This window comes from Netta rufina (assembly GCF_964035555.1).
Source record: "Netta rufina genome assembly, chromosome: 2".
Lineage (NCBI taxonomy): Eukaryota > Metazoa > Chordata > Aves > Anseriformes > Anatidae > Netta > Netta rufina.
Window position 1 is genome coordinate 74,835,965 of NC_140124.1, and position 144,179 is coordinate 74,980,143.

Genomic DNA, 144,179 nt, shown 5'->3' on the forward strand with positions numbered 1-144,179 from the left:
ATCTGTGTCCAGTGTCTTTTTTTTTTTTTTTTTACTTTAATTTTTAAATTAATTTAAAGAGATCTCTTTAGGTTTTATATCTATATTGGTACAGTGGATTTTATTTCATGAATCCCAGATTTTATATATATATATATTTATATATATTTCATATCACCGTAGAAATCTTAGAATTTGAAAGATATACACAATTGATGCAATGTCTTTGGAACCTACTTTTCAAGATTTCCACATTCTTTCATATTGTTTTTGTACAGCTTTCATTGGCCTACTGTTTATGTGTACCCTTGCTGTTTTTGAGAGTTCAGCCATTTCAAATCCATTTTGAAGTTGGCTGATTATGCAACCTAATTCCACATTCATCAGTCTTCTATAGGTATGTTATTTAAGCCAGCTTTATAGCAATAAGCTGTTGGCTCAAATCGCTATAGAGTTGTCTATAGCATGTTCTACGGTTCGTATTCTTGGTCACTCATATTGTAAAAAATATATATATATTAATATTAATTCTTCTTTCATACCTAATTGTTATTCAGTGCAATAATGTTCATTGTTTGCTAGAAATTCTTATCGAGCAACACTGAATTAAAATTACTGAATTGTTATGATACCGAATACAGTATGCTAGCCCCTGTTCTGCTTTAGCTGTTTTTTTGTGATATCAAAGTTCTGGACGAAGTCTACTCAACCTGAGTGGACTGTATCCTTTCTTTACCCTTGAATACAGTGCAAGAACGTAATTGTGAATAGTGTTATGGCATTTTCTTATTGTGTGGATTGTTCTTGAGAGGTGCTAAAATATGCCTGTTGATATAAAAAAAGCATGTAATCCACATAATCCACTTTTTTTTTTTTTTTTTCCCCATATGGTAAATTACATAGGAACACTGCAGGATAAAGCAGTTGTAAGAGATTCTGTTTGTACAACTGAACTTGCACATATGACAAAATACTGCGTTGCTAGCTGGTGTGGCTACAGAAGATAAATTTTCTATGGATAACAAAATGTTAAATATTATGTTTAACAAATATTACTGAAATTATAGTAACTAACATAAAAGTGGTAAGATCTCTGGGAATCTAGGTTTTAATTAGATGGTGCTACAATAGGAAATGGAACTAGTCAGCAAAAAAAACAAAACAACGCTCTCCAATGATATGGCAATCTAAACAAGCAAATAAGTAAAATGGCCAGAGAGCATAAGTTAAAAGTATTGTTTAGCATGACTGTAAATGCTGTTGGTACCTCACAGTTTTCTATTGCTTGATTTGTTTGTTTGTTTGTTTGTTTTGTTCTGTTCTGTTGTTTTCTTTTTTTTCTGCTTGTTAGTAGAACAATCAGCAAATTTAAAAGGGAGCTTTAAGAACAGCTATACAAAGGAAGATTTCTTTGACTTTGCTGTATCATTTAGAGCACATATTAAAAAAGCTATGAAGAAACAGAACAGGAAGAGTACAACAGCATTTTTTGATAACATTATCTCTAAGTGAAAGAAAAATGTCATTAATTGATGAGATTCAGTATGGAAACCTCAACTCTGACATCCAACAAAATTTTCAGGCTTAGTTGAAGGACTCTGAAACAGAAATATGGATAATTTACATTCTTTTGGCAGGAATAAAGGGAACTATAGGAGGATATAATGGAATGGTAAAATCCTAAATGCAATGAAGTTGGAAAATGAAATTCACGCATCAGCATTGTATCTCAATCATTATTAGTTCAAAATAATGTTAAGGCTAGAAAAGAGAATGTTTCATTGTTTGAACTTGAAATACGGTAAGCACTGTATGAAAAAAAAAATCTTCAGAGGCACGGATTGATGGTAGAAGTCTTTTCCTAGGGATGGTATACATAAAGATTGTAGAGGATGGTTTCACAATGTTTGATCTGATACAATTGGAAGCTGCTAAAGTCTTGAGGAACATTACTGATACTTTTTTTGAAAACTAAATAATATTAATTTCAAGTACATTTCAGCATTTACTCTGAACACTACTGCTGTCTGTTCCCACCTTCGATGCTTAATGCAGACTGATTTAAAAAGAGTGTATCTCAGATATTATTTTGCAAAATAAAATAAAACAAATCCTAAACTACAAGATAGTATGCAGCAGGAAAAAAAATAAAATATATACATTTGTTATAAAATTATTACCTACTTCAAGGTAGTGATAGATAAACATCCTTTTTTGGTAATGTTAAGAGATTGACAATAGACAGTGGGATTTTGGAGATAGTACTACATCTTTTGGGGGGTTTAATAACATTATGTACATTTTCCTGATCTCTCTGCCATGTTTATCTAATTTCTATGCACTGTTACTATTGATGCTATAGTTTCTGAAAGAAGTTTCACCACCCTACCCCTGCTTTGGATTGAAATGTAAATGAACCATGTACTTGTCTTTAGTTTCAAGTTCACCAGTCAAACTTGAAATAGACTTATTGAAAATAAAAAAAAAATAAATAAATCTCCTTGTACTACTCAATGTAGTGCACAAAAGACTTGATACATAATGATATGTATATGCAGATGTGCAGCCCTCCTTACCCACCCTCAGTCTTTGGTCCATTGGATAGATCACTAATAATTAAGGCACAATAGATTTTAAAACTGCGCATAAAAGGAAATGTAGGAAGTTATGCTTTTTGACCTAATAATGTTACATACTATTCTATCTTTTAAAATGTTTTCTTTGTATAGTAAATGGATGTAAATGAGCAATTTAACAATACATTAAAATATTTTGTGCATTATGGTTTACTTCATCTGTAAATTGAGATGTTGGAAATGTTTCCATTCCACATATTCAAAAATGTCACAAAAGATTTATTCTAGCTCCTATTTTAAAAAGCTGGAAAAAAAAAAAAAAAAGTATATTTTTGACAGAGGAAGGGATATCAAGATGTAATGAAAAGCCTGTTTAAACTGTCTCAGCAGTTTCATGGATTTGACAAATTTTTGCAGTCTTCTATGTCTTTCCCATCTGCATTTCACATCTTTTTTTGATATCAGTTGAACATTTGTGGAAAAAAAAATAATAATAATCAGACTTCTGTTTATGAATTCTGATTAAGTTTATTAGTGTTTTGGATGTATCTGTATGTGAGTGGTATTTCCAGTTTGCATATGGGGCCTTTTGCTTCTCTGATATTTTTTTTCAGCTCAGTCTTCAGAAGCAGCTCAGAAAGGGGATTGTTCAGAGCTAGCAGCAGAGGGCAGTTGCTTTAAGTGCTGATGCCCTGTAAGTTTTCTAACCCACAAGCTGACTACGTTTAAGGAAAACTAGTTTGTCAAAGGGAGAGTGTTGTCAAATTGATTAGTTTCAGCAATGATTCCAGTCAGGTTTCCCATCAAACAGACAGAGTAAGGAGAAAGGCAGAAAGGAATGGAAGTGGAGCTGTTTTATTTCCAGTCATGTTCAGCAGCTGAAAAGCTGAGGAAGACCCTCTTCATCCAGAACCACAGATGGGGTGAGACCTTCTCAGCAGTGTCAACACCAGTGCTGCTGAGCAGGAGGACCTTCGCCAAGAAAGGTTCTCATACTTATATCAGACAGAAGAAAATAAACGTATTGCATCCCTTACTAGCAACCCATCAAATGGCTACTCAGTCATAACTATCCCATTAGCCTTGTACCTTTGTTCACTAGGTTTCCAGGTAATTGTAGGTGGATGCTCAGTTTGGCTGAGTCAAAGTGGTGATACATGTGTTGAAAGGCTGGTTTACTTATTTCAGTGTTTGAAAGGCACTTCCTCACTGTCCCATGCTACTGACTTATGTTTTCTTTATTCTACATAACTTATTCCACCCCCCTTTCCCCATTCCCAACACACACACATTTCCTATTCCCACTGCAGCTCTTTTCACTGTCAGCTCTCCTCCTTATCTATCCCCTTGTTATACTTCCTGTTAGTCTGGGATCTGTAGATCAATATGCACCGAACATGTCATCAGCTGAGTGAGTGCAACAGTCATCTCAATCCCGGAATAATATTCTGGCAGATCATAAATAGTGGTATAGCTAGAAAAAGTGTAATTTGCGTTGATTCATCATATAGTGAGAAGTCAAATTAAGTGTATAATAAGTGAGCAAGAGATATTTTAGCAGGAAATGCAGCTGACAGGGGGAGGTGAAATAATCTTTGGAAGGAAGTGACAATCTATTATCCACTCATCTCCATTTTTCCATCATCTGCAACTGTAAGATCCAATTTATAGCTGAGGATACTCTTTACCATCCCAGTTTTACTATAAAAATGAGTGATTCCGTTTGTTTTAGGTGCCAGGTTCGATCAAAATTGAACACAAATGTTCTGTGTATCCTTGGAACCTGAATGAAATGTGAAATATACACAACTCTTCCTAGTCTGATACGCAAGCCCTTTTTTTTTTTTTTTTTTTTCATTTTAGTGCATGGATGTAGCCTATGGCTTGTATGTATATCAGTTGTTTAATTTAGCTTAATTTAGCTCATTTCATATAGCCTCAGGGATAAATAATTAGGTATAATAAAAATAGGCATTTGTGGTTGTAGATTTAATAGGCAAAACTCCCATGATTTGCAGTTGAAGATACAGAAAATAGAAATTCAGAGGAATAAGACTTTAAGTCCTAATTTTTCCCTGTTCTGATCAGAATTTGTGGTGGTTTGACTCTGGCCTGATCTTTTATTGCTGAACACGACATCATATGATGTAGGACATCCCCTTGGTCAGTGTAGGTCAGCTGTCCCAGCTGTGTCTCCTCCCAGTCTCTTGCCCAACCCCATCCTACTTGCGATGGGGGGCGGGGGGAGGAGGAAGGGGGGAATAGGAGTGGCAGGAAAGAAAGCCTTGATGCTGTGCAAGCACTGTTGAGGCAAAAGACTGTGCTGTGTTATCAGCATAGTGTTAGCCATAATTGGAAAGCACAGCACCATATGGGCTGCTATGAAGGAAGTCAACTCCATCCCAGCCAGACCCAGGACAGAGTGTAGAGTAACCCCCCTAATAAACTGAGAGCTCTATGGCATTAACATTCCTGCAGCTGAAACTGTGTTTATTTTACAGGCAATATCTAAAAATATTCCAGTAGACATCAGTATTATTTCACAGCGCTGTTTCTTTTAGTTCGATGTTGACTCATAAGCCTGTGAGAGAAAACTTAGTTCTCTAAGATAAGTTAAAAATTAAATAGTGAATCCTTTTCTCATATTCTGCAGAAGTAGGGGGAAATCTCTCATATTTGTAATTCCACTGCAAGTAACAACAATCTTACTAAGAAAATAAAATGTTTGTCAAGCAAGATGGCGTATTAGAGAAGTGTTTTCTAGATTTATCATCATCTGTAGAATCTTTGGATCTTCTTATCCAAAATATATTCTTTCTCAGTTAGTGACAGTTAGATTTTGTGATGCCTACTCACCTTTTTCATCTTCTGTTCCCAGTAAAGGTCCTTCCACTGAAAATGTTTCATTTTGCACTTCAATAGGTTTTAATAATATATAATTTCCCCCACCCCTCTATATTTAACAACTTTATGGACAGGGCTTTTTAAACAGTTTTTAACCAGAACTGATTGGGCAGGAACAGATAGCTGGAGATGGGAGCTCTGCTGCCGAAGAAAACCTACAATCTAACTAGTTTCATAGAGTTACATATTTGCAAATAGTATTTTCAGAAATGCTGCCTTTCAGGTGTTTCTTCCTTAATACTATATAATTTTTGTCATAAGACTTTTTGCTTTGCAATTTACATTAAAAAAGAAAAAAGCAACAGTTCAGTGGGTTGTGTATATGGCAATAGGTAATATTAATTAACTCCTTAGAGAAGCATTAAACAATTATTAGAACTGCAGTAGAGATATAACAGACCATACTGCAAAAAGATGGTGATGTATGTTTTTTTCACCATCACATTTTTCACTGTTCTCTATGACTGGTAAGTAGGATTTATGATAGCAGTACAGTTGTTGTGACCGTATTTGCTTTCTTTCTCTGTGTGTATACATTATATATGCATATATATGTGTATATGTACATACGAGAGAGTTTGAATTTCTTCACTTAAAGCAATACTTATATTGTACAGAGTAATTAATTTGGGAAAATACATAAAGTTATTCTGAAGAGAGGAAAATGAGCTATCATTAAAATGTGTTTTTTTTTTTTCTTTTTTTTCTCTTCAAGTTCTCTTCCCCTTCCCCTTCCTTTAAGACATTTCAGGGTTAGAAATTTGTTAGGGATGCTAATTATCTACTTGCTACGTATTAATAAGTTTAAGGAAGAATTTAGTTAAAAGGTAAAAAGCACATTTACTCTTGAAAGTCCGGTGCAGACCATTGAAAATACCCTAGTCACTAATGACCACTTTGGTTCTTTGAGTGGTTATCTTTGGAGTTTTCTGTAGTGGTAGTAAGAGTGAACAGAACTCAGTAATAACTCAGCAGTATTTATATGTTGGTTATGTTATACTCTGGGAGAGATTTTATGTTATGGGAAGGAGGATTAAAGTTGAAAAATCAGAGCAGGGTGATCTCTTGTAGCCATCAAAACCTACTGTTTCACAAGGGATGTATATTCAGATAGGGCAGATGGGAACATTTCTAGAAGCATCTGTTCCCCATCATTCTTCTACATAGCAACCCAGATGCTGTTGGCAACTTTTATGTAAATCATGCTGACAATTTGTTCAGTGTCTTTCCTGCTGTGACTGAGGTTGTTCTGGTCGTACCATCTATCAGATAGAGAAGATATTACAGTCCTGCAAGAATAGCTCCAACTGTTTTGTTGGCCAATGAAGTATGGAAGTCATTAAATCAGTGAAAAAGTTTCTCTAACCAGAATTTATCTTTATATTACAGAAGGAATTGTTACCTCGTTCTCCGATTTTGTGGGAAAATGAATATTGGACATTAAATGTCATGCTGACTAGAAAAAGGCTAAATTGCTTTCTGTGATTGTTCTTTGCCTTTTTGCTTTAGTTTTTTTAGTGACATTGGCAGATATTTCTCTGACCTTGTGTTTTAAAATTACTTTCATCTCAAGGATGTGACAAGTAAGGGGGAAATTATGCATGTATTATTGTACAAATGCCAGGCTTTCTAGTTTGTGAATGCCTGCTATAAAATCTTCATATTCATAGAAAATTGATTTATACTCCATATCAGGTTTGAATCATCTTCCTAATCTCGTACCCTAAAGGAAGGAAAAGATTTTGATATTGTATTATGGGGATGAGGGGTTGTGGGGAGGAGGAAAAGGGGGCGCAGGTGGGGAAAGAATGTCTAATGTTTTTTTAATTCATAAAGTTCTCCAAATAATGAACTAAAACACTGGCATTTAATAGAGTAATATAGCACTGTTATATATGGATTATGTGATTACATGGTTCTTCTGTAGTTTAAAAAAAAAAAAGAAAAAGAAAAAAAAGATTTATGTAGAATGATATCCTACTTAAAAACAATGGAATAGTACAGATTTATTAGAAAGTAGGTAAGACATAATTCCATTGTTATGTGACAATTAAGAGAAGGCTTGCATCTTAGAGTTGTGATTGGTTTTAACATACCATGCCTTAATGGATGAGACTGGTGGTGGGACTCCCATGGTCAAATGTTAATGAATACAAGTTTCATCGTATGGTTGAAAGAATCAAAGACATTATATCATGAACTCTGAGTGCTTCTAGAGAGATAATGAGTTTACTCCCTGTATATATAGGTTATATAATATATAACCTCTAATGTATTACTATTCCGAATACCTTCCAAGAACATGTAGAATTAGAAGACCAGAGAATGTCATAACAGCAGACATCCCAGAGTCTGTGCATTAATATGTCTAATAACCTGAATTCTTCTGTTCATGTGAATGCCTTTGTGATCATTCTGTGGTGCTACCTATATGAGTGCAATGAATGAAATCTTGTTTGAGAAAAAAAAAAAAAAAAAAAAAAAAACTGTTCTACTACTTCACAAGTTATTTTTATGAGCCCTAATTTTCTGTCAACAAATACATAGAAATTATAACTTGAGGTTCTGCTGAATAATATCCCATGGCTTCCATTGTCTTAGGCTTGCTAGAGTCTCCATAATAGAGATTTTCTTTCAGAAATTCCTTTAGAATTCCAGTAGCACGATGGGAAAACAATTTGCTGTAGATTATTTTTTTTTTTTGAGGGTAGTTTTTTTTTTCTTCTTCTTCTGTAATTCAGTTCAAAACATACGAAGTTTTCCTTATCATTCAGAAACAAATCTATTCAGAAGACCAGACAAAATGATTGCAATGGTAACTTAGTCCTTAAAACTTCACCCCAGCATCTTCACAGAATATACATATATTGGACTGTAATATATTTTAGAAATATTCCGTATACTTTTTTTTTTTAAAGTACTCTTTTTGAAATAAAAAAGAAAAAATGGCTTTAGTGTTTTTTTTTTTCTTTTGTTTGTTTGTTTTTAATATATATATATCATTAAGATATTTCTGTTATGATCAATGGCAGCTGTTCTCCTGATTAATTTTTGATATGTTCTTAGGTTTATTCATGTTCATTATTCTCTTATCAACTACTAACTTGGAATAAAAAAGATAATATTCTCATTATTTTCTTATCAAATATTTTTTCTCTTGTCCTTTCTTACATAAATACTATCCAAAATAATAACTAGGTTCCTACACCCATGCACCAGTGATATTAACATAGCATCTTGAACTCAGAGATGGTTAGTCTGAAAGGTGCATAGTGAGGTTAAAACTGATTTTGTAGTCATGTCTGCAACAGGGAGAATCCAGTCTTAGCTATTGAATACTGTGTTTAAAGTAACCAAGCAGTACATTGATTAAAGAGATTACATGTGATATAATTCATTTATTGAAGTAGTAGAGTTTCTCAGCTACTTCCTATTATTCAGCAGCAAAAGTTGTGAAGTAAGTTTGTTTGATATATTATTGTTTAATTTTAAAATTTCAAAATTTTGTAAAAAAAGGCTAGAATTTTTTGAAAAGGTCTTCAAAAAGGATAGTCACATAACTTAATAATATACATTTAATGTAGAATCCACTGTTACAACCACTGGTACAGCCTTCATGACCATGGAGCATCCAATGATGTGTACCTCAAATAACCTTTTTTCATCAAAAATAACTCCTGTTTGTGCAGTTCATGTAAGAATGAGATCTCCTCTTTCTGCTCAATATGTATTTTGGGCAAAGCAGTATTTAACATTCATATGTCAGAGTAAACTCTAAGGAAATAGTTAGAAGTCCTATAGACAAAGAATAAAACTATTGCTTAGTTAGAAACATGGTGTTCAGATTTAGACAATGAAGGATAAATAGAATAATACAGAAAAGGAACAATTTACAGTCCTGCCATCCTTGATTTGAAAGTAGAATTCTGATATGCAAAATTATTTTGCTCTTTTAACAATCGGCTTATTTTTATGGAGAGACTTTTCTTTTGATGAACTTTTGTGCCCATTGGCCTTTGCTAAATTCTTAAAATGTTCTTCTAAAAATTATTTTAAATAACATTCCTTGAGAAGTTAGGGTAATTTTACAATCTCAGGAGGTAAATTGCAGTGAACTTTCAGGATACTAACATTCCAGTCATGTTCACAATCCCTTTATAACCAAATCATTTCGACATAGCCTCTGTCGAAATGCTTTGTAGGAATATGAAAAGTTACTTGCTTTCACTTTCTAACTTCTGTTGCCCTATCCCCTTGTAGCTCTAACTGTAATCTGAGAATGCCCTTTAGTTATTTGTCTCTATATCTTACACAGTAAAACTAAGCTGCAAAAGAAAAATAACACAGGATACAATGTGTAATTCTGGAAGATTGATTAAATATGGTCACTTTTCTTTTTAAAATGTATCATTTGTAGCCATCTACACTAAAAATTTTGAGTATATTCCATACTTGATTTTGGTATGTTAATTCATTTTGCTTATTTTCCTGTCGTCCTTTACATTTTAAAACATCATTGAAATAATGCAATTTAGTATTTAAGGAATTGATCTTGTAGCTAAATAGGATGCAGGAGTGCTTCTTGTTCTCATTCTTCAATGTTTATGGTTGGACTTGAATATGATAACTCTGAATCTGTTTTCTACTTTAGTCCAGCTCCATTTCATTCGGATTACTTCATTTTTCTGCCGTGACATTATTATTTTTTCCCTGTAATGGTCATTACTTGAACCAATTTATACAAATATATTTTTCAGTAATGCTTTTTTTTTGATTTCAATAATGCATTTATCCATAGATGTGAATGCCAAAATCTTTATTTCAGTTTGTTTTATTGTCCCTCTGAAAGAAATGAAAGCATCTGGGAAATCATTACAAGTAGTCAGACATTTGTTGTAACTGAGTAAACAAGAGCAGGAGTTCCATCACATGTTCTCTTCCATTTATGGAAACAAATGTTCTTCCAAACATTTTAGAAATATTCCCTATACTATTTTTTTTTTTTTATCCCCTGTTTTTGGGGAACAGGGATACTTTGAACCACATATAGGGCATAACTGATGTAGAGCTAGTTTTGAGGCAAAAGATTTAGGAAACCATGAATTGAGGTTACTGATTGGCTTTGATGATAATAATAACTAGAGTCAAAAAAATGACTTATTTTACTGATGTGGATAAATAAATGTAAAGGAAAATATTTTAATTGACTGATATTCTGTGAGTTTTATTACTAAATAGACAGGTGTATGAAAAACAGCTGAGAGTTTTCCTGTTGCTCTCTTGAATTCTTGTCATCAGGAGTCATGAAAATTGGAAGGACCTTCCCTTCACCCAAGGGAGGTGAATACATCTTAAAACCGTAAATACATCTTAAACGATTGTATGAGGTTCAAAAATGCTGTTTGTGAAATATAACAAGTTTAGTTAAGGTAGAAATCATTGTAGAATAGAAGTTATTTGGATGGGCTCTGTATGTCTGAAAGATAAGCAAATTGGATCCAGAAACTGGATGTTTTTAATAAAGAGAGAGATAATTAACTTCTACAGTTCCTTCTTGGTTCTGTTAAGAATGTTCCAGATTAACCTTTGGTGGGAGAGCTCTACCATCAGAAGTCTTAGACAGTTTTCTAAGGCTACAAGACCACAGTGTTTGCCTTCTACCTTTCACTTCCCATTGGTAGCTTTTGAACCCATTCACCACTTAAAAGAAAATTTCTCAAAGACATGAAAGTCTTAAAATTAACCTGGAAGACAAGTAGAAGAACCCATGTATGACCTGGAAAACTATACCTGGCCTGTTACTTTGTGTCTCTTGGACAGCAAATCATAAGTAGATGAGGAAAAAAAAAAAAAGTGGGTGCAGTGATAAAAGTGAGTGGTGAAAGAAATACCAGAAATAAGTTGGAGGGACAAGATCACTACAAAATAAGGAAGAGAACTATAAGTACACTTGACTTCTCTAGCAAATTAAGATTCATTATTTAACTTGCCCTTGGAACATATTGTTTATTGTTAAGAAAAATACAGAGTGGAGCTTCTCTGAAATTTGAAGTCTGTTACAATGGAGCTTTAAAAAGGCAAATAACTTCAATTTCATGTGAATGAGTTTATGATCCTGGGCCTCCAACCAAGATGTTCAGTAGTGATTAGTAATGTCATGATTTTTATTATGCTAATAGCCAATAGTAGATGTTGTAAAATGACCTCATTTTCAGAAAGCACTTTATCTTTGAAATGTAAGATTCTTCCTTTCGGGTGTGCAGAAGGGCAGAGCAAAGTCAGAGGAAATTGGATAGAGGAAACAGAGCTTACAGGTAGGATGTTTCTTTCAGTCTTTGTCATGACATAATTTATAGGAGTGGTTACTATTAAATAAACTGCTGTTATGTTCATTCTATAGTTGTGTTATTTAGCAATTAAGCTTATTCAGTTGGTGAATTATTCCCAAGAGAGACTGTTGTGCATTGCACAGTTACAGAAACACTGAACAGTTGTCTTTAATATATTTTCTGATTATTTATTTTTCATTAAAAAGAATGGATAAGAAAGTAGTTTTTATATTGTGTCCATTTAACTACTTAGTACTGTAAGCTAAAAATAAATATAACCTTGAAGTGCTGTTTGTGATATAAATAAGAAGAGGAAAATAAATTATCTGAGATTTCAATACTTAAAATAAGAACAAAGCAATTAAAACAGTTCTGAGGACATCACTTCACATTAACTTTATTGTCAATCCCACTATAAAACTATGTAATGCATTTCATAATCCTCAACAAGACAGAAACCAAAATCATTCAGGAGTGATTCCTAAATGAAGTGTGGTACAAGTAGTAGAAATTTGGTCTTGCAATTACTGAAGGTCTGTGGTTCATACCTACTGTTTTCTTGTGTCTTGTTTCTATTGTGTCTATGAGGACAAATACAGTTGTAGGGTACTGAAAATACACTGTTACAGTACAGTCTCATCTACTTAGAATTTTTGAGTGGATTGAAAGGATCTTTTAGAACTAATATTTCTGCGGCCTGCATGTTTTTTTTGTATAATCCTGTATTGTAATTCTTTGTGTACTTAATCAGAGGTGAAGCAAAATACTGTATTAATATGTATAAAGGGAAATGAATAAAAAATAGAATTAGAAGCTTATTGTGCTTTTATTGGATTTATAGTATTTGCTCACAATTCTGATGAGGTCAAAATATTCCACATATGTACTGGTGAAGAAGGCATATGAATTAGATATTTAAGGAAACTGAATACCTCAATTTTATTCCCATTCTGATGGTTTTATCTCAGTTTTTGACTCATTTAATTTCTATCTGTCATTGTTCTACACTTGTTTAATGTATGTAATGAGAATAAATGTACTTCCATCAGCAAACTGGTCTTCTAGTTACTGGAGAAAAGGGTTCCGTTGGAGGATGGCCTTGAACAGAAGATCATGTCTTGAATACTCATTGGGTGTTTTGGCCAACTCAGTTGCAGGAGTGAGCTGTCCTTAGGGGGAACTATTACCTCTGTTCTTTCCTTTAGAAAATAAATTTTAGAAAGGAAAGCATGTAGGATGTGCTGTGTGGAAAATTAACTATTTTTCAGCAAGAAGAAAGCTTATAAATATGTACTCACCAGATAGTCACCTGTTTAACCTCTGGAGCCACAGATGCCACCCATCTGCTCAGAAAGAATAAAGTCAGGAGACTTCACACTATTTTACACTCTATTAACAGTTTTAATGAAATAGTGTTGAAAAAAAAAGATTGTTTCTGGGAACAACAGGAGTTCTGCAGGCCTAATTGGTTTTTCAGATTTTTCAGCCTCTCACGGTATCAACCATGTGGTTTTACCGTGCTAGGCAGCTAAACACCACAACCGCTCTCTCACTCCCCCTCCTTAGACGAGGAAGGGAAGAAGTAAAGCAAAGAACAACTCACGGGTTGAGATAAGGATAATTTAATTAAAGGGAAATAATAATAATAATAATTAAGGAAAGGCTATTATGAACTAAACAATTTAACTAAAGGAGAAAAAAATGGGGAAAGGGGAAAAGGGAGGGGGGAAGGAAAAAAAAGGGGGGGGAGGAAAACAAACAAACAAAACACATAAAGGCTATGTGGAAGTGCAGAGGAAAGAAATTACTCTCTACTTCTCACAACTGAGTGATGATTGACCACGTCCTTGAAGCAGGGCCTCAACGCACGTAGCCAGTGTTTGAGAGGAGGACCGACATTTTCACAACGAGAGCCCACCCCTCCCCTCTTCTTCCTGTTTCCACCTTTTATTGCTGAGTGTGACATCACATGGTATGGAATATCCCTTTGGTTGGTTTAGGTCAGCTGCTGCAGGGAAAGTTAACATTCCAGCCAGACCCAGTACAAACTGTCAGAGCCTGGATGTGGGGAGAAAAGTTGGACTCAAATTTCTTGCAATATTAAGGCACGTAGCTTGTAGCAAGCCTGGTCTGGTGCTGTAGGACAGAGAAGACAGGGTCTCAGCTCTTAAAAAAAAAGTAGGTATCTAAGGAGGTTGAGCAATGACTACAAGCTAATTCACAGCCTAAAAAAATTGCAAAAGATCAGGGGCTGTGAACAGTAAAAGAAGAGTTTGAAGACCTACGGCGTCAAGTCCATCATTTTAGGATTTCCAAATGCATGGTATGTCATATGTTATTCCTTTGCATTGGACACTGTCTAACACTGTCTTTGTACATCATTTTCATAATGCAGAAAAAAATTAAGGAGTGAGCTGTTAAATAAAAAATACCAAAAGCCTTGTTTGGATCTTCAAATAATCTTTAGATTTCTATCCCAAGGTGAAGGAACCAATATCAAATTTCTGTGCTGTCTTCCAGAGGGGCATCAACAAACTAGCACCTAATTTATATGCCTAAATTTGCCTTTCCCTTTGAAAAATAAGGCACTGAAATAAAAGTTGTGTGAAGTGTTTCTTGTCCTTTCTGCCACATTTTTGTATTTTTGTGGACTTGATATTTAAGCCATTTGGACAGATAAATCCAGTATGAAGAATCTTCAAAACTCAATTGTAAGCATCTTGAAAAACACTAATTTGTTTAAAGATTTCCATCTTAATATTTACCAGATATTTGTATATCTACATTCTCTCTTTTCATAACAATTTCACCAATGAGTTCTATTGTGTGGATGCTGTAGCTCTGATAGAAACATTTAAAAGCTGCCATAGTACAGATAACTCATTGGCAAAAAATGACTTTTACTTCATTCATGGAAAGCTGGAGACTGAATTTTCCTGAACTATAAGAAAACAATACACTTTATATAACTGGGAAATGTTTTTTCAACAATCTAATTTTAGAGTGTTAACTGAATAATTTGGATTTTTGGGATTGTTCTTTTGGTTGCTTTTATTTTCTTCTCATTCATCACTCTCCTTGAATCTTGTTTTGAAATGCCTGCTCCTTTTTTTTTTTTTTTTCCCCTAAACCTATTCTGTCTTTGTGCTTCTTGATAGAAAAGAAATTAGTGCTGCATTTGAGACTGGACAAAATGTTACTATATTTTTATTATGAGTAAAACATGGATACTTTTAAAGGAAATTATTTTAAGATTAATAGTCTAAGCTATCTTGCAGTACAAATATTCAATATCTATAATGTTGCTATATTGCTGTCCTTTATTATACCTAGAGTAATCACTGACATCTCTCCACTGTGCTTTACAGTGTGCATTGTAACAGCTTGTTCTGTAGCCAGGAAAGTATTTAATACTCCTCCACTCCTCCGTTTTATAAAAGTCTTCTATATATTAAAATGTAGAAACCATTACAGAAGTGTGGTATATATCTTATTAGTATTACAATAACCATTAGGAAGATGATCTATATATCTTATTAATATAGCAATAACCATTAAACTATTTTAATATTAATAAAAGTGTGTAAAGATGTCATTTTAATATACAGCCTTAGTATCTTTTGTATACACAGTACATTTACTGTAATGTTACAATAAAAAGAAAATATTGGTCAATAAATACAGCAGACATACACTTTTATGTAATTTGAAGAATAGTTTGAAACAATCTCCACTATCCAACAAAAATTAAAACCTGTACAAAGATGCATGCTATGCTTATGTAAATATACTTTGGATCTAGATTAATTGATCAGTGAGAGCATTTATATACCTATTTAATGGATTGTAGTTGTTATTGCCAGGCTGTATAATTCATCTAATTCTTCCATTAATTCCTCTTGACTAGAACTTGCATTAACACTCAAAACATTTGAGCAGATACACACAGTTGTATTTGAAAAATAAGGGAAACGGGAAGAAAATATTATGGAAAATTTCACCCCTTTCCACCAAGTTTTGATTTTATGACATTGGACTTCTACATCAATACTGAGCTAGTGAAAATTTTACTATCTTGTATCACATTAATTTCAACTTTCTGCTTTCTACTTAGTGCATAAACACTTTTTTTTTTTTTTTTTTTTAATTAAAACAGGAAATCTCTGCACAGTAGAACCATTGAAAACTTTTTTTTTTTTTTCCTGATGGATTTGACTCTTCATTATATATAGCTCTCTGGATTCACTGATGGTTTTTGCTACAGATTGGAGAATTAATAGATATACACACACACATATATATATAACCCTCTGCCTGGATATTTATTTTAACAATTTCTGGAGAGAGGAGGCTCAGGGGAGACATTATTGCTTTCTACAACTACCTGAAAGGAAGGTGTTGGGAGCTGGGGGTTGGCCTCTTCTCACAGGTAACTATTGATAGGACTAGAGGAAATGGCCTCAAGTTGTGCCAGGGGAGGTTTAGGTTAGAAATTAGGAGACATTTCTTCTCAGAAAGAGCAGTCAGGCAGTGCAACATGTTGCTCAGGGAGGTGATGGTGTCACTGGGGGTGTTCAAGAAGAGGTTCGACATGGTGTTTAGGGACATGGTTTAGAGGGGGACATTGGTAGTAAGGTGACAGTTGGACTGGATGATCTTGAAGGTCTCTTTAAACCTTAATGCTTTTATGATTCTATGAAAACTGTAGAAACAATATCTTTAGAAACAATTTGCATTCTTCAAGAATTCAAGAAATTGGATGGATGATTTGCAAGGTACTAGCAGGGGATTTGCATACATCAGCCTTGCTTCTGTGTGTGTGTTTGTGTGTATTATGTGTGTGTTTATGTGTACTGACCACTTAAAACATCAGTTTATAGCCAGCGATAACAAGCAAATGGAATGTTGATTAATGCAGTCTTATGTCTTTGCAATCTATATTAGTTCTGTAATTCCCTTTTGCATGTAGAGACGTGTACTTAGACCTACACTAAAGGAGAATCCTTATTTCAAGAAGGTACAATCAAAAAATAAAATAATATCAATTAACCAATGCATGGAATATTGAAAATATGTGTGTATGTTTATGTTTATTGCTACTAAGTGGACACTAAGGGACCTGGGTCTCAGATCTTCAAGCACACAGTTTACATGTGTATACACCTACCTTTATTAGACTAAATAATCTTTTAAGTGATTAAATTTCTCCCTCCATAGATAAGCACTTTTCAAAGTTTCTAAAATATGAGGTTGTAATCTGCATGAAAGTTTCATTGGAGTTATTTGCTTGCTGATTTTCAGTACACACTGTACCCTGTTAATTAGCAGACTGGAACATTTTGTAAGCATTGAGCTATAAATTCTGTGCTAATATTAAAAATTAATGTTTGCATGTGTCAAAAATACTATGGTAAAAATCAGTATTTTAAAGTATTAAGACAAAATGTGAAGTTCGTAATGCATCTTAAATACTTGTAAACGAGTTCCAGAAAGAATTTTAGATTAAAATAAATTCATAAAAAAGGGTAAGAACAACATTCTGTACTTTTCTTTTTACATTTCCAAATTCCACTTTCCCTGATGTTTTTGGAATGAAAAGTCAAATCCTAAGCAATTTTATGGATATGAAGAGCCTACTGATCACATTTTCTTCTTTGTTTGTCTCGTCTTTTTTTTTTTTTCTGTGAAAGCAACCAACCACACAACCAAATTTATTTTACTATTTCTTAAAATATATCAGTTCAGTGACCTATATAATTTGATGAATGTGTTTATTTTACAGTACTGGAATAATAAAAGGTTTGCTCTATAACAATGAAAAGAATTGGAAAGTGTAATAACTCTAATATTGCATCTTTCGCATATTGAACTTGGAATTATTTACAAAATATCCTTAATTTAATGATATCCTTCTGCCCATCATCAAATAAAACACTTTGAATTCACTTTTTGTAGATTACAATGCAGAATCATTTTTAGTATAAATAGTTTTTCTTGTGTAACATGTATCATATTTCCTTTAAGACAATGAAAGTTAAATATTACTATGCAAGTCTAGTGAATGGCAGTCTTTAGCAAAGACACCACAGAGTTTCTTTCATTGTTGTTCTTCAAAAATATAATTTTAATTTATTAGATACATTAAAAGGGAAATTATGTATCTGTAATAAAAGAGACAGATAATTTGGAATGAATGATGAGAGTCAGTAATTTTATTAAAGATTACAATGTGTGATTGTAAATAGGTCAGTACCAAATCAATTCATTAAGTATGCAAACTCCTAGAGTCTGTGATTAGAGTTGCTTGCCTGTATGGTACCTCAGAATTTAATTTTTACATTAACTTTTGATAGCACGTTTTTATAAAGATTTTTATCTTTTTAGTGGGTGGCACTTTTTCTGGGTAATGTGGCACAGTTTACCACTTTGAGTAGCTCTCCAGTGCTGGCTTAACTAAGAGTATCAAGTTACACGTATCCTTGCTGAAGCAATAACTTTGACCTTGGGCAGCCTTTTCACTAGAAAATGGTTACTGGGAAGACTTCAACTAAGAAGATATCACATACCTAGACTAATTTTAAGATATCACATACCTAGACTAATTTTAGTAGGTGCTATACATCCAAGGCCTGCAGTATCATAGAATCATTCAGATTGCAAAAGGCCTCTAAGATCATGTAGTCCAACCTTTAACCTAGTATCTGACACTGTACTTGCAGTGTCAGGTGATTTTGCATATGGACAGTCCAAAGGATCTTTTCATTGTAAAGATTTGGAAGATACATGGAAGAGAAGAAAAATCAAAAAGTATATCCCCCAGGAAAGAAGAAGAGCTAATATTTTGTCCTGACTTCACATTCTGTACTACTACAAGTTGAAGGGAAATGAAGAAAAAAAAAAAAAAAAGTTGGAAAGAACTTAGAGATAATTGTGAGCTGCCTGATAGTACCTAAGAGACTATCAGTTGGATTTTTGATCTAAAATATTAATTTGGTAATAATGCTAAGGAGACTAATCTTCCCACTCATATATACTAATATCTTGACATGTGCAAACTGTATGAAATGTAGTTGTGTAAGAGAAGGGATAGTATTCATTCTATGAATGGATAGCTACAGAAATTGTCCTAGAAAATAATAAATGTATCTAATTTTAAAGAGACTCAAAGATCTTCCAAAGTAAGATACAAGCTTAGTCTACTTTTTCTCTCACATTTTACTCAGATTGCTTTGTGCTACCTAATCAGCTTATATTAATCATTTAGGTACCATGAAATACATACAAGCCCTAGGGGCAGTAGTGTTACATTTATCTTATTGTGACAGAACTGGTGCAGAACTGCCTTAAGATGTCTGTTTTCCTACAGTGTGTGTATAATGTCACTTGGAGCCACGCTGTGAATACGTGGCAGACTAATCAATCCTGTGAGCTTGTCCCTTCTCTTGTAGCCAACATAAAGAGTGTGGAATGGAGGTGGGAAAAGAGGAGAAGTTACTACCTTAACTCTAAACAAAATGGCTCTGGAGAACTCCTCCATTTGTATTGCAACTGTCATATTTATAATCTGTTTCATTAGTGAAAAAATAATGGGTTACTTTCCCTTCCCCTTCCCCTTCCCCTTCCCCTTCCCCTTCCCCTTCCCCTTCCCCTTCCCCTTCCCCTTCCCCTTCCCCTTCCCCTTCCCCTTCCCCTTCCCCTTCCCCTTCCCCTTCCCCTTCCCCTTCCCCTTCCCCTTCCCCTTCCCCTTCCCCTTCCCCTTCCCCTTCCCCTTCCCCTTCCCCTTCCCCTTCCCCTTTCCCCTTTCCCCTTTCCCCTTTCCCCTTTCCCCTCCCCTCCCCTCCCCTCCCCTCCCCTCCCCTCTCCTCTCCTCTCCTCTCCTCTCCTCTCCTCTCCTCTCCTCTCCTCTCCTCTCCTCTCCTCTCCTCTCCTCTCCTCTCCTCTCCTCTCCTCTCCTCTCCTCTCCTCTCCTCTCCTCTCCTCTCCTCTCCTCTCCTCTCCTCTCCTCTCCTCTCCTCTCCTCTCCTCTCCTCTCTCTTTCTCCCCTCCCCCCTTTTTTTGATGTGAAACTTACACTTCTCATCAAGCAAATGGACAATCTAGCCTGAAATAATACACATGAAAAGTCTAGTTTTTGTGGTGTTTTGGTATTTGGGTTGCTTGTCTCATTGCTTCAGTTAACCATCATTTAAAATAATAACATCTAAGTATGTGGTATTTCACAGGCTTTTGTCAGGCCTTTGAGTAAGCTGTAGTCTCAGACACGCATATTTGAATAGATTTGTTATCTTTTTAATTTCAATATTTCGTTACACTAGGGAAACTGAAGATGATTAATCTGGAGCTTGGTGTTAACTTCTTTTTCCTTCTAAATGGAGTCAAAAAATCAGACATGATGCTTAAAGAATTATTTTTTTCCCTGTAAAGTTCATTTTCTTATTTAATTATCTGTTCTATTGGTCAGAAAGCATGTTCTTGTATTCACAGAATCATAAAATGGTTTGAGTTGGAAAGGACCTTTAAAAGTCATCTAGTACACCTGCCCTGCTATGGGCAGGGACACCTCTGACTAGACCAGGTTGCTCAAAGCCCCATCCAGCCTGGCCTTGAACACCTCCAGGGATGGGGCATCCACAGCTTCTCTGCGCAACCTGTTCCAGTGCCTCACCACCCTCTGAGTGAAGAGTTTCAATACTGAAGAATTGCAATGAATTATGAGTCAATGGAGGTCTTCAGACAATACTTGTGAGTTGTACCAAAGGAATTAGGAAGGGCTTCTCTGAGAAGACAATGTGACCAATAGCCCGTCTGACATGCCTCTACAGCAACATATGCAGCATGGGAAAACTAGCAGGAGGAGTTGGAAACCATGGTGCAATTAGAAAAGTATGACTTAATTGCTATCACACAAATCACACAACTGGAACACTGTAATAGAGGGCTACAAGCTTTTTGGAAGGGATAGGTGGGGAATGAAGCACGGGGGTGTTGCCTTCTATATTAAGGAGTGGATTGATTGTGAAGAGATGACAGAAACAGCCACAGACAGGTTGAGAGCTTTGGGGTAAAAGGACTGGACCAATAAAGGACACCTTGTGGCTGTGGTCTACTACAGTCCACCTGATCAAGGGGAGCCTGTTGCTGATGCCTTCCAGCTTCAGCTGCAAGAAGCAGCGTGTGGACAGGCACACATCCTGATGAGGGTTTTCAACCACCTGGATGTTTGCTGGGAAAGCTGGTATGGTATTAGACAAAGAAACCAGAGGAGAAGCATTATTAGCCCTAGTGCTCACCAAGGGTTTAAGACTGGAGGAAGTCTGGGCTGCAGTGACCATGCCTTGTTTAGGTTTGCGATCTCAAGGAATATGGACCTGGCAAAGAGCAAAGTCAGGACCCTGAACTTCTGAAGAGAGAAATTCCAGCTGTTTAAAGACCTAGCACATGAGATTCCCTGGAATACTGTCCTTAGGGACAAAGGTGCTGAACAGAGCTGTCAACTCTTTAAGGATGCTCTTCTTAGAGCAAAAGAGCTCTCCATTCCCATGTGTAGGAAATCAAGGAGGGAAGGCAGGAAACTGGGATGGATGAGCAAGGACCTGCTGGTCAAGCTGAGGTGCAAGAAGAAAATGCACAGGCAGTGGAAGCAGGGACATGTGGCCTGGGAAGAGTACAGGGATGCTGTACATGTATATCCCTGGATGTGCAGGGATGGGATCAGGAAAGAAGGCACAGATGGAGCTGAACTTGGCAAGGGATGCAAAGAATAACAAGAAAAGATGCTGTAGGTACATTGCCCAGAAAAGAAAGTCCAAGGAAAGTGTTCCCCCTCTGATAAATGAGAAGGGTGAACTGGTAACAACAGACATGGAGAAGGCTGGGGTACTCAGCAACTTCTTTGCCTCAGTCTTCACTGCCATTCAGGCTTCCCATGTCTCTCAAGTCGCTGAACCTCTAGGTGAGGGGTGAGGGAGCAAAGTCTCTCCTATGGTAAGTGAAGAGCAGGTTCGAGATCACCTGATGAAACTGAACAAATACAAGTCTATGGGACCCAGTGACATGCCTTCCAGAGTCCTGAGGGAACTGGATGATGAGGTTGCCAAGTCACTTTCCATCACATTTGAAAAAAACATGGCAGTCAGATAAAGTTCCTGGTGACTGGAAAAAGGGAAAATTCACTCCCATTTTTAAAGAGGGTAGAAAGGAGGACCTGGGGAACTACAAACCGGTGAGCCTCTGTGTCTGGCAAGATCATTAAACAGATCCTTCTAGAAGCAATGTCAAGGCACATGCAAGACAGGTGATCTGAGACAATCATCACAGCTTCACCAAGGGCAAATCATGCCTGACCAATCTGGTGGCTTTCTACAACAGAGCGACTGCATCAGTTGACAAGGGAAGACCAATCAATGTCATCTACCTGGACTTCTCTATGGCATTTGACACAGTCCCACATAACATGACAGCCTGACCTCCAAACTGGAGAGAGAGAGATTTGATGGGTGGACCATTGAGTATATAAGGAGTTGGCTTAAAGGCTGAACTCAGAGAGTTGTAGTCAATATCCGGGTGGAGGCTAGTGTCGAGTGGTTGTCGTCCTTCAGGTGTCTGTCCTGGGACCAGTGCTGTTTAATATCTTCATCAGTGACATTGAGTACACCCTCAGCAAGTTTGCAGATGACACCAAGATGAGTGATGCAGTTGATGCAACAGAAGGAAGGGATGTCATCCAAAGGGGACTGGACAGGTGGGAGAAGTGGGCCCATGTGAACCTAATGAGGTTCAACAAGCCTAAGTGCCAGGGGCTGCACCTAGGTGGGGGCAATCCCAGACATGAGGAAAGGCTGCAAGAAAATCTTATTGACAGCAGCCCTGCAGAGAAGGGTTTGGGGTTTCTGGTGGACAAAAGGCACAAGAGAAGCCAGCAGTGTGCACTTGCAGCCCAGAACTACATGCTGGGCTGCATCACTAGAGGTGAGGCCAGCAGGTGGAGAGAGGTGATTGTCCTCCTCTGCTCTGCCCTCCTGAGGCCCCGATTGGGGTGCTGCATCCAGGCCTGTGGTCTCCAGCACAAAGAAGATGTGGACCTATTAGAGCAGGCCCAGAGGAGGGCCTCAAAGATGATCAGAGGTCAGGAGCATCTCTGCTATGATAAAGGCTGAGAGAGCTATGTTTGTTCAGCCTGGAGAAGAGAAGGCTCTGGGGAGACCTCATTGCGGCTTTTCAGTACTTAAAGGGGGCTTATAAAAATATGGAGAGTGTCTTTTTACTCAGGCAGACAGTGATATCACAATGGGGAATGGTTTAAACTAAAAGAGGGGATATTTAGATTAGATGTTAGAAGGAAATTCTCTACTCAGAGAGTGGTGAGGTACTGGAACAAGTTGCCCAGGGAAGTTGTGGATGCCCTATCTCTACAGGTGTTCAAGGCCAGGTTGGTTGAGGCTTTGAGCAACCTGGTCTAGTGAAAGGTGTCCCTGCCCATGGCCGGGGGGTTGGAATTGGGTGATCATAAGGTCTCTCCAACCCAAACCATTCTATGATTCCATGATGCAGACTGCCACTGACTTTAAAACTGAACTTACACTTCTTCTATTTTTCCTTAAGTTATAGAAATTGTTTTGTATAGTGTTAGAATAATCTTGATGAAGAAGAAAGTTCAGCAACTAGTTCACAAAATGGAAAAAGATAGAATGCAAAGGAACTTGCTTCTCTTGCAACAGTTTTATACTGATGTTTTTTATGAACTTCAGTGGAATAAATTCTGATATACACTAATGTAAGGAGAAGCAAAATCACATCCTAAGTCTTTAGATATCATTTCAAAGAACAGCTTGAGAGATACACTCTGGCACATTTAGCTTCAAGCAATTAAAGATTTGAAGACTAAACTGCAGTCTCAAATTGCTAAGAAGATTGCATGTATTTAAAAAGGAAATTGAAATTAATTCTCACTCAACTAATACGTATCAATCAGATGAAAATTCAAAGCTCTTTTGGCTCTTTTAATTAGATATTGTTCATAGTAAGATTAATGCTTCAAGGAAATATTTAGATGCTGCTAATTTTAAACTACTGGAATTATGTAAAAAGCTGAATGTTCTTTGTCATGTAATAATCTCATGGCTGTTCTACGTGGCATGGAAAGGACTGCAGTGTTTTAATGAAGACCTGCAGTCAGTGGAGAAGAAAGGAAAGGGTATTAGTCTTGAAAAAGTTTCTAAAGGTATTTTACCATCAACACACAGAATACATTGTATATGAAAAAGTATTTGATTCTTTTATACATGCTTATATATACATGTGTACATAAAAGATAAATATGTGCTATACATATATATGGAGAGAGACAGGGCTTAAAAATAAAGTATAACTGGTCATTACACAATAATTTTAAAACAAAAATTGTATGGAGTTAGTATGCTTGTTTTCTACATGTCATACTGAGAGTTGTCCCAGACTTAAATGGGATTAGGACTACTTTTTGAGGCTTTATGCAGATGCAGTAATCTAAAAATTGTTTGGCCCATTCTTGGTTGAACTTGGACTAATTCGAAGCATCCTAATCATGACTGCCTTCTTCTGTTCCATCATTCCAATTCATCTGTTTAATTCATACTTTAACATTTTTCTGAAAACTTTTTTCATATGTACATATGGAGAGAAAAATATAATACTGAAAATGATGAAAAAAACATGTATTGCGTTCATCATTCATTTTAAGATTCTTATTGAGAAGCCAGCAACATTTTGACTATTATGCATATCTCAAACATACTAAATAGTTGTGCATTACACCTTATGCTAAACTACCAGGTTATATCTTCAGTTCATCTGAATAATTTTAATATGACTGTCCTCAGAGGCAAACTTGCTGCTGCCCAAGATTCCCTCCAAAAGAAGAAAGCATTTGTTGTTTCCTCGGCAACAGCTCTAATGATCCTCTGATCTTTTTATCTTTTTTTTTTTTTTTTTTTTTTTGAGTCAATACAACTGAAAGAAAGCTGATTTTAAACCCCTCCACAAAATAAATAAAATAAAATAAAATAAAATAAAATAAAATAAAATAAAATAAAATAAAATAAAATAAAATAAAATAAAATAAAATATCTGCTGGGTTGCTGAGATGAACTTACTCATCTTTTGGTAAATTCCTCTACAGTTAATCTAACAAGTCCTAGAGTTGGCATGAAGTAGGTGGCAGAATGATACAGAAATTCAGGGGAACACAGGAGAACCGTGTGAGGACTGAAACCTCTGGTTTTGGTGTTAACAAGCTACTAAATTTGCTCATCTGTATCATTTAGCCATGTCCCTGTGATGTGATTTTAATACTTTATATAAATAAATACTTGTGTTATGTTTCGGGCCTTCTTGTTTGTTCTTCCTCTGAGTTTAAAAAGCTCTTGTAAATGTAACTCTGACTACATCAGACAAAAGAAATCCACCCACCAATTCAGTTCTTTGCTTTTCTGTCTTAATAAGATACAAAGATATTTAAATTGACATATTGCCTATGTTAATCATCACTGTCATTCCCCTGAAAGGTTAATGTCTCCACAAGCTCACTTGGACTCATTTAGCACAAAAAACATTTACACCTCCAGCTGTGTGATGATATTGTGTCATAATGTACTTGAAGAGCTCAGTGCCTATGTTAAAAAACAAACAAACAAACAAAAAACTAATTTTTATTGTTTTCCCTAGTTCCCGTCTGTATCTGTCCATATCGTCTAGAGTGAGACTAAAAGTGAGAGTGTTTTGGTGGAGGAGGCTGCAGTGAAGGAGAAAGAGGAGCAGAAGCTCTCTTTTTATTCTGTCTTACTCAAAATCCAAACAAGAATATTTGCATAGGTTTACCGATCTTGGGCAATCTTGGGTAGTAGCAGTTTTTAAATAAAAGCGTGGTAAGGTATTTAAGAGAATGCAATTACATGTGATTACATGTGGGGTCTGGAGCCATGTATTGTAACCCACCAACTTAAGGAGCACAGTCACTCTGTGCCTAGTTGTTTGTAGATCCAGCTCTCTGGATCAAACAGGTATGACAGAATGTGTTAAAACTACTGTGCTTATCAACAACCATTTGCAACTGCCTGATGCAGTTGTTTAGTGAAAAAAAAATATATATATTTGCTAGCTTTTGTTTATCTAATAGTGTTGTTGAGACATAGTTAGCTAAATCCAAATTTTAAGTGTTTTTTATAGCCAGAAATGACTGCATATACGGAGAAAGTGGAAAGGGTAGCTGTCAAAAGTTTGTGCAGTAGCAGCACTCAGATAAGTATTAATGCTGCATGCATCTGCATGGCTTTGGTTTGGCACATTATTACAAAGTTTAAAACAGCTATTGATGCTTTATTTCATACTTTCCAGGGACACTTTTAAGATTCTTAAATTGGCATTTGTTTAATTTTGAAGAGGCTGCTTCATGCATGGTCAGATTAAGAGCTAGGCATTTTCCAAAGGTAAGCAGGAAAGCCGAGAAAGTTAACAAGAGAAGGAACATAAAATGACATAAAACATATAAGGCATAACTGGTCAGAATTGTCTCTAGGAGCCTTAAGGATGTTACTGTCAGCTGAAAATGTACTAAGCCATTTCTGAGGCCTGATCTCAGAGACTACTGAAGAGCACTGCAAGTTACTACCATACTTATTACAATCTATGCAAATAGATTGTAATGTGAGTATGTGAGTACCTTCTTAGTGTTAGAGCTATTGTAATGGTTTATTTCTTTTCTGTGTTAAATAATTAATGTATTTTTAATCACAATTTATTATGTTGTTATAAATGTTGTTATAATTTCTTCATTTTTTCAAGTTTGAGAAAATAAATATTTAGTGTTAGAGAAAATACATATTTAGTGTTTGATCTTTATGATATTATATGGGAAAGTAAAAACATTCAAAAATGTAAGGAAGAAGTTACAGGAATGGAGTTTAGCCATATTTGACCCTAAAGAAGTCCGTTTAATTGCTGAGGTAACTATGTTTCATAGTTGTACATGGTGTGCATTTATCAAAAGTGATAAGTAATGACTCACCCCATAAAAAACAAACAAACAAGCAAACAAACCAACCAACCAAAAACAAACAAGAACTTTAAGAAAGATAGGTCTTTTTCAGCCCTAATCAAAACTGAAGTTTTATTTAACTAGAGTGCAAAGCTTTTCAAACATCTGTCTTTTCCAAATGTTGGCAGTTGGCAATGTTGGATATATATATATATATATATATATATACACACACGTATATATAAAATATTATATATATATATTACAATGTATAATATAATTATATAGAATTATATACAATATAATATATTATTATATATTATATACATTATAATATTATATATATTGTAGCATTATATATTATATATGATATATAATACATAATGTTATATATATAATATGTATATATAATATACATAAACGGTCTATTATTTAGTGTCTTAGAACATATATTTTATGCATAAATAATACTGAGTAAATTTTAAAATTCCTGGCTGAAAATGTTTCTCCCAACCCCCCTGAAAATAAAAGTAACAACAACAAAAATAAATAAATAAACCCCAAATCAAACGCCACCCAGTGACAGATGTGCATGTCTTCTGATTACCTACATTCCTTGTCCATCTGTTTGGGTGGCATTATGTTTAATCACATGTAAATCAAAGCCTTCCACAAGAGTGTTTTGGTTTGGCAAAAATAAGTTTGGAAGTAACAGTTTGTATTATGCTACGTGTGCCATTTTTCCTCTAGGCTAGCATTGTACATTAGTAGTGCATCTGTTCAGTTCTTAGTGAAAATCTAGTAAATAACCAGGACAAAATCAAAGCTGTTTATAGAAAGTCAAGCCTTGCACAACAGGTTGCATACCATTGTGTTGCTGAGAAAGTAAGAATTGAGGTCTTGAATTGACTTTAATAAAGGAAAGGTTCTCCCTCACAAATTGATGCCATTCACTTTATAATGCAAACCCTCACACATTGCCAATAAAAAAAGAAGCAGAGTAAACTATGAAAAATGTCTGAGATAATGAATTAACATGAAAAGTAAGAAGCAGTTCATAGGGCATAACATTCACAGAAATGAGCTATGAAACATCTTTTCAAAAGGGTTGAAGGACATACAGAATAGTGCTTTTCAGAGGAAACTCCTGGCTATTTTCCCTCTATTACCTAAAATTTTACCAAAAAAAAAAAAAAAGGATATTTAAAATAAACAAACAAAAAACTGTTTACTTAAAAATAGTGTGTCAAAATTTAATTTAGTCCTTTTAAAAATCTGAATTAGCTTCATTGTACTTTTGCTCTCTTTAAAATTTGCATGGAAGAAAGTGAGATCTGTTTCACTACTGTAGTTGTTATGATGCTAGAAACTGAATTGGCTAAATCAGGTGTTCAATTGCCATGTTTTAGAAAGCATTTTATGCTAGATGATATTCTGTACAAATTTGTCTCAGCCTGAAAAATATGTTTCATAGCCTTCTGCAACAGTTGATCTAGCTTCCATAGAGAAATTATATGGCCTTCTTTTTATACTGTGAATACCATAATAAAGAGTGGCTCACATATAATAAGAAAAGGGATTTGGTTTCAGGAAAGCTTTCAACAACATTGTATTTTCATATCTTGCTATTTGAAAACCAAACGGGACTTCCAAATGGGTTTTCCATGGAAAGACAGCTAGAATGGTTATAGCCTCAGGCATCAGACATAAGATATGACTGACCAGGAATGTCTAACAGTCCTGAACAGGATGCCATTGCCAGTTGAAAATGAGCTAAAACAGCTAGGAGACTTCAGCTCAGAAGAGATACTAAAGAGTCATAAGTTGTCACTATACTTGCAGTCTGTGTGAAATGTATTGAGAAGTTTTTTAGAGAGTTTCAGTGAGGGATGCAGTGTGCGAGTGGGATATTAGACCTTTTGCTATGAAGATAATACATGTATTATTTTAACATGAACTCCAGAAAAGTTTTTGTTGTTGTTGTTGTTCTTTTTTAAGAACATTCTTACAGATATCTCGTTAGTAAACAAAATCACTTAAGAAAGGCCTTAAGTTTATCCTTTATCTAATTCTTTCTAGTATTCTATGGATTGCATTGATAATGCTACTATAGGACACTTAGTATTTGAGTACACTTTAAGTAAGACTTAATACAGTTGAAAAAACTATTATTCCAGCAATCTAATCATTTATGTAGAATAAATTAATGCTCTTGTAGTGTGATTGAACCCAAAATATTGAGGTGAAAGCAGTTTGGCAGCATTGTTGCTTAATATGATTGCTTAAAATGCCATAGTTGAATGGACTGCAGCATGGAGATCTGCTCCATGTGGGACCCATGGGCTGCAGGGGTACAGTCTTCTGCTCCATGCCTGGAGCACCTCCTTCCCTCCTGCAGCACTCACCTTGTGGTCTGAGGGCTGCTTCTCTCACATTTTTTCACTCTTCTCCTCCTGCTGCTGTTCTACAGCTTTTTTTTTCTTTTCTTTTCTGTCTTTTTTTTTTTTTTTTTTTTTTTTTTTTCCCTTTCTTCAATCTGCTCTCCCAGTTACCCCCTGGCTCAGCTCTGGCCAGCAGTGTGTCCCTTTTGGGGCTGGCTGGAGCTGGCTCTGATATGGCATGAGGGCAGCTGCTGAGCTCTGCTGTAGAGACTACAGAATGCTGTGCATACCATGTATGCTGGAAATGTTATGACGTATATTTCTGAAATATTTTATTAGATATCTATATACTTTGTATAAAGTATACATTTGTATAAATTTGTTTTGCTCATCATGTGCATTTAGTATGGGAGTCAGGAGTTCAGTTTGATGCAAGTTCTTGGCAATATCCTAATACTTAACATTTAACGGATTTATTTTTTTCATGTTATAAAAATAGCACTTCTTTGCTGAATGTCATGATATATTTTTATGTTCTTCAAGACAACAAGAAAGCAATGGATCACTGTTGGTAGTGTTTAAATTTAGCGTCTCAGCTTTTATTTGAGTATACTCGAGAACATATGACTGAAATATGCCAATCTTTGCATACTCAGCAAAACAGATGATATCTTCCATAGAAATTAGAAATACTGAGCTTTGCACTGAAAGGCAGTAGAATTTTGGCATATATAATGTGCAGTAATGTCTTGAACCTCCCCTTAGTGGCCTAGGTGATATTATCAAAATGCATATATTTTAGGAAAAGCATTTAAGAAAGATTGCAAAATGGACCATGTCTTTATATTTCTTGCCACCTTTAACAGGTCTTCTGGATAAGCAACCTGTAACCAATTACATTAAAATAATTTAATCAATGTGATGTGGTATTAACATATTTGGTTCTCGAAGAAATTATAAAGTATTGAGAGCAACATTTTTGCTGACACCTAGTAATGCCAGTCATGCATGCATATGGGTGATCTTCAGTACCATACAGAAATATAGGTGGTTTTCAATCTTTTTTATATATATATATAATAGAATATATATATATAATTTTTTTTTGACTTATCAGTAAAAAACACCTCTACTGTTATTGGTTGCTTTTATGAATCATGACAGACTTCAGAGTTACACTGTCTTTTCTGGTTTTCATGTTTCTTTCCTGGTTTTCTCCTTATCTATCTTAAGGTTAATGGCACTTCCATCTGGAATTACACCAGGATATAGTAGTAGAATCTATTACAGTGCCTTTTCAAATTTCATTCTCTTCATGCCCAGAGCACAGATTAGTTTATGACCAGCTGGGCTTAAGAAGAGCATTAAGAAATGCATAGTCTGTTTTTTATTTATTTATTTATTTTTGCATCTGAGGGACATATGAGAGACTTGTAGACTTTTTGAATGAATAAGCATTTACATTTACCTTCTACCTGCTTGTTTCTCAGGTACAAAATATTTGAATTGGAAGTTTTTATTTATTTATGTTTTCATCTTTGCCTGTTCTCTCTGAGTCCTTGATGGTGCATGAAAAAACGCACCATAGCTTTGAGAGACATGGAAAATTCAGAAATCATAAAGTAGGTGATTTTAATTAACTCTAATTGTATGCTGCTAAAATTAAGTGGATGTCATCTTACGGTAAATCAAACTCCATTGCTAGACTTAGTGCTCTACTTACTTTAACATCAAGGAACTAAAGTGTACTAGGGCCTAAAAACATTCAAGTAGGGTGTGAATGTAATCATCTGGATTTTGTACCAGATCAGAACTGAACTGAACTGAACTGAACCTCTCAACTATTTGAGGTACATCTACTGCTAACATGAAAGAAATAAAACCTAACTGTAGATAGGAGGAAATGTTTGCCTTTTTTGCAAGTATTGCAGCAATATTCTGTTGTTATATTATTTTAATATTTGTCTTCTACTAACACTGCTCAAGAATAAGTGGAACTCATTGTTCAGCTTCCGTTACTTTATTTATCAAAACTGAATTTATCCAGTTGCAGCATGACTTGATTTTGATTCTTTTCTCAGTTTTGGGGGTATTTGAGTGGTAGACAAAAACTAGACTGCTTCCCTCTTCTGCCTGACGTTTTTCTTTTAAAAATGAATTGTTTTCCTCTTAATAACTCATGTAAGATAAATGTTTGTGTGTTAAATGGCTTAGAAATTTATAAATAGCTGAAAGGTACTGGGAGGAGTTATTTTCAGTGCACTTACAGAGACTGTATACACATATAAATGTTGACTAGCATTGCTTTTAGTGAAATTAATTAAATTAATGGATGTACTCATAGAAATGTTTTGTCTTCATTGAAATGGAGAGAGGTGACAAATAACTACAAGGCTGAAGGTATACTATTCAGAGAATGTATTTTCTTGTTAGCTATATGAGTTGTTTTTCTTATTAAAAACTTTGAGAAAGATTTCCCCTTCTCTTCCCATTACAGGTCTTTAAAGTTACTCTCAAATCTGTTTTAGCTGTCTTCCACAAAGCTTATTGCCATTCATGTTAGTTATATTAAAGCATACTTGAGAAATAGATGGGTCTTGCTTGTTTTGTAGCACATGCTTTCCTTAATGATTAAAGCAGTAGCACCCTTTTGTAATGAGGAACAATCAATCAGCTTTATAGTGCTGGAACTATGCAGATTTGAACCTTGAAGGCAGATACTCTGAAGCTTGTTTGTTCTCTTAACTAAAATACACACTTTCTGTTTGAAAGCATGTTTTCTATCTTCAAGAATTGTGTTATATCCTGAACCCAATGTAGAAGGCTACATCACTTTTATATGCATAATTTTGCATTACAAATTTAACGTTATTGTTACAGTCTTTGAGAGTATAGAGAAATCCTATGGTATTATGACAAGCGTTCATAATTTTATTAACTTATCCCAAGGTGTATTTCACTCCTTTCTCTGAACAAGTATCAAATCTAAGTCAAGGATGAGCTATAGGGCTCCAGAAGAGGCTACAGTGAATTACTGGGAGCATACCCCTAAAATTCAGTTTTATATCTCTCTTTGACTTAGTTCAATGAAAATAAATTAATGGATACTAAGAAAACAAAAAGGCATTCTTCCACTCAACACCTTGCTACGTAACACTGGTTATGAATCTTGTATCCAAACTGCCTTTTGTGGCTGCCTTTCCTCTTCCTCCTTCCCCACAAGTACTCCGCTATGTTAAAAGAAAGGAAACACTAAAAGGCAGGTGTAATGGGCAAGAAGTTCTACTTGGCTGGTAGAAAATTCAGGAAGATGACTTTTTATGATAGTATATGTCAGCTGCACTGTGGAAAAGCCAATAAATTGATCAGAATTTAACTAAAACTAAAAAGAATTTGTACTTCCTCATTTGAAGTGAGAGATGGAGGGGGCCCAGTGTGAAGAGGAAAAAGTGGCAGAGAGAGAGGAGCTGTTATGGACAGCTCCTGTGCTGCTTGTAGGGCAGTTGGGAATGGAGGAGTGAGATTTGACCTGGGGAAAAGAAAGGGGGTGGAAGGGGTGGGTAGATGTTTTAGTTTTTGTCTTTGTTTCTCATTACCCAAACATATTTTAACTGACAATAAGTTAGATTAATTTTCCCCAAGTTAAGTGTGTTTTGTCTGTGGCAGTTAAAGTGTTCTCCCTGTCTTTTCTCAGCCCACAAGATTCAACCATTCATTTCATTCCCTGTCCTGTTGCAGAGGGTGAGTGAGTGAGTAGCTGGGTGTCTAGCAGATGGTCAAGATTGATCCACAGCAGCATGAAAATCAAACTTGTGCTTAGCTGTCCTTCAAGGGAGACCCCAAACCACTGGCATTGCCTAGGAAGACCTTTATACAGTAGAAATGAATGTATTATATAAGGGTGATTCAGAAAACCCACTTCTGACTTCCCAGTCTGTATTATTTTAGTTATAGTCTTTCTGTGCAGAAACTTAAAATCTCCTGTGTTGGATTATGTCAGTGTCAATTACATCAATGATCTACCTCTGTCCAGTAATGATAGGAAAGAGAAAATAAGAACAGGAGGTGTTTTGAGTGACACTTTCATAGTCAGCAATTTAGGAATGTTTAGAAATAATGGTCATGTCAGTGCATGTTGATGGTGCTTATTACATATTTTGTGTGATTTTATATATATATTTTTTTAAAAAAATTCTTGATTGAAAATAATATTTGACTGAGATGTTAGAATATGATCACATAACTTTCTGATTTTGTTACTGTTTTATTTGTGAAGGTTTTGTGTTGTTGTTGTTTTGTTTTGTTTTGTTTTTTTTTCCCCTTGTATATGGCAGAAAAACATTCTGAAGTTTTACTTGGCATTTTTATAGAAGCTTCTGTTTTTTAAGACATACATATCTGGTAGAACCACGTATGCTAAGTAGGGAACAAAGAAAGAAGGCAGTTTTGATCAAATTTGAAATAAATTCATTTTTTTTAAGAATGCTAATGCTGCAAAAGTATTGTAGACCAGGCAAGTCTGGAAAAATGTATCACGTTTATTATGCATTACAAGGTGGTGAAAGCTGAACTTCTAAGGAAAAAAAAAGATGACCTTTATTACATAGCAATTGCCGTTGTACTCCAAAACCACTTTAGTTAACATTATTAAGTTGCAGAGGTAACTGAGGAAATGCCATTATTGAGGTTGTTTATCCTTATTTCTTTCATCTATGTGCATTGAGTTAATTCTTAAATACATAGTCATGTGGTATTTTTGTTCCAGTTTCTGCTTCACTGAATGTGAAGAATAGCCATCATGCACTTCATAAGTAACTATTGCCCTTGACCAATGGGCGTCCATACATTTCATTTGCTTTGTTCTGCTTAGAGTGGAATGTCAAGCAGATTTTTCAGTCATTCCTGTGGTGCTCATCACTATAGAAGATGAGTGTCTCACAATTTAGTCAGAAAACTCTCCAAGGCCTAACATAGTGTGTTTTGTTTATGTGTTTTTATTTTATTTTATTTTATTTTATTTTATTTTATTTTATTTTATTTTATTTTATTTTATTTTATTTTATTTTATTTTATTTTATTTTATTTTATTTTTTCTTAATCTGTATTTTACAAATGAGAAGTTGAGGAATAATTATTAAAGCAAGAAAATCCCATTTAGTTGAGATATGTCCTTCTGCATTCTCAGTCTTAAGGATTGATGGTTTTGCTTATCAGGAATGATTTTACACCAGTTTGGAAGTCAGTAAATGAAAATTATATTGGTAATGGTTACCAATACATTTTATTTTATTTTATTTTATTTTATTTTATTTTATTTTATTTTACTTTATTTTATTTTATTTTATTTTAAGATGCTGTAGTAGAAGTAGAAATCTGCTTGTCTGGGAAGAATTCAGTGTGGTTAGAATACTTGTACTGCAAACTGTACAAAAAGAGGTAAGACTGCACAGAAAAGTTGTCATGCAGTAGCCTTCAATCATTCCCAGTGCAGTCTATCCAATGCATAACTGAGGAAAACAGGGCAATATGAACTAACATAGCTGACAATGTAGTAGCTATGAGAAGATTTGGAGTACATGTATATGGAAATTTGTGTTAAGGAAGAAGTTATCTTCCTCTCTCAATAGTGCACTAGTATGGAAGAAGGCCAGACTGAGCCCTTAGCTGAGTAATGGAGTCTTTTAGTGGAGTCTCTTTACAAAAAAATGTTTTTCAGACAGTATAATTAAAGGCCAGAAGACAACCTTCATGCTTTTTTTTTTTTTTTCCCTTTATCTTCCAGCCTCATTTATACTAAGGCTGCTTAGGTCACTGTTTTGAGATGATGATACAGAAAGGTATATGTATATTTGGCATAATTGTGCATAGTAGCTGTCTAAAGTTTCTCTTCTGGAAGTGTCATCTAGAAAGGTTGCTGTGACATTTCCAAAACAGTCTCATGTTAATATGAATAATAACGCCTAGGCATGACATGGGAAACAAACGTTGTATGTATGCATATGTGTATGTATACATATGCATATGTATATATATATATATGCATATTTAAGTAAAGAACATAATGTATATGTGCATATATACTGAATATTGACATTCAAAATAATCTTTTCTTTTTGTCTATTCTGCCTTGAATGTATCAATAAAGAGTAGTAAGCATAACCATACTTCTCAAACATGGAAAATTTGGAGGAGAGAAGATGGGCAAGGTTCTTTCTAATAATACACTTTTCATCACACTCTCAGTTATGAATAAGTTTCACCAACTTCTGTTACTAAATAAAGTGCGCCAATGGCAGATAAATTAACTATCCTCCATTGTGTCTGATGGACTTTTATCCAGAGAAATAATTTAAATGGCATTTTAAATATAGCCACATTAAACCTAATGACTGTACAGCTTTTATGCCAGCAAAGTCTTGAAAATATAGACAATATATTTTCATAGAATAAATTCATGTTCTGGGCCTATTTATGTTGAAGTGCAACTCTAGGGAAGGCAAGGTGAGATTAACTGGGTTTGACAAGTAAGAGAAAGTTTTTCTATCAGTACAGCTTAATGCATTCTTACTTCTCTTCTGGATACTACTGTTAAAGCATTTTCTGGAGAAATGATCGCATGATCATTCAGCAGCAGTTGCAGATACAAAAAAATAAGAAATAAAAATAAAATAACAAATTCATTTGCATTCAGAATTATAGGCTGGGATTTGTTCTGGGGTGCAAATGGAATGGCTTCTCTTTCTTCTATTGAAAACCACAGTGAACAGCAGCTCCTTCCTGTATACGATTCACATTTTCATTTTGCCAACACGTCCCTACAGTTCTTATGACTGCCCTTTTATTTACTGGTCTTAATTATAATGACAGATAAACTCTACTGCCTCTTTATTTTTCAGGTCAAAAGATCAAATTATGAAGGATTCCACTGGTGGGTGACCTTCACTCCTAATGTTTACTCCAATCATTGATTTTCTGTCTTTTGCCCAGGTGAAGACTATGACAGCTTAATTCTTTAGGAGTTTTGATTATAGATCTTCTCAAACACCTTTTGGAAAACTAAACAGACTGTGTAATCTGGAATTCCCTCCTCCACATGTGATTATTGTGACTGTCTTGGTTCATAGCAAGTGAAGGCGATGTACTGCAGGTGTCTTTCACTTTAAAAAATGAAAAAGAGACAGCTTTTGTCCCTGTGATCAAGCAGATTACCACACTATCTGGAAAACAGCCCAAAATCACAAATGTTCATTGCTTCTTTGTAATGATGAAATTCAGGAATGAATAATAGAGAAATGTATTAATGAATAGAGAAATGTATAATAATATATATATATATTATATATATATATATATATATATATAATATATATATATTATATATAATATAATAATAATAGAGAAATGTATTACAACAGAGCCAATCTTTATATCTTTATGCACCATTGTTAAATATACCAAAATTCCTCTGTAAATTAAAGTTTGTCAACACTTTTATTACTTCCAAAACTTTGCATGAGTCATTGATTAACTCACTTATTGGATTTGGATTTGCTGTATTTTTTTTTTTTTTTTTTAACTGTACAGCTGCAAATCACACAACTTTTTCATCCGGTAATTTGGATTTGGAACATTATGTTTAGAACATAAAATATACTCTTTGGATTAAACTGTCGGGTTTCACTGGCATTTTGATGAATATTACGTAATTAGAGTTTGCTCTGTTTCCCTGAAAAGGACGGATATACAGGAGGTTTGCTGAGAGTCTTTCATGCACTGTATTTAAACATGTTTGCAAGTATTTTTAGAAAAGAAAGGTTTCTTCCATGCTTAACTGATAATCAACATATTGTTGTGCAAACATTAATGGAAATGGAAATTGGGTATTTTGCCAAGTATATGTTTAATATATATATATGTTTATATATATGAGATGATAAGGATGTCTCAATTTACCAGGTAAGACTCAAAATTAACTGTCCAAAATATGTGGTTTGTAGCCAAAAATCGAAGAAAGAGTACTTGTCAATTTTATTTTCAATGTTTTTTTTTTTTTTTTTTTTTCTCATTGTTTATTTAGGCTGACATCAACTTAAAACCAATGAAGATTTCTTAAAAATTAAATGTTTGGGTTGAAAATTTTGTTTTGAAAAAGGAGGCATTTACATAACTTGGAAATCTGGATAATTTTAAAGAAGAGAAAACAGAAGAACAAAGAATTAAATAAGTCCTGTCAGGCTTATTGTACTTAGAGATTCAGATGTTGCTACTATTTTTTTACATTAAATGTAAATATACATTCAACTATGTGTAATGTGATTTTTCAGACACTTCAACCATATTAGAGTAGAGATTCAATAGGCCCCAATAAAACTGTAACGACAATAGAGAAGCCCGTGACATTTTATAGGAAAAATTACATTCATGTATCTTCTTATATTTGTTTTTATCTCCCTATGTTTATTATTTCCATAATATGTTGGACATAACAGGTTACACTGTTATGAATAAGTGAAATTGTTTCAGCTTAAACATTCATCTGTTCACCTTTTTGTGAACAGATTAGTTTTGGGTGATTTTGGTACTGTTCAAGAGAGTCTGATAAAATAATGCAGAGCTTGAAAGCTCCTAGTAACTTTTTGTAGTCAGGTCTGTAGTTTTCTAATTTGAAGAAAAGGAAGGAAGCCTAAGATCTTGTTGATATGCTTATACCACATACATGTCACTAACTAGTCTTCCTAAAAAAAAAAATCATTGATTTTTCTTTTGAGGAATTAGTGATGGGGCAAAAGAAAGTACTTACTTTTTTCCCAAATGTTGGAAGCTGAGAGGAACACTCAAATATTTTGTTTTCTGCTACAATAATGGCATACCAGTCTGAAAAGCAGAACATGGGGGCAATGGTTGTGCATAGTGAGAAGCTCTGTAGCCCTTAACAGATATCTTTGTAATTACTCCAGTAGGAACAAATTATAAGAGGTTTGGAGGAGAATAGTGTAGCAGATTTGGTTATTTTTCTTGCAACTTTGTGTAATAGGTAGCCCAAGAATAAATTCAAAAACCATTGTGGGAAAAACTGATTCAAGGGAATCACACTGGGCAATGAGTGAAAGAAATGAAGGGTAGACACTTTTGATAGATGGCAATGTTATTGATAAATAGTTTGCAGCAAAACTTTTTTTTTTTTTTTCCTTTTTTCCTACAGGCTAGGAATAGTATTTTTATATGCTGTTGAAGTGTTGAAGTAGCATTGGTGGAAATGTTACCATGTGACAGTGATGAGTAAAAAACAGCTGCATACCTAGGGGTGGCAAGTGGTGGATTTGTTGATCTGATGATATGCAATGAGACAATTTTGATGATTTAGGTGTTTTTATTTTTATTCACTATTTAATCTGCTTAAACAGTTCTTACCAATAACCATTTCCCAGAAGGCCCTGTGAAATGTTATTTTATCTATTATTGTTCATATATCTGGTTAACATAAGATGTTGTACAGCCCTCCTTTCTCAATATTCATAGTTTATGTATGTATGCATGTATGTATGTATTTATTATTTGGTAGAACAGGCACTAAGAACTCACTGTGGATTCAATGGTTACAATAGTTTTGAAGTTTCTGAATTTTTAAACATTCATTAGATTTGTCTTGTAAGTAATTCAGATGTTCCACCTGAAATGCAGTATTTTCACTTTGTCATGTCTGGTCTTGTAATATTTTTATCATAAGAAGGTATAGAGAATTAATTTGGACTAAACAGTACAAAAGTCTTATCTCTTTGTTACATTTTGCTATATTTCAGTCACGTATGTGACTAGGTTTATCAGGTACTGATTGGGAAGGGGGTATCCTATCTTAAATTTTCTCTACTTTTTCAAGTCATTTGGGAGTTTCACTTTCCAATTCTTCACCATTCAGTGGAATAAGAGACATTGAAATAGTGTCCTTGATTCCTTTCTTCTCCTTTTCCATGGCTTTAATCTCTTGTTCTAAGGCCCTAGGTTTAACTAAGCTGCTGTGACTCATTTATGGCATGGAGAACACATTATTTATGGACTATTCTATGTTTGAGTGCAATATTAAAGACCAGACTCAGCTGATGATGCAGTTCCTAAAATAAATTGAATATGACAATGAATTATGAATTATGACTTCCTGAGTATTTTTTATCATTTGCCTACATGGATGACTGCATGCTCCTAAGGAAACTTTCACTGGGATGCAGTATTTGTACAGTAACATGGTAAATATTTGTAAACTGAGATGTTATTTGTACAGTAACATGTATACTGCTGAAATTTTTGTTTGTTTGTTTGTTTGTTTTTTCTTTTTAATTCCAGAGTGTATTGGGAAATAAAACTCCAAGGATATGGCAAGAAGTAAAAGTAATTTTCATTTACACTATTCATATAATATTTTTAGTAGCATATTTATATGTCGCTATATGTTTCCACAAGGTATACCACTATTTTATTTGATAGGCCATGGAGGTTTCAATTTTAAATACTAGCATAAGGTTCTGCTCAATCATTATAAAATAACCTCCTTAAAGGTAGTGGCAGAGAAAAAAAAAATCATTAAGATTCAGAAATAAATACTGCAATGCAAATCAAAATAATAGAGTCTTATTTGATATTTGCTGATATATTTATGAAGGGAGGTGGGTGAGGGGTGCTTGTGTTTTTTGGTTTGTTTTGTTTTCAGGAATAAAACAGAGAACCTTACTGAATTGCATGTAAAAGTGTTGTCTGGGTTTGTGTAACCCAAATCGTTTTTTAGCAAAAGGATGGTGATGGCAAGCAGCTGTATTACCACCTTTATCTTCTGTCCTAGTACATACTCAGTTAAATGTACATGGTGTCACTGATCTCAGTGCTGTTGCAGACAGAGAACAGTATTGGAAGAGAGCCTTTTGGCTATATACATATTAAATGGATTAATTTTATATGTTTATTTCCTACTGGTACATGTTGAAGGACAAATGAAAGTTAGGAAAGGAGGAAAAATTAGATCCATTTCAATAAATAATCATAAGAAAGATCATAATCATAAAAAAATGTTCATATGGCTTTTCAAAAAAACTTTATAATACTAAATATCTAAGATGTTTCTTAATATTCTCAGAATTATTTTTCTATTAAGGAATATCAAAATTCCTTTGCTAATGAAGGTACTATTGAGTGAAATGAAGAAAAATCCATAATCTTCGAAGTTTCTTAATGGAACAAATACTTTAATTTGATATCAAGTCAATAAAAATTCGGTCTTCATTGCACCAAAGTAGCTTGCATAATGGCACTGTATTCAGCTTTCAACTTCATTGGGTTTAATCTCTCCATTTAGGAGAAAAAATATCTGGTGTAATAAGAATGCAGCAATGCACTTTTACAAGGACTAATGCATTTTCAATACCTGTTGATTTTATGCCAGTAAGAAGTTAACAGAGATAGAGAAGGAGAGATTGTCCTTCAGATGTGTTTCTTCCACAGTAAAAAAGTTATCATAGAACCTCACATCCTACTTTTTCTCTGAAATTATTTCCTCTCGGAAATGTTTATAAATCCCAGAGTGCTTGTTTGCGAAATAGATTTCTGTAATCTGAAGACCGTGGGAAGAAAGAGACATCCTAAAATGTCTTGGGATACATACTTTGTTTTGTGATAGCTAGGCTATGATTTCTGTTCCGGTTGGCTAGTTGCTCAGTTCTCTTTTTACTAGACTTTTCCAAGCCATCAGAAAACTCAGTAAATTGGGTGGGAGTGTGTGCTAGTTTTACTGGCACTTTGTCAGCCTTCAGCCTGGCAGTTTTAAAAGAGATTACTTTACCCTCATATAGTTGCAATAACATGCAGTGGTTTGTCATTTGGCTTTAGAAAAGGTTGGTGCATAAAAATAGCTGCTTAAACATCTTTCTGCACTTTCTCTGTTGCAGTTACAGATCACCTCTAATGATGCAATTGTGATTCAAAATGGAGGATGATAGAACAAATAATCTGTTTTCAGAATTAATTCTTTTATGAATTAGTTATATCAGCATGTTTTTAGAATTGTGTAATTCATGTTGAGACAAAATAATAATTCATCTTTCTACAATAAGATAACAAAACAAATTTTCTCCTAAACATGACAGCTTTAGGAAGTCGAATTTTCAAGCAAGGAAATAGATCTACGATTTGCTTCTCTCCCTGTGAACACATGCACTTCTAGCTGTGTTATATGCATGCAGCATAGAGATATTGGCACTTGGCTGTGCTGTCACTGGAGAAATGTCATGCTTTCTTCAAGCCTGGAATTGATGGCCAGAACAGGCAGGCAAGCATCAGCATAGTTGTAAAAACTGGTTTATTTCTTAAAAATAAATACAAAAATATAAATATAAAACATTGGCAGATAGAATTTGATGAAATGAAGTTGCACAAACTTTTTTTTTTTTTTTTTAAACCAGCTGCATATTACACTTATTAACACCACGTGTACAATTTGTTTAAATTTTAATGTACAGAACAGGACATACTTGGTTTTTTCTTCTTTGCCATCTTAAAAGCTGCACTTGCAAGGGTAGAACATGTATCTAACAGAAGCGGCTTGTACATGAGGTTGCTTAAGGGATTATCACCCTGTTCAAATTTCTGAAAGTAAGGTATTTTTTATTTTAATTACTAAAATGGACAACACTGAATTTCCATAGCTTTGGCTCTTGGAAGGTGATTAAATAAAATGCTGTATATATTCCAAGTGGCATTCTACTAGAAAGAATGAATGACATTAATGGACAAACTGGAAACAAATTTTAAAAGGAAACCATTGTGCTGAGTGGCAGGAAAATTTTCCTGAATGTTAAATACTGTTGAGTGCAGAAGGTGTCTGTAAAATTACTTCCGCTCAAAGGAACCAAAAATGTAGCCTACTGTAGGTTAAGAAGCGTCTTTGTCACTTTCTCCTCCACCATACATTTCAGCTAACTTATTAAACCGAGGGCCCCATTCTCGGAGGTAATCATAGTTTTGGTCTCCTTCGGTAGTACCTGACTCTAAGGAGCTCAAGGATTCAGCTATTGAATCATTTCCCTCGTAGGCATAAGTTGCAAGTGAGTCATACGGTGGTGCAGAAGGATCAGTATCGTGCTCTTTTAGCCTTTGGTTAATGAAATCTCGGACATCTGTGTTATCTGGTGCTGAAGGAGTCCTCCGTGGTACAAATAATGTTTCAGGGATAATATCTCGTCGAAGCTTCTTATCTTCGATAGCTGCAGGATTCCTCAGTGTGCCAATATCAAAGGCTTGGGTGTCTTCCTCTCCACCACCTTCATCGTTATAACTCACAATGTTGTCTCTGATGTCCTCTTTAGACAGGATCAAAGGCTCCTTCTTTCGTTGCCTCTTCAGAGCAGCAAACAGCACCACTATAACTTGAAGGGAGAAGGAAAGAATGGGTAAAGATCTCAATTGAACAAGTTCTTAGTAGCAGAACCATCAGATACAACAGATTTACTTCAGCAACATTTCACCAGCTCATTTCTGCCTGATAAATCTGATAAATGGATAAACTTCACTGTTCCCATTACAGTAACACAGTAAGGGCTGTACCAAAATGTGCTTTTAATGCAAACATTGTGTGTGCTGCTTTACAGAACCATGAGCTTTGTCTAGCGCTCCTGTAATAACTTTGATGAGTGTTAAAATAGCCAGGTTTATTCTGAAGTTCTTTTCCTTTTTTTTTTTTTTTTTTTTTTTAAGCTTGGAGTATACTGTTCAAACTGTTTTCCAACTGGTCATTAAGTGATATTCTAAAAACCACAAAATAGTGTGTATACAAAATTTGCAAATTTTTTGTTGCCCCACAGAAACCTCTGGATAGACAGTGATTTAATATAGTAAAAGTATTCACTAGCATATTCTATGTGAAATATATACTGCAAGTTGACTTTAGGTATTTATTTAAATAAAACAAGATTTTTCCTCTCTCTCAAAACAAGTAAGTTAAAAATGAAAGAAAGCGATTTTTGATTATGTTATTCCTTCTGCCTGATCCCCTTTTTTAAAGACAACAAAAGGATAAAAATGCTGCTGGTTATACACTGATACATTTAACACTCTGGAACCTGATTTCATTTTTACTGTGTCCAATTTCCAGGCAAACAGTTTTTCCTTTTTTTTTCTTTTAATTCGCAGTTGAATGTTTCTTGCAAAAGAAGCAAAACCCCTGGTCATTAATTCTACCAACCTGCATAGCTTTGTAAAATGTGTCAGGCCTGACACATTTGCTCACAGGGGAAAATATACATTTATTTTTCTTACCCAGCAGGATGATGATGCAGAGGAGAATGGCAATCAGTGCCCCTGTGCTGAGGCCAGCAGGGAGGAGCAGGGCCTCTGCATTGCAGGATTGCATGTTTCCCCGGCTGTCACAGGCACATACGCGTATGGTCAGCGTGCCAGTGCTGCTCTGGATCGGGTAGTCATTGTCTGATATCACCACTGGTAGAAGGTATGTACTTATTTCGTGTCGACTAAAGCCATTCCTTCTTGTCAAAATTCTGGCAGTGTTATCTAGATTGATTAAAATATACTGTTGTATTGTATAGGAATATAGAACATGTATCACATACAGTACATGCAAGCTATAATATTTTACGTCACTGGTAGTATTTCAAAATGGGCTTTTCCTCATATCATAGTGATCCCTCTCTTCTCTAGTGACATTCACATTTAATCAGAAAGCTATTTATGATTTTTTATGTACAGCTGGCCTGCTCCTCTGTGCCTCTGCAGAACCTCTGAGTGTGATTTGAAAAGAGGATTTCTCAAAGCTTAAAATGTTTTATAGATTAATGCATGCAGTGCACAACACAGTTCCATTCCATGGCTAAAGCCCTGAAATGAAGTGGCCAACGGAGAAAAAATAACCTTCCACTTCACGCTGTTTAACAAGCACTCTGTTCTGAAAGATTCTTTCCATGGATCTTCTGTGACAGCACCCAGGGGAATGCTATCTGTAAATGCAGGATGAGATTTTCCACACTAAAACAATTTCAACATGCTGTAGAACAATGAATTATATACTTTAGCACATGGCGTAGAATTTTTGTTGGAAAATTTTTTCAGGAATTCAGAAAACTGAAAGATGGTATTCCTGCTCAGTTTTGAGATGTGAATTTAATAAACTGTATTTGTGGCAAAAGAATCTTAGTTCTACGTAATACATTTGAGCATCAAGTCTATTCAATGCAAGGGCAGAGAAGGAAAGAAAAAGGTACTGGAAAGAAATGAGCAACAGGAAGAGACTGTTCTATTGTCAAAGCCACTTTATGCTTATGAAAATGTAAGTCTACACTACAGTTTTGGACTTTTTAGTCCAAAAGAGGGAAAATATGGACATTAGAAGGAAGATATCATTTCCATCACACGTGGATTTCTTGAGGTAAATGGTTGCCAGCCAGGTAAAAAAGGTAAATCTTGCCAGCCAATATCACGCTGAATTAAAATAACTCATGCAAAAGGAAGAAAGTAATTTTGGATAGAAAAGAAACACCAAGGTCAATACCTCTACATGCTCAGGACATAATCACTAGGATGTAATATTTGTTTAAAAAATTAATTGATATTTTTTTTCATGTCCTCCATGAAGGAAAATACAAAGTTCTTCTTTACTACATCCCTTGATTGCTTTGAGGTATTTGCATGCTATTTGTTTCACTCAGTATCAAAAACAATTTGTCTGACGTGTCTTTAAATACCTTTCTCTGCTGCTGGGGAATTCATAAGATACACAAACAATTTCACTCCAGTTCTTCACTCTCCCTACTGATGTAGTTTGTATCTAACCCAAATCTTCCTCAAGTTGTTTGCAGCCTGTTACTTCCTGTATTCTTCATCATTAAAATATAATTATTCCCATTGCCTTTATGAATTTAACTTATTTGAATGTTACATTGTATCCCCTCATTTAATCCTTCTGTGATCTACAGAATCTCTGTTAATTGTACAGATAATGAAGGCCAAAATGAGTTTGTTGTCCCACAGAATCTTCTGAAATTTTTTACCTGATTAGAGCTGAGGAATCTGACAAAGAATCAAAGGAAGTAACAAACTGGTGCTTGGAGTCATCATTTTCATTCATCATCACAAAGAAGCAAAACAGAAATCAGGGGAATTGGAATCAGACAGAAGGCTAAAGTGAAACATCTAACCTTGCGACGTGAAGCCATTTTTGAAGCTTTTTTTCTCCTCCCTTTATTTGGTTACTCACCCTAAACGAACACTTTCACTGATTTTCTTTATAACTTTTTTAATTCTATTTTTTACCAAACTAACTTTTGCCTTTCCTGCACAGATGAAAATATAGAAGTCCCAAACCACAAACATCCATGAAGAATTATTATTGTTAGCAGTAGCCTAAAGAGCTTGTCTATATATTGGTAGATATAAAAGAAAATTCAAGATATTATAGGCATGTATATGAGATAGTAAAGATACAATTTCCATGGGCTAGGCATGAATTTTACCTTCATTATCCTGAACAGTGAAGTTAGGGTTTACAGCAGCTAAACTGAAGAAAAATTTTTGTCCCCCGAGAGGGTCATCTTTGTCTACTGCACTTATGGTCTGAATAAGCTACAGGGAAGAAAAAGCAAGCAAACAAAGAAACATCAACAAAACAAACAAACAAGCATACATATAGTTTGTTTACATAACTGTGATTATTTTAAGACTAGAAGAGTTAAGAAAATTTTGTATGCAAACTATGTACATATTGACTTAATACTTAAACTGCAGGACATATTAGCTGAACAAATGTTGAAAAAATGTATCATATAAGTTTTCCAACAAGAGAGCCCATACATATTTCATATGGTGTTACATGTACACATGTAAAATGGTCAGCTTATAACTTAGTCCTCCTCTGTTTCTTTTTTTTTAATACATATTTATATATTTTTGTAACTACATAAAGAACAAAACTATGATCAAATCAACACCTAAAACAGGAATTCAGAGGATATATATATGTGTATATACATATATATATATATATATATATGATAAAAATGCTATTTTATCAGATATTAGATTTTATTAGATGCTTTTGGTAAGGAAGTTAAAGTTTCAAATTAAATTTCAAAATAAGAACATTTGTTTCTAAAACAACATTTTTCTGTTTCTTAGTAAAGCAAAAGATACAAATAAGATACTTGAAATTAAAAATGCCAGTTAAATTATATGGATATATTTCTACTTGTGAAACATGTAATACATAATGCCATACAGATTCACCACCGCAGGCTGGGATCTGAATCTGGTGTCACTGTTCTCTGAATAAGCTGCATCAGATCTGTTTGATGCTTAAATGGAGTGCTTTCTGCAATCCCTACATTTTTTTTTTGTTGTTTGTTTGTTTGCTAGTAATAGTAAAACTTTCATCAGTGTTTGTGTATCTGTCAGGTAAATAAGTGTTTGGCTTTTTTTCCTCTGACATTTCTAGACCTAAGGCTATCAAGGAGCCACTTACCAAACAAAACACATTTTTTGTTTTCTCCATTGCTTTGTTTCAGTGCTTTGTGTGGTGTTTTATTTTGTTTTACACCTTAGCAATAAAAACTATACCTATTGCTGTTTTGTGTGTGTGTGTGAGAAAGAGAATGTTCAGTTATTTTCTTAAGTTTAACTTGCCAAAAATAGATTAATCTTTAGCCTAGGTCTTTTTTTTTTTATTCTTCATATCTGATCCATCATTTTAAATTGCAGTGTTTTTTCGAGCATGCAATAACTTCTAATTTTTGACACAATTCCTTCCCTGTGGCATACTTGTTAAATTCTTTGGTTTTCCTCTTCCCCTTCCTCCAAATACATCAGTTTTTAAGGTTTTGTCAGGACCAATCATCTTTAACATCAATGATTGCACTATACTCCAGTTTAACAAATGCATGATTAACTCCCAATTTCTTTCTTGTACATCCAGAATACAGCAACAAATTTCTTCATGAGGCAAGGATTTGAGTTATTTTAATACAGCACTTTATGTTCTTTCTCATGTAGAGTTTTGTCTTCCTCTAAATTTGTTTAATCACATAAAACTCCAAAATCTTACTGGATGAGCAAAACAGATAATACAACTGTAGTATAGTACTTGCTTTTAAAGAATGAATCTTTTAATTATTTAGTGAGTTTATAAGTAAATTGGCAAATAAATCTTTAGAGACTTTTGCAAAATTAAAGATATTTCTTAAGTCAAGAAAAAAATAGTCCGTTTTACTTCACAAGTGGAGACCATGAACACAGTCAGTTGTTGGTGTTAAGCTGATGAAAATCCAGTTATCTACTTGTGATTGTCCATACCCATCTTTTAGAATAAGTATTTAGATTTTTTTTATTGCCTAGTTGTTTTATATATATAATTTACAGAGGTTACTAACCCACCACAACAATATCAACCAGTGTCCAGATCCCTTAGCAGAACAAACTGCAAAAAAAAAGTCACCTATTAACTTTCCCATCCATCATTTCTTGTAGCATTTGAAGTTCTGAATTGAATACTGATCATGTTTGACAATATAATACATTTTGTAAGCAAATTCAAGTAATTTGCTTATATTAGGAAGAAAAAATTCTTCTTGTGCTTTTTGTTTTTTGGTTGCAAGCATCTTTTGGATATGAAAATGTACAGATAATTTGGAAATGCTAAGAAATGTTTGGCTGACTAAATATTATGCAGTTTCCTATTAGTTACTGATATGTATCTTTAAAAGGTAAAGTTTTAAGGACAATCTTATTGAAACAATGTGTTTATGTGCATTATCACATTTATAGCATCTCACAGGTACATCACAAGTAACAGCACTATTTGTTTTGCTATTGTTCTCAATTAGAACCTAAGCTTTTAACAATCCTTGCAGATTTAGATATTACTGATAATTTACACTGGAAGTGCTTTACTAGCTCCTTTTCAAATAAATGCATATACACATAAAACAAGCACTCATCATCTCCTGTGCAAGCCTGGAAAGTTCTCCTTGCAGTATCTCTGCTGCACCCAAGTTCCTGATGTATGTCAGCACAAGGAACACACACTTTTCACCAGTGTGGGTGAAGATCAGGGCTTGTGGGCTTCGGAGGGAGCACCATCTTCCTGTCAACTTTCTGAAGCACTGCATATGTTCTTTCAAGACCTGTATGTGAAGCAGGCTTCAGACAACGCATGGCCTCAACATACAAATGAGCAAGGGAAACAGCAGATTCTTCCTATATTGCTGAGAAGTACTCAAAATACAGATGCGTAGCCCACAATCAGTGATGTAGATTGTTTCAGTGATTTCTTTGCTTGCCTACTCCATCTCTCTTGCAGACAATTATAGCAGCATTGGAAATTTGGGTGGGAGATGAGGTCCCACAACCTAAATGGGATGTTTGACTTGTTGACTGTTGAACAAAAAGAGTTATCACAACTTCTGTTTGAGAGTGGGGTGAGGTCGGAAACCTCACTCAGCTGCATTACCATTTGTTGTTTTCATGATTGCTTCTTTGTATTTGCTTCCTCCATTCCTTTATTTCACGGGTTCTGGTCAAAACAAAGGAGAGGAGACACCAATAACCCCAGTGTGCTGGTGTGTCACAGGAAATCGTGTTTTCAGATTTTTTTCAGATTAGCCATTTAGACTTTAAAGGTTCTTCCTCTTCTCTAAGACTTGTCTAATCAACACTTGGATTGGCGTCAAACCCTTCAAACCCATACCATTTGTATCTGACAGTTCTTTGTGTTTGACTCTTCTTTTTCTACCTCGTCCAAGTGATTGCAAGGTGAAAGTGGTTCATAAGACTTACGTTATCTTCCAGACTTTCAGAGTATTGTATTTTCTGTTCCATGTCTTGTTCCTCCAGTATTTCAATCTCAGCCTTCTTGGGGGCAATTTATGGATCTTACGAAAATGTGTCTTTGTTCACCCCATTTTTTTTTTTCCACAGATCTAAACAGTTTAGGCACACTTTACCACCGTCTGCTGCAGGTAAATATAGTAACTCGACAATTTCCATCTGGTTATTATCCCATTGTTTGTGGGCACAGCACTGATGGAAGTAATTAAGAGTGTAAGTAACCATGGGAGCTGTGTTGCACAAGCTTTCCTTTCTGCACAGTTGCTAGGCAGCCACTTGGAATACTATCTGTGTTTTACCAAAGATGGACTCATTCTTAAAGCTTCAAGGACTGATACAGCCTTCAGTATAATCATTTTTAGCTGTTGTTTGCCTGACTCTGAAAACTATGGGCAGTAAATGATTGCAGGGTAACTATTAAATATATGCAAATCCACTTGAAGAACAAAAAGACGTTTATCACGGAGTACACCTGTTTATTTGTAATCAAGATCTACATTAGTTCTTCAGCAGCATTTTCTTTTGAAATAGTAGAGAGTAAACCCTGCCTTATAGTTCATCTACCACCCAGAGTTGCGTTGTAAATATAGATAATATGTCTTACAGCATATTTGCCATTGCTAACATATATTTTTGTTATTTCATAGGAAAACTAAACAATACTGAAACATTAAAGGCTTTAGTCTTCAGTTTCTTATATTTGTCTATACCATTTCATACTATGTTTTTTTTAAATGAAATTAAACAACAACATCCATCCACATACTCCTGTCTCATTAGAAATCCTGTTTATTTAGGAGAAGGATAAAGTAAAGGAGAAAATAAATAAGATCAAGTTCTACATCACCCTGACTTTTCATGATAAACTGATTTAACACACCAGAATTTCAGAAAGAGAGAGCCTACCAGGAAATAGCTAGTCTGAGGAAGTTTAAATGCTATCACAGCTATTTCAAAAAATGGAAATCTGGGGAACTTTTGTTTCCTTGGAATGGTAATAAAATTATTTTTCGTAGCCTTTATAGACAGAGCAACTGCATTGGTAAGTTTACTGACACAAAACAATATTGATAATCTAAGGGGGTTCTTACATTACATAATATGAATGCAATAGTCACAAAATTTATTTATTTTTTTTGTGTTGTAGATGTGGTGAGGGGCAAGCCTGGTTGGTGAGTATTCCATTGCTCCAGACAGTGCATCAAAACACAAATGTTACTGTTTGTCCTTTGTTCCGTTTACTTCTCATGGTATAGGGTGGGGGGAGAGAGGGGGTGCTTTTGGGTTACCTTAAACAAAACAAATAAACAGAATGTGAATGCATTTTCATGTATGATTTCCTGATGTCATTAGTATTGATGTGAAATACCCTACATTTCATACAGCATGGTTTTCCCTTTGTACTGATCAGCTGTAGGATACCTCCACTATTCCCACAGTATGTTGCTTCATGCATCCTAGCAGTGGCACAAAGCAGTGACAACAGCAGGGAAGCCAAGAACGTTACTCCAATGAAAACCAGACAGAAATATAAGAGCCTTACAGTAGTCAAAGAGGGTTGCTAGCCACTGAAAAAAAATAGATAAAACAGTAGAAACAATGTTGCTGTGTAGGTTGTTTTTTCCAAAACAATTTGCCTTTGTGCTTAGGTCCTCTGAAAATGTAAATAATCTTTTTTTTTTTCTTTCTTTCTTTTTTTTTTTTTTTCCTGAAACAAACTATACGTTTGCTTTTAAGTTCTGTGCAAATAAAAGAAAATATGTGTTATTAAGGAAAAAAAAAAGTTATTTGGAAACCCTATGTTGATTTCCATTACTAAAACTTTATTTTACTGGAGTAAGTCAGAGTAAAACTTTGAGAGTTATTGAATAAAATGGTGCAAAAATAAAATTCTAGTACCACTAAAACCACTGGAATACATGAAATATAAGGAAATAGACTGAAGGGACTGAAGTAAAAATAGATTAAAAGAGACAGAAGAAGAAAGAAGAAAATATTCAAGTAAATTGACCACAAATTGTAGTATAACTAAAGAAAGGAGGGAGATACAAAAATGAAAGATAAACTAATACTTCAGGATCAAAAGATACAAGAAACTTCTATAAAAACATATAGAGAAAAAAAAAAAGAGAGAGAGAAGTAACTAAATTACTAGAAAATGAATTAGGAAATAATTTAGGTTTTAAATAGATATTTTGTTTTAATTTCAATAAGTTCAACAAGTTCAATAAGAGGAATAATGAATAGAAAGACATCTGTTGAATACAGTAAGGAAATTGTTGGAAATATAGAGGTAACAAAAGCCATGTTTAAGCACAGCTATGTTGGGGTAAATATCCCTGATAAAAAAAAAACACGTTTTTATATGTGGGTCAAATGAGTTTATAAGAAGAGGAGGAGCAAATTAGTGAAAGAAACCTAGCATGATTATATAATTTATGATGAAGATTCAGGAAAAACAAGCAAGCAAAAAAGAATAAATCAGACATTTTAAAATGTCGTTTAAAGAGAATTTATGATGAGCTAGACTGATTTATGTAACATCGGCAAAAATTAAAAAGGGAGTAGATATATACATATCTATATACATGTATACATATCTACTAGATTTGGTAAAACTAAGCAAGCATTCTTAGGGACCCAAAAAGATGAAAACACAACATTCCAACATTCCTTATTACTTCTGAGGCTTTGAAAGCTGTAGGGAGCCACGCTGTTTTCCTATCTGCTACTTCTGGCTCAGGCAGATAGTCCTTCAGAGAAAGGGCACGGTTTTTGAAAGGACCAGAAGGGTGCTGGGCATCTGAGGCTGTACAGGTCTGTTACTGCAAGGCCTATGGCATGTGGTGTATGTTTGTTACTCAATATTTTTACATTTTAAATATATATATATATAATCCCCAAGACACATGTATATATGTATTAAAATAACCAGAGTAGGAGAAGATTGTGAAGCGCCAAAGACACATGCACACACACACACACACACACAAAAAAAAAAAGAAAAAAAAAAAAGAGAGAGAGAGAGGAGAGAGACAGTGGAGAAAAACAATCAGGAAAGAAAAATTAACACACATGGAAGGAACCAAACGTTATTTAGTATGGATTAATTGTATTCAATCCCTCAAGACAGACTGAATTTCAAAATAACAAGTCTTATTAATGATCTTCCAGTTAGCAAGAATATAATTACATTCAAATAGATTACTCGTGTTATCCTGTATTGTATTTTTTTCTCTTCCTGTGAATTGATTTTTTTAAAGACTCAATTGCAACTCAGATTGTTTAAAAATGGTTATAATTATATAATATATATAATAATTATAATTATATATTACATATAAAATGGCACTTCCTTCTGACAAGGGATATACTGCTGAGCATTATAACACTTCAAATAAATGGGTATGTACACTTATTTAGCTTCTTATTAGTTATAAATACTTAGTCAGGTTTTGTTTGTTTGTTTGTTTGGTCTGACAGCCATTTCTGAATGTAAACAGAAATTGAGTTTTAATGCAGAAATAAGTTTTATATTTATCTTAAAATTATAGTAACTTAAATATTTTAGGTAGCTCAGAAAGAAAAGGATACTCCAAAGTACATTTACCTGAAAATACAATGCTGTTTGTGTTCTCTATCGTTATTAAACCTGGACAAAACAGATTCTAAAACTTCAAACAGAATAAGAGTTCTGGATTAATGTGTTTCTTTTTTTTTTTTTTTTTTTTTCAACCAGAGATGCTGGTGAAACTGCAAAAGAAAATTCACTTTTCTACATTTTCAATTCTCAACACATATCTTATATTTGAATTGATTAAAATGTTATTTTAGCATTCATTGAAGACACAACTGTCAGAAATTCTAGATTTTTAGTCAGGAATTTCCATTCATCCATCAGCTTGAATTATCTTAAAAATCTACTAGGAGACAAATATTACTCAATATTGCTCAGTATTTAGTATATTATAAATTTGAAGCTTAAGTCCCTTGTTATAATTTCTAACTACTGTTGCTTTAGAAAGACAAATGGCAACCTGAATGTGATAACTGAAACAGTTAAGACAAGCTGGCACTTCTTCCATGTTCTATTCAAAGGTGCTGAAATGCTTACACTGAGTTTCTATTGTGATTGTTTTAGAGGATTTATAACTGGCTGACTGTGCTCTGGGACATGCTGCGCTCTAATAGGAAAACAGTTTTTTAACAGTTCTAATAAGCAGCTGCCTATTAGGAACTGGATATTAAGCGCTGCAGTCATTTCACATAAATTAAAGTATGCTTTCTGTAGCCCATAAGAAGCAAAACAAAATCATATGTTCCCAGATGAAAAATGTATGGTGTATATTTTATTTTCAAAAGTCTTTGGTGGGATAATAAGACAAATATTACAAATGGAAAAGAAAAAGAAATACAAAGGTGACAGATGTAGGCTGTAATCACCAACAGAATGAATTGAAATATATTTGAGGTTTGCCAGTTGTAATTTATTGAAAATAAATCAACTTTTTAGTAGATAAATATAACATTTTGCTTTCTCTGTGAAGGTAATGGCAAAGCTAATTATGTCCATGTCTCTTGGGCTTATCTAATTAGGATTTAACAATACTAAAGAGTTAGGTTGATGAAAGTGGTAATTCACACATTGATGCGGTTGTAATATATTGGTATTTCACTCTAAGCCTCACCTAGAGAGCTACTTGCTACTTTCATTTTCAAAATTTCAAAAGATATTTTGGACATAATTTATCCCAAAAAACAGGCAAGAATGATCTACAATTGAATGCCATAGCAAAGTTGGATAGTATTTATCAAAGGCATACCTGTCCAGCTCTTGCATTTTCACAGACAAAGGTATCGTAGAACACAGCAAACTGTGGGGCATTGTCATTAACATCCAAAATTCTTACATAGACAGGAACACGAGTAGTGTCTTTGGGGTTGTCTGACAAGAGAAAAGAGAAGAATAATGAGCTTATTTTCCTACTAAAATTATTCTATCTTCCAAATATAATGAGCAGTAGACATTTAAAATTAGGTTTGAAATTAATCAAAATGTAGCATATAAACTGGTACCAGGTAAGAATCAGGTCTGCTGAAAAGTAAGGAGACGTCTTGCTTAGAGTAAAAAAAGAACAATGTGTTGTTATCTAGTGAGCAATTAATTTTTTTACATGAAAGTAGGGGCTGCTACTGCTAATGTTCTATGCAAATACAGCATGTGAAAAGTATGCCCATTACTATAATGACAAAATTGTTGATTTGGTGGGCTCAGGGGTATCATTCTGATGTAAGGTTTTGATTTGTAATTTTAAATCTGATTTGTTTTACACAGAAGAGACATATGGTTAAAGCTTTCCTGTGCCTTTATTAAGCCGGGAGAAATTCTGATAAAGCCAATATAAATATCTCAATAAAAATCAGAAGTGATTAGAATTAGAGTTTTTTATGTTTAAATTGTCTTAAAAATACAAATGTAGATTTTCAGACTTTAGGTTAAAAACCAACAATAGTAACTCCGTCTACCTCCCAAGATGCCCTACCCCTAGTATTATTTAGAGTGCCCTCTCATTACTTACTATAGGTTAATTCAGTAATACAAGTTCATTGATCCCACTTGCAGATCTAGCAAGAGTAATGCCTGGGAGTAACAAAGTACAGCCATTTATTTGAATTCTGTTGGCTGGTAGCTAAAATTGATATGATTTTGTTACCGTAATGGATAAATAGCAATAGGGATGACTCATATTTATTTATTTTTTTCATTTTAAGCTGAAGCAAAGAAAACAGTAAATATTCAGGAGTAACTGACATTAAGTTCACATGTGATTTATAATGTCTTTGCTGAAATGTGATGTGGATCTTTTTGACATGCTGAAATGTTTAAAGTGGCAGGTTTGGGACATTTTTTTCCATATTTATACTAGATTTCCAAGTGCATTCAATTTTTATCACTGCTCTCCTGTTGTCTCATGTTTCACAGGTAATATTTTTAAATATTTGAAAACTATTCTCCCCCTTCCATTCTTTCTCCAAAACAAATGTACCTCTTTAGAGAAGCTTAGCTGCTCCAACTATATTCTGGCAGGAAATAAGTTGAACACTGTGATATGATATAAGTATAAAATGATAATAGGTTTCTTCAGTATATAAATGCTTCTGATAAGTATTCTTACAACAGTGGATAACACTGTGAAAGAGTGCAAGCTCATGAACATGCACTGCAAAAAAAAAAAAAAAAAAAAAAAAAAAAAAAAAAAAGCTACTGGGTGTGCTCAATACAACCAGCCTACTGCAGGAGACACTTGGTCTCCGACTGCAGAAATAGTACTGGGCAGGCTAAGATTGGTTAATTGTCTGGACATGATGTTCCATTTAGTTCTCTGCATTGTAGTTCCTGCCAGTTGTGCTTCTCTGCTGATCAGCAACTTCTCTGAGTGATTTAGAATTAACCCTAAAAATCAGTGTCTTTGAAAGCACATGACCTTCACTAGCTGATTTCAAAGATCAGATTTTTGTCTCTCAGAAAATTATCTGGCAGAGGGATTAGAGTTAATCTCAACCATGTGGTGGGATCTTTGCTTTCCTCTTTGTACTTTCAACATGAAAGTATCTACAAAAAGATGATGTAAACAGTCCAAGAAAAGTTACATCTTAGGGGTCAAGTGGAACCTAACTAACTTGTAAGATTCCAAGAGCTGTAGGTGTGGATACCAAAGGAATAATAAAATTATTCCTAAGGAAATGAAGAAACCTAAAGAGACAAAAGCATAGATTACCATTTTGAACTCTGCTACTGTAACATCAAAATCTGTCATTTTCCTCAAAGGAAAGAAAGGGAACAAAATCACTCCAGTGTTACTACTTAATTGGGTGACATTTCAAAAGTAGCTTGGATATTAAAGGTCATTGAAGGAAGAAGATGGGGAAAAAAAGCAACATGGAGATAGCTGCTGTTATCTATTACCCCAATTTAATTTCCAAGAATATCTTACAGAATTGGGTGGCAGGAAGGAAATGTTTTTTTTTTTCATTATTATTTTTATTTTTATTTTTTTGCATGGAGCCACAGCTGTAACTTTGCAGGCTAAGGAAAACTGAATGAAAAAAAGATCAAATTGGCTTACTGATCTCAGCTGCTATAACGCTAAGATTGTGCCATTGTGATATCTCACGGTCAAGTGGCTTAGAAGTATAGATGGACCCATTTCCAGAATGAATATTGAATATCCTGTCAAGGTCTGTGTGACGATCCAGAGAAAACCTGCACACAAAGAAAGAAATTATTGTTAAAAGGATAGAAAATGAAAAAAAGCATGTTTCACAGCAAGTCAATACACTTTTCAGGTTCTATACATTATATTAAAAAGGTTGCTTTTTATAAAACAAATATTTAGTTTTTGTAAATTTGGTGTTTCTTTTTTTCTTTTTTTTTTTTTTCCCACACTGATCATTGCTATTTATTTTAATGATTGTTTCTAAAATTGAAATTGCATGTGCACATTTATAAAAATTCTTAAGAGTAATTCTGTAGAATGAGGAATAAAAATTGAAAGAATTCCATAAATATGATAAAATAGCGTAATATTTGATCATCTGAACTTCTATAGACCTGTATAAGAATCATAAAAAGTAAGTCAGAATTTCAATATAATGATTCAATGATTGTTTTAATCCATAAAGGAAAATTCTCTTTGATGTACTGTTCCTTTAGACTGAGACAGACAGCTAATTTCTGAGCTTTTCAGAAGTGGTGTTATAAGCTCTCCTTATACTTTACTTATACACTTACATACTTTAGGATATGTTAATTTACTGGAGATGAAATTAAAATATATATATAAAAAATAAGTTCATATGCAGAAATTTCACTCTTATGAACATGCTCATGTCAAAGGACTTTCTATAGAATCATAGAATCATAGAATACCCTGAGTTGGAAGGGACCCATAAGGATCAGCAAGTCCAACTCCTGGCACCACACAAGTCTACCCAAAAGTTTAGACCATGTGACTAAGTGCACAGTCCAATTGCTTTTTAAATTCAGACAGGCTTGGTGCAGTGACTGCTTCCCTGGGGAGCCTGTTCCAGTGTACAACCACCCTCTTGGTGAAGAACCTCTTCCTGATGTCCAGCCTAAACTTCTCCTGCCTCAGCTTAACACCGTTCCCGCGGGTCCTATTACTGGTGTTTACAGAGAATAGGTCACCTGCCTCTCCACTCCCCCTCGCGAGGAAGTTGTAGACTGCGATGAGGTTCCCCATCAGCCTCCTCTTCTCCAGGCTGAACAGGCCCAGTGCCCTCAGCCGCTCCTCATACGTCTTCCCCTCTAGGCCCTTCATCGCCCTCCTCTGAAAACTCTCCAACAGTTTAATGTCCTTCTTGTACTGTGGTGCCCAGAACTGCACACAGTACTCGAGGTGAGGCCAGACCAGTGCAGAGTAGAGCAGGACAGTCACCTCCCTCAACCAACTAGTGATGCTGTGCGTGATGCATTCCAAGATATGGTTGGCCCTCCTGGCTGCCAGGGCACACTGCTGGCTCATATTCAACTTGCTGTCAACCACAACCCCCAGATCCCTCTCTGCAGGTCTGTTCTCTAGCACCTCATTGCCCAGTCTGTACATATAGCCAGGGTTGCCCCATCCCCGGTGCAGGACCCGGCACTTGCCTTTCTTAAACTTCATGCAGTTGGTGATTCCCCAGCTCTCCAATCTGTCCAGATCTCTCTGCAAGGCCTTTCTACCCTCATCCGAGTCCACAACTCCTCTAAGTTTGGTGTTGTTGGTAAATTTGCTCAAAACACCTTCAACTCCTACATCCAAATAATATATAAAGACATTGAAGAGGACTGGCACTAAAATGGAGCCTTGAGGGACCCCACTAGTGACCATCCGCCAGCCAGATGTGGCCCCATTAACCCTTTGAGCCCTGCGCATCAGCCAATTGCTTACCCATCATATGATGTTTTTGTTAAGTTGTATGCTGGACATTTTGTCCAGTAGGATCCTATGGGAAACCGTGTCAAAAGCCTTGCTGAAGTCCAAAAACATCACATCAGCTGGTTTCCCTTGGTCAACTAGATGGGTGATCTTATCATAAAAGGAAATCAGATTTGTTAGGCAGGACCTACCCCTCAAGAACCCATGTTGGCTGGGACCAGTGACTGCATTGTCCCCCAGGTGCGCCTCAATAACTTCAAGAACCATCTTCTCCATAATTTTACCAAGCACTGACATGAGACTGACAGGCCTGTAATTGCTAGGGTCTTCTTTCTTACCCTTTTTGAAAACTGGGACAACATTTGCCAGCTTCCAGTCTACTGGGACCTCTCCAGATTTCCCAAGATCATTGAAAAATAATTGAGAGAGGTCCCGCGATGATGTCAACCAGCTCTTTAAGCACCCTGGGATGACTCCCAACCAGACCCATAGACTTGAATGGATCCAGGTGGAGCAGCAAATCCCGCACACATTCAGGGGTGGTTGGGAGCTTGTCATTCCCACCATCATGGTCCTCCCGCTCAGGGCAACCAGGGTCCCGAAGCCCATCATCAGCATTTAAGACAGAGGTGAAGAAGGCATTAAACGCTTTGACTATGTCATTGTCTGTGAGGAGATCTTCCCCGTCAAGTAGTGGACCTACGTTTTCTTTGGTTCTCCTTTTTCTATTAACATATCTAAAAAAAACTTTTTTATTGTCTCTCACAGACATGGCCAGCTTCAACTGAAGTTGGGCTTTGGCCCCACAAATTTTCTCCCTACAAACACGAACAGCACCTCAGAAGATCCCTGGTCAGCCAGGCTGGCCTTCTGCCCCACCTACCTGCCTTCCAACATTTTGGAATTGCCTGACCTTGTGCTTTTAGGAGGCAGTGCTTAAAGACTGACCAGCACTCATAGATGCCAGTGCCTTCAAAAGCAGCTTCCCAGGGGACCTTGTTGACTAGTTCTCTGAGCAGCCTGAAGTCTGCTTTCCCCATATCCAGGGCTGAAGTTTTGGTGGCAGTTTTCCTTCTGTCACCATAAATTCTAAACACAACCACTTCATGGTCACTATGACCAAGACGGCTGCCAATTGCCATGTCTCCCACAAGACCCTCTCTGTTTTCCAGCAACAGATCAAGGAATGCACCTTTCCTAGTTGGCTCCCTTAGAACCTGCACCAAGAAGTTATCATCTAGGTACTTTAGGAACCTCCTGGACTTGCTCATGTCAGCCCTGTGGTGATCCCAGTTGATGTCTTGTAAGCTGAAATCCCCCATAAGGACAAGGGGAGTTGATCTCCAGGCATCTCTTAGTTCTGCAAAAAATAATTCATTGGCGCTGTTGTCCTGGCCAGGTGGTTGGTAATAGATTCCCACAACGACATCCCCTTTATTTGTTCATCCTTTAATCCTTACGTAGAGGCTCTCAACTTTGCCATCCCCAACTTGAAGTTCCATGCAGTCCAGTCCATGCTTCACATGCATCGCCACCCCACCACCTCACCTACCCTGCCTGTCCCTCCTGAAGAGCCTGTAACCATCTATTGCAGCACACCAGCCACAGGACTCATCCCACTAGGTTTCGCTTATGCCAATGATGTTCTAGCTGTGGGACTGGGCCAAGACTTCTAGGTCATCCATTTTATTCCTCATACTGCATGTGTTTGTGTAGAAGCACTTCAAACGCGCTTCCCTACACACAGCACCTTGTGGAGCTGACTGAAGCACCCCACTGGCACACAGTCCCTCTGATTCTAGCACACCATCCCTTAGCTCATCACCGCTGTGCGTGGTTTTATCCCCTTACCCCTTCAACTCTAGTTTAAAGCCCTATCTACCAGCCTTGCCAACTCCTGAGCCCAAATCCTTACCCCTCTCTGAGAGAGGCACATCCCATCTGGTGACAGAAGGCCGGCTGTCATGTAGACCTTCCAATGATCGAAAAACCCAAAGTTCTGTCGGTTGCACCAGTCCCGAAGCCATGTGTTAATGTGGTGAGCCCACTTGTCAGCATCGATCCCCCCTATCAGAAGGACAGAGGCAAACACAACCTGTGCCCCTGATCCTTTAAGTAGTTGCCCCAAAGCCCTAAAGTCCCTTTTGATCGCTCTCAGACTTCTCGTTGCTACCTTGTCATTACCAGCCTGAAAGACAAGTAGTGGGTAGTAGTCGGTGGGCCGTACCAGGCACTTGACTTTCTTAGCTAAATCTCTCACCCAAGCCCCAGGGAGACAACAGACTTCCCTGTCAGTTGGGTCCCATCGGCATATCGGGCCCTCTGTCCCTTTCAGAAGGGAGTCCCCCATGACAACAACCCTTCTGTCTTTCTTGGCAGATGATGTAGCAATGCGGGCGGTAAGTTGCCTTGCCTTAGGCACCCTCTCCAACTGGGACGGGGTTTCGTCTACTTCGTTGTTCTGACTGTCGTGTTCTAGAGCCTTGTACCTGTCATATAAGTGTAGATGGGAAGGTGAGGTGGGCAGGGAGAGGGCTCGCCTACCACCCTGAACAGGAACCTGCCTCCATTCCTCCCCGTGGCCTAGGTTCCTTCCTACTGCCTGGTGGGATGAGGGGACTTTTGTCTTCTGTGTAGCAGGAGGCACCTGTGCTGTGGCAGGCTCCTGAGTCTGTCTCAGAGAGGGCAGAGTACACCTCCACCAGTCAGTTTCCCTCTCTGACTCTCTGATGCTCCTGAGCCTGCTCACCTCCTCCCGAAGCTCCTCTACCTGTTTGAGCGGCTCTTCAACCTGGGCACACCTCCCACAGGCATACCCCTTGCTGCTGCTGTTGGATATTGACAGGAGACTCAGGCACACCCTGCAGCCGAAGACCTGGACGGCGCTGTGTTTCCCCAAGCCCTCTATCTGAGTAGCCACATCGGTGACTGTGGCTGGAGAGGCCACAAGAGATGCAGAGGCCAAGGTTTTCTGCCTCGTTGATGCCATGGCCAGGTTTCTCGCAAGCAGGCTACCAGTACCAGTACCGAAGGCAGAAACCGCTGCAAGGGAGTGGCGAGGGGCCCTCCCTACTCGCCCTGCCTGCGCTAACTGCAGCGCCACTCCCTTCTGATGCGCCACGCCCTGTTTGCCCGCTCCTGGTCGCCGCGCTCCCTAGGGGCTGCTTTTGAACGGCTGGGGAGGGGACGCTGCTGCCTCCGCCTACGCCTCACCAGCCTCCCTCGCGAGGGCTGCTTGGTCCTGGCGGTTGCCTAGGCTGCTTCGAGTGGCCTCGATGCCAAAAAAAAAAGCCCTGCCTGTCTCGATTCACCACTCCGCTGCAGAACGCATCTGCCCCAGAGCCGATCGCCTTGGCAAATGGTGCTATATGGTGCTACAGATGCTATCCTTCCATGGGCAAAAGTTCTACTAAAATAAAATGGCAGAAATGTTAAACTACAGTCTGCAAACTGTTCTTTCCATGAATTTTTTCTAATATTCAACACTGCCTTCAAAGCTAGGATCGAACCTTTGATGTGGAGTTAAGTGTAATATTTTGTGAGGTACAGAACATTTCTCTACTTCTGGCAGAATTGGGTCAATTTATCAAAAAAAAATCTACTGTACTTGTACAATTTGATAGAAATAATTGTTTATGTTCATGTTTGTATGAACTTTTATGACTGACCTAAACATTTCATAAAGTGTATCTATTTTTACTTACAGTATTTAACTGGATTAAGCCAAATGAAAAAAAATGTAATATAAAAATAATGCCTGTAACATTTTGGTGGGTTTTGTTTGTTCAATTCACAATAAAATAAATATATAAAAACAATGAAGCAACAAACAAAATGAAGCTAACACCAAAATGAATACAAAAAAATCCCAAAAAAGTTAGAACAGCCAAAAAAAAAAACCGTGAAACTGCAGGAAAGACTTGCTCAAATGTTTTTACTTGCTTATGTATACATAACAACTAAGTTACAAGTTACCTGAACAAATCTATTTTTCAGATAATTTATATTTAGGACTATTTGGCCCATATGATAAATAAGTGATTTTACTTCATCCATGGGACGAACTTCAGTGAGGAAAATAGCTTATTTAGATAGCAGTCTAACTAACAGTTTTTCAACAGGCAATAATCACTTCTCTGTCTAACAAAACCTATGCCACATTGTCTCATTAAAAATTCTGTACCATTTCATATTTGGTTGGCAAATGCTAATGAAACTATTAGTTTCAGAAAAAAAAAAAACTCCATATTTATTGAATAGAAATTAAGAAATATTGCAACAAGAAGCTGCAGGCACTGCAGGAATTCTAACTTACCTAGAATTTTAATACACAGAAGCTAATATTTGAAAAGGAACAGGTAAAAATAATAATAATAAATAAACAAAAGTTAAAAATCAGAACCAATTCTAAAACCTGAAGTTGTGATTTTTTTGTTGTTGTTTGTTTAACAATAGTATTAAAGTATTAAATTAATAGTATTAAATTGCTCAAATTTCAAAGTAATATGACAACTTCAAAATAATTTAGTTTAAATGTTACCTGTTCACTTATGGGGTGAACACATATTTCTTTGTATTTAATTTTGATGTTGTAAGAAGTAAAAGCTTATGAAAACTTATTCTAGCTAATTATTATTTTAGTGAGTATATAATGTTGCTTTGGAAGTTGAGGGATATATACTGCAGAGAAGAATTTGATCTATGGGGTGCAAGTTCTTTTAAGGTACTTAAGACCTTCTCTTAAGGCCTTCAACTAGGTAGCATTGAATGAAAGCTAAAAAAAAATAAAAATGACTGAGCTGTATGTGAAGCAAATTATCACGTATAATTTTTTTTTCCTTTTGTTTTTTAATGAACTAAGTCTAAATAATCCCAGTTTTTTGTTGTTGTTGTTTTTTCTAGAAATTTATTTGCCTTTTTTATTTGCTATACCTGCCTCTTCACAGTTATGTGAAACATCAACTGGACACAGAAAAAATATATAGAATAGTATTTAAATTGCTAGTCTGCGTAAATGATACTGATGAGAGAAATACCTGCCACAGTCCTTCAAATCATCATGTGTGTCAGAAACGAAAAGGAAAAACACCAAGTCTGTTCTTTTTCTAGTCATGACTATGCAAACATAACTGCTAAAAATGCCAGTTGTCTCATGCAATTAGAGTGGATAAAGATGCAATGCTAAGGTATTTATATATTCTTAAATTTTAGAGGCTTGGTGTTTTCATCTGCTATCTTTTCTATACATGCAAATAACCACAGGAGAAAATTAGATTCAATTTCAATTCCTAATCCAGTTTTACCACCTGGGCCTCATTAAGAAGCATGTGGCAATTGATTTCAAAGTCAGTAAATAAAGTTCTTTTGCTAAAATGTATTTTTTGTACTTTGTTGGGTATTTCACAGTGACATAACCAACTTGGCCATCTTTGTCTTACCTGTTTCTTAAATCTTATGCATTGTAGCATAAGAAAAGCAGAAGAAAACAAAGTGCTGTTTAATACATTCAGCTAGATGTTATCTAGCTGATATTATTTAGCTAGATATTATCTAGCTGATATTATCAACTGAATGCATCAAGCAATATACACATAAAAGATTTTATTTTTTTTTTAATATTACTCTTTAATGTCTAATTCCTTCGGGTATTTGAGCACACACCAAGACAATTTTATCCTGTGTAGCTGTCACACTGGCAGCAGAAGCTCCAACCAGAGCAGGATGAGATTGGCACTGCATACTTTCCAGGAGTGTTGGAACGAAGAATTTAAAGTTCTGTCCCCTTCCTGGCCCAAAGAATGGTTTGTCACATTTTCATATTCTGAAGTAACAGGCAGTCCTGAAGAGCCTACTTGAAATCAGTGTGTAATTTTATAATTTTTCTGATATTTGAAGTACTAAAAAGCATTTCTAATGTGTCTTGTGTAAATTGAATGGCTGTTCCCTGAGGTGTTCTGAGGCTTACAGATAGCACTATTCTCAACACTGTCTATCACTTGTACATTAGTAAACAGGAGAAAAAGCATAATCACCTTCTTACTATTTCTCTTAATTTCTTTATCAAATTATGCAAATGGTGTATTACCTTATGGGGCTTGAAGCTGAATCAGGATCCCGTGCCATTACCGTTCCTATTATTGTCCCCAACTCGATATCTTCATGCACCTCAAAAAGGTAAGAAGATCTGCTGAAGACAGGAGGTTCATCCACATCTTCTACAGAGATTTTCACGATAGTTGTATCTTTAAAAGGCCCAAGATAATAGAAGCGTGGATCCACGTGGGTATTCTCAGCTTCTACTTTCAATGTATAAAGCCTTCTTGTCTCATAGTCCAGTGGCTAAAAATGAAGATGATGATAAACTATTAAATTACATTATGTATGAACAGATATTGACCTATATACATAATGGAAAATGAGAAGGACTCAAGTCTTGTCAGATCTTGTTCTGGGTTCTGGGAACCCTATTATGGTTCAAATTTTATGTGGACATAAAGACCAATTTCTCTAGTAGGAAACTTCCAGTGTCTTTAGGGGGAGTTTCTGTTCCTCCATATTACCTGAATTAACATAGTACCAATCACAAAAAGATATTCAGTGCAAATTTACTGATTATTTGGTTATCTTTGTAGCTCTTTCACAAGCGTAAGGATATGAAATAATCATGTAAGTATTTAAAATATTTGAAATACAGACTGGACATACTGAAATTGCAGAACAAGGTGCATAATACTAATATTTTTTCAGGAAATACTTTAAATGTACTCAAAACTGCCTGAGTATCCCTATTGTCAAACAAATGTAGCTGGCCTTCAATATCAGCAATATGTTTGTGTTTGTTTGCTCATTATTTTTAAGGGAGGGGGAACTGTCAAAATTCTCTATATGTAGTAAGCTTAATCTTGTTCCTTTTCATTTAATTTCATTGATCAAACATCAGAGATTTTCTTTTTGCAAAATAGATTTGACATTTTTGTCAGCATTTTCTTTTTAAAATGGAAAGAGAAAAGGTTCAGGGTTATAATTAGAAACCTCAGTGGGTACAAAAGAACCCTTATTTCTTCAAATATTTCTAACTGTCATAGATGTAAAGTGTTAGCTACTTAATGATACTGAGGAAATGACCAAGCTGAGAATTTACCTTTTTGACACAAAGAAGACATCTTTAATTCCCCCCAGATCTCAGGGAGATATCGAACTAGTCATTTTCATTCATCAAAATCGGTGGTAGAAGACTTGTGCCTTTGTTTTTAATTATTTTTCTCTGCTGCTTTTAAATACAAATTCTTGTTCATGCAAGATGCCAGAATGACTGACTAGAAGTTTAAATTTTCAGTATAAGAGCAGAAGGATGCAGTCCAGACAATGAATTCTAGTCTCACACTTGTTTTAAAACACAGTCAGAGCAGAAGGGAGAATATCTATGAATATAGACAGGAATTGCAACACTGTGGTGCTATCTGAACTATCTGAAGCTCTCTGAACAGTGTTGCTATATGAGACTATTGGTGTGTCTATAAAGTGCAGCATGCTGCTATTAAGGGATGCGATCTTCAAGTCTAAAGGCAAAGAATCCATGTTAATCCTACTTTTTTTCTAATTAGCAGGCTTAATTTGTCAGATGGTGTATCACACAGATGTATCTACCGTGCTACTAGTACATTCAAGTACAGTTTGGACATCTCTTCAGGCTACACCACAAAACATTGATATGAAATGTGTGCATTATAAGGGTATTCCAACACATTGCAAGTACTGAACATATGTAGAAAAGTTCCTAAGTTCTTTTGCAGATGGTGTTACACTGAGACTTAGTAACTGAAGGGCTAGGTAAATGAACACCAGTTACTTGTAGTTATTCACCATTGAAAACAGAAATCACAATCAAAGTGGCTAAATAATAAATAAATGATGAATAATTTCATAAAAGAACAAACTGAGCATGGTATCTCCTTCCTTGCTAGTCAATACTAGCTAGTCTGTGAGATCTGAATGATAAGCTACTTATTTATCAATGAGAAAACATCCTGAAAATTTTAGTGTGTCAGATTGCTAATAACAAAATGAGAGGATCTTGTTCATTATTACTTATTGGTGACACTTTTGGAGCTGCTGTCTTACAACATGAATTTTTTATGCTTGATGTAATTATTAGACTGTTGGTTTTTTTCAAGACTATATTGATTTAATATAATGGAAGTCTGCATGGAAAACCTCAAGCAAGCAAGAAGGGAATAGCTCAAGAGAAGCCTTTGCAAACTTCTATGAAAAGGAAAAATATCTGGCCCCTGCCTTGGTGTTTCCATACTTTCCCAGATAAACTACAATGCTGACAATGAAGAATATAGAGTTCAAAAGGGAACTCAATGTCATCTTTGCAGAATTTATCTTTACCTTGGTTGCCATTATCAAGAGAGATAATGCAGAGAAAGAGGTAGTGGTATAGTAGTGTTTAATTTGTTATACTATGCTTAAGGTGATTTATTTAAAAAGCTAATATAAGCAATAGTTTGTGTTAGAAGTGCTCCCTAGACTTTCTAGAAATGCTCACAATCCCAAAGAAAAGGACTGGGGGACTTCTGGAAGGGAAAATGTTGAGGAGCAAGAGAATGGCATTTCAAACTTTGAGATCTTAAACCTTTGAAAGTGCTTCGAGATGAAAAACAGGGCAGAACTAAAGCTAGCTCTGAAACAAAAACACCATCATTATGCACTGCTTATGTCTGTACCAGCTGACCTGTTGGAAATACGAGCAAAACAATATAGCTTGTGACAGCTTACATGGGTGTATTTGTGTTTTGACAATCATTGGTCTCCTAATTTGACTCTGTGTGGATGAAAATCTAAATAAAGAAAGCCCAAGTCTCTCTATAATGAGTGAACTGTGCATCGTTTGCAGAAGAAAATAGGTTGCATGAATACTGAACAAATCTGTATTTGAAGTCACAGAGATACTAACATTGGGGATGGTCCATTTTTTGCACAATTGGCTAATGCTTTAAACCTACTCTGTAGCTTGGAGATATTGCTGCCACCTGTTATTTCTAGTTCACCTTGAAAGGAAATAGTATTGTTCAGTCACCAATGAGGGATGCTTGCAAGTGCTAAGCAGTTAGAATTGCCATCACATGATCCAAGCACATTTTTACAATGAATATTTGTACCATAACATTGACAATAAAATCGCTTAGTGAATTTTTTTGATTAGACACCTTTCGCACAGTTATGATGCCTTCCTGAGTGTCCTTCTGTGTCACGATATCAAACATATCTGTCCCATCACCATCTATAATTCTGTACTCTACTTCTGCATTTTTTCCAGTGTCTGCATCAGTGGCTTTGACGCTGCCAATGGCTGTCCCAACTGGGGAGGATTCAGGAATACGGAGGTGGATGGTACCTGTCAAAGAAATGAAGAACCGCTCAGGAGCCCCACAAGCATTACACAAGCTTTACACAAGCCACTACACAAGCATTAAGTAATGTCTGTGTCACACAATAGCTGATTACATATTTTTGTGTATCTTTTATTCTAGAGATTTTCCCTTTTAATACAGATGGGGTGGGCAAAATATGAGGCAGAGAACTATGCACGAAAAAAGTTTAGGTAAAAGAGTGAAAAAAAATGTAGAAAAACAAAATCATAGAAAAATAGGATTTAAAAGCCCTTCTATATTCCTATCCCAAAGAAGGACCAACTATATCTATCTGTACTTTTGCCTAAATTCTCCATCCAACTATAAGAAGCAGATTGAAATTTCAGTCAGATACAATATTAAATAAATAAAGGGAAAGGTTCTTGAAAATCCACAAGCAGAAAGTGTGCCTACACTTGTTAAAGCAGTAATTCATGCTTGATTAAGACTCATGAACACTGCAATTTTGGTTTTGTCTTTCTTCCTCTGGCTCAGTTGCATCTGTTTATTGTGATTTCATAGTGCAGATAAAAAACACAGGAGTAAAACTGTCCTCATTCAGAAATGCTGCAATAAATTAAAATAAATACCTTACTCTACATTTTAGTATTCTATGTCTTAGCCATCCTGTTAAACTGTAAATAAGGATTGAGATCTCTGATCCCATCCATCAGAACGTAGGGTAGCAAAAGATGTGTGACACATTAACACACTAAGAATTCTCTAAAAAGGATTTTAAAATGAATGCAGATACAGCTGCCATTCCAATGCAAATGTTAGGCCATCTAAGCTCTACTGAAAAACATTTTATTTTATTTTCTGCCCTTATTGAAGTGTTTCTAGATTTGTTGTTTTACTTAAACACCTCATGAGCTAAGTAAAGTGAGTTAGAAAGAAAATTCAGTTAACAGTAATACAAAAGTGGAAGTGATAAAGGCTGGTACCATCAACAGAAAAAAGGAATAGGCTACCCAAAAGGCAGCACATACATACCTAGTTACAGATAAGAAGTGCAGAAAAATTCATAAAGGAAGTTAATAGTTTCGTGTGATCAGAAAGAATAATGGGGAGAGAGTAGTAGCAACATGACCTTATCATATATTCAGGAAGACACAGGTGGGGATTATCAGTGTCTTTTAACGGAGTATGTTGTCAGGCAACTAGAGAATGACAGAGGGACTGTTTTTGGTTTTGAGGAGACGTGGTGAAAAAATAAAACAATGCCCCATTATTCACTAGTAAGTTTAAGAGTTTCTCGCATTCTGTGGAACTATTTTTCTGTGCCATTATTTTGTTGTTTTAAAACCTAAAAAAAAAAAAAAAAGCCAACAATTTAAAAAAAATAAAAAATAAACATTCCCATATAACTTATTTATTAAATATTATTAAATATGGAAGGGAAAAGAGTAAAATTAAATTTCTTAGTATTTCATCAGTTTTTTATATAAAACTGATAAACAACAGCAGAATTAATACTTTACTACCATATATACTCCATATTCTATTTATAATGAATTTATTTTCATGCAGTTACATTTTTGGTGTTTCAATCAAGTGTTTATCTTGCATTTGCTCTGACATTTTTCATTACCTTTCTCTAAAACCTAAATCTGTGTACTTTGCTACATTAGTATATAATCTCTGTGTAATCTGTTAATGTTAAAAAAAGAAGAAAAAGTAGCTGCTGCTCCCATTTAGTATTTTTTTAGTACTATGTCGGACTATGTTGAAAGACTACTTTTTTTTTTTTTCAATTGATATTTATACGTTATAATTAGTTTTATGGCATGTCAACTATTCTCTGATTTTTATTTTTTTTATTATTATTATTTATTTATTTATTTGGGTGCTTTAAACCACAACCCAAAGCTGTGCCTTGTGGACACTACTATCCCACTGCAATACCTAACTCATTTATTTATCTAGAAAGTGCTAAGAACTCATAACCTCAAGTAATAATAAGGCAGTGGAAATAAAGAATAAAAATAACCAGAAATCTATCATCTGAAAGACTATTTTAATTTTATGGTTTAATTGAAATCTCTACAAAAGTGGAATTTTTCACAATTCAACTATGAATTTCCTTGTAAGAGAAGTTTTATCTGTCCTTTGATTAAGGGGTATGTGATACTCCCTTTTATTATTTTTGTCACTGAAGACTATAAATCATTTGACTACATACGGGATGCAATGCAAGTTAAAGCACCAGATCAGAATGTAAACTAGAAAAACTAGCATTATTCTTGCAAAACTCCTCTGTAAATCCTTTTTCTCTCATAGCTTTTTCCCCAAGGAGAGTCATGTACTGTTTGCATTTTCTCCACTGAGTGATGAAGAAAAGTGGAAGTTAGGTGGAAGATTTAGTCTACAAACTTGTGTCACTCAGTCATGAAAAATAAAAGAGCAACCTCATTCACATTTATCCCTCTTCCCATTTGTTCTGGAACAGTGTAAAGGTAAGTATTTTTACAGAGCAATATAAGCTCTATACAGGAGCTCTTACAGGAGATGTGGGCTGCCATGAGTTTCAGCCACATTCATGTTCTGAAGTCCATAAACCATTTTGAAAAATAAGAGTCAGACTCCAAAAATGAGCTGACTTATCCTAAAATAATTAACTCAAGGCAGTACATAGCTCTATTTGTAAAATAGAGAATGAAAATATTGATCTACAAAAAACAAGAAAATAAAAATATAATTCTAAAACACAGTACTTACCAAACAATTTTATTCCCAAAATCTTTTCCATCTGAACCCAGGATATTGTTTGTATTTTACTTTAAATATTTTATTTTATTTTACTTTACTTTTATTTTCTCTTCTTTTATTTTCCATTTAGCATATGTCAATACAATGTCCTTAATTCTGAAAATTCCTGAAAGTATGACAACTGAAGCAGAGATGCAAAATCTAAGGTCTTTGATGGCTTTTGTGTACAGAACCTCGATAAAATGTTCAATTTCATTACGTTTACTCAGAGGAACAGTTACTGATGTAACTGTAACCTGGTTTTCAGGTGATCTTTAAGAGAAGAAAAATATTCTGAAGAGACCCTGCTCTCCCTAAATCACAGAGGAATCAATGGTATGTTTTTTGTTTTTGTTTGTTTGTTTAGAAAAACAAAACAAAAGTGGAATTTTTCACAATTCAACTATGAATTTCCTTGTAAGAGAAGTTTTATCTGTCCTTTGATTAATATATAGCTGTAGTGTGCTGCTCAGTCCTGTGAAAATCTAAGGAAACTTTTAATATTTTTCCTGGTAGCTTATAAATCTGATAAATCCTTTATCAATAGGACAGAATAATTTAACTTAGTAAGTACCAATTCCAGTAGTTTCCTAAAACTCTATGAAAATCAGGAATCATTATAATGCCTCTTTGCATTTTTAGATTAAATATAAAGATTTTTTAAAGGTCAATAGCTTTTTGTTTGTTTTTAATTTCAAACAACTTTTAAAATTACATTCATCTTTATAAATGTTTTAGATTTCATTTCCAGTGAAACATATGTAGCATGAGTATCAGTGGAGAGCAAAGAGAAAACCAAATAAAACAAAACAACATAAAAATGCCAACCATCAGAGTAAGACTTAAAACTTCTTTAAAGCAAAGGTCCTATCTGATTTACACTGACAACAGAAAAATGCACAGATATTTCTGGAACAGCAGAATGCCATCTCAATCCAATGAATATGATATTGGACTGCCATCTAAATCATATAAAAACAGTGTAGAAAGTTGAATAAGCCATTCTAGTTATTAATTTCACATGGTGTTGAAGAAACGAGAAAAAAAAAAATGAAGAGCGTAACAATGCATAGCTTATATGCTGTCCTAAGTAAAACTGTTAAAATTAGCTTTTCCATAAAGCTTTGAACATGCAACATCTTTGAAAAGTCATCCTAAATTTCTCCAGAGAGCAGTAAGTAAAACAGCATTCCTCACTTACACAGCACTGGAATTACCATAATCCTACATATATAAATGTAAACTAAAAATGTAATAAATCAATACAATGTGAAATTACAAAGGGACTTAAAATGACAAATTAACACTAAATTCTGTCCAGAATAGGGCCTGTGGAGAAATGCTCAAACTGTAAATACTCAATTGCTCATGATTTTTCTGTTTTGAGAGTATATGAAATCACATGCTGATAAACATCTCAGCTAAATGCATATATATTAACAACAAAATTACTTTGAACAAAATTAGGTACTCCATTTGTGCTATAAAGAACATGCTTAAATCAGAATCATTTGAAACTGGTTTTGTTATTATGAGTCTGAAGGCTGATCATCAGTAACTACTGGATTTACTGGAGTTGTACTCCAGTTTAGTGGATTCAGAATAAAACCTGTACTGTGAGGATGATACAAATCTTTTAGCTATTATGTCCAAACCATCTTACAAATATTATGACTTCAGTACACACAAAATGTTTTAAACATATTTAAAATGCTTAAACTTTACCACGTATCTAGTTACATAAAATTTCTGTACTATGTAGAGACTGATAATGTTTTCATATTTTACTTTGAGATTAAAATGTCTTGATAACTGTGCTATCAGAAGTTTAAAAAAAAAAAAGTATAAAAGCCTTTGGTAAACATTAAATGCCATTTACTTCACTTTGAGAAATCTTTTATCTATCAGATTTTGTAGCACTAACTGGAAAAGTACAAATCTGCTTGTTTTCCTTCAAGTAATTTATTTTCCAAGTTCTTCATGATTAAATATTTAAGCAGATAAAACAGTTCAAACATTTCTGCATACCTACAATTACTACATGTTTTGTTTTCCAATGGGGGAGTGTCTAGGAATTAAGCAATAGGTAAGGGGAAAGAAATACATTGCTCTAATGCTCTTATGATTTCACCTCCAACTGCCTCCCATAGTACTGGAAGGTATCCCAGGTCTTCTGTAGTTATAGTTGATCATGTAACTGTTTTCCTAACAAACAAATACTGTAACATTTAATATTCTGCTTTAATAATAGTGAATAAATCAGTACATAAGCCTTTTTGTTGTTGTTGTTCGTGTGTGCCCTGTAATCTAGATTTACTCTAAATTAAACCAGATGGTGATTTCTAAACTCTTTAGTTTGAACCTCTTAGAGTGCAGGACAACTATTAAATGCAGCTTACTCTGGGGGAATCGAGGTGGATTGTCGTTGACATCAGTCAAAGTGATGTTCACAGTGGTGGTCCCTGATAATCCACCCATCTGGCCTCCCATGTCCTTTGCCTGGATAACAACTTGGTACTGCTCCCTGTTCTCTCTGTTCATGTTTGGCAAAGCAGTCCTGATGATGCCTTAAATAAAGAACAAACAAAATTGTTAATTGTGCCTTTATTTTTAATGTGCAGCTATCTGCTGAGTCTTTTTTTTTTTTTTTTTTTTGTATTAGTCTGTGAAATGTATTCCTAAAGTATTCATTTCATGCTTTAAAGTACAAAATTTTGTTCATGAGCTTTATAAACAGTCTTCAGAACAGTCTGTTTGTTATAAAAAAGATTAGTTCTTCAGTTTACATTTCATGCTAAAAATTATTCAAGATATTTATGCAAGACAAGGTTTGTGGGTGGAAAGAACACCTTTTATTAGTCTAACTAGAACCACTAAGAATAAAAGAACAACATTTTCTAGGACACAAACCTTTCATCATGCCTTTATCAAAAATATTCTTACTTAGAACTTTACACTGTCTTAGCTATTTCAATTATTCCACTGCAACAATACTTCTACTTCATAGTGTCAGCTGTAATAACTCTTAGTTTTTATTTTTATTTATTACAAGAACTACAAATTATGAGGGAAAAAGCAAGAAATATTATTTCATTTCAGTTAGCTTTTAAATTTTTTTTTAGGTGATCTGAGATTTTTAAAATGAAAGAGCAAGCTTACAGTAAATGGAAATAATGACAATTTCCTGACCTGTTTCTGGTTCCACGGAGAAATATGGCTGCCCCTGAAGTATGCTGTAAATGACTCTGGCACTGTTTCCATAGGAAGGGTCATCGGCATCAGTAGCTGTGACTTGCACCACAGAAGTACCTGAAGCATCCAAAGTCAATTTAGTTTCAGACTGTACTAAATGGAGGTCCAACAACATTAATTTCTGATTGATCAGAACCCAAAGAAAGTTTCAGCTAATGATGACTGGATTTTTCAAGCATATTTACTATCTTACGGTCAACTTTAGATACTCTCTTCCCTGTTTGGGGTCTCATTCTACACAATTTGAACCTAAACTTCCATAATTCCACAATAATTAAGGCCTAATCAGTAACGGTAAACAATACATGTAGCAGTGGTTGAGCTGATTTTATCCCTACATTTTATCATGTGTTCATATTTATGTACTCACTTCTTTTCAGAGGACAGTACATCTCTGCTTTCAATTACCCAGAACAGTTATTGTTTTGTTTTGTCATGTTTTCATACAATGATGCCAATGTGATACACAAAAATCTCAGAATTGGAGAAATATGTATTACAAGGGTGGACCATTCTGTGGATAAGGAATTGTCTCAAAAGTTGCACTCAGAGAGTTGTGGTCAGTGGATCCATGTCCAGGTGGAGGCCAGTGACAAGTGGTGTCCCTCAGGGGTATGTTTTGGGACCAGTTCTGTTTAATATCTTTATCAGTGACATAGACAGTGGGATTTAGCACACCCTCAGCAAGTTTGCAGACAACGCCAAGCTGAGAAGTACAGTCAATACGACAGAAGGAAGGGATGCCATCCAAAGGGACCTGGACAAGCTTAAGAATTGGGTCCACGTGAACCTAATGAGGTTCAATAAGTCTAAGTGCAGGGTGCTGCACCTGGGTCAGCGCAATACCAGCCATTAGGACAGACTGGGAAAAGAACTCATCGAGAGCAGCCCTGCAGAGAAGGACTTGGGGGTTCTGATGGATGAAAAGCTCAACATGAACCAGCAATGCAAGCTTGCAGCCCAGAAGGTCCAGAAGCTGTGTATGCCCCATTCCTGGAGGCGTTCAAGATCAGGTTGGATGAGGCCTTGGACATCCTGATCTAGTGGGTGGAATCCCTGCCCATGGCAGGGGGATTGGAACTAGATGATCTTTAAGCTCCCTCCCAACCCACGCTGTTCTATGATCCTATGATTCTATGACAGCTATCATAATAGCATGAGTTAATGAGAAAACCTTACATGTATGTTGCAAACATGAACGGTGATATTTTGGAGCTACTATTGCAACTTTGTTATTTTCTGTTCTAACTTTTATATTTCATTTATATGGTCAACTATGTATTAGTTATATATATAGTTATTAATAGGAAGTAAATTGTATCGTATTTTTATTTCATTTTTATTTAAAAAAAATCTACTTCAACATATCATTTGGAAGAAAACTGAAGAGCATGTTTAGTAACATTAAAATAAATAAATGGAATAAAATTTCCTTTTGCGATGTAATAATGTCTCTAATAGCTCCCCCTCAATTATGAATGTCAAAATGCATATACAGTATATTACTTCATGCTATTTTAACACACATACACGAAGCAAGAAACAAATCATATCAGCTATCCTGTTCTCTAGATTACTCTCTAGAGTAATCACACATACAGACCCACATACACACCCAATAAAATATATCAGACACTGCTTCCAAAAAGAGATTTGATCCAATTCCCGTCACACAGTGATTTACTCCATCGGCTGTGCTCAGGGTAATGTACACCTCATCACCCCAAAGCAGAAAGGATGAACTATGCTTTTACTATTGCCTCAGCTCCTTGGCTTTTGCTGTCCAGCCACCAGGCAGGTAGTGGCAGGAAAACAGCAAGGGCACGGCTTCATTTCTGCCTGCCATTCAGGGTACAGAAGTCACCACTTTAGTCATAGCCCTTATTCACAGAGGCAGAGAGACATGCTTTCTATGCATCCACAGAGGGATCAGTGATTCCTACATGAAACCTGACAGAAACCATGCAAAGAATCAATCAGGAAGAGCGTATTAGACTGGGAGCCCTTCCAGCAAACAGTATGACCAGTGCCACACATTATTTGTTCTGGGCTGCGGTCACATCACTGTGTGTCCTCTTTGCTCAGTCTCCCAATAGGCTGGTCACTCCAGATAATCAACATGCAGAGATCAGTTTGAAATTACCAACCATGCTGATTCTTCTTTACCTGCACATTTATCTGTTTTGACACAAACTATTTTCTGCAGCACTCATATTTGAAAATACACTGTAAATGAATAGTGCAATGCTACTTAGCCTCTTCCCAGAATTCTTCAATTTTTTGCAACTGTTTATTTCTGACCTGTAGCCCATCTTAATGTATTTCAAGAATATTACCCTGTATCATGCTTTGTGTTTCAAATTTTTGTAGCCCTGTCCTCTTTAGAGGAAAAATACCAAATATATTTCTGGTGTATGAGTAAAGCTCCTTTGCTTCCTCTTTGTTTATTAAATAAATTTAACTAATAAAAATAAATAAAAGCATACCAGGTCTTCAGGACTTGTGTATCTTTCAGTTTTATACTACTTTTTATTTTATAAAGCATTTTTAGTTTCCAAATTATTTCAAGCTGTTATTCTAAATGAAAGCCACATCTATAACAAGTCCACTATTTACACTACTGTAAGACTTTGTCTCTTCTCACCCCTCCAGTCAGAAATAATAATAATAATAATAATAATAATAATAATAATAATAATAATAATAATAATAATAATAATAATAATAATAATAATAATAATAAAACTCCTCATATTTGTATTTCCTTTTCCAATTGTGGAATTTTCCACATTTTTTTCCAATTCCTTTTTATTACAGCTAAATAAAACTGAGAACTGCTGCTGGGCAGATAAGGGAAAAAAGAAAGAAAGAATGAGTGGGATAGAGTTGTATGCTAGTTGATATGTTGGGACATGCTAGAAGGCTGGTTAAGTGAGAGCATCAGGGCAGGGCTGGGCTGGGAAAGTAAGGCTCTGGTAGGAAGCCACTGAGTATCTCTTCAACAATTAAGGGTGGAAGATAAAGGCCTTTGAGAAAATGTGAGCGCCTTAAATTGAAGACAGGCATTCACATAAACTTTTTTTTTTTTTTTTTTTTTTTTTGCATCTAGTTTTTGATAATTGTAGTTAAAAATAGTAATAATGATAAATAGAGGTCAGCAGATTTTCAGAAACATTTTATATTAAAGTAAAAATAGCATGTTTAACACAGCAAGCTACCATTTGAATGAAAAGAAATTTCAAATCCTCTCTTCTTAGCTAGCATCAGCAAAAAATAACTGCGGGCTATGGAAGTGGACAATGCACATCAAGTAAAGCAGATTAGGAGTTTTGAAAGGCAGAAAAAAAAAAAAAAGAAAAAAAAAGAAAAAAAAAAAAGAAAACCCTTAGCTATGTCATTAAAGTTATATTGTGCACATCAGCTGTCAAACTATCAAAATTCTTGTTTTGCTTCAGTTCACTGAAGTCACTGAAGACCGCTGATCCTCAATACTGCTAATATATTGCTTGAAGCAGTCTGAAACCTGGGGTGAACTAACTGGTACCCAAGGCACTGATTTTGACTGCTCATGTTGGGGTTTACAAACCACAGTGTGGGTGTGACTTTGCACTCCTCAGTCCAGGCCTCGCTCTCTATCTTTTACATGGGCACAGGTTGCTTTTGATGAACTCTTTGGCCTCCAGGACATAAAGCCTAATCTGAAGTCTATAGGAGGACATAAAGGACATAGTGACAATATACTGGAGAATGTGGCACCAGCTCTGGAATTATTAAGGTCATGAAAAAGACTGTGAATTAACTTCCTCCTCATATACTTGTGAGTTTCATTACACAATAAACTAGAATCATATGGTGGTGAACTAGGCCAACAAAAAGAGCCATTTGTCAGATTATTGTAGTTCTCAAAAGACATATTTGAACATAATTTTAATTATAACCTTTGAATTTCCCTAAGGTCTCGTACCATAATAGTAATTAATGTAGGCTCTTTTTAATGCTTTCCTTGCAAACATCTTCAAACACCATACAAGTATTAATGACTGTAACCTCACAGAGCATTTAAGATATAGAAGTAATAGAGGAGAATCACTGAAGATAATTAACTGGGAAAACAAAACAAAACAAAACAAAGAACAAACAAACAAAAACAAAACAAAAACAAACAAACAAACAAAAAACACACACACACACAAAAAAAAAACAGAGTATCTGTTGTGGAGCTGAATTTGTAACCTATATTTATTTCCTTATTCCCAAGTGAGTTATGTTATGTTTAACTACAACAAGAGCCTTCCATAGTAAATTATACATTAAAATAACAAGTTGAATTAACAGGAATTTTCTGCTCTTTCTAGTAGAAAAGAGAGGAAATAGTGAGATATGTTCTCCCAGAAATAAACTATTTAACACAGAAGAATAACAGGAAAGAGCTCCATATTCAGAGAAATCTATGTAGAAAGCTCTTTAGTTACATGATACTTCGGTAACTTAGAGAACAATAAGCTGGGAAAAAAGTATGTCAGTAGATGCTTCCAATTCTTTTAAAATTATACTTTTAAAGAAAAAAAAAAAATATATATATATATATGTATTTTTTTTCTCTGTATGAGGCAGGATTTATATGCAAAGTGAAATCATAATATAATCAGTTTTTTTCAAAATCATGATTGACATTATGAAATTAAAAATGAGATGCAAAAGTTTTAGTGAGATAATTATGAAAAAAATAAAGAAAATCTTTGTTAAAAGGAAACAATAAAGAAGTGTAATAAAATAAATGCTATGGCAGAGGAAAGGATTAAGCACTGTGAACTTTTGGAACAGCACTAATGAGGGACTGAACAAAAAGCCTACGGAGAAAGCCAAGAAGTAGTAGCTCTAAATGCTGTCTGAAGAGACAGACAAAAAAGATAACCACAGGTAGGGATGACAAGCTAACTGTAGGAAGCCCAACCTGTAGATCACATGTAATCCCAGAGGGAGGTTACATTGAAGTGTACATTGATATCCCTAATTCAGAAGCAGAAAATACCAGCTAGGGAGCATGACAGCTAATAGTAGCTCAAAGTGTTTCTGAGACAATAATTCATAGGAAGAGTTACTTAGCACTGAAGATATAGGATGGAATAAGGATCAAGAATGGTTAGAGAATATCTAGGCTACAACAGATGAACAGAGAAGCATCACCAAATAACATAAATGAAGAAATGATGTAGTGACAGAAAGAAAAAAGCAAAAAAAGAAAAAAAAAAAAAAGAAAAAAAAAAAAAAGAAAAAAGGAAAAAGAAAAATAAAAAGGAAAAAGGAAAAATAAAAAGGAAAAAGAAAGCCTAAATAGCAGAAACTTCTGAAAGCTTGTCTAAAATATATCAAGAAACAAACAAACAAAAAAATCCACAGGAAAAGCTCTAGAGATCAAAATAGACTCATCTATGCAGTTCTGAAAAGAAGCCTTTAGGTGAGCAAGAAAAGAGACAAGTAAAGAATATAATGGGCAGAACAGAAGATTTTGGTCAGAATATTCTGTCATAAACTTTGAGATTAAGGAAAGAAAAAAAGTAAAAGAGGAGAAAATATTTGGAAATCTGTTCAAAGACTTCAGGAGTGCAAGATGTCTTCTATGCTATTGGCCTAAACTTGAGATCCCGAAGTTGGCCCGTTTATCTCTGCCTTTGCTATGATTAATGAGCAGTAGAAGAAAGATGAACAAGACAAGAAAGAACTTATGCACCTCTGTCAAGACACTGTAATTGATAATAAAAATACCATTCTCAGGTATCCATCAAGCTACTACTACAGCCTGAGGCAGAAATCACAACTGCTGTTTCTTGTCTGAAAGACTTGCATATGGCTATGTCACAGTTTGATACCTTGAATGGGGGGCAGAGGAAGCAGATACAGGCTTAGTAGTATTATAAGGTACTACTACCCCTTTGTACCTTATAACACAGGGCATTTTAGGATGGAGCAAGCCTTGCACTTCAAGGGACGCCATAGATTTCAATTATTTCAAGCTGATGCTTGCATATTTTTGCTACTCGTGCACTTCTTTTGTGTAATTTGGTAAAGAAAGCAGGACATTAGGCAATAACAGTTTTCATATATGAATTGGTAAAGAAATACTGGTGATTAAACATTTACCAGTTTACTCAGTAATTAACAGAGACATGAAATGCATGCAAAAAAACTCATGCAATCTTGCTGAAAACTGTTAAAATAAAATGTGTGAGGAGGAACCCACTAGTTCTGAACACTAGCTACCAGCTACATTATATAGTATAGCTCTAAAAGCAATGAAGCATATGAATAATCTTACATGGTGTGATATGCTGCCATAGCTGTCTTCTTTCTGGTATTCACATGAATGTATATAGAGTTAATACAAACATCTCAGCACTGTGCTTGTGGTACTGCTGTGTCCAAATGTGTGCACAACTCATCAGCAAAACGGCAAAATAGTTTACTATTTTTGACACTTCTTAGCATAAAGATAGGATTAAGCCAATCAATTTGAAACAGTCATATTCTCTATTGGGACTGAGAATTCAAGCACCAGGTGGTAACAGGGGTCTTTAGAATGCAGTTCCAGAATAATATACAAGAGGCCCCAAAGGCATAAATACAAGTGGCAAGTTACTAATCATATTACAGACTAGCCAGGATTTAGAGTGTAACAAAGAAAACAAAGAACAAATAATCACAATACATAAAACATCGTGTGTATGGTGAAAATACACAGAAGATGACTAGAGGATATAAAAGACAATGATAACATCTACAAGAATTGGAACAAATAAACAACAACAACAACAAAAAGTTATCTCCCTAAATAAAGGGCATTACTTCTGATCAATGTCGCAATCTGTCTACAGCAAGTCCTCTTTCACTTTTGATACTGAAAGAGCCATGCTTTTTCATTTATTCACATTTTCATGTTTCCAATTATATATATAGATATATATATAAATATATATATCTATACCAATTTCTAAACCAATCTCTATATCCGATTTACAAATAATAAACCAATTATATAATTGGTTTAAATAAATTAAAACTTTGAAGAACAAAGTTTGTGATTTTATGTACATGTTTGTTTAAGTTTTATGTGCCTGCCTGGTGCTCCAGCCTTCCCACATGATGGCAGCAGGAGTGCAAGGCGTTCTATAAATACAGAGCTATGTTTTTAGTGGTTATATAGCACAATGCAGTGCTATGTTGACTATGCCAGACTATATTAGCATGGTACTTTTTACTGCATGATATACCTTCTATTTACTTGACCAGCCAAAAAACACAGTAATTTGGCTTTGTAATATCTCTTTCTGGTACATTTGCTTGAGATAATATTCATATCCTAAACTCTGCTTAATGTTTTCAGACTCTTATAGAAAGATTTTATGTTTTTATATGCTCACAAAAGTGAGTACCATAGCAGGAGACCCATACAAAGCAACAGTACAATTCAATCCAAGACTGGAGTTTCTCTCTGCATTCATTAATTACATCAACAAGTCTGACAATCTCTTAGCTCACAGCCAACAATACTGGGTAAGTAATGGTAATACTGGAACTCAACAAAATTGATTTGGAGAGAGCAAACTATAGCAATCCAGGATCTTCTTCCTAACTTCCTTTTGATGTGAAGTTATTTTGCCTATACAAAAATAATTTTTATGTTTATTTTTCCATACATTTTTCATAAGTTTATGTTCTAAAATATGATTGAATTCTATGATATATGGAAAAAAAAATTTTTTTTTTTCAACTCTTCAACTACTGCAGATTGCAAGCTAATTCAATTTTTCACAAATGTTCAGTGTTTCACAGATACAGAGTCATAGTGAAGAAAAGACTTGGAAGGCTCTGGGATGACATATATCAAGGAATGGCAGGAGTTTTCCTAATGTAAAGTTCTAGCTAAGCATTCTACCCTCTATCTACTCAATCCTTGTCAATACAATCAGCAATAAGGATAAGAATAATGTTCAAGGCTCATCCCTAGGAACTGAAAGTACAGTACAAACAGAAGCAAGATAAACTCAAAAAGCTGTTTAAGGCTCCTGAAGAGGCCATTCACGAATATGTTAAGAGAGGAACACTGAAAGTACAAGAGAATTCGTTCATATATTCAAAAACTGAATGTGAAGAGGAGAATGAAGAGTGTATCTGCCTGCAGGCAGTGCATCAACAGTACATGAGCAAACAAGTAACTTTCCTCAGCCATGGAAAGAGTGAAAGACAAGATAGATTTCCATGTAGTGTATTTATCATTCTTATTCTAATAATTCTTAAGGAGGAGGGTGATTCACCATTATATACTATTTATATTCCAAATGACTGTAAGTTAATGTTTTAAATATTCTAAGTAGAAATAATCTCATATCACAAAATCTGTTTCTGGATGAAATTCTAGTATTTGAATAAGCAAACCAAAAAGAAAGATATTTATTCCATGAAGTAGAATTCCCGACATGACCTAATTTTCAGAGGATGGGGAAAATATCCATCAAATAATGTATTTTGAGCAGGCATTTATGCCTCAGTATAAAACACTCACCCACTACTGACATTTCAGGAACACTAGCAGTGTAAATTTCTTCTGGAAACGTTGGTTCATTGTCATTAATGTCATGGATTTTGATGACAAACTCAGATTCAGGTTCCACTGGTCTCAGAGTTCTTCTGTTAATAGCTTGGGCACGCAGGGTGTAAAAGGCTTTTTCTTCCCTGTCAATTCTCCGTGTGGCATGAATGTCACCTGTTTTCTCATCAATTATAAAAAGAGTACCAGCCCCATCTCCAGACAAAATGTATTTGAGGGATCCATCTCCCTTATCCTGGTCAGAATGAAGCTGAAGTGAAAAACAAAGGAAGAAAAATAAAACATTTTATTTAGAAGTAATCAAAAGCTGTTTTTTGTTTATTTGTGTTGTTGTTGTTTTGTTTTGTTTTTGTTATCATTATTATATATTAAATCATTTTGAATGCAGCAACCAAGTTTTTTTCAGTCACCATTGACTAGCAGTCATGGTGTTATACTGAGGCATTTGTTTCCTAACTTAGCTCCAAGAATCTTTTAATTTGACTGTTGTGGCAGATTTCAGTTTTGCAGCAACACCTGTTTTCTGCTAAGAAACCTTGGCACCACAGTTCTTAAAGAAGATTTTTATGTTAATATTGACCTTTTCCTTCCTTGAAGAGATCCTATTAAAAATTCACAACCTGCTGTGCTAGTTGTAAATTCACAAAGCAGATAAAGAACATGGCAGGGTACATGACAATTAAGGAAAATTGAACAACTGGATCCATGTCATACTAATTTTAAATTTTATATTTCATATTATTTGTATTTCTCTTAAGCTGGAGAATATTTCATTTATAGTCATTATCATTTCCATCCCATGAACTAATGTAAATAACCTAAAGAAAATAAACACATTTACTAAGCATTCAGTATTGATTTTATAACCATTATCTAAGTAATGTAAAATATAGCCTCACCTATTAATAACTTCTACTAACTGATTTCAGTACATCTATAAAAACAACAACAACAACAACAACAACAAATCTATTACATTGCTTTGTTCAGTACACTAATGTAGTTGGCTTATTTGATCTTTTGGATATACTTACTATAATTACTCTCATCACTTTGTTGCAAAGTTCCTTCTAGTATCATTGATTTCATACTTAACAGAAAGACTCTGGTATTCAGATTTGTTGTCACAATGAAATCTGTGTTTTATTTTTGGGTTCAGCAGAAGGGTCATAGCAAGTAGAAGCTTTAATTAATTTTAAGAATATTTTGAATATTTCTGATTTTATAAACAAGAAGTTACCTGTGTAGATTAACTACCTGCTCATAAACCTATACTGCCATATAGAAACATGATTAATTTAAAGAGTCGCATGTGATGTAATCATTGTTGACAACGATTTAGTGAGTTTTATTTTGTAAATCCAGAAAAGCATTCATAAGTGCACATGTATTAGTACAAATACATGTATGCAGAAGAAACAGCTCTAAAACTTTCTAATTTTGCAGTTAATGCAATAAAATTGCATTATTTTAATATATATCTTAGAGCACAAAACTAAAATGCAAATATAAAGACTGTTTTTAAAAATCAGACTCAAATATATCAGTATGTTATAAGAAGTCTGACAGAACTAGTTCCATTTGAATACACATTAACAACATCACTTAGAATTACACCAAGATTACACCAAGATAATATTTAATCATGTCAATGTTTTTTGTTAATTCAAGCTCATGAAAATTTCATTTTCAGTTCATGAAAAACATCGCACACTTAGCTCAATACTAATATCCCCACTGACATGTATCATGGAAGTATTTCTCTTTTTTGATGCTCTCAGATTTCTTTCCATAGTATCTATTTTAAGTCGTTGCCAGGGGTAGAATATTATGTTTTTGATTGTGACTTTCCTTACCTTTTGTACTGAAATAAAACACTACGGTGTGGTGGGTTAAGCTCATGTCAAACAGTAAATTTCCCTGCTGTGAAACATTTTCATACACAGAATGCTTCCCAGACTCTTGTAATATGGGCAACAGAAGGAGCTCATGCAGGATCTTGGATTAAAACCTTAATGGCAGAAATTTAGAAAACTACCATCATTCTGAACTTTATTTTCTATATAATGGTTTTCTTACTTTCTTTCAATTCTGAAATAAACTTTGAGAAACACTGTGAATATTTATCAAAGAATGACAAATTAAGCTTTGCTTACATCACATATAAGCATTACGTGTATATTTGCTTTACAAAATGCATATTTTCATATTAATTTCTTCATTTCATTCCATAAGAAATAAATAGGAGGCTCCACCAAACATGAGTAGGAAAGTATAAGAAACATTTTGCAAGTAAGTTCTGTTCCTTCTTTTCCTTCCATTTCCCTCACCAACTTCAAACTGAAGGTTTCAAGCCATTCTCAATCCCCTTCTGGGAAATGAATTTTTATACTGAACTTTAATCCCTTGTGCTCTTTTCAGTCAGGCCATTACAGTTGAAACTTTTCACCCTTTCACCCTTTTAAGTCACATTTCTTTTAGGGACTAGACAGTCTCACAGGCTGTGGCCCATTTTAGAATATCTTTTAGTGTAACTAGTTCTCAAAGGCCTACCAAGTGTTTTCTTCTCTGGGGCTTCCTAGGATACCACCTTGTCTTCAAAAATGTTATAATACCAAGAGCTCACTGCTCACTGGTGGCCCATAACCACTAGATACAATATTTTTAGGGCAGAGTGGTGAAGGACGGTTACAGAAGGCTGCTCTTCATCAGATATCTGCACCAGAAATAAAAAACAAATGTCTACTTAAGCAAGAGAGATTGGGGCAAAATATTATTTTTTTTTATTATTATTATTATTTTTTAACGGGAATGTTACAATATTCCCATATTCTTTCCAAAGTCAGGTCTGATATTATAAACTCTTACAAACTCAAACTGAATGGTTATGTAATAGCAAGTTGAGGCTAAAGTGCATGTTCTCAGAACATTCAGAAGCCAGTTAGCAGTCTGGCAACATACTTTCTAACAAATTTTCCATCTCCAGAATAATAGCAAACTATCCCGATGAACAGTATCTGGCCAAAGGTATTCACAAGCCAATTGTGAATCACCTTTGAAAGGTGAAAATTGTTGGGGAAAGTGATATTTAGCAAAAGCATGCCAAGGACTTGTTTAATAATTTAGCAATCCAGGTAACTCCTTTTTGGTGCCTGGGAATGTTGTCTTGCACAGAACATAATTAAATCTGAAGACAGATGAAAACCTCTCTACAACAATAAGTGAAGCTTTTGAAAAACTATAGTTAGATCTAATTAAGGATGTAAGATCTTTTATCACATTATTTGACTAATATACAAGGTAGCATAAATACTCAAGATTTTCTCTCACTTCTTCTGTTACTATGTGTATGTCAAAAATTCTTACCGAGTTGATTTGGAAGTGAAAAATGTTATTTATATGCCATTTACAAAATCATTAATCTCTTCTCTCCCTCCAATGAAAACTTCATATATTTTTAAAAATAGATTATATTAGCCAGAAGGCTAGAAAGATTGCTGAACATATTTTGAAACATACATATCTATTTTGAAACAGGCTTTTGGGGAGCTCCTAGCTGCACTTCACAATAGATTATTCATAAGGAATATCATCGTGCATCATTTAGAAGAATGCTTTAAGCTATATAACACTTTAAATTTCCTAAAATTTTTTAATAATTTCACTTTGAACAGGTAATATATTTTCAGTTCTATGCATGCACATAACAGTTCACAGCTGTCACAGAACAACTTCAAATTCAAAAGGACATTTCAGAAGATCTTGGGAGATCAGGAAAAAAAAAACACAAAAACACAAACTTTGCTATGAACAACTCTTCAGGGGATGATTAAAGAGGCAAAAATGCATATTCAATATAAGCAAGGAAAGAGAATACTTCTCATTTTGTTTTTTTTTTTTTAGTTCTTAACTCAATCCAGATGTTTTTAGATGAATCAGTATGGCTGCAGAGAGCCCTGTGTACTTGACAGCCTTGAAAACTAAATCTTTACCGAGCTCTGAAATGCATAAGCAGTGTGTTAATTTTCACTGCAAGGTTTTGCCAGTTTATTCTAGTATTAAAAACAAACAAAGAAACAAAATAAACAAAACAAAACAAAACAAAACAAAACAAAACCACTTGTTAAGTATTTCTCGGCTACTTTTAGTAAAAAGTGCTTCCTACATTTATTTTGGCTAATGGGCATCTGTGTTTCATGTCAGCCAAGCTGAGAAATGGAGAGACATCTGTTTCGTTTAGCAATTTTATTGCACAAAATGATCAGCTGTGAAGATGTGGTTTTGTTTTCATATCTGTCACGGACATTTTGCAAACTCTTGTTTCAGTGAATTTCTTTTCAACAGAAATTTCAGCTGTCAGCATATATATTTTATATAAATTTTTTTCTCACCATACAGAAAATCAGAATACCTGTTGGTTTCAATCTATATAGCCCTGTTTCATCATAGAGTAATTGCAATTAAATATGAAACACAATTTTGCACATTTGGTCAACTATTTAAATTGTTAAACAGGTTTTTAAGTTGAGAAGGATTTCATAAAAATCAAAAAGAAAGTTATTGCTAAGAAGATATTAATTAGAGTGGGAGGGGTGACAAAGTAGAATGTTCTGTGAATACTTTAAAAAGAAATTGTTACCAATCCAAGACACAGAGAAAAATAAATTTAAAAAGATGGAAAATTTTTAGCTTCAATTACAATAAAAACATTGTTAATTCAGATATATTCCATTGTTCTTTAAGGTATATGCAGCCATAAATACAGTTAGTTAATGAAAAGAGTCCAGAATCAAATTTAGATCAGTATCTTTTTAGGCATATAAAAACCCTTCAGAATACTTTAGGTGAAAAACATAATAATTCTCCTCTAAAACTGACTTGAAAATTACAGTGTGGGAATTCTATCTTAGTTGTCTTCCAGTGATTCAAATCAAACTTGCCAATTCCAAGAGTGATTTATTTTTTTCCCCCTCTGAATGCTAGCCAAGTCTGAAATCTTACAGTTGAATATAAATTTTGTGAACATTTTTCTAATAGCAAACAAAGTGTTAACCCTATTTTCATCCGAAAGCCCAGAAGCTGCTACTGTGAAAACAGAGAGCAGTTCAGGTTCACCAGAGCCATTTTACCATATAAACAACTTCTGGAACTTGAAATGACTTATGACAGCCAGATAAAGGCTTCAAGATTGTAACATCTACTTTTATTTGAAATTCAGATTCAGAAGTCCCTCTATGAATTTTCAGTGTTCAGATAACTAAAGACCAGAATATGACTGTACTAACAAACCAGTCTTTAGTTTCAATTCTTACTGTAGGAATTCATACAGTTAAAGTAATTTCTCTGTGTGGTTTTAATACATTATAATAGATAGAAGACTTTCCAATAGTTTGCACTTTTTTTTTGAAGTCTTCATAAAATGACAGACTGCTATGTTATTACCTTACTAAACACATTTTTACTCTGCTACTTTAAAATAATGTCCTTTTTATTTTTATAATCTAGAAAACATTTTTCCTACTTCCTTCTGCAAAAATATTTGTCAACATTTCATTTAATCCAAGTATCACTATGAGAACTTAGTATGCTCCTGAATTAATTGATTGATTAATTAATCGATTAATAGTTTTTATTCAACTAAATCCTGTTTTTTCCCTTATTATGAGGACCAATTTCAGGGCTAGAGTGAAACATATTCACTTTTTTCTAAGTAATCATATTAGTCATATGATGCCAAAATATACTCATGGAAGTATTCACTATTTCACTCCAAGTTTTCTACAGTACATGTTATAATATTACTAGATGCTTCCTAGAATAATAATAATAGTCTCTCCAAAAATAATCTCAACAGTGGGCATATTAGATCTGAAATCAGCAGAGAATAATTGGCACAGAATTCCCACAGTGGGGTTATTTATTTTAAGCTTCGTGAACTGAGCTATTACATGATGCAGTTAATATTAGCTGCAATTATTCTAAAAGACCTTCAGACTTTCACCAGCTCATACGTCCTCTGCAATATTCTCCTAGTTGCCAGATTTAACTATCATGGCTTTGAGCCAGATTTTACTCACCAAAGAGGTTCACTTATTTCAATTCATCCTTAAGGAAATATTTAAAGCAACTCTCTTCAGTGATGCAAGATTTTCCACTAAGTTTTAATGAGACGTGTCACACATTTAATTTTCTCACTCAGTCATATTGTCAGTTTGCAAGTTGTGTGCTATTATGTGTTATTTAAGAGGAGAAAGGTGGAAAGGAAAAAGGCACATTTCATATTTATTTATTTATTTATTTATTATTTTTGTGAGACCAGGAAAGATAAAAGGAGTGTAAACTAAAATGGAAGCATAATAATGCAAGATGAGGAGAGAACTGAAATTCTTTTGCTTGTTGAGGAGAATCAACAAACAGTAACGAAAAACTCCAGACTGCAGTGCATTTTTAGCTTACATTCACTTGAGTCATTATTCAAAGAAGATAAACATCATTATTGTTGTTTCTACAGAGAGAGTTTGCAATTGTTACTTGCTGTTCAAGATTTTTGTTTGTTTCTACTATTTTTTTAAAGTTGTAAGCGATTAATTAGAACTAATAATATTTTTACGATTTCTTTACACATACCTGGTGAAGTAATGTGTAGTAAAGTAATGTGTGAAGTACTGTGTGAAGTATCACAGGATCAGAAATATGGTGTTTACAGCCCCCTATAATCATCACAACCAAGTGATGTCATCTGCATGACTCTCAGATTCCAGACTAATCATACAGGAATGGTATTTCTTTATCACTAGACTTGCATCTTTTGCACACTTTTCTAACTTAACTTGCTAACTTATTCTAAATAGAGGAATCAGAGTCTGGAGAAGGTAGGCAGGCTTGTCACTGATATCAGCTTCTAGGATTTCAGCTGAGAAAGGTAGTGTCCCTTTCTAAAATGCATCATATGAGCAACTAAGGGACTTATGTAGATTCCCTGAGTCAGCATGCCAATAATCAAACTCCTTCCTCAAGCCAAGGTCTTTAGCTGATGTTCAGAAAGCTAGAACAAGAAAGTTTCAGTTTCATTAGTCTGTTACAGCTTCCACTCCAGAAGATCCACAAGTTTTGAGCTACCATGAACTTGAGACTAATTGAATTTTATACACCAAAGGCTTCTTGCATGAGCCAATATGCATGTTTTCTTCCAATTTTAATGTAATAAATACAGCCTCTACATTAGATGCAGACAGAAAGTATAGAACTGGCACTGTAACTGAAATGCCCTTACTTTCTGGTAGAGTGGCCTAACATCTCCAGTAGGTAATTGCAAATTAATAGGCAAAAGGGAATTCTTTAGGTAAAGGAAGAAAAACAAACAAACAAACAACAAAGTCTATGCTATTTCAGGTTCACATTAATTAAAGATGTAGACTAAATTAAGAAACCTTTGTCTCCTACTCATCTTGATAGCTCAAGCCTGTATTCCTAACTCAATGAGTAATATCTGTACATGAAACTTTTGTCCTGGGATGGAAATATATTGAATATGACTTTCCTCAGACTTTAATATATATTCTGTATGTTTTATACTGTTTGTTTGACTGATTCTGGATGGTACATAATATTGTATTAAAAAAATAGACAGCTTCCAGAATCTCTTTATTGGAATGACCTAGGAAGTCTAATATGCTAAAACAAGACATATCCTTAATGAATGTGGAACTGCTTTTTTATTTATTTTTTTTTTTATGGATTTTTTTCTTTACTGATCCTCATGCTCTCTGCATTGATGACAACAATCAAAGACATAATTAAGATACAATTTTAGGTTGTTATTTCATTTTGTTAACAAGGATCTTTTTATTATAGCTTATATGCATCTTCCTAACGTAGCCTAGGTGTTAACCAAATAAGCATTAAAACAACAGTCATTTTTATATATCTTAATGCACAATTTGTACTATATATAAAGAAAAAAAAGTTGATGTTTTTTATTTGTTTTGTTTTGTTTTTGAAGTAAATGCAGAACATCATTAAGAGGTTGATGCTGAGTTCTTTTTGCCTACTGCTGTAAGCCATATAAAAACACATTAAAAACTTTGTTTCCAACTGAAATCACTGTAACATATGAGTTGGCGAGAGCAGTGAAGATTTGCTGCCTTTATTATGCCTGCATTTCCTCCTCATGAGTACTGTACAGTATATGTGTCATTGGAAGATGTATACTTGGGGACACAGCAAATACGTTTTTCTTCACAGAGAACTGAATGACAATGTCTGCCAACCTCCAAAACAGCAAATGTCATCTAAAGGGGGCGAAGGGGAAAGAGGGGAAATATACATTAAAATTAAAGAATAATAATAATAAAAAGGGATATTTTAATAATTTACAAAACATTGATTTCCATGATTGTATAGTATTATGGTTAAATTTTATTCCAAGAGAGGGAGAAGAGGAGAGAGAAAGTAGACATATTTTTCACAGGCTTCTTATTGCCTCAGGAACCTACTGACGAATCTGGACTGATGCTATCTCTAATAAAGGATTAAAAACAATGAGGAAAAAAAGATGTCTTGGATCAATCCTGAGGTCAGTGGGTCAACTAATGTAGTAGATGCACAGTCCAGGAGAGATGTATAAGTATTTTGCAACATTACGGTGGTACTCAAGGTACTGCAGGTGGATCTGCAAGGTATGAGAGGCAGAACATGCATAAAATCTTAACTGAAACTCACATTTGTATTTGTCCATCAAATTTAAGTAATTTATTTCATTAAGTTATGAAATCAATTACTCTAGAGAATAATGCTGTCAAGAAAATCTGAACTATATATCCATTACTAAGTAAAGATACTGTTTAAAACATTACACACAATTACATTACAGTTAACTTAACTTAATTTAATCATGTTTGTAATAAGAATAGTCTGGTGGCTATCATTTAAATTTAAATTTAAAATAATTAATTAATAAATAATAAAATAATTAGATACCAAGCCAGCAACTTATATTCTTCTATCAGACTGTTAAGATACCAAAATAACCAGATCTCAATATAATTCTTGGCAAGAGTGATATGTTATATTATATACAAGACTATATCATCAGCCCAGTGAACTATATTCCTCACCTACTTTTACTGGATATAGAAAGTCCATCCTGATCTACAGTGCTACAAACACTACTGCATAACAATTGATTTTCCTTGCAATGTTAATTGCTGTATTCAGGAATTTATTGTGTGTCCTAATTCACTGATTTAAAATTATTTCCAACTTTGGTAACTGGTTGATAGGTCCAGTCAAGATTTCCATACATTTTCTGGCATTTGTAAAACATCAGTACCACTCTATCTCCCTTTTACTATTTTCCTGTAAAATAGTAAAACATATTGGTTATGTTGTGGGATTTATGATTTATTTATTTTAAATCTCTTTGATTTGGTACAATTATCACTTATACCAAAATTTCTGTTCTTTTTGTTTTGTCTATAGAATCACAGAGAGTTTTTGCATTCTCTCTTTTTTTTTTCTTTTTTTTTTTCTTTTTTTTTTTTTCTCCAAATTATACCCAGTTTCATGAAGATTTAGTTCTTGCCCTGTCCAAGATCCTTCCTGCTTTCTTCTCTTTGCAGTAAAAAGAATTCAACACTATTCCTTGAAAACTTCCTAATTCTTTTTTATGATATGCAGTCTTACATGACACTTGAAATAGTATTCCTTGCTCCTTCAATGAGTATGTTTTATATAGCATGTCATTATCTCTTCCTAGCAAATACATCAGTAATACTGAAATCTCTACCATTATTCTTAAATGATAAGCCTAGTTTAATCCCATGCAGCAATTTTCAGCGTCACACTGCTCTGTGGTCTTCTAGATAATACATTTATTTTACTGGGCTTTTATTAGCAAATGTGCTACTCCTGACATAGAGAATGGTCTGCCACATAACCTGACCTAACTAAAGGGGTAATTAAGCAATCAGTTTCCTTATCTTCCAACTGCATTATTTATATAGAAGACTCATTATCATTTCTGAGCGACCTAAGACATCCTGCTGATTCCTAAGGTATTTCTAAATCCTCTGAGGAATCCTGTGTGGAGCTGGCATCTTTAGTTGCACCACCATGTGAAAATGTAGCAATATTACTGAACAGTAGTTCTTACAAGTGACATTATTTTTAAAGATCAAAAGGATTGGTAAGTGTGATATTTTACAAGTAAACAAATTGATATAAATTTACTTAAGTCCTGTACCTTTCCCAAATCTGTCCTCAAGTATTTATATTCTACTTGGTTATACCAATTTAAGCCACTTCTGCAGCTCATATATTCTATTTCTCATATTAATTTAGCATTTCAATTACCTCTTCTTCATTAAAAGCTTATCTAAATTTTTGTAACATGCCCTGGAACACTGCATTATTCTACCCATCCTTGCATTTTCCTTCCTCAAAGTAGATCATTTCACGACATTTCTTTAAATTCCTGCTTTTTAAATTATAAACATTATTGGAACTTCTCTCATTTATTCTCCCTGTTACTTCAACTCTTACACATAACTGCATTAGTCATTTTTCTCACTGTCAAAATTTGAAATATCAATACCATTTTAATCATTTAATACTAAACTAGATAATTTATAACCATGATTGCCTAGGTAGTAACAGTTGTTAATCATTATATTCACTCCAAAATAATATTTCTTAAATATTTTTACTTCTTAAAGGTATCAAATAGAGACTCAGAAATTTTAATTTATGTGTATTTTACATCAAATGCCATACTTCAGAAAAGGATACATGAAAGTTCTCATTAAAAAAATGTGTTTCTTACTATAGAAGGAAGAAGTCTTTCCTACTACTTTATGGCTCTGCATGTCTAGTATAATTTATTCCTCTATTCACTCTATTTATATTAATAATTAAAAAAAAAAAAAAAAAAAGCTATACTGAAACTTTTTAGGAAGGGAACTTTTTAGGAACACAAAGCAATTTCTGAAGTAAATGGAAGGAAAGAGAGGTCACTTCTTCCCATGGTTGTTTTGGGTAAGGAAGAGAAAAAGTATTCTGCATAATCATTTCTAGTCTATTATGTGCCCATTTTACCAAATAATCAGCTGGAATTTCCTGTGCTTCAGTTTGTGCCTGTTGCTGCTCGTCCTGTCACTGGGCACAACCAAAAAGAGACCAGCTCTATCCTCTCAACACCCTCTCGTCAGATATTTATATACATTAAGGATGTCTCCTCTCAGTATTCTCTTTTCCAGGATAAACAGACCCAAGTCTCTCAACCTGTCTTCATGTCCTCCATGTTGTTCTGGAGAACAAGTTCTCCAGACCCCTAATCATCTTAGTAGCCCTCCTCTGAACTTGCTCCAGTAGTTCTATGTCCCTCTTGTACTAGGGAGTCTAGAATCACAATGGCAAACTTCCAAGTTCTTCTATGAAGTATGTGTAGTTGCTTTTTTTTTTTTTTTTTTAATGATTATTATTTTTTGTTTTTGCCACTACAGTTTTACCCTAAAATATTAAAAGCCATCAAATCCAACCTCTACTTCCAGCCTTGTTGTTTCAGTAAGTGCCATTTGCTTGAGAATTTTTAAGAAAGGACAAGCATCCTTCAGCCAAATATTGGCAATGAAAAACAGTATGCTTACCCCATGCTTTACATCAAGAGGAATTGTAATATGTTCATGTTTTCCCACCTCTGTTTTGAGATATACAAGTAGTCAAGTTAAAAGGAAAGGCAGGATCAAAGGAATAAAATAAATAAAGAAATAAAGAAAGAAAGAAAGAAAGAAATAAGCAGAGACGGCACCTACCTTTTTGCCTAAATAAAAATGACCCCCAGACATCATGGGTCTGTACTGCCTGCAAAACAATAATGCTAAATCCAGGTAGCATAAATGTACTGAAAACATAGATCTATGAAAGAAAGGTCAAAAATGTACAGAGCCAATATGAAGGAGAAAAATCTTCATCTAGGGAAAGGTGAACAAAAGAGATTAACAAAACTGCAACTGAGATTTTCTTTAATTTTTGCATAATACTGGAAGTATTTTGATTTTTTTTTTTCCCTCACAGAAATTGTGTGGGCCCAGCCATTTGAGTCTTAAATTCCAGGCAGTAATATCTGTAGCTACAGTTTTCAGAAGTACAGCATCATGAATATCCCAGAACACGAGGGTTTTTGTTTCAGCTCATCTTTTTCATCAAGATGCTTGTATACAGTATGTTTCAATATGCCTTTTAGCATGCCACAACAATTATACTTTAATGTCTTTCTAAGCTGTTAGTTGTGTTCAGATATGTAAGGTACCTTGCAGCCAACTGGGTGGTCTATGAATTGCATCTTTTCAATTAAAACAGCTTCTCTTATCAGACTTGAAGAATATATAGACTCATCTATGGTTGCACATTTAAAATTGCTACAGAATGAAATATTGTCAAACTAGAGGGCTGTTGTTTCCCTGAGTCCTGCTTTAACATCTTCTAATAAATAGCCGTGAAAAGATTCAGAAAATAAATAACTTAGTCTGAGGAAATAACAGGAAAATGAGTAATGGGTTGGAAAATGATGTTTGTTTACTCCTGAGAACACACACTCTCTGTTCACCAGAGACTTTAGATACATTGACCACACACTGCCTCAAAACAGAAGGCATTGCAGGGTTCAATAAAACTTGCTATTACAGCTTTTTGGTTAAGCATATTTTTAATTATCTTCAAAGAGAAAAACACTCATAAATGTAAGGCAGTGCTTCTAGCAGGAAGGCATTTTAAAAGAGTAAGCATCAACTTTTAACTTCTTAGAACTCTCTCCCTCATGGGTGTTTTGTTGCAAGCCACTGATTTTCCCTCAGTGCTACCCCAGCTCATCTTTGCTTTCTGTCTGTATAGGATATTTGAAAGGTCACCTGCATCTTATTAAAAAAAAAAAAAAAGCAGCCCCCTAAAGCATCAGCTTTTCAAATTGCTGTTGAAAACATTAGCTATGTATACATTTATCATTTCAAACAAGGTGTAGGTTAAACGTTCCTAAAGTTCCTTTTTCTAGTATGTTTTTTAATTCTTTGAGTGAATGAATGTACTCTGATGAAGTGGACTCAGCTTTTTCTGAGCTATGGCTTTGAATGTAAATCATTGTAAATCAGTTCTTTCCTTTTTATATTTTACTGTGAAAAGCAGGTACAATTTTAGAATTGAAAGAGAAATTGAACTGAAACTGAAAGGAACTGGAGAGTTCAGACCAAACTATTTTCCTGTTTGTTGTTTGTTTGTTTGTTTGTTTTTTACTCTATTTTAAAGCATGGTGCTATTTTGAAGGCAATGCATACAACCTCTGATTTTGGAAACAACCCAAGAGAGCTATAAGTCTTTGCCATAAAAGCAGCAAAATACATCTTATTGGTGATTTTATACCCGCTGGAAGGATGTCCATAACTTTGACTATCTCCCCTCTAAATATTCCTTACAACTAACTGATCAACACTTCGTGCTTGCACAGAGCTGAATCATCTTTTTTTTAGAAATTAGATTTGCAATGGCAGATCACTGCTGTTGGAACTATAAGGAAGAAAACCAACCAACCAACCAACAAACAAAATAAACAAACAAACCAAACAAACCAAAAACCCCAACATTTTAAAATAGTTTTCTCAGAGACTGAGAAAGGCAATGGCAGGAAACATACTCCAAAGATTAGTAGAACCATACTGACCTCTCAGTTTTGTTACCACTTATCATCAAATTCAAACCAGAACCAACCCTTTATTCAATGGAGTATTTATGCTGTAACTACCATCTCTACTGCACTTGGAAGATGTGTCCTGCACTCAGAAAAGAAACTCTACCTTCTCTGTAGCTTATACAGTGCTCTTCAAAACCATACACTGTTACAGATGAAATCTCTCTGACATACTGTATAACAGTTTGAGTTGCCAGGCTCTGAATCTATATTATTATTATTAAAGCAGCAGATCTAGTTGGACTAAAACATCTTTGAGGGTCCCTTCCAACTGTACTCTTCTATTTTATTATGGGCATGTGCCTGCTATTACTCTATTTACTTTTATTTACTTTTATTTACTACTTATTTAAAAATAAAATTTGAGTATATTTATAAATTGTTTGCACTCAAATATCGAATAAAAAAGTAAAGTGGAGAAGTTGAATAATCTTTACTCTCTCATCAAAACTACCAGGTTTTCACTAAAACCACTCGCTTGCATTTGCTGTCATACCCTGTAGATTGGAAGAGCATTAGATCTAGCTGTCAGCTGCCGTATAGAAAAAGCAACATTCAGCTACTAGTCCCTACTCATATTTGCATTAGTTTCTTAGTAGACTTGAAATGTATTTGCAGATAGGGAAGTCACAGGAAAGCAATCAGATTGACACAGAAATATCCGTGAAGACATTCCCCAATGCCCCGCCCAACTGTTTTGAATGTGTTGTTTGTGAGGCACTTGTAGCAGGTTAGAATTAGATTGATTATAAGTATGCTACATGATTCTACAATATTCTGTTGATAACATTGAAAAAACAACAACAACAACAACAAACCTGTTTGAACACATATGAGCTATGTTACTGTACAGGGTGTGGGCGCCTATGGGTGTGGGCATGTGTCTGTGTTGCTGCATGTGGCGATGCCGGGGCTGCCCTGTGCTGGTTCCAATGGCCCCACGGCAGGGCACGGCTGGGCCCAGCAGCCAAGATGGCAGCGCCTCACCTCAGGGACAGCCTGGGGAAGAAAGGAGGGCACAGCGCTGCCGGCAGAAAGAAAGGAAGAAAGTGGGAGAAACAGCCCTGCCGGCACCCAGGGGGAGAGGAGGAGGAGGAGGGCAGGAGGGGCTCCAGGCGCTGGAGCAGAGATCCCCCTGGAGCAGGCATTTCCCTCCCTCAGCCCCTGGGCAGGCCTCACGCTGGAGCAGGGCACAGTGTGAGGAGGAAGGGGCTCCAGACTAAAAGCAGCCCACCACAGTTACCCTTTTCCACAAATGATTCAAGCAGAATTAAGCAGTAAGAACCAGTGACATATGACAACAAATAGGAAATACAGTACAGTGCTTGAACTCAGAACTTAAACATACCACTAATCGCATGTGAAATACATGCTTGACACAAAAACCTTTTAAATGCCTCCTAAGGGTCATTTTGGCAAGGAAAACCTTGGAAATTAATTTAATTTTCAACAAATTAATAACTCTGTACAGCAGAATTTAGTATTTCAAGTCCTATTTCAATGAGCAGCTTCTTCTACTTTGCACCTCCTAGAAAAATGGCAATTTAAAATTTGTTTTCCTTAAGGGAACAACAACAACAAAAAAGTAATTATAACAAAGCCTGTACTCTAACCATCCCCCAAAATACCATTTATTATTATTATTTTTTTTTTCAGGAACAATTACAGCTTCCTTGATTTCACTTTCAATTAAAGATCATTAATGGTGTCAAACGTTCTAATAGTTATGGTGCCATAGAGGCCAAGGAGAAATAAAAATAGACTGTAAAACTAGTATTTGCTTGAAAGCTGAGCAACTTCAACCCTTTAGAGAAGCACTTTTAGAGATGATATCCTATTTTATTCACCATAACTCTCCCAGTTATTATGACTTCTAAAACGATGCAAACTATATACATATAAAACTGTAACCATCAAAATAAAAAAAGGTCCTGTATCAAGCTTAGCGTTTTTCAAGCAATTGTCTGTATGCACCATAATGTGCATTTGCCTAAGACATAGATGTTTCTACTGAAGCAATATTGTGTCTTACAATTCCTTTTCATGTAGTTTGCATTGCTTCTATACTTGGAGTCTTGTAGGCACAAAGAATGATTTCTGTCTCCCTGGAATGACAATTCATGTTGTTTACTGGGGCATCACTTGCTGTGTGACACAAGGTCTTCTGGCAATTAGCTACCTGCATGTAAGTGATGTGAGTCTAGAACTGGCAACTGCCACAGACTTCATTGCCAGTGAGCATGTGATGCATAAGCAAACCTGGAACTAAAGTGCTTCCTCTCTTTTCACTATACTGGTTGGTAAAAAAAAAGGCATATCCCTTTGATCGTAACTAGATTAGCACTGTTAAACAGCAGTTTTTCTCTAGCAGCATCTACACAGACATTATGCTCTGAGCTCTTTCCCTAGTGTCCAACTCATACAGTAATAAACATAAAGGACACCCTGTCTTTCAGTTCTGCTAAACCAGATTTTCTCTGCTAAGCTTGTGTTTGAATGGAACCACTGCTTAGTTAGCCTGTTTTCAAATTTGTAGGATTTTTTTGTTTCATTTTGCTATTTTTGCATATATCCATCCCCCCACACACCTTACTTTCTTTCTCTCAGACTGAAGTTTGCTCTATCTCCTCCAATGCCTCACTTGCCAGTCTGTTTAAAAGCCCACCGATGTATCCCCCATAGCAATCTGTCATATTCTTGTTATAAAATCATAGAACCATAGAATGGTTTGGGTTGGGAGGGACCCTAAAGATCATCTAATTCCACCCCCTGCCATGGGCAAGGACACCTTCCACTAGAAGCCTTCAGAGGCTGTGTTAGGTTTTGTATAAAAGCAAAAGACTTCCTAAATGTTGATCCCCCTCAAGTGTCAGTTTCACTACACTGCAGTATCTTCAATGAAACAAAGTTTTTGAAGATACAAACAGCTTGCTTTTTGCATCTACTAATCACACCAAAAATCCCAAATTAAATCTGTTACACAAAAATGTTTCCTATTTCACCTTGGCATCAGAATTCCAGATAAAGCAGATCACATTTCATTTATGCAGTTCATTTACCTCCAGCATGCTATGTATTACATGAAGGAAAAGACAACCATCAGTACTGGGTTTACGTCTCAAGATTTTCATAGCTGGTGGTGCTGCAGGGGTGACCTCTGTGAGAAGAAACCATAGGCTACCCCCACGTCAGACAGAGCCCCTTCCAGCCAGCTCAGAAATGGACCCACTGCTGGCCATTGCTGAGCCTGTCAGAGACACCGGTGGCACATCTTAGAGAAAATATTTAAGAAAGGGTGGAAAGTGCTGTACAAGAGGAGTACAAGAAGTACCAGGAGTGAGAAATAACCGTACAGACACCCACACCAGTAAAGAAGGAGGGGGAGAGGTGCTCCGGGTGCCAGAACAACCAGGTGCCTCCTGCAGCCTGTGGAAAGACCGCAGTAAAGCAGGCTGTCCACCTGAAGCCAGTGGAGGACCGCGTGGGAGCAGATCTCCATGCAGCAGCCCATGGACCCCATGCTGCAGCAGGCAGATATGCCCAGAGGGAGGCTGCAGCTGGTGGAGAGCCCCTGCAGGAGCAGGCTCATGGCAGGAAGTGCAGCCTGTGGAGAGTAAACCCATGGTGGAGCAGTTCTGGTGGGAGCTGCTGCCCATGGGGGACCCATGCTGGAGCAGTCTGTTCCTGAAGGATGGACCCCAAGGTACAGACACATATTTGAACAGTTCTTGAAGAACTGTGGCTCATGGGAAGGACCCATGCCAAAGCAGTTTGTGAAGGTATCACATCCCAAGGGAGGGAACCATGCAGGAGCAAGGGAAGAGAGTGAGAAGGAAGGAGCAGCAAAGACAAAACGGTGTAGACTGTCCACAACCCCCCTTCTCCACTCCCTGATGTCACTCAGAGGTGAGGAGGCAGAAGAATTGTAAGTAAAGTTGAGCCTGGGAAGAAGGGGGTGGTGGTGGGGAAAGGCGTTTCTAGTTTTAGTTCTCACTATTTTACTCTGCTATTAATTGGCAATAAATTAAACTAATCTCCCCTAAGTTTGTCCTGTGACCAGATGGTAAGTGATCTTTCTGTCTTTACTTTGACCCATGAGTTTTTTCATCATATTTTCTTCCCTTTCCCTGATGAGGAGGAGGAGAGATTGGCTTGGTGGTCACATGACAGCCAGCCAATGTTACACCCCTACACAGTCCTTCTTTCTTAAAATAATAAATACTGACCTGAAGCAATGCGTAATGTCCAGAACCAGTCAGTAAGTACTCTGCTGTTGAGACTATGGTACTGTTTCACAGGCATGGATGACTTAAGGAACTCTTCAGCATTTACTGGATTACATATCCCATTCATTCAGTGAACCCCATTTCCATAACATTATTCCAGTAGAACCCTCTCAAGGTGACTTAACAAGTGAATAAATTAATACATAAATTCTATTCTGAATTGTAGACACTGGTTTCAAGAATAATGTGATATTCAACAGTTTTCAAGCTCCCTTGACAGATATATTGATGCAGGATACGAAACCTAAGAAAAAATATATCATTCATGAACTCAGAAAGCAAGCAGATGTAAATTCTTAAATCCAGATGAATCTGGTAGCCTCAGTCTGCAGTTTCTGCTGATCCTTTCACTGACATGTTTGTCATCTATTATTCTCAGTTTTAAAAATCATACTTAGTACTTACTGTTGACTGAAACTTGTTCATGACATTCTCTCATTGGTCACAAATAATTTATTTCTAACTTGTGCTCCTATCTCACATGACTTCCAAACACCACCCCAAAACATATTGCAGAGAAATTAACAGTTGGGTGTCATTTTATGTCATCCAAGTTTCCAAATCATTCTGGCTTTGGAGAAAATCAGATAAAAGGAAACATCCAGAAACTTATTGGCTAAACAACCTTAGTTGATGGCACAGAATGCACCTTCAGTAAGTTTGCAGATGACACAAAACTCTGATGAGTGATTGTTAAACCAGACAGGTGTGCTGCCATTCAGAGAGACCTTAATAGGCTGGAAAAATGGGCTGACAGGACCCATTCAATAAAGGGAAATGCCAAGTCATGCAGCAGGAGAGGTACATGCTGGGGATCAACCATCGGGAAAGCAGTTTTCCTGTGATGGACATTGGAGCAAGGTGACCATGAGCCAGCAATGTGCTGTCTTAACAAAGAAGGCCAAAAGCATCCTCAGCTGCATGAGGAAGAGTGTTGCCAGCAGGTTGACTGAGGTGATCCCTCTGTGGGGAAGAGAGATATGGAGCTACTGGGTAGATCCTAGTGAAGGGCCGCTAGGATGATTAATGGCTGGGAGCATCTTTTTTATGAGGAGCCACTGAGGGGCTGTTCACCCTGGAGAAGGGAAGGCCCAGGAGGACCTTATTAATGTGTATAAATACCTGGTGGGAGGGAGTGAGGATGAAGAGCCGGGCTTTCAGTGCTGCCCAGTGACAGGACAAGAGGCAAACTGAAACGAGAAATTCCCTTGAAATATAAAACATTTTCTGTGTGGGTGGTCAAACACTTGAACAAACCTGTGATACTCTCAGGTACTCCAGAGATACTCTGGAGTCTCCATCTTTGCGGATATTTAAAACCCAAGAGGACACAGCACCAAGCAAGTTGTAGCTGGTCTTGCGTTGAGCAGGGGAGTTCAGCTAGATGATCTCCAAAGCTCTTTTACAGCCTCAGCTATTCTGTGATTTTGTCATTTTCAACAAGTGGGCACATCCCTGCAGTATTTTACAAGTTAAAAAACATGCTGATGTGAAAATCTGGATTATAGAACTTTACATTTCTGTGTTTATCACCAACCAGTGTTACTAACTGGTACCCATGATTGCTGCCACTAATTTCTGCTTTCAAGCACATCACCATTCTGAATTAATTCGTTACTTTCTTGTACCTGTTTGAATATTACTGTAGCATTACATTTTATATATTTTTCAATAAATTGCATGGAAAAATGTAACTGTTGACTAAAAATAATTTAAAGGACACTTCCAGACAGTATACATTCAGAGTATTCCTCAGGTGTACAAGCAGTTTGGCTGACTTCTGTTGTACTTTGCTTCTTAACCACCTCATTTCTACCACATGGTTGTTAATGAATTTTACTCACTGCAACTTATTGCAGGGAGAGCTGAAGAGGGAGAATATTTTTTCTTTTAAATAGGTTGCATTCTTCAAATAAAAGCACAGAAAATGAATGTATTATCTTGTATGAAATATGAAATATTCAAACAAGTAGTTGCAAAATGATTTTATAATAAGTTATATTTTTTGATATAGAAGAGAAACTGAGCAGGCTGCTGGGAGTTAAGATGTGCTAAAGAAAATAAATTTGTCAAAAATGTCTTCATTTGTTTCATTCAAATATTTCTGAATAACTTTAGCAACTTTACTTTTAGTGATTCTAAGAGTAGTAACAGTGGTATATGTTGCCTGGAAATCTGCTTCTTATGCATGAGAATAAAACATAGGAAATAAAGCTCTGTAGAAAGATAAGTAAACTTGACAATAATGCAGAAATTTTAATGAGAACCTACCTTGCCTACATACTGGTAATCAGATCCTGTGTATTCTTCTAAAAGGAAAAACTGGTTCCACATCCAGCCGCGCTTCTGGCGGTGAAGGGCTTTTCCATCGCTGCCTGATGTACGTCCCACAGAACTTCTGGGTCTGAGATCAGGAGTCCTTCTGAACAGCATTTCTGTGCGGCAGGGATGTAGCAGCCACATCCAGAGCAACAGAAGTAACAGGACTTGCTGTATTGTCATAGTTCTCCACTGCTGATACTCTTCGAGCTGGTCAGCAATGGAGTCTACAGTTTTGTTTTTCCTGACTTGCTTTTTATGTTTTTAGTTGGTGATGCAGCCAAGAAGTTTCCAGCAGCTCATCTCTGAACTGCACATACTAGCCAGATCCTGAAAGCAGAGAAGAGACATTGTAAGTTGAAATACATTTACTCCCTAGTGTCCAGCATCCCTGCTACCCTGCAAATGCAAAGCACTATGAGATACAGAGCAACGTGGTTAGGAATATAAAGGCTGTCTTGCAAAGGGAGAACATTGCAAATATGTTAGGTAGCTGCTTTCAAAGCCCTTCCTAAGAAAGAACAAGTGTGCACTCAGATGATCAAGTATTTTCCCATTAAAACCTTATAATTTAGAAATTTTCAAGGATGTTATTTTATATAGGCTGGGGGATTAATACTGGTGGAACATACACATTAAATACTGCAGTCTTTACTTCAAATGTTTTCCACCTGATTTGATTTACAAGAATTCCAGTGTTTTATTAATCTTACTACCAAGAGGACTGAAAAGCCAACAGAAAGTAGTTTCAGAAATGAGGAAATGGTAAAACACCAGTTCTCCAGGGTGTTTTAAATGGCAAAAGAGAACATCATATGCATTAGAAGAAATACAACATGACAAGAAGCAAACTTTTAAATAAAAAGTTATTGAGAAGAGCTTAAAATATGGAGAGATGCAAAGTTAGCCTTAAAACTTAGGATGTATATTAAAAATGAGGACCTGTTTTGCAAGTATCCTGAATAATTTTAATTTTGCAAAATAGTGAAATGAATCTCATTGTGGCAAGTGATATAGCAGAAAGAAGGCAATCTCCTAAATAATCTTTGGTTTGTCTCAACTTTTTTCTTTGCTTTGCTTAAGGTTTTTCTTCTAACAGAAGCATATGTCATTTCATCAAGACAAATTTTGCCAGGTTCTCCTTTCTTTACTTAAATCCTAGTATGCAAAGTGTAGCAAATTTTGCTACTGAGATCATCTGGTGATTTCTTCCTTCAGTAAATCATGAAAACCTATGGTTTGTCTTCTTAATAGGATATAGTTTCTGGAAATTTTAATCGGCTTTTAATCTTTTTTATTTTTTTTTAAATGTCCACAGAAAAAAAATGTATGGATTGGAGTTACAGTTCCTTGTATACTCTTCCACATGTGGCAGAAAAGTTCAAGTGGTAAAAAGCATGGGTTCTCTTTTCTCCTCTTATTTCAGTAGATCAGACATTGCACACAGCAGTCCCATGTGTCCTCTGGTTTTAATAACACTATACTATAGTTGACTATCATCTTAAATAGTTTTATTTTATTTTTCCAAATAGAACAATGTAAAACTTTCAAACAGTCTGTGTTTGGTTTTGATATTGATGTACTACATAAGATATTTCCAGGAAGTCTGTGTTGATTTAAAGAGTTTACAATAGTATGTCAGAAGTTTGGAGTGCAAAGCCTATAAAATGTAGTGGTTTCTTACAGATAAAAGAATGTGTGCACTAAACTAATAACAACAGATTCAGTTCAGGAACCACCTTTTATCTTCAGAATTAAATTCTCTCAGGACAACATTTTCACTTCTCCAACATTTGGAAGACTAAAGAATTTATCACAGCCACAGCTTTCAAGGACTTCAGTCTCAAGACTGTCCAAAGGCATTCTTTTTTATTCATCTAAATAAACACCACATTGTGTATCCTTTTATTTACCCCTTCTTCCTTTCTCCTAAAAAAAAAAAAAAAAAAGATTAAATTTGCTTTATTTAAGTTGTGGTCTTCCACATCAAAAATTATTTGTCACAACTCATACTTATGTTCTTTTGAAACACAGGCATATTCAGTGAGAAAGAAAAGCTATGATTTATTCTCAAATACTTATTAAAGTTTCTTCTCAAAGACCACAGAAATTTAAAACTCGAAATTAACTTTTCAGGATTTTATTAGTTTCTGTAAAAATTGGAAAGCTATTAGTTTGTTTGAAAAGTATATACAGTAGTTTCTTTCTCTCTCTCTCTCTCTATCTTTTCTTTTTTGGTTAGTTTTTCCTCTTCTTATTGCCATCACTATATATAATCCACTATTCACACATTATTATTTGATGTAGAAGTGTTGTTAAATTCCTCTTGGGAAATAATGCTTCAATATTAGGGGTTGTTATTGAATTTCCTTCTTGTTAAATTAGGTCAGCAGAATGAAAGCGCAGATGAAATTTGTTAAAGTTACAGACGTCGCTAATGTACACGGACTTGGCAAGCATGGCTGCTTAATGGATGTACGTACCAGTAAGGTTTTTTCCCTCCTTTGAGACTCCTGTTAGAGTTCAGCTTCCTGCCCTAAATGTTTGATAGTCATCTACACTAAAGCAATAACATTTACCTTTAAAAATAACGTAGCAAACAAGAAACCCCAGACTCTACTAACAGCAATGAATAGCCAAAAAGTCATTAAATAAAAGCACAGAAATAGAGGAAATGTTTGAAGGAAACCTTTTAATATATAAGTAAAGAAAGCAGAAGTCCCATTTCCGTAATACTTTACACATTTGAGTTGCGTGCTATGCTGCCAGAACCAGGGCAGTCAAATTTATCATACGTTTTACAATTTCCTGAAAAACTAATTGGAATAAAGCCTAAATATTGGTGAAATTCGTATCTTAAAAGAGGGTCTGAGAACTCAGCAGAAATGTAAGTTTTGCTGGCTTCAAGTATTTTTTTTTTCTTTTACAGAAGTGAAAGTTTTAAATAGTGTTAAATATCTTTAAATGAAACCATTTCTCTAGTAGTTCACTTTAAAACTCTCTCTAATTCTTCCAAGTTACAGTTCTCCAATTTTTCCCAATATAGAAAAGAAAGAAAGTAAAAGACCATAAACTTAGAGCTTGCTAAAAACTATGAAATGGGTACCATGATTCCATATTTCTGTGTAACACCCCTCTAAATTATATTAAATATATACAGAGGAACACTGTGCCCCTTTCTACTCAGTGTGTTTCTGTTTTATTTTTATTTTTATTTTTTGGATCATTCTCCAGTATGTAAGAGATGTATCATCAGCAAAACTATAAATCATTTCACATTTAGCTTTCAGCTACTAATTTTAAAATAATTAAGCAGTTCTCATTTTTCACATGTTAATCACTTCTGTATCTCTCAGAACTTAGGCAAAAACATTTTAATGCAACTTCAACTGTATTCCTGTGATTTCAGATGTAATTTTCTCAAAATTTTTAAAATACTGTATTTTGCTTGGTCAGCCATGCAAACCCCCTAATGATACTAAAACATACTTTACACCATTTGAAACTCGTGAGATTTAATGGATATATAAGATGGGCCATTAGTACCCTTAACTGACACACTATGAGGAACAGCCTTCTTATCAGTTAGACTTCCATTTACTGGTTGTTCCTAGCCATTGATCTTTTTCAGCTGAGAAATCCACATTTCTGTAGTATTAGTCTTTCTGCATTAATGTGTAGCTGCTTTTGGAGTCAGCAAAATTATATTTCAAATAAAAACTGTAATATGGATCAAAAGCTTGTCTAATGTCTTTTAATCAAAGAAATTTTAGTGAGCTTCTCTCTTCTGTGAAGGGCAACTCCAGCCGTCATCAGATTTTCCATGGGATAGCTGCCATCTTTCATTTTTGTTCCACATGTAGCTTTGGTCAAAGCTAAATGAACTGAGTTTTAAGTCTGGAACAATTCAGATAGTTTGTTTGAAAACATTTATGCATTTCCATTTCTGGTTTCTCTATTTCTGTTTCAGTTGGGAGGCATAATCTAGCCAACATCTCCAATCTTGTCTTTCAGCTCTTTATTTCTACATTCATACCAAAGGAAAACAATTTTGGAACAGGAGATGCTTCCTGAAAAATTAAATTAGGTTAAATTACACTGGAATTTTATGAGGAGAACAATCCTTATTTATTTATTTTTTTTTTATAGTGGAAGATGCTGTAACATGCTTTTTGTTTTGTTTTTGTTCTACAGAGGTGATACCAATACTGTTCTTCATGCACATCCACAGTGAGAACCATTTTTTTATTTTCTGTCCAATTTCTAAAGGCCTTTGCTTCCTTTCCAGTCACCAGAACAGTGCTACCACCACAGGCTGCATATCGTCTTTCAAAGTGGCTACAGCCATCAGGTGTAATACATATTGCTACCATTTTGGTTTCCTCTTTGTAAGATGCCTCTCTATTCCAGTAGAAATCTGACTCCCAGTTTAAGATGTCATAAACAAATTCAAAACTATGGCTAGGTTTTGAAACAATCTGAATTACTTAAACTACTAGAAATGAAAGCAGAATGACAGCTAAATGCAGAAAAAGCTCAATTTCAAATTAAGACTCAGAAGAGCCCAAAGCTCATCTAATTTAGTTTTAACTTTCTTTGCCATCTCTTTATTAACACGGAGAAGAAAGTTCCAATGCTGTAGAAGCATGTACTTGAAACAGATACCTTTGGAAGAGGCTCTTTTTCAAAACACAACAGAATATTTGTCTGTAAGTGTAACTTACAAGTGTAATTTATCCCTTAAGGGAAAAAGACAACATTTTTATAATTTTTTTTTTTTTTAAAAAGACTACTTGAAGCCAACAAATAAGCTCTTTCAAATGATCAATTCTTAATGGATTCTAATCTCATCATTCATTTTATTATAGATTCATGTTCCTTGCTTCATCTATTCTGTTCCAATAAAATTGCCTGAAGCTGTTCATAATGTAATTGCCTAGTTCTGAACTAAGGAGATAATTGGTAAATTGTCAATAAGTTGCTCATTTTGTAGCCTCCAGCATAACACTTACACACTGCAGTGACCACACTTGCAGTTATTAAATTATAACATGAATTTGCAAAGTAGTCAGCTGTACCTTTGACCTTTAGAACTCAATCCTCTTTATGAAGTCCTGCAACACTTGATCCACTTAGGAATTTTAATTCGAGTATGCTAAATGCAAAAAAAAAAAAAAAAAAAAAAAAAAAAAAAAAGAAGCTAACCTTTCAGGAATTATGCAATTTAATTAGTAATAGTAATCCTATTTTCCTATCTTCAAAGCTACTTCACTCAAATGAGAGTTTCTAATGTTACTTTCATAGTTCATGGAGAGAAAGACTGGAAAAACAAATAAAGAGGAAATACTGAACACTATAACTTTTCCTACAAAAGTTAAGCAATATTTTAGACAAGAGAAATTTCATAGACACATAACTTATGTCTTATTTTTAAGCATATATGTATAATACAAATCCTAATTGTTATTAAAACAAACAAACAAGCAAACAAAACTAGTGTGCATTATACTCATTTTGAAGTGGAAGGTTAAAAATCCAGTTTTATCTACTGGCAGGGCAGTAAATGGCCTCCACCTGCAACCCTTCCCTGTTCTTGTTGAGGAGGACAGAAACCCTCAGTTTTAGGACACAGTGGAACACTGGGCATACACAGAGAAAAGGCAGTAGATGTTATTAAGTTTTCATGCTGTACAATTTTGTCTGTTTATTAGTGAGTCTCTTCCATATTAATTACTTCACTTGGATATCTGACAATAATTCTTTGCTCTCCCTATATGATGACATCATTTTTTCTCACAGCAAGACATCAAGAGTAGCACACTGCAGTAATTCACTACGTACGCATTGACATGTAAATTTGCTTTTGTCCTTAAAATTTTGGGAGAGAAGTTTTGCATGCAGTGATGACAAAATGTAGGTGACGTGTGAACATGCAAAAGTGAGTTAAATCTATCATTTCTGACCCCTGTCAGGTGTCCATAACATTTTATTTCTACTGTTCTCCCTTCTAGATACCTCTTTCCTATCTGACTGGGGAAAAAAAAAAAAAAAAAATTCTGAGTATTCCACACAAAACTAAAGAAATTATCTAAAATGTGCAGGATAAGATTTAAAATAAATAAATAAATAAATGGAAAAGTCATAATAGATTGTATAGGAAGAAACTAAATATCAACAGTTCTGGAGAATATAATTGAGGCATTGGAGTATAATAGGTCCAAACAATCTCAGTATTGTGTATTTTTTCATCACTCATCTTCTAAGTCATGAAACAAAACTCATATAGGGAAAAAATATATATAAACAGCAATACTACTTTAAATATAATCCATCCTCTCCACTGATCCTCATTTCAAATGTTGTGTCAAGGTTTGAGCATCACAGTACCTATATGTAAATAGTTAGAAATCCAGCTGGCAACAGTGTTCAGAAAAAGAAAAAGAAAAAAAAAAGCAACAAAGTGTTATTTTTGAGGAAAGGATAACTACATCTATTTGTATAATATTCATAAAAAGATGGAGAAGGTGGTAAGACTGTAGTTCTCAAAATCAGAAACACTGTTGAAAATAAGAAATTACTCTAAATGTCCACTGCAGATAGTATAAGCAAATTATTTCAGTTACATTACAAATGACTTCGGTTAGGCATTGAGAAAAACTTCCTATCTATTAGCAGAGGTAGGCAGCAGCCAAAATGAGGTGGGACTGAAGGTTCAGAAGAGCAAGCTGATCAGTTTTCTTTCAGGAATGGGTTGCATGCAGCTGGTGTGAGCAGAGGATTTCTCATAGTCCTTTTTTAGCTGTCCTGTAGAACTCCCCCCCATATTTTTCCATGTCATTATTTCTCATTATGTCTTTTTAATGTCACCAGTGGTTACCCTATTCTCTAAAATATGAATACGTATTATTCATTCCTGATCAGCTCAACTCCATCCTTTTCCATTTATCTGATTTCATCTCAAAACCAGATGTAGATATACTATTATGGCTTGAAAGCAACTTAAATTCTCTTGTTTTCCAGACAGTGTATCATCATGCTTTTCCACATAAAATGAACAGTTCTAGCCACACAGTTCCCTCAATTCCCTGCCATTTAGGCAAGGACTGTGCCAATCCCCTGAGTCTCTCTTCATAAGATTTTGGAGTTGTATTTATCCCAACAATTGTCTGCTATATTCTTCCAGTTTGAACGTGAATTTAGCTCTTTCCTATTTCTCCCTGACTTCATTCCATGTACTTCCTAAATGATCACCCCCATTGTGTTTAGCCCATGGCCATGCTGCCTTTTTAAACATCCATATTCCATTATTAGTCGAGTCCTTTTATGAAGGTGGTCCTCTTCTTCATCCATCCATCCATCCATCCATCCATCCATCCATCCATCCATCCATCCATCCATCCAACAAAAAACAAAAAAGCAGTTGCAGGTTTTAGTATTTGATTACACTTCCTTTTCTCTTTCTTTCTTTCTTTGTTTATTTAATAAAACATGCACCTCTCAATTTAAAAATCACTGTTCTGATATTTAGCGTGTATGCTAGGGGAAGGGGAGAAGAGTGTGTTGGCGGAGAGGAGGACATAATAACATTGTAGTTTGGACATGAGCATACACTGAAGGGTATTTGTACGGACCTTGTTAACAACACCACATTGGCTTTTTCTTACTCAGTTCAATACGTCTTTCACAGGCCATGATTTCTTTGGAAATGAAAAGATCAGCAAATTCTGTCTGAAGGTTGTTAAGAGGCAAAACTGAGAGACCACTGAATATCTAGACTTGGGAACTTAATATTCATTCTCTCTATCCTGAAGGGTTTTCCCAAACAGGGCAAGTTGTAATGAGTAATGCTAAATGGTTACAAAAAAGACATTCTTTTCCTTCAGGGCAGGTGGGATTTTAAATTTCCTAGTCCTTGCTGTCCACTGCTTTCACCTGCCAGCAAACGATCAGCCTTATTAGAGAAATAGAATAAGCACAGAAGCTTGCCAAATATCTAAAAACTCACCATAATCTCATCAGGAGTTTATATCTTCAGCTCAGGCTGAAACCTTACAGCTTCAGAGAGCAGAGGCAGTTCACTAAAGCATAAAGAACTGGGGCACTGAGAGACCGTGCCTGCTTAGAAAACTGTGTAATTTAATAAAGTGCTCATTGATGTCTACTCAGTGGCTCCTCAAACTTGTGTTAGTGCCTGTGCCTGCAGCATGGACAGTCCCATTCTTCCTAATTAGATGACAGCAGGAGGATTACATTCTTTCTTAGTAGACAGGAAGAAATAGAAACAACCACTTCTCAAGGAAACTCACAGTTGAAATGTACAAAAGGAAAACAGTTTAGGAAAGCTAGTTCAGACATATCATTGTTATATCTCAAATTTATTAGAAACATTAATATTGAGAAATGCAGCTTAGTATTCACAAATACCAGAAATGTCATATGTGGCACTACAAAATACACCCCAAATGACAAGAAGGTTTATAATTAAAATGCATTTGAAAATTCATAGAAAACAAACTTCTTGGACTTTCATCTTGTGCTCAATTCCATTATAATTATTTTAACATATTAAAAAGTGCTACTATGGCTTTTGGTATTCTTCTCAGTTTACATAACAAATTAAAAATCACTTTGTGGGATGGCTGACGGTTTTTTGGGGCAGGGATGATCTGAAATAATGAAAAAAAAGGAACAGTAATACCTTTTCTGATACTGGTTTGATCTGGTTGGATACAATTATAATTTAATCATCATTAGTATGCTACAATTACAAAGCCTGCTTTATAACCAGTTTTTAAATTGTATCAGGTGTTAACCTATGAGAAACCTCTGTTAAGAATATACTACGTATATGTATATTGTCTAATAAACTGTGCCTAACATCATACCATCTACAATATGAAGACATATTTATGTATGATGTATATATGTATGATGATATATATGTATGACGTATAACATCAACAAAATGAAGTACTGTAGGTTTATATCATTGGTGGCAACTATATATTCATATATATATATAGTTTTACATATGTATACTTTTCAGAGTAAATATAATTGATAGCTATCTAATTAAAATTAAATAAATTGTCTTGAACTTGTGTTTAGTCTTTGAGTCCATTGTTTCTATTTCAGATCTAAAAAAGGTCATCTGTGTCTGAAAGAATGTAATCTTTTTCCAAATGCATCCAGAGAGGCTCATAAAATACACTGCTCTTTTTTTCAAAAAGCTACACTTCATCTGTAAGTCCTTGGATCATTACAGTTTCAGCAAGTCCTTATGGACACTAACAGTTCTTATGGCAATCATTATTGCATCATCCAAGAAGCAGAGAAAGAATATACTCTTTCCTATTATTCAACAGAAGACAATAATAATACTTTATTATTTTATTCTAGTCTCTGTTAAGAAAAAACTCAGATGAATACAGACTAAGTGATCACCTGAGATTGCAGAGCAAGTATGTGATGGGCAGGGAGGCACATTGCATCTTCTGAAGTTTCAAGGTACAATACTGAATGGTCTTTCATTTATCCTCTTTGGAGAGACTTCTATTATGTAGCCTGTAGTTATGCATCCTGCTTCAAGTCTGTTTGATGAGATCATCAAGTTTATGAATTGTAATGAACATAGTATTAGCCAAGTTAAATCATTCAGCTGCTCAATGAGGTATGTGTGTGTGTAGACAAAGAAAAAAATACTAAGTACCTCTCTGTAAGATAAAGCTATGCTCTGAAGAGCTATAAATACACTTAAATTACTGTAGATGTGTAACTTAAGTAATAGAGCATTGGTGTAATTGAGTGTGGACTGATGAGCAACGAGACAGTGGAATAATAAGCAGCATGTCCATAGTCTGTAACAACACTAACTGTGTTTTACAGAGGGTATCTATGCTATTATATGAGAGAGGATATACAGACCAGAAAGTGTCCATGTATCACTTTCAAATATGTATAAAATAAATGTAACACTTCATGCTGGCTGTCATTAAAATTTGTCATACTATATATGAAAAGAGGAAGGTGGTAACGTATTTAAACATGAATACTAAGAACTGATAAATAATAAGAGAATGAATCATGATGTGTCAGGAACTGATAAAGAGACATCCAGGAGAGACATTGTTCTTTCTCAAGAAGCTACTCAAAACTGGAATCACTTAAATGGCTTTCGGTACATGGGAAGGATTTATCTCTCTGCTTCACTGCCTCAAGTAAAGAAACCTAAGAGTCAAATGAAATATTGAGTGGAATTTTCTGGGTAAGCATCAGTAGCACTTATCTTCAAAAGATGTGAGATCTAAGACAATTTCAGAAATCCATTTGTGATTCCTGCATGAGCAGTTGTCACTGGAGAAAGAATAGCTAAACAAGGCCCATACTGACAAACAGGACAAAATGGAGTGTGAGAGAAAAAAGACTGCAGAGAATGAGCACCCTCCATTTCCTAATCTCCCAAACCTTGCTTAGCAGCAAGTAGTGAAGCAGTAACATCCTTCGTATGCAACATGAAGAAGATATTCCAGAGTAATGACATTTGCAAGCAGAGGTGTAAGACAGCAAGCAAGAAAATAGCTCTGACTTGCGGTACAATTTAAAAGGAATGCTCATCCCATATTTGTATGTGTGCATGTTTTCCTTCCCATGTTTTACCTTGGGAAGGAAAGATCTTCCAGTGCAAGTGAAAGTCAGCATTTCAGTGATTGGGCTAAAGAAAGCCGGGCATAATGCCATGCAATTAAATTTAAGCTTGTTCTTAAAAGAGCTGTGAAGGGAAGAGAAAAAGAGACTGTCTGGGAAATTTCCCAGACCTTGGCATTCATCTGAGATGTTTTCTGGTGGTCTGCCCATACTGCCTTGAAGTAGGAAAGATGACAGACAGATCCTTAAGAAAAGTCCACTCTGTCTAAGGCTTTGAATTCAAGTTTTGAATTTATTGGCTTGGCCAAGAGTGTGTTAGAGAGAGAGAGAAAGAGAGAGAGAGAGAGAAAGAGAGAGAGAGAGAGAGAGAGAGAGAGAGAGAGAGCGAGAGAGAGAGAGAGAGCGAGAGAGAGAAAGCACTGTCTTTTGACATTATACTAGGCGTTATACATTGTAAGATACGATCTTAAAAATGTATTAATGCAAGAAAGGAGCCCAGCATATTTTCTCTCCAAAGTATGACTTCATTAACTCCAAAATAATTCACAAATTTCATACATATGGCAGCTAATCAGACAGATGTTAACTGAGTTCATTCATCTCCAGGAGTTTGTTCTGATCACCAGGTCTTAAGATCTCTCATAGTCCTTCCCACTGAAATTATTCAACTCTGTGTAGAGTTTTAATAGTTGATGAAACATTGAAAAAAAAATAAATCGTAGAGAGTGGCAGCCACCTAGTAGTCACTTCATTTAAGACAGCCCCTGAGGAACTAAAATCAGACTGGCACATGCTTCGTTGGGTTAGAAACTGGCTGGATAGCCGGGCCCAAAGAGTCGTGGTGAATGGAGCCAAGTCCAGTTGGAGGCCAGTCACTAGTGGCGTCCCCCAGGGCTCGGTGCTGGGGCCGGTCCTCTTTAATATCTTCATCGATGATCTGGACGAGGGCATTGAGTGCACCCTCAGTAAGTTTGCAGATGACACCAAGTTAGGTGCGTGTGTCGATCTGCTTGAGGGTAGGAAAGCTCTGCAGGAGGATCTGGATAGGCTGCACCGATGGGCTGAGGTCAACTGCATGAAGTTCAACACGGCCAAGTGCCGGGTCCTGCACCTGGGGCGCAATAACCCCAAGCAGAGCTACAGGCTGGGAGAGGAATGGTTGGAGAGCTGCCAGGCAGAGAAGGACCTGGGAGTGATGGTGGATAGTCGGCTGAATATGAGCCAGCAGTGTGCTCAGGTGGCCAAGGAGGCCAACGGCATCCTGGCTTGTATCAGAAACAGTGTGACCAGCAGGGCTAGGGAAGTGATCGTCCCCCTGTACTCAGCTCTGGTGAGGCCGCACCTCGAGTACTGTGTTCAGTTTTGGGCCCCTCACTACAAGAAGGACATCGAGGTGCTTGAGCGGGTGCAGAGAAGGGCGACGAAGCTGGTGAGGGGCCTGGAGAACAAGTCCTACGAGGAGCGGCTGAGGGAGCTGGGCTTGTTCAGCCTGGAGAAGAGGAGGCTCAGGGGCGACCTTATCGCTTTCTATAGGTACCTCAAGGGAGGCTGTAGCGAGGTGGGGGTTGGTTTGTTCTCCCACGTGCCCGGTGACAGGACGAGGGGGAATGGGCTTAAGTTGAGCCAGGGGAGTTTTAGGTTAGATGTTAGGAAGAACTTCTTTACTGAAAGGGTTGTGAGGCATTGGAACAGGCTGCCCAGGGAAGTGGTGGAGTCACCATCCCTGGAAGTCTTTAAAAGACGTTTAGATGTAGAGCTTAGGGATATGGTTTAGTGGGGATTGCTAGCGTTAGGTCAGAGGTTGGACTCGATGATCTTGAGGTCTCTTCCAACCTAGAAATTCTGTGATTCTGTGATTCTGTGATATGTAGCAAGGTAATGTATTATAGTTGCTGCTAATCTGCATTCTGGCAAAATCTCACTTCTCTTGCTTTCTACTTTCTAACAACAACTAATTTTCCTAGGAACCACACTAAATAATAATACTACTAATAATAAACACAAACTGGTGTTTTCATCAATATTTTCCAAGGTGCTAACACGTTTTTGAAAAAATAAAAATAAAAAGACTTGCAAGACCAGATTTCCCATGTATCAGTCACCAATAACTCCAACTGGCCATGAATTTCAGGCTACTGTTGTTGTTCTATTTAGGGACTTGAAAAGTGAAGCACTCTAAACTGGGAGCACCTGAACAGGTTGTTTATGATCCTTCTGAGTGAAAAGACTTTCTTCTTTTTTTCTTCTCTTTGTTGGTCACTGGGGACATGAAGAAATGATAGATCTGAAGCAATCATACAACAAGACTGCATTAAACTGTTTGACAGTAGCTAGCAGAATACAACCTTTCTTGGCTTTCATTTTTTATCTTTTATTTATTTATTTTTTTTTTACTGAACGGCAGAGTAACATCTGTGCAGTAAATTCATCTTTCTTTTGCACCATTCTGTAGTTAAAAGAACAAGGATTCAATGTCATTTGCAGATAATTCAAGAAATTTCATACAAATTTCTATATTAGTGATAATTCAAATACTAAATGATTTTATTTTTTTTTTACTTTTATTGCGAGCATTTGATATATTAAAAATGGTAGTTTGTGTGTGAGACAGGTGAGGATTACTTTGGCAACAGAACTTATCCTTCTGTTCTTACAAAACATGCTGTCTTTTTGTCTAATCAGACATCAAAACTGGAACACTGGAATATTGTGAACTAGCAATTTGCAGGTAATATACAGGAACTAGTATCTATCCATGTAATACTTGAAACCAGCATCTGCTGTAGAATTTTCATTCTTTTTGCTCAAAGAAAGGAGAACAAAAATTAAAAACCTAAACAGCATCTTGAATGGTTTTTGTTTCTTGTTCGCTTCCCTTTAAAACTGGTATTTTCCTATCTCTTTAGTATGCAATTAATCCATTGCTATGTATCCATTGCTGAGTAAGTATCCTTTTATCTGTTTGTAGATACATAACATACATAGAAATAAAATGAACAATTAACTGTGCCCACACCTGTTTAACTTAAAACTTTATAAGCCATTCAACCCATCTATCTGACAGCACTTGCTATAAAACTATTACAGTCTGACGTGCTCTAGTTTTGTAACCCCAAAACATTTCATCTAATTAAAATGGCTGTGTTCTGCCATTATCAAAACCAACTTAAGCAACAGAAAGAAATCTGTGTAATACTAAAATTTGACAAAATAGCTAATTGTAGCTGTACTCCTCCAGCTTTTCTTTTTTATCTTGACCTTGTTTTATTCCTAGTTCTTAAATAAGTACAGACCACTGCTTTGTATATATGAATATTTTCTTCCTTTTCCATCTTAGAAATTTTCTGTGGGCAGCGTATTATGGAATTCTTCTCAGTGTTTATATCTGATTAATAATTCTGTTCAATATTCTGTTTCAAGTAAAACTATAGCTGCTTCTCTCATAAGTCCGCTCTGATCAGCTTGTTCAGCTGTGCTTCATTTGTTCTTCTTTTCCCCTGTATCACAAATTCCTCTTCCAATTGGACATGAGTAAAGTAACAACCAATAACAACTATCCTGAACAACTTTCCCTGTCAATAATAGCCAGTCCTTCTTCATCACACCCAGGCAAATTATCTGTTCCATAACGGCAATCTCTAGACTAGAAATGAAAAGCTCTAAGTGTCTCTACTACATAGAATCTATGCCTGTCCACACCTTATCCAAAATGGCATTGAGTCTTACTACTGTTTTGCTCAAATGATTTTCCAGCCACACCCCATCAACAAAACAAATTCAAACACTGTATACTGTATATTGGTTTAACCATTTAGCTAGCAAACAAACAACTAAAACAGACTGCAAGAAAACTTAGGATGCTCCAGTACAATTGTGAGATAACTTTGTCATGGTCAAAGGAAAATGGATTCATACGACATACGTTTATCTAACTCTTTCTTTTGTTAAACAATGAATAGTTTTAGCTAAATATATATATATATATTAACAAATAGAGTTAGAAAAGCAATACTTTTTTTTTTTTTTTTTTTTTTTCCTTTCCCTGACATTCTAATGTAGGATTACATTTAGCCCAGGAAAAATAGTTGATATAAATTAATATCTACCATGAATTCTGTGGTTTTACATGTGAAGAAATTGTTTTATTACCCATGCAGTAGTTATAAAATTTTTGAATTATCTCCCTCCTTTATTTTATCTTGTTGCACTTTATTTTTGGTATTTTGAAGCTAAGATTAATAAATGACTGTTTGGAAATAGTCATTGGAAAACTGGAAATCAAATAGTACTTTTAATTAAATAGATAAATTATTGGAATTCTTTGTCAATTTTTTATCTAGTCTCTAGCTTTTGTTTCTGTTTAGAGACTGCTTCATCAGAATGTGCACAGCTATTTATTTAACATCAAGTTTTATTTTCATCTGTCTTTTTTTCAAATGATAGAAATTATCAATAATTAATGATGTGTTGGTTTTAGCAGCTTACTGACCACAAAGCATTTTTTTTCCACAAAAGCTTTAAAGAGTTACAGGGGATGACTCCTTCCTTGTGCTGTATTATATGTAATGTTTCAGTGCAATTTCTTAACATGAGGTAACGTCTTAGGTAATATGTACACATTTTTTCTCTACAGAACATTCTTCTGTAAGCTTACCAAAGGTCTGTAACAGCAAGTGAAGAGAAATCTCTCATGTAAAGAACCCAAATAGATAACCATGCAGAGACTGCAGAAAAATAATTATCTAATTCCAAGAGTCAACAATGTACTCAAATAAAGTGGCTTCTCTGTGATAAACAGACTTCCATCTCCTTCTTTCCTTCTAAGTGAATACATAATTATGTAAACATCATCTAGTTCCCTGAGAAAACTGCCTTGAACAAAGATGAATTTGCCTACTTAAAGGCAGACTCCTTCAAGTCTCTCAAAGAACGAATCAGTTCCTTAATTTTTGTAAATAATCTAACTGAAATATACATCTATTTATGTGGCAAATATTTATATAAGTAGCACGTGTGACAATATATAATATGTTGCAAAATTCCACAGCTAAAGCATTTTACATAAAATTTCTTTACTCCATGTTTAGAACAAAAATAGGAACCAGACCTGTCCATTTACCAACAGTTTTACCAACATTTTTACCATCATTCAAAACACTTGCAGAGAGGGAAGCACCGTAGATGTACACAGAACTGCTTGTCATAGACAGTCCTTTATAAACTTGAGTTGCAAGGTCATCAGAAAAATCTGACTCTCATGTCTTCTACTAGCACTGTCATCTAAATGATGGCTGAGAAAAAAAAAAAATCTACGAAGATACACATACAAAAGTACACATACAGAAACAACATACCCAGATACCTCCTGGAAAAAATATTCTGGGAGGTGTTGATATAAGAAATGTTGACTTTCTGTGACGAAAATCACTGCTGAGGAAGCAAATCCATTTCCTTCTAAGGCATACTATGACTTAACTAGTAGCTAAAGTTTTGTCCAATCTGCCTGATATATTTACAGAACAGAACCCAGCTTCTCACTTCTGGAAGGCTTATGGCAGGCTGAATCTTCGTCATACTGCTCCAAGCATTATTTTTTGTGCCTGCCAATAACAATGAATGGACCCAATGCTAGCATCAACATGGAGAAGCAATGCTGAATTTAAAGCTGCCTATTTTCAGCTTGCTTTAAGGTAAAAGAAGCAATTGCACAAAGCTTAGGACTTCAGATGAATGTATGAGAAGAATGTTCATCAAGGTCCAAAAAACCCACAGTTTCCAAATTGGAAATAAAAGTGATTCTTAACAGGCTGTAAAGGTCACATCAATTAAATGGTAATATCTACCATCAGCTGTTTTTGATGTCATTGCTGTTTTTTTCTTATGGCTCCTTTGGTTCACTTTTGCACCAGTTTCCATGCAATGCCAGTCACAATAAGTTATTTATTGTACCCTGTAATTCGAACACAGATTTTCATTGGTATGTTGACAGTTCTCCCTTCTTTTCCTAACATTTTCATTTTATTCCTGGTATTTCTTTTAGTCCTCTTCCAAACACTTGTTGGAGAAAGGCAGGCTAGCATAAGAATCTGATGTCAATAAAAGCATTATATTACTACAGGGATGTTAAGGATCTGTTCTCAGTTTCAGCAACAAAAAGCCAGCTACTTCAGTGACTGAAGTGTACTTGCTGAAGATATTCACTGATGTCACTCAGAGCACAATGTGATTTAAAGTACATGTTAGCATATATATATTAAAAAAAAAAAAAAAACTACAAGGATTTTTCTTGAAGTGATCAGAAGCACAGAACTACAATGGTATTATATATATACACATTAGCAAAGCTTTAGATAAAATGTCAAGCAATGAATTCCTCCCTCTCCTTTAAATATTGTTATACAGTAAAATAGATATATCATCTCTAATAATTGTTATACGAGTGAAGACTGAAGAAATCAAGTGTAAAGTTTTCCTGTGCTTATGAACAAACCTTACCATTTCCAATATTTCATCACATTACTCAATGTAACAATGTTAGCTGAATGACAGTGAAAAGAAAAAATAAAGCAACGCATTGGATCTAAAAGACAGGGACAGATGTTTAAAAAATGGTCACATACTGAATATGATAATGAAAGTCATACCATTGAAAATTTTGCACCTTTTTGGCAATTTGTGAGGGAAGACATCAAACAGCACCTAGCAGACAGTGAGGTCAGCACCAAGTAATGTCAGGCAGCTCCTGGGCCACAGCAGCAGCACTGCCACTGTCCTTTCCATCCTTAGTCCTGAAAGATACTGCATGTGTGCCCCTGCTTCTGGTCTGCAGTTGGACAGCAGCCTCTTCAAAGCCTCTGTATCTCAGTTTTCCCAGTTCCTGTTCTACAAAACTGTTCCAAAATTGAGTTGGAAATATTCCTTCCCCCAAAACCTCTTATGCAAACTGCTGAGGTCTGCTACAAATGCTCATCCATGTGCAGGTATGCAAGTATCGTCAACATTTTTCAGTGAGCTATTGGGTGAAGATCAGTTCTTTCTTATGGTACATGGAGGGAAACAAAGAAAGAAGATTGAGTTACTAAATTAGTAAAGAGGATTTTAAAGTAAGATGAAACAAGGGGATGCTAAACGGAAATATGTAATTCAGGTACAAACAGTTAATACCTGGAAATCAGTCCAGGTTATCCTCCATGATCAAAGAAGATAAAAAGAACACATGACAGCAAGGATGAAAAAAATACTGCATTAGTCATATATCAAACATTCTTGACATCCCTACAGTAATACAAGAAGCACAGAGAGCAAACCTAGAAAATTGTGAAGGGTTCTGCTTTAGAAGCTGAAAATCATATAAGCACAATAGAGAAATAGTGAAGCATCCTGTAGGCCTGGAAGATTATGATAATATGTGCAGGATAGGCAGGAAGAACAAAGGAGGAGGCAGTTCTTGAAAGAGACTACATGGCACTAACAAAAGCTTCTCTAGTCCAAAAGTAGGACTGGAAATGCAATGAAGAACAAACTTTGGTTAGGCCACTATCTTTTAATTCAAAACAAGGAATTTCATAAATATCAAATACATCATCTTGTGAAATATGAGCATAAGGGAGAAAGAGGCAAAGAAAGAAGTAAAATGGACATGGTCAAGCTGCAAAATGAGAAGTCAGACATCTAAAATAATTCTGTAAGAGCATTAGCAACAGGAGGAAGATTAAAAACATCAGTTCAATAATCAATGGAGAAGTAGAGATTTTACAGATAGAATGGAGGAAGCTGGAGAGTGCAATGTCTTTTCTCAGCAGCATTGTCTCTAATGGTAAATTTAGACCATGTAGCTAGTTAATATTGGCAGCAAGATGGTATGACCTCAACATTAAACAGGAAAATGTCAGAATAAAGATGATTTGGGGAACTTTGAAGAAAATAGCCAGCCTCTGCAATCCTGTCATCTGTGTAAGAACCAAATATGAAGAAGCACTAGAAAAGTCCAGAAATGTAGAAAATTCCAAAAATTAGGTGGGAAGAGACATTAACTCCTGAAGGAGACGGAATGGCGATGGACAAGGTATGCAGCCAGGCACAGGGCAACCCAATTACATCAGGAGATTACATTCAGTGGCAAGACAGTCAGGAAAACCACCAAATGTGTCAATGCATTCCTGTGTTGATAAAATGAAACCACATCAGCATGGGAATCAGGCATGGCTCAAGGGCCACATACTGGCCACTGCAAATTACAGGTTTTTAAAGTGCTGAGCCTAATGAATTTGTTATTAGAACACGAATTGTCTGAAGCAGTTTCAGAATAATTAGAGATTCTCTTATACAAAAACTTATTTTCCACTCCAATTCCACTCTAAATTCTTTCTATAATTGAATAATTATCATGCCTTGTGGACAGAGAAAAACTGTTAAATGAGAACCATCTTAATGCTAGTGAGGCAAATGGATCACTGATCACTGGATACAGGTTATGTCACTAGCAGTATCTATGATCTAGCAGTATCTTCTGTTAAAAAAATGATATATAAAGAAGATTGATACCTGTAAGAAAAATGAGGCATATCTGCAGTACTTAGGCAACAATGGGAAAGGCTCAGCTAAAACGGTAAGACCATTTGTGAACATTGTACCTCAAGGTAGGTGTGGACAAGCCAGGGTGGAAGAGGAATTGTAATGATCGCTGTCACTCAGTCGAACAAACTGGTGCCTATATTTTTTTTTACTAGAAAAGCTTGTAAGAAGGGAGAGCAAGTTACAACTTTCAAATATGTAAAAGGCTTCTGCAAAGAGATGGGGAATAATCTGTTATCCATATCTACTGAACATGACAAGAAGTAATGGTTTAGATGATTTGTAACTGAGAGGTAGGATAAAAAAATAGTCCAGCCCAGTGAATGATTTTTTTTTTTTTGTACCTTAATGATAATTACATCTACAGATAGAACTAGCACACATTTGCATAGTACAATACATCTCTTAAGATTGTCTTGGAGATTAAATTCCCTTTCCACCTCTATCCGTCCGTAATCTTGTAAATGCTATACCCAGAAGACCAACTCTGAACTTCATTTTATTTACACTGGAAAAAGTTTAAAAAGCCTTTATATATAACATTTACTTTCAAATATATTTCACTCCCACACAGTACCTGTGAACAAAGTATGAAAAACAAATTTTTGGAGATAATCTTAATTACTCAGATCCTATTCTGAGAAATAAAAAAAATAATAAAAAGTCTGTTAACCTACATGCAACATAAAATAACCAATATTTGTAGCTGTCTTCTACAGCCCTCTGGGGATTAAACATAATTTGAAAAACTAAATGCCTACTCATATTTTGTTTAGTAGCAGCTCACTCTATGTTTGCTTTTTCAGGGTTGTCACTATAGAATACCAGATTTTCAGAAGTACCTTTTAACATCACTGGAAATGGGAAACATAGCCCAAGGGCCAGAACACACAGTGGTTAATGCTTATATACCCGCTGTGTCTTCAAGGAGAGGAAGATGGAATGATTCCAGCTATGCAGAAGAGATGCTGTCTGAAAGAGGAAAATAGTATGAAAGCTATAATCACATAGCTATTAAGGATGGCCTGTCTCCAATATGATGTCTGATTCTTTTAGATATTTCAGCCATTTCAAATCACACTTAGCTCTAATGTGATATGTCATTTATCATCACATAAAATGTTCTATTTCCAAAGTGATTGGGGAGGGTGGGGGGGGGGGGGGGGGGACAAATAATTAATTTTTAGGGTAGAGAACAAATCTAAAACAATAAAAAAATAAACATTTGTTTAAATTGGGAAATTAGTTACTTACGAGCTCCCAGTAGGGAATCCCGGTTTCCTGTTTCTTCCCTTCCCCTTCAAGCACTTTTTCTCAACCCTTTCACAAGCAATTCTCGTAGTGCAGAGTTTCAAGGCAGATGGAGGGATATTGGGCAGGATACATGAGTCCCACCAGGGTGTCTTTACAAAGAAGGGACCCCAGTGATTATACCTAGAGCAACCCAACTAGTAGGAAAAATTCCAAAGTGAAAGCAAACCAGAATGCCATTCTCAATGTCTGTGCATTCATAACTGTATTATTTGATGACAATGAATAGTCAAGGAAAACTTGATTTTAGATTTTACATCATAATAGCAGTGCTCCCTCTCCAGAATGATAAAAAAAAAAAAAAAAAAAAAAAAAAAAAAAAAAAAAACAGTTTTGGAATTATAACTTACTTCACATTTCAACAAATAATCTTTGTGTACTGCCTGACCATCTGCAAGGTCAGAAAACTTCTAGAATTTAACAGCACTTCAAACGAAGTAGAATGGATGTGGTCTGAGTATGCTTTTTGTTATTGGCGGTTTTTTGTTTGTTTGTTTGTTTAGTATTCATTAATCTTAAAGCGTTCTCTGGACAACAAGGCCTAAAGCTCTTCGGTGACCCTAAGGCTCTCTCTGTTCTGTAATCAACCAGAGAGTGGATGAATAGATGAAAGGGCAGTACCTAAGCATAACCATTGTTGCAATTGAAAACCAACCAAACCAACAACAACAAAAAAAAAAGCCACAGTACTTTATTAGTACTATTAATAGCTGATTAGTGATAAATGATAAAAACTGGCTTTACCTTTATCATTCAATACATGTTCATAAATAGTATCTATTATATACTGAAAATTATCCAGGAACTACAACTGTACAAAATGAACAATGTTGATAACATTTAATATTCTTAAAATGTAGAAAAGCTGCAAATCATACCATGAAATCCATGCTTAAAAATCAGTAAGAGAATGAACATAAATAAATAAATAAATAAATAAAAACACAAAGAAAATTATTTGTAGTATCATAATATCATTAGATCATACAGATGAAAGTCACACATCCGTGACTGGTAGGAAAAAGAAAGTGAGAAGCAAATACCATAGGTGTTGTAAGCAAAGACAGGATATGTAAAAAGGAACACACACACAGAAAAAGGAACACCTGCACAGAAAGAAAGCAGGTGATCAGGTTCTGAGAAACAAGTTCTGTTCAACAGAACAGTTGAGCAACTATTTGATGTATGCTTATAATTTTGGCAATCTATGAACAGAAATGCATAAAGCATAACACAACAAACATGAAAGTCCTAGGGGTAAAATAATCAAAAATAAAAGCAAAGAAATGAAAGCTTGTGGCTTGATTTCCCTTATAATTTTATGTCAGTCTTACAGTCTTACATTGTACAGTCTTACAGTCTTACATTGAAGATTTAATAATTATAATGTCAAATGAAATATTTGACAGTGTTTGACTTAAAAAAAACGTAGCCTTTTAAGTGAAACAGCACATAGATAATTTATCCAATATATAATTCTGTATATTGTTTTGGATATGAAAATTTCCGTTTGGTGCACACTGAAGCAAAAGTGTAACTAAACACTTCCTGGGAAGTAAGAATGATCAGCTCAGCATATGTTCTCATTTTGTGCTTCCCTTCCAGAATAAGTTCTGGTCACACATATTCTATATATAATTGATTCATTCCAACTGTCCTGTACACTTCCTTATGGATGCTCACCTTGGTCTCTAAATCAATTAAACCAACTACCTGACAAATACTTATTGGAGATCATTAAAAGGTTATGGGAAAAAACAAACAAACAAACAAACAAAACAACAACAACAAAAACCTGCAATCTGAGGATTATATGAGGGATGAAAAATGTCCTTCTACTAAAATCTAGGTGGAAAACAGTAAAAGGTCTGAAAAACTTACAAGTCCTAAACACAGCACCATTTGACTAACACCACTAATAACAGCACTAAGCAGAGACCGAGACACAAATAGATAAGGTTGATGGTTAACACTCACTTAATACCAGAAATACGGAAATATTTATTCTAATTTTCTGCTAGGTAACAAAGGTCTCAGAACAAGGCACAGCTTTCATTAAGGACCAAGTTGGCCAAAGCACATGGATCTGTATCTGCACAGTGTTAAAAAACAATTTAAATGTGCTTACGTTGATATATATGATCAAATCCTGTTAAACACAATGGAAATTAAGCACAGGCTTAAGTTATACACAGAATGCTGGGGTTTCCTATGCATAAAGTCACAACTTCTGCAGTTCAGTATATCCTCCAAGATTGTAATAGTACGAGGTGGCTTTTAATCTTCCTCACAGGCCCACAGGCAAGTTTTTTTCTTCCATTAATTAGGGAGAGAACATCAGAAATTTGCTGACAATGAGGAGCTTCTGCAGTGCTGCCTAGCCCTGCATCTTCTGGCTCTTTAGACACATGGTTCTTACATGTGAACAAGTACTTAATATTTCAAGCATGGCCTAATCGACAAGAGCACCTGACTGTTGTTGTTAAACAAAATGCCTTTCAGAGAAAGTACCAAAAAGCACAGAAAGAGGCAGTGCAAATTAACACTTATTTATCCCCCTTCAGGACTTTTTATTTTTACTTCTTTATTTTTTAATAAGAAAGATTTGGTCTTTTCAAAGCGTAAATATTGAAAAACAATCTCATGGACAGGAATGTGTACTGACCAGGGTCAGTACTGACCAGCTCAAGAACTGGTCATTGTTACCACTACTTTCTCATGTAAATTGGCTGTCACAAATTATTTGAGCATCTAGAAATAGCTGTAGCTTGGTCTAAGACTACCATAAAACTACTGGATTATCTACCAAGTTTTTTATTTTTTTTTTACCTTTACCTGAAGAGAACTTTATTGAATGCTGTTGGAGAAAGTTAAAATTCTAGAGACACAAGGTTGTAATTTCCCTGAAAATTTTCTTTCCTGCACCAAGATCTTGTAAGGCTATTACTGAATTATTGTTAAATTAGGAAAATAAAGTTTTAAAAATGCTACAGCAGGGCTTCTGCTCCCATTTTTAATTAAATAAAATTTATTTTGTCCTTAGTATCCTGCATTCTCTTTACAATACCCAAAAATAACAGCAAACTCCATGTAAGCATTTCAGTTTGTTCTATGTCAAAAGACATTGATATAAGTACATTTCAGAAAAATACCGTTTTCTTTCTGAAGCACATGGGCTCTGTTATATCAGTCCAACTGATAATTTTATTTTTTTTTCTTAGTGCTGCATATTTATACCTGAAAGCCAGTCTAGAGTACTTCAACACTGTAGAAAGTAGTGAAGGAAGCACGTGCTTCATCCACAGGTGGTGTATATATCACAGACTTCCAGAATCGCAGAATGATTGAGGTTGGAAGGGACCTCTGGAGGTCATCTGGTCCAACCCACTACTGTGTTGAAGTTTGTGCCCACTACCTCTTGTTCTGTCACTGGGCACCACTGAAAAGAGCCTGGCTCCATCTTCTTTGAACTCTCCCTTTAGGTATTTATACACAATGATAAGATTCCCCCCCACCCCCCCAGCCTCTTCTTCTTCAGACTGAAAGGACCCAATACTCTCAGCTCTTCTTCATAGGAGAGGTACTTGGCTTCTCTGTTCACCTTTGTGAGGAAACAGCCAAGTTCACTTTGGTAAAGGAAAGATTTCCAACCAAAATATCAGTATCACTGCTCCTGTTTTAACACTTATCTTTTCAATTTAAATGGCACTTCTCGCTTTGCCTTAACTACTGTAATCTCTGAAGGGCAAAGACGTAGCGACAAACTCATTCAGACTGCTATTGCAGGTGTCTGAAAAGATGGCACACCTATGTCTTGTACATAAGGGCAGCACTCAGAGTCGTTGGGATCCTGTGCTTTTGTGACCTTGTTATCTTGCTTAGAATTTCTCTAAGCAGTCAGACCCTGAGACATGTCAGTTATATATTACTGCAGGAGGATGAATTTTCTTCCTTTGCTGCCACAGCCTAGGTGCACATTGCTTAGTCTAGCTAGTAGTCACACTAGACATAAATAATTTTGACAGTCAGGAGAAGAACACACTAAATATACAAGTTCCACAGATCAGCAATCAATCTTATCTGACAGACTAACCTCAGAAACAGTTTTAAAAAACATTTTTTCCTTTTGATCATCTAGACAAGTTCTGTGGCAGACACTTTTCTGTCTCCCCTTTATACATAGGATCTAACAGTTTCCAGCATAAATAATGTATTTACTTACCTACCTAAAATTCTAATTAGATGAAGCACACTGGGATTGAAATACAAAAATCTACGATTCAACAGGTGCAATTTGCAGCAGGGACATGCAAGGGATTTAGCAATTGTGATGAAGAAATTCTAGCAATTCTGCTTCTTTCAAAAACAGATTCTGAATGGTACTAGACAGATTACCAGGAGTTCTAGACTATGGTCACAAAATCATTAACAACTTCTGTTCTCTTTTCACCCCTAGAAGCTCCACAAATGGAAATAATCACTTTAATTGACAGCTTCCTATTTGCTCTTTAACTTCAGTGAAGAAAGTGGTACTTTGTATTATTTCATCTTTCCAAAACATTTTCCTAACCATCTACATCAACTTTTTATCCTTTGCCTTTATTTTACATCCCTCTTAGCCAATCTAGCAGTAAATTCTCCTAACCTTATATCAACTTTATCTCTGCTTAAATCCTTGGTCAAACTATTCTTTATTCTGTCACTGAACATTGTGCTTCTTTTGCATATGAAATCTTCCATAACACTTCAGTTTTTGAAGGCTGGTGCTGCGTATTCTAAGATCACAGAATCACTAACATTGGAAAAGACTTACAAGATCATCTGTTCCCCCCCCCCACCACCATTACCCAATACACCATGTCCCTAAGTATCATGTCCAACCTCTCCTTAAACCCACAAGTAGGTGACTCCACCATCTCCCTGGGCAACCCGTTCCAATGGCTGACTGCTCTTTCTGAGAAGAAATTTCTCCTGATTTCCAACCTAAACCTCCTTTGGTGAAACTTGAGGCCATTTCCTCTTGTCCTAGATGGATTAAGAGATGCAATCTTTATAACATCTTTTCTTCAAATTTCACATTTCTGTTCAAATAAGCATCCATTTGATTTCCTGAAGTCCTTCAGGTATACATACCAATTAATCCAAGCAATTCCCTCTCTGTTCCTTCACAACATCTACTGGCTTACCAGTTACATTTCTGCTTTTTGTGCTGCATATACACAACAGCCTTTCACTGAGGACCTTCTCTTTGATAAACTTATGATGTGCTACATTATTGTTCTGCATCTGTGCTTGATTTGTTGCCTATTTCATTCCATGTTTCAGTTGAAGTATGCTGTCCTGCCTCACCTCCAGTTTTTATAGGTAAACACATTTAAGAAAAAAATTGAATTTAAAAAAAAGACTTTTAATATACAGAGCATAGCATACTTTTCCTCTCTTGAAAGTTCTTAGAGATATTCTGCCCTAGGTTGGCATTAAATATAACCTCAAGAAAATTACAGTACTGCACATACACAAATGAAAATGATTCATCCAGAATAAGATGTTGAGAAACTGAAATTTTGGTAAGAAAGCTTTCTAGAAAGCTTTTAAACCTCTCATTCTTATAGACAAGTTACCCTGAAATGACAAAAAATGCTGTTCTGTGATATACTGACTACGTATTTCTGATGTTACAAAATGAAAAATCTCTTCCAGGCCTAGAAATTGTCTCTATCAGATCTAGAAAGCCAGAAATAGAAGCATATTGAAACTGGTTTTATATGCATTGCAAAAGGCACAAAAATACAAATAATAGTTTAGATTTCAATGTAATTAATATTGGTATACTCTATATGTCACAATATTTGCATTATTTATGCTAATATTATTTATATTATTATGTTAATAACAATTGTATAATATTAAATATTATTTTATGTAAATATTATTTTTATCACCATCAATGACATTTTTATTAAACCATTTATCAATACCATTTTTATCAAAAAGTCTATACCCTAGACTTAGGTCTATCTCTCTCATAAGGATATTCATGCCAAGTAAATGCACTGGAAAAAACAATTGCAATTCTTCCTTTCAGTAGGTCACTTACCACTTTAATCTTGTATGTAAAGCATACTATACAAAACACCACAAAATACGGAAAGAGTGAAGTATTCAAATGAGCTTAATTGTCAAGAGAATTTTACTGGTGTGAGGAGAAAAAATTTGAATGGACACAGCTCTTGCTCATACACAAAAATGTTGATATCCTATATCCTATTGCATTAATGTTGTGATCCTTCCTTCTGGTTTAGCTGACAAGCATGATTTTTTTTTTCTTTTTTTTTTTTTTTTTTTTTTTTTTTTTTTTTTTTTATCTCTGGCTAACCCAGCTAACCCTAATCAGAAAAATCACAGTTTCTCACCATCAAAAAGGAACCCTTTGACAACTGACTGATTTATCACTCTCACTAGCTGGTGCAGCTGTACATCAGCTAGTGACTGCCTATTACAAAACACATTGTAGTGACAACATTTTAATATATATCCAGTAATTACTGGAAACCATATTTTTTATTAGCATCTTTATCATATTTTTGTTCTGTTTACAAAGCATGCACAATGAAACAGTATTGCCTTTGTGTACAGAAAATGATGGAAGCATCTTCCAACGTACGAATATCCAATTGAAACACTACTTCCATTTTAAATATCAGAACCTGGAAAGTGTTCTCATTTGGTACTCATTTTGATAGTATGTCCTGCTTCAGTCAGGATTAATTTGGATGACTAAATTCTATTCTGAAAGATAGGAAAATAACAACAACAACAACAAAAACACTTGTAAGATTTTATTTATTTATTTTTTTATTTTTTATTAATATTTGTAGCTATAGTACTGGACTGAAATTCAAAGTTTCAGTGTTTTGTGGCCCTAAGATATGAACTTATAATTCTTATATGATTTCAGACCCCTTAAGTGGAAAAAAAAAGAGTATTATAATAAAAGGGTATTATAATCTCACTAAGTTATAATCAGCAACTGATCTTCAAAGACATAAAGATATTTAGACATTATTTGGACCAGACTAAATAAATATCTTTTAGGAAAAAAAAAAAAAAAAAAAAAAAGGAAAAAAAGAAGGAAGAGAGAAAGGAAGAGGGAAGAAAGAGAAAATAATAATAATAATTTTGAAAGAATAAGAATCACTGGCTTAAGTGAAAACAGGACAGACATCTTGATTTCCTTTCCAGCTACTGACAAAGAATAATATTTTTGCATCTAGAGACTTTCAGCATGACTGGAACTCAGAGACAAATCAGTAAGCAAATATGGACTACCACACAGAAAACTCTGTATGAGATTGAGTGAGAATGTTATCTGTACTGATTGCAAACATCTACAAGCATTACCTTCAAAAACACAGGTATTAAACTAGTATTCATTTAGCTCAAAACCAAAAACACCGATCTTGTTGAAGTGCAGTGAGAATACCAGGAAAATAAACAGCATTCCTGTGCTGTTATTGCTTTTATTGCATGCAGGCTGGTATGAATTTTTCCAAACCTAAACCAGAAAATAAAATTAAAAATAAGAATGCTAGCATGGATACTGGCTTTTGCTAAACATTTCAGGATGCTAAAGTGAACATTGCCTTGAGCTACCTAAGTATTAAAATATTCTACAGAGATCTAATGAACTAATATAATAAAAATCTGTTGACTATTGCCTTGAACTAGTAAAGCATTTAAGTATTCTACAGAGTTCTAATGCATTAAGGACTAAAAATCTATTTCTATGTGGTAACCATAGTCATTATTTGTGAGATTTCTCACAAGTCTCACAAATTTTTGTGAGATTTCTCACAAGTCTCACAAATCAATATTTGTAGTAATGTACATGAAAAGATCAAAAAAGAAACAACAAAAAAGATTTTTTCCTGTGCATGACTTGATTTGATATTTTACATTCAGTATAAAAATTCATACATATCTGTCACCAAAACAAAGTATTTTGCTGGTAGGCATAGAAGTGTAGGCTGGAAAAGAGCAACTAGTTTTCATATAATTATCGTCTTGCCACAAGATGGCACCAAAAGATTAAAAGTATCTGCATTCTTAAGATTCCCATCTGAAAAAACTGGAACAAACTTTTCAAGGAATTGCACAAGAAAAGTCATCAACATTTTACTTGCAGTAGTAAGTAACGAACATCATTCCGCTTACTTTGACAAACTGCTGAAATGTGGAGACTTACCATGTTAATGAATATTGAGAAAAATAATGTTTAACTAAAGCTTAGGTTTCCTACAAATTCTGAAGAATAAGGAATGAGAATTTAGAATGATATATTTATTTTTCCAGACAGGGAAGTGAGAAGGTATTCAAATGTATGAATAAAAATTAAACACACACACACAAAAACAAAACAAAACAAAACAAAAAAAAAAAAAAAAAAAAACACAAATCCAAACCTATCAACAACTTATAGTTTCCCCTAAAGAAAACTGGAAAACCTAATCAAAGTTCATCAGTTTCTTCATTAAGAATGTGTCTTTTTCTCCACTTCATTTTCCTTCCCAGTTGCAATTAAGAAAAAAAAAAAAAAAGTTAATCTCAAATTTAGGAAGCTCTTAAAAAGATACATGTGGGAGATACAATGAGCTATATTGTGAGAGATAGTGAAGAAACAGTATTTCTAGTGTATCAGATATCTCATTGTCAGATGAATGCTTTTCAATTTCCACTGCAAAAACCCATCCTTCACTAAGGATTATTATATGATTATGATTCTATTATAGGACATATAATAGGATTACTATATCCTATTATATGATAGGAACAGGTCAGAGTGCAGTAACAGTGTAAACACAAAACAAGATAAAAACCTAAAGGCTTCTGTGGGAGGAAACATTTCAAACCATAGTTACTTCACTGGTGATTATTTCACTGGTGATTATTTTGTGTAATAGATTTTACTTATGTATAGAAAACAAACAAACAAAACAAAGAAAAAACGATATTAAAAAGTGTTCACAGAACACTTCAGTCAGAAAGAAACCAAGCATCAAGCATCTCACAACACAGAAATACCAATTCACCAGCAAACTGCTGTAAGTCATTGTAATTGTTTCCTTTAAAGAGAAAAGACTGAACAATACCAACATTATAAAAATAATTATTTTTGTGTCAGTATTATCTTGAGCTTTGTTGCTAGTATTTCTGATTGTACAGAAATGTATTTAGCTAACTTCAAACTATTTTTCTCCATATATCACTTCATTTTAACTCATATATTTTAAAGTATTAATAGGCTACTCTGGAGAAGTCAGTGCTTGACTACACATTGGAATCATTAAGATGAATTCTCTTTACTTAAATAGAATTTCATTCTCAAAAATAATCATTTTTTTTTTCTTGCAGTCATCAAGCCATTATGACACATTTTTTATGTTATTGTCCTGCTTGCTATCCAATAGTCCAGTTTTAATCTACTCTAATGAGAACAAAATAGCTTCTGAACTACTCCAGAAATCTTTTAGTGCTGAAGTAGCATTTTACTTCTGTGCCCTTTTTAAATTAAAAACAAAACAAAAACAAACAAACAAAAAACACAAGGGGAGGGGATGGGGGATTTTAGCTAGAGCTACAAATGGACTCCAGTGAGCATACACAGAGGAGTAACAAGGAACCAGTCACAACGCTAAAATGATGCCATAGTCATACACTCTTGCAAGACAAGACTGTTTGGGTGCTCTTCCAGAGACTGGGCTGGAACCATCTAACTGGGAGCTGTGGGGCTGATCCACCTAGCCTGCTATTATCCCATTAGACCTGACTTTTGCAGGCTGTACATTTGGCAAAACAGCTCAGACTTTATGTGCAGGTACTTGCTGCTTGGATCTTGATGGCTGCAGCCATGGAGGAGAGAAAAGCTGGGTAATTTCTTTCCTGAATATACATAACCCAAAATGTAGCAAGTGGCTCCCGTGCTAACACAACTGTTTGTTTGTTCGTTTGTTTTTATTCTGTAACTTAGAAGGCCATAATAGACCTTAAGCTCTATTTGTATTTAACTCCAGCTAAGCGGGTGTTGTTAGAATGGAAAACCTAACAAACTCACTCCTTGATGGCTTTTTGTAATTTCTGTTCTCAGCATATCAAGTATAATTTAAAAACCTGAATACAACAAATTGAAAATAAACTGTAACTTTTTGAACAACTATGGATTTCAGAATTTAAATAATTGATTTGTCCTTTTTTGTCACAATATTTTAGGTAGCCAATTTAGAGGAGCTCAAGCCCAGTGACCTGTCTCATTCACATTATAAATTCCTGAATTAACTTGAAGATTTATGCTCATCAAAACTTTAATGGTGTTATAACTATAATAAACTGTCTTAATTCATTGTTCATTTGTAATTCTCATTTTTCTGAGCTCACATAAAGGAAGCCACATCACAATTAAAATACATGCACAAAAAATACATTTCAGAATGGGTTCGGATGCCTTGCTTGTCAAAGACAGGAAGAGGAAGAAGGGATGTATGATTTTTTTCTCCATTTTCCATTCTGTACATTGTATCACACACATACTTTAATTTTAGAAAAGAGATCAGTTTCTTTTCATCATCAGAATGACTGTTACTCCGTTAAAGTTTCTAAATATTATAAATAAATTTTAAAAGTAATACATTTCCACCTTAAGAAAGATTTTCTCAATTATTCAAATCTAGGTACTACTTCATTAACTTAAGAAGAGAAATTTGATAGCATTAAGTTGTAAACAAGAAAAAAAGTGTATCATTTATAAAAGAACAATATTACAAGGAAAATCCATCTATCTATATCTGTGTATCTGCCATTCACAGATGTAACTACCAGAAAAAAATGGATCTAGTAACAGATAACACAAAAGCTTGAAAGTTCTTAATCAAAAACTGTCAATAAAATGTGCCCAGCTATTAAGTCATGGAGAGAACCAAATGTTATACGCCTGGGGCTCGATTCACCTGTTTTAACCAAGGTGGCAGCTTCACTGCTGTCTTGACCACGGGCACCAAACTCTTACTCAAGGGAAAGAGCACATGTCGACATGCTACTGGCAGAAATCTTCATCCAACAAAAGGAAAAAAATCACGCTCCTGTCCTACTTTTTATGGACACTACATATTTCTGCCACAAGGCTGTGGTAACTATCCCAAAGAGAAACTAGGAGATAGAAACAGTGTTTAAAAGATGCTCTTGGGATGGCAGTAACATATTTAGGGAATTTGGTTATAATATGCTTACAGGTAGAAAATAAGACCTGAAATATTTTTGTTTTCTTATTTCATTTTGTCATGTTTGGGAGTTATTCTTTGAAACACATTATGTTGTTTTTTTCTTTTCTTTTTCTTTCTATTTGTGTTGTTTTGCAATTATTCCTAACAACTGTCAATCTTCTACTGAAAATCCAGGTTATCTTGTGATTAGACTCAACATAAAACATAAAACACGGTATTTTAAGGTTTAAAACTTATTCATCTCATTAGCATCTTCAGTGAATGGATTACTTACAATTTTTATGGTGTATAGAAACTGATGACATCTAAATCTACTTTTAACTGACTTACTGATGACACATTGGAAATCTTCAAGGGATATACCAAGAAAACAGGGAGGGACCTAAATAGAAACTTCTATTCTCACACTTTGCTGTTTTGAGGCTCACATATTTCTCCAGGGACAAGTGAAACATGAAAACATGACTTTAAATAAATATATTTTAAAAAATATAAACAGGTGTCCTTTTATACAAAAAACATCCTGAGGATAGAAAGAAGCCATTTTTATTTCAAATTAATTGTTGTAACACTATTCACAGATTTCAACCAAGACTAAAAGAAGTGTAGGCCCCTCTATCTCTACCCAAGGGGTAGAAAAATATATGGAGAACACAGGACAGTTCTTCACTGAGAAAGCAGGAACTTGTAGATATTATTATACACTACAGTCCTGATTCATAATTGAAGCTCGTAAGTCTGTCATGACTACATCAGACAGCATTTTAAGGCCTAGTGATGGATAATATTTTTAAAAGAATATTCTGGGAATGATAGCCATAACAAAAAAATATATGATGTTGTGCCCATTAAACCACGTAGACAGAGCCAGGAAAATCTCAATGTTGTGATGGACAAAGTGGTCTGTCTCTCCCTGCTGCCCACTGCTGCTTTCAAAGGTCTGTCTATACCCCCCTTTAGGAGACTTCATCTGTGGTAGTTGTACCAGTACAAAGACCTTTGCAAGGTTACAGGACCCCTAGCCCTGGAGAAAACTGTCCCATGACAGAGGTCACAGGCATATATATGCTAACACTATAATAGTATAGCACAGCAATACTACTGATGTTGACTGAGTCCCACATCTTGGGCCTTGTATATATTTATGGTCCCAGTCTACTTACCATAGAAAAAGGCATCAAGACAATAACAGGTGACTGTTTGCAAGAAAAAGAAGTGTATACATTTAAGGGATGTTTTTTCTTAGAAGAAAGAAATCTTAGAAGCAAAATAAACTTCATCTGTTCTGAATATTGTCTCCAAACAATTACAAATACTTTTCATTTCTACCTCCTTCCTCACCCTCATTTCAAAAGAAAAAGTTTTTGTGCAGTTTCTTTGTCTCATGTCTATAATATGAAACATATCCAAGGAAAAAAAAAACAACTCTCTCTATTCCAAGCAGAAGTAAAAGTCAGCTGTACATTTTTATTACATATAGGAACCAATGACAGGATGGTCTTTGCAGTACAGCAACTACAAGTTTCCTAGACACAGGCATACAGATGTTTTATTTATATTAGGATAGTGTAACAACTAATAAGATAACCTTTTCATCCATTAAACTAGTGTAAATATCATATGAAACTACTATAGTGTGGTTGACAAGCCCACAATAACAGTTCAGTATCTATTTTTATTTTATGTTAATGTGGAGACCAAGGGAGGAATACCAGTCCTGTTTCATTTTGTGTTGTGCTCATAATAAAGTAAATTACATTTGTATCTATTCCTTAAGTCTTAAAAATCAGGTATTGTAGCACTGCAGGTTTCATGAAGACTGCATTCTTTTTTAAGGATCATGATCTGATCAGGCTAAGTTATGGTATATCGTGATCTTTATGCTGTAATTTAGAACACTGAAATGGGATAATACAATAAAACCAATCTGTAACTTAGCAGATCACAGAATCACAGAATCACAGAATTTCTAGGTTGGAAGAGACCTCAAGATCATCGAGTCCAACCTCTGACCTAGCACTAACATGGCGTATCAACAGAAAAATCAAAGAACATACACATAGGTACAGAAATATATATCACATAATACATAATTCTTCATGAGAATGTATTTCAGAGAGGCGTTTTTTTAATTATTGTTGTAAAACGGAAGAGGACAGTTCTAGCTTTTGACCAACATGACATATTTTTTGAATGATTGGCTTTGCATAAGCACACATACACTTGCTTTCTCTGCCTTACATGATTTCCTACTGTTTGATATACATGTATGTTTCAAAGTTCACTTTGAGTTAACATGAAGAGTTGCCATAATAAAGTTTAAAATAGAAAAACATCATGTTAAGAATGACGTGCGTGTGGGGACAGCATTAAAAGGGAAAACTGCCATATAATTTTTCATTATATCCAGTTAATTTCTAAATCTTTGTGTTCCCTTGATGCAGCCTGTTGGTAAAGACGTAGTACTGCACACTTCCAACTTGAGTTTATATCCCAGATCAGATGCCCTATGACAGTACAAGCTGGGGAACACCTCTGAGATACTGCTAGAGCTTTATGCCTCCTACTGCACACACTCCTTTATCAATAAGCTGATAAACCTTTATTTCATATAAGTTAGTAGAGGCAAGAAGTGATAGTAGGAGCTTACAGGAAAAGTGCAGTAATAAAAGGCTGATATAAATTGAGAGAAACTGTAGAGTATTCTGCTTGCTAGAATGAAATCCCTGTACAAAGCAAAGATATTCCCTGTTTTGCCTTTCTCCTCCACACACACACACTTTATGTAACTGGCTCTGATGTTTAATAATCAGGAAGACTGCATGTACAAAGAAAGGCATTAAAAGTCTCAGCTGGCAGATTTTTGGCAAATCCTCAACATACTAAAAACTCAAGCAATAAGCCAGCAAACAGAACGCAAAAGCTCAATAGCTCTTTGGTTGGGTGGTGTTCTGGTTGGCCACCAGATCAAAACACAGTAGGAAAAAAAAAAAAAAAAAAGAAAAAAGAAAAAAAAAAATAAACACAGTGCTTGGATCTGGCTGTTTTATTTTCCTGTGTGCAGCAAAACATCCTGATGACTATAACACACTCAGCTTCCCAGGGATGAGGATTACTTCCTATTGCTCTATTGTAGAGGTTCTAACTCACAGATATGGGCAAGTTAGTCAAGTCACCATGCCAAGGACTCAAATATGAAGAAGTGTAAATCCAGGAAAGGAAAAAAAAAAAAAAACAAAAAAAACATTCAACAGAGGAGTTCCTTTTGGCCTGAATAGTTTTGGCCAATATTTAGTCCAAGACAGAATTCAGAATACTGTTCTTCATTGTTTTTTGCAATCAAGTTTTGCCAGAAGTTGGACAGTAGAGGAAGCATGTTTCGTGAAAAAGCAAGTGTCCACATTAGTAGATTTGAGGGTGCAGGATGTGCAGTGTGTGTCATAAAGTATGGTCAATGAAGGTTTCAGTGAAGTGTACCTTGAGTTTGCACATGTTTTCATTGATAGTTGCATATTATTCAGAACAATTTACAATGTTCTGTGGTTTCCACGTGTACAGTGAAATCACCCTTCATAATATTTTACTTTGGCATACTTAAACTGTTGACAAGAAAAGAAGTTTTGTATTTGAATTTCAATATTCTTCTCTTAATATAAATGGTACATCAACTAGTATGTCATGAAATATCCCATAATAAATAATAATGATAATACAGAATATATGTGTATGTCGCTTATAAGAAATTCACAAAATGTTTCTTAAACTCATATTTTATTTACTCTGGCTTTCCCTTTCATTTATGTCTCTTATGTAATATCAAATAATTAACTGGGCATCAGATTTTTCAAATATATGAGCAATGATATATTGTGAAGTCCAATTAAGATGTGTTGGTGCTTACAAACTTGGTTTCAAGTGATAATAATGAATTAATTCAAAATATTGCTATGATTATAGTCAGAAACGTCACCCCATTGCTTCAGTTCAACAGTATTCAATCTTAATTTGACCCTTTGCACTAGTGCTGCAACCTAGTGGTGTATATAAAATTATTCTACTTCAAAGGTAGTGAATGTTCAACTGCAACCTGCCTGTGAATACGGTTGACAGACATAGAAACTAAGTTATCTGCAGAGAACTACCCAGATGAGGCAGGCTCTGTTTCAGTCATTTTTTTCCTTGGGAAATCATGTTGAGATCAGGAAATTACTTTCTCAGAAATAGAGGTAGATATCATTCTCAAATTAACCTTTTCTGCCTTTTACAATTAATTATTTAACAAGGAAAATTTAGAACCAATATCACTTAGCCGAAATTTGTATACTGGTGTACATGTATATATGTGCATATTAAGAGTATCTCTCTACATTTAATTAATGATGAGCTCACTTGCTTTGACATGGCATTATTTGAATGCATTCCTCAATAAAGTCTAAGCACAGAAAAGAACAGAAACCACAGTGTCTACAGTGAGCACATTTTAGTATGTCACCACTTTCTTCACAGCTCCTTTGTCTACTGAGAACAAGCAAATACGAAGTTTTAGTAGATATAAACTCATTTGATCTAACGGAAACCAACAAGACCATTTCACAGAGTATGTAAGTTCCCACATACAGTCCCTCTGAGATGGATCTTGCCATTTTCTTTGACATTAACTGTTACAGAATTATAAATATAAATTGCTGGCAATGCAAGCAACCAAGATATTTTCCAACAATACATAAAAAATAAATAAAATAAAACCCTTAGCAGCAGTCTCAAGTTTAAATACCTGTATCACAATCAACACTCCTCAAACATTACAAAGTTCCTTCTTAAGCATATAAAATCATCTTGGCAACACACAAAGAAAGCATGAAGATGGAGCTAAACTAAAATTAACAGAAAACTGCTACAGAAATGACCTTTTCATTCATATTATTGTTTAAGAAAGTATATAAAAATTTGGGAAGACCCCCTGTAGACACAAACTAGATTACCAGTTTATAATCCAAGAACTATTCCTCTCCTGATGCAAGCCCACATTGATTCTAAAAAGCTGGTTTTCAACTCAGGGAAACATAACTTGTCTTTTTTATTTGCCTTTCCCAGTTCCCTAAGTTCGTTCATTCTTTCTTCTCCTTGAAAATAGCAAAGACTTAGTATAACATTCAAAAAGTAACCAATTAATACAAAAGTTTGACTAACTAGAAAATCTCAATAAATGCATGTATCAGACTCATGATATTCCTGGTACATGGCATATTTAAAAATAATTAGGGATTCAGAAGTACATTCTAGTCTCCCACCCATGTTCTCCCCCTCCAGTAACACTGCCATGTAAATGCAAAGCCTACTAGCGTAAAAGAAAAAAAAAAAGGAAAAAAAAAAAAGCAACCAAGACCATAATTCTTAACAAACCTGTTTCTTCACACCACACACATACATACTCATATATACATATACAAACAACGAGTTGTATAATTCAAAAAATACCTTCAAAGCAGTGGATATGTAGCTGGGGTAATACAGAAGCTTTTACTGAAATGAAAGATGAAGATTATAGGAAACAGCTCCATTTGTGTGGAAGCAACAGAGATGATAGGTCAGTTTTAAAATGCTGGTTGCTATTTGTCACCGATTGCACGTGCAGATGCATTCTCTTAAGCTGAAGGACTGTTAGATTTTTATGGCTGCAACATGTACAGTATTAGTCTACTGCAAATTTCTCATGCAGCTGACAATGCCACCAATAGTTAGTGGGAACATGGATTTAGACTTGTATTGTGCTGCATTAATTTAACACCACATCAAATATGGATTTTATTGCAGCGGTGACAATAAATGCTCACACAGGTGCAGGCTAAATTTTTTCTCCCTCCCTTTTCTCTTTTCCCCCCCCTTACTGAAATGTCAAACCTGGCAATATTTTCCCCATTGGTGTGTATATAGCTCTGTACCTATATTTGAAATATTGCCTGTATCCACCCACCATCCCTCTCCATAGGGATTTCCTTCATAAAGAAACATTTGCTCTAAGTGCATATAATTATTCTGAAATTCAATTCAGGGCAAAACCAATAGCAGCCAAAGCTGTAACAGACTTGCCCTGGCATTGAGAAAGTGTGGGCACGTATGTGTGTTTCATGCTATGCTCATAACAGTTACACTATGAAACATTGGTCTTTTTTCAATTCAAGTAGTATTGTTGTTGTCCCCATTATATTTGCAAGAACTGAATACAGATTGCAACTGCTGCTCCAAAGACAGCCTGACACTGGTAGAGAAAAATAAAAGAAAAAAGATTTATAACATGCTGAGCATTTCAATCTTCAATACATATGATACCGGTTTACTTCGAGGACAAAATATACGGCATCTGCTTCCTACTCTTGTTTCATTACTCCTGAGGCATATTTATGAAATGTAAAAAGTTGCATACAGTAGAGCAATTTTATGCATTACATTAAATACCATGCTGTTCATGCTCTAATAACAATAACAACAGCAACTACAAGGGGCTTAAGGAAATGCAAGTAAGAAAGGCTCCTACCTTTTATTCTGCTTCTGACAAAGTGAAGTAGTGTCCACCCCAAAGAAAACTGAAGAATGAGCTATAAGAGTCCTTTTCTTGTTTGTTTTCTGCTGTTATTTTCTAAGACTGATCCCACTTGGATCTAACTCAGGCTTTTTCTCCCAGCATCACTTAACTCTGGACAGCAGGGAACCAAAGCTAAGGGGGAGCTCTCCTTCTGCCTGGCTTTCATTCAGAGCTCCCGATTAGAAAGAAGAAGAAAGAAAAAAAAAGAAAAAAAAAAAAAAAAAAAGAAAGACACACCACCACCACACACGCCACGCACCCGCACAGCCACCCAGCCAGACACACGGACACACTCGGAGGCACACTCGGAGGAAGGGAGAGGGGAGAGGCGCTGCTGCTGGAGCCGCAGCACTTACCCTGGGAAGGCTGGGGACTAGGGAAGCGCAGGCTTTTCCAAGCACACAGTGATTTGCAACTGAATGCAGTGGGAGGGTACAGCAACGGAGAGCTTTTTTGTTAAAGCCCGTCGCCCTCCCTTCGCTGACAGAATGGCTCTCTGTTTTTGAAGTCTAAGGTAATCAGCCTCAGCTACTTAGCTCGTCGCGGTAATGCTGAGAACAGCATCACTTTTTGTGGTGTATTTTTCTTGATTAAATATAACCACTTTTCTATACCACCAGTGATCTTACGGCGATGTTTATAAGATATATCTTATGTTTATAAGATATACATATAAATTAGCATGGTGCCAAATTAAATTACAACCTCAGAGGGCTCAGATGCAGCCACAGAGGGTAGCTATTTTCTTCACTACGCTGCTTGTGCTATTAGATTAGAAACATTTTTTTTCTCCTGCTTCGCCAGTTTTATGATTAATATAAAACAAGACAGGTTCACATAATATTAGATATTTTCCCATTTCCAGGGGTCATCTGAAAAAAAATGTCAGCACCACTACAAATCCCCCACTATTTATTTTTTTTTCCGCAGTTGATACTTGCAATGCCTATATTTATTTTATTTCAGCCACTGTATTTGGACTTTGCAATTTGCAGATATATTCCTTTCCATCAAGTTAATCTGTGCTGGTTACACATTCCTAATACAGCAAACTGGACTCAGCACAATCCTCCTTGGATCATATCATTGTGATACTGTTGAGAGTTCCCTGTGCATTACTTAGAAGAGATTTAACAAATAGGCACATAAGATTAAGCCAATGGATGTCAGTATTGCTCTATGCAGAAAGTGTCATAAAGGACTTTCTTTGGTTGTAAAAAAAAAAAAAAAAAAAAAAAAAAAAGTAAAATCTCTTAAACAGAAGCTGAAAAATGTTGCATTTCTGAGTGCGGATTCAGGTATCAATAAAAACTATTTCATCATTAGAAAATCTAATACAAGACGAGATAGATCACCAGCTGCTTCTTTGCTAGTGATTTAGGCCGCTTGTTTATTTGCTTGTTTTCAACTGCTACTTATCAGTCCAAAGAAAAAACAACAAAAACAACAACAAAGATCTTTATCTTGCCTAGTATCAATCTCTAATATAAGCAACTGGTATCAGAAATGACCCATCATCTGAATGCAACCATTTGGTAGATGAGCAAATGAGCATTTCAGTAATATACTACACTAGCATGTGAACACATCATCGCCATAGACAGAAGCAAAGCAGCAAAATGTCAAGGGAAAAATTAAGTCACCCTACTACCGCATATAAAACAATTTGGTTTTGACAAACTTATCTACCATCATAGATTTTTTATCTTTCAAGGAAAGACAATGGTTTTCTAAGGCTTTGGCTGTACTTGGGCACAGAAATACACAGTGCAAACAGTAAACATTTTTCCATTGCTTTCTTTCCCTCTTTCCCATTGCTCTAACAATATGAAAGTTAGAATTGCCATATGTCCATCTGCTCCTGCTTTCCAAAGAACTTCATTCTTAGTCCTTTCACAGGAAAGGAGGAGAGTGTAGAATCTAAGTCAAGCTTCCATCTCACTGCCAGCATTTGACATTTCCCACAGTTCCCAGTGATCCACGTGGAACTGACAATATTGAGATATCTGCAATGTCTTACAAGTTGACCCATTTATTTGTGAAAAAGTGGGAGCTCTTCTTTTGGGCAAATCATCTTACCTTGATCTGAAGATGAAGTTCAAGGAATCATCTTTTCTGGCTGTAAGAGCTATGTTTCTCCTCCTAAAAGTACCAGGTGCGTGCAGCAGAAAGCTGAAGACTGTCTTAGAATAGCAGCTGCACTTTCAGCTAAGTACTACAGATAAATTAAATTATAGTGAAAAGAGCCACAAATATGTGGAAATGAATATACATGGCTGGGAAGTATCGCTTTAAAGTTGGATTATTTTTTGGATAATGAATAAAATATCAAGTGTTGAAAATAAAGTTAAAAGCTTTAGTTCCTTTTAACATTTTGTCTTTTGATATTTAAGCTGTAAACACAAAGTGGGAAATAAAGGACAGTTGGTGTATACATAAAAAGTTTAGAAATGCACGTGTGCACACACACATAGAGTGCTGCAACAAACTCTGAAGTAAAAACTGAAAACAATGATCTAGTGGAATTATTCAGGAACAAGAACTCCAGAATCACGAAGTGTGCACTTACACCCTACCCTGCAGAGAGTTTTGGTATATTTCCATTAGTGTTTTATTCAACTACAATGTACTAACCTTACCCTAGAGATATATGAATTTATTCAGGCATAGTTTCTGCTAGTCACACTTGCTTCCTTAAATTGGGCTAACTTTGTTGAACACTAGAAAAGCCACGTGTACTCACTAACTCCTTTTTTTTTTTTTTTTTTTTTTTTTTTTGTATGGTCAACTATTTAAAGGTCAGCATTTTTGATAGTGATAGTATAGGAATATCTCAGGCAAAACAATCATTCATCCACTTTTTTCATCTAGATATATGCAGCAGTAACTTTAATACAAGGTGGCATCATAGCCCATTTATAAAACTGCCTAATACTTCCCATTAGAAGAGCCCTTTTATAGTTGCTTATAAATTTACCAAACAAATTATTTAGGACTAAATTTTCTATGCTGATGGTTCGCCCCAGGCAGAAATGATTTAAAAACATTTCAGCCAAAATAATACTGAGATTTCAGAGAATGAGGAAAAATTATACTGCTGGAATTTTCTCACAGGAGTAAAGCAACCTTCATGCTTTGAAGGCAGAATGTGAAACTCCACAGGGTACAGCTGGCCTTTGAGTCAGAGAAGCTTACCAATGGGGACAGATTAGGTCAACGAGCATTAAGATAAAGGAAGAGTGGTAGGAGCTGAAGGAGCAGAGGCTGGAGGATGCATTCTTATTGGCCAGCAAGGAAAGAAAAAAAAAAAAAGGCAAAAAAAAAAAAAAAAAAAGCTGTATTTCTAATAAAGAACCAAGAAAGAAGAAACAGTGGCAGAATAAGGGTTAGAACACAAATTCATGCAGATTGAACAAGGAAACCTGGGGCGGGGAGGAAAGAAGAAA

General features: G+C 35.2%; 1 protein-coding gene across 1 annotated transcript; it reads right to left on the reverse strand.

The window, feature by feature from the left end:
- Positions 1–42,091: 42,091 nt before the first annotated feature.
- On the reverse strand, positions 42,092–102,531 carry CDH10 (cadherin 10; the record flags this gene model as incomplete). The annotated part of the gene is made up of 11 exons (XM_084283215.1): positions 42,092–42,585; positions 43,475–43,726; positions 45,682–45,790; positions 53,869–53,990; positions 56,173–56,309; positions 64,073–64,326; positions 67,200–67,387; positions 72,551–72,718; positions 73,341–73,460; positions 81,964–82,258; positions 102,301–102,531. 11 exons carry the CDS (start codon positions 102,529–102,531, stop codon positions 42,092–42,094), a joined length of 2,370 nt encoding a protein of 789 aa, XP_084139341.1.
- Positions 102,532–144,179: the final 41,648 nt, after the last annotated feature.